Source organism: Symphalangus syndactylus, chromosome 11 (assembly GCF_028878055.3).
Source record: "Symphalangus syndactylus isolate Jambi chromosome 11, NHGRI_mSymSyn1-v2.1_pri, whole genome shotgun sequence".
NCBI classification, from domain to species: Eukaryota; Metazoa; Chordata; class Mammalia; order Primates; family Hylobatidae; genus Symphalangus; species Symphalangus syndactylus.
In genome coordinates this window covers 125,055,207-125,199,385 of record NC_072433.2, presented here as the reverse complement: position 1 = coordinate 125,199,385, position 144,179 = coordinate 125,055,207, and the positions used below count along the sequence as shown (strand labels likewise).

Sequence of the window (144,179 nt, the reverse complement as noted above, 5' to 3'; positions counted from 1 at the left end):
TAACATCGGTCGGATCAGATTGGCCAGTATGTGGGGATCTATCACTTTTTGTTTGAGTAAAACATAAAATACTTTTTAAATTAGTAAGTCAGAAAACAATGGGTATATTAATGGGTGGCATAAGGCTTCCCAGACTTACTTTTGATCTGCAATTTGCTAACTAGACTTCTATGTTGCCAAGAGTCACCCCTCCCGCTTTGCAGAGTGAGATGTGGAAGTTGAAGGGTTTTTCAGAGGCAGCTGAGAGGGACACAGAACCAGGCGAATGCAGAGAATGCAGACGAGGTTGTTGGGCTACACCAAAGGGAGGAAGCAGCAGCTACAGGAGGAGTGCAGTCATGGATGTTTACAAGAGACTTCCAGAAACCCTGTGGTGTTTGATGTAACCCCCTCTTCCGTTTCCCCAGGAAAGCTTCAGTCAAAGCTACATTATTGGCCGGGCGCGGTGGCTCACGCTTGTAATCCCAGCACTTTGGGAGGCCGAGGCGGGCGGATCACGAGATCAGGAGATCGAGACCATGGTGAAACCCCGTCTCTACTAAAAAATACAAAAAAAATTAGCCGGGCGTGGTGGCGGGCGCCTGTAGTCCCAGCTACTCGGAGAGGCTGAGGTAGGAGAATGGCGTGAACCCGGGAGGCGGAGCTTGCAGTGAGCCGAGATTGCGCCACTGCACTCCAGTCTGGGCGACAGAGCGAGACTCCGTCTCAAAAAAAAAAAAAAAAAAAAAAAAAGCTACACTACTTTCCATTTCTTCAGCGGTCAGATACAGTTTTCTTTTGGCAAGTAGAGAAAAGTTGAGACTTGCCTCAGACGGACCATGGCCTGGACAGCTGACCAAGAGGTTGCAGTAGTGCTCAGGGTCTATATCCACATAAAGTGACTCTTCTGGGTACCTAGCAGGCCTCTACTGTGGCATCACTGCATCCCACTGAGGTCTCTTCTCATCCGAGGCTTTCTGTCATCTGATGAGCTAGGTGCTCAGGCTTCATGCCCGTGTCACCGCACTCCAGTGGCTGCCAGCTAGCCTTTCCACCCCAGCATCATGGCAGAGAGGCTCTTTGGCTGTCGCCCTGATGCCCGCTCATGTGTGGGGCTTCTTGCACAATTGCTGTCCTGGGATCAGACAGGTGGGAGTGGCAACATGGGGCCCACAAGAGCAGGTCTGGGGCAGCTTAACCGTGTGAATGGCAGACACCCGCCAGGCCTCCAGGATCTGGGGAGCTGGGCTGCTGCAGGACCAGCGGGAAGGTGGGAAGGCAGGATAATGTGGTGGTGAAAGGGCCTCTGGAGGGAGGTCCATGCTGCATCCTCTGCCTGCTGTGAGCAAAGGACCCAGCCCCAGCCTGCTGATTTATGACTTCTCTTCTGCGAGCTCATCAGTGATTTTGGAGCAGGTTCATAAGAAGCAAATGCCCTGTAAAGGCACATTCTAGCTCTGGCTCTGCCACAGCCTCTCCTGGGAGCGAAAGGAGGTTTCCCATTCCTGGGGTGTGGTTGGCCTGCACTCCCCTGCACACCAACAACAGGCCTCACGCCACTTTGCAGAAGCTGGAGACAGAGCTGTGTGGCTGGGATTCCACACGTGACAACACGCTATTTACAAGGCGAGAAGCTCTAGAGGAAAAGGATAAAATGTTGTTTTTTAGGATATTTTGCAATTACATTAAGCCTTGTGAGCCTCAGTGAAGAATGCAGCACTGTGAAAGCTTCCAGACCTTACTGGACAGGGATTTGGGGCCAGCTGAGAGGTGATACCACCTGTCATCATTTGTTCTTTCTTTTGCCTGGGCCCCCTGCTCCTGGACATCTCTGTACCCAAGCTCGAAGCGTTGTCTCATATTTCAGGATCCGTGCAAGAGGCAGGATCAGCTAACCTATAGAACACAGCCTCCGCGTCAGATGAAACTCGGTGAGGACTTGTCTTAGTTCAGGTGCTTGGTCCTTACATTTTCTGAGATTCAATCTATTCATCAGAATGGAAGCCCTCCCTGCTTTGTCGAGTTTCTAAAACTGGAATTAAAAGTATTTTCATGTAATTAGCCTTCCTCATTAAATATGTTGAGGACAATCAAGGACATTAGTTAATTTCCAGTTCTTATAGTAGTCCACATACTGTAGAGTCAACCATGAATTGTTCATATCAGTTTGTTTTATATAGTTATGATTAATGAAATTATCGTAGATATGCACATGTGTTTTTGAAGTCACTTCTATCTCAAACATAAATATATAAAGAAAGAAATGAACTACACACACACACACACACACACACACACGCACATCAACTAATACTGTGGCGAAATAAATAGGCTCTAGACAGACAGACCTGGGTCCTACTAGTCTCTCTAACGTATCTTGACTTTGTGATATTGGGCAAGTTGATTGACCTCTCTGAATCTGCTTTTGTTTATTTTGGAGACAGTATGCACAGTGATTTAGGGTTTTGACTCTGGAAGCAGATGATCTAGGTCTGAATCTCAGATCCATGACACACTCACTTATTTGTGCCTCAGTTTCCCCTGTTGTAAAATGGAAATGAGACTAGTACTTATCCCATAGAGATGCTATGAGGACCAAATGAGCAAATGAAAAGTCACATGATATAAAGGGCTTAAATGGCTGCCTAACACATAGTTATTAACATGACTGCAAAATGGGAATAATCATGCAATCTACTTTAGAGGGTTGGGGTGAAGATGAGATGAGATAATGCACGTGAAGCACATAGCTCAGAGCCTGACACCCAGGGGCTGGCTACAACGGGAGCTGCTGTGGCTGTTATTTTTCCTTCAGGGCAGGAAGCAGAGAAGTTGGACAGTGCACAGGTCAATCTGCACACTCCTGTGGTGTCCTGAGATCCACTCACAATTCTACAGGACCAGGATCTAGGGATATAGGGGGGGAGGGTGGAGACAGAACGGTGGGAAGAGAGGTGCTAGTGTCCCAGGAGAAGGGTCCAGAGAAGGCCAGGCTCTGACAGAGAGAAGGTGCAGAAGCCGCAGACAGCAGCTACCTGGGAGGGTGAGCTTATGCTGTACCCAGTGCAGGACCATTTTGCTGATCTCCCTCCTGCTGCCAAATGTTCTAACCAGAGCTCTTTGATCCACTGCCAGGCCTTGGGCAACGGAGCCAAGGTGTGTCTGGATTCATGCAAGGCCCTCGGGTGAGGGACTGTCAATCCCGACAGCCATGCCAGCGCAGGGCCAAGAGAGAATGCCCTGGAAGGGTGGGGATGGGTTGGGCTGCCTGAGCCCTCCCACCTCAGGAAGAGAAAAGACATAAATCACAGGCAGCAAGGGGCTGCCAGTTCCGGTGCTTATACCCTCCACAGTGGCCACAGGAGCCCCCGCTAGGAGTGGAGGAGCAACATTCCAGAAGCTGGTAATGATGCACCTGGGTGGGTCCCCATGACCACCTAGTGCAAACCTCCCATTGCCAGGATGAGAAAGCTAAGGCCAGAAGAGGTCAGGGAATTTTCCCAAAGTCCACGTTAAGGGAGGGTAGACCTTTTAGTCACTTCATAGTTTCATTTCTCGACCTTGGCACTGCTGCTATTTGGGGCTACATAATTATTCGTGGTGGGGTCCATCTCACGTATTGTAGGATATTGAGCAGCATCCCTGGACTCGACCCACTAGATGCCAAAAACACTTGGCAAACAAAAATGGGGTGACAAACCAAAATGTCTCCATGCATGGCCCAATGTCTCCTTGGTGCAAACTCAGGCCTCAGCTGTAAACAAGTCTCTTGGTGAATTGGATGCTAGAGCAACATCAGTTGAGGCCCAACTGCATCCCAGGGGTCTACGCTAGCCACGCACACGCATTATCCTGTTTAACGTAGACAACTATCTAGGGAATAAAATTCCTATTTTCACTTCTATCTATGCAGCTTCTCTCTGCACCAATGCAGAAACTGTGCCTGCGAGAGAGTAATGATCCAGCCGAGGGCACCTGCCTACAATTTGCAGAACAGGACTGAAGAATGGCTAACATAGCCAGCTGCAGTGGCTCATGCCTGTAATCCCAACAGTTTAGGAGGCCAAAGCAGGAGGATCACTTGAAGTCATGACTTCAAGACCAGCCTGAGCAACATGGCAAGACCCCATCTCTATAAAAAATACAATAATTAGCAGAGTATGGTGGCACATGTCTGTAGTCCCAGCTGCTTGGGAGGCTGAGGTGGACAGATAATTTGAGCCCAGGAGTCAAGACTGCAGTGAGCCATGAGTATTGCCACTGCACTCCAGCCTGGGTGACAAAAGGAGACCTTGTCTTAAGAAAAAAAAGAAAATAGAATGCATGACACAGACTTTATTGTTTACTGGGGAGTTGAGGTGGGGGGAAGCGTTAGTTCTGTTCTTCTTTCTCTCAATGCCTTTACAATGTCCCTGCTTCAAAAGAGAGCCCAGACTGTGCCTGCTACCCCAAGTCTTGAGTCAGAATTCAAAGGCAAATATGGTAGGGTGATGAGGGAGAAAGGACTTAGGCAGCAGGAGAGCTGTGATTGGTGGAAGGGGCAGGCAGGAAGAGTTTGGGCTTGGAGACACTGGTTGCTGAGTCAAAACTCCAGCTCTGTCATTGCCTGTGTGACTTCGGGCAACTTACATGTGATTGTTGGAGCTTCCATTTCATTTACTAAATAATTGGGATCATAATACACACACTGTGGAGTTGTTACGATGTCACGAGAGAATGCACAAGAAGTAAGTATTCCTGAATTGAGCTATTATCTACCTCAAAGGATTACTGGAGAAATAGAAAAGCGATATAAAGAAACACAGCAAAGATGCTTCATAAAAGGTAATTATTATTATTGTTACAAACACCCTTTGAAATTGGTTATTCGTTTTCTGAAAGCCACTCAAAGATTCCGTTCCTATCGCAGAAGAATTGGATAAATGACTTCTTTGATAAACTAGCTTTTCACCTAGGGGATCTGGTTTGCTGATCCTACCCAGATTAAAATGACTGAAAATCAATTTGATTTGACAGCTGTGGAAAAAACGAAATGCATGTACTAACTGTCAAGCAACGCAGCTCCTCGGTGCAGATACAAAGCAAGGCACAGAAAGGGTCCTGCTGTCTGGGATCTTGCTGCCTTGTCACCCATCACGGATGATAACATCCGACCTCCTTCCTGCTGCAGTGATGCCCCATGGGCCAGCAAATGCTCACCAAAGGCCTGGCACTGAGGTTCTGGCCTGTTTCTCTGCTTCTGGGACCTGGCCTTGGAGACTCACCCTAGACCTGCAAACTCTTTCAAAAGTGTTCTTTGTTCCTATATAGCACCCATAGCAACCACTCAAAGGCAGAAATGACTGGGGTCTGAGAGCTGCAGCTGCAAGAAAGAGGAAGGAAGATGAAAGGAAATCCCGCCACCTGCTCCTTGCCGCAAGAATAGATGACTCGAGCCCCTGCTCCCTTTTGGCCTCCCCTCCACTGAACCCCCATTTCTGGATTCCCATATTCTTCCAGGTCTCAAATGCTCCAGGCATGTCCAACTGCCAAACTCCTCAAAAGAAACATCCTCTGAAGTCACAAGGCATAGGTCGGGCCACTGCAGGCCTCCTGTGACCCCAGGAAAGGCCCCTGGCCTCCTCAAGCCGCAGTTTCCATGTTTGTCAAGTGGGGAGAATAAAGCAGCATTAGCACTGCCTGCCTCATGGTGCTACTGTAAGAATCATGGAGGAGGTTGAAGGCGGAGGTACTTCCTCAGCTGGGTGTGTCTGCAAGTGGGAGCTGGGGAGTATTAGCCATGTTCCAGAGCACTGCAAATGCACTCCTTGTAAGAGTAGAGATGCTACCTGTGGACCTCATTTTCACTGTCATTTTTCCATGTGTTCTGATTTTGTCTTATTTGTCACAAGAGAGGGATGGGGTTCTCACTGGGTCAGCTCCACAGAGGGCTGTTCTCCCTGAGTTTTTAGCATAAGTAACCCAGGACCCAAATGAGGAATTTGGGTGTTTAGAGGTCCTCCTTATGGATTTATTTTGAACTAGCTGCTAAGAATAATCATTAATCATCATGAAATAAGTAAACTGTGGGATGCCTCCCCTTCAGCCTGCCATATGGAGTTGCCCCTGTTAGAAGCAGCATCTTCTCACAGCACTACCTGCCCCTGGAGAAAGACATCTGCCATTTGCGTTTTTTGTTTGTTTTATTCTCTCCTCTCTCTCTCTTATCTTCATATACCATCAGCTTCTTTCCTAATCAATAAGCCTCATGGACCATCTACTATTATCTCAGTTTGAGCTATTCTGCTTATTTTTTTTTTTAGTACAAGCTACCTGGAATTCCTACATACTACTTAGCCTATATTTTATGCCCGATCCTTCTAAACATGCCCTCCAAGTTTGGTGAATGTCTGTTCAATCAGTTTTATTTACACAGAAAGAGAGGCTTGTTTAATTTATAGGGATATGTATTGTAACTATCTGTCTCAACCCTAGAAAAAATGCTGTCCTAGACAGCCCTGGACAAGTTGCTTAACTCTGTTCCAAGAAAGTGCTAGTTACTTGTCATTTATTGAGAACACCCTTTGTGTAAAGAAAACTGAAAGCATACCAGGCATGGTGGTAATATCTTATTTAGTCATCAGCACCTCCTCCAACAGTTAGGCATTATTAAGATCCCATTTTACAGGTGAGGAAAATGAGAATGGGGGGATGAGACAATGAGAGTAGGACGGATGAGACAAGTTGCTCAGAACCACAAGCTCATAAGTAAGAGCTAGGGTGCAAATCAAGGCCTTCAACCCACTTCCCAGGAGGCCTGCTCATGAACTCACAATGCTCTCCTACAAAAGGCCCATGGGCTAGGTGCTGGTATTGTCCTCATTTTACAGAGGAGGGGGTGAGCTCAGAGAGCCTTGGGTGTGATGAGTTGAGTAACGAGAGATGAAAGATGCTCTTGAGCCTCAGCACACAGAGGGGGCCTCTAGGCTTCAAATGGATACTTCATATTTCTATTAGTAACATTATCTGCTACTATATTATGTGAATTGGCTGGATAGGTTTTTGCTGAGTTTGGAAGGTAAGAGTCTGGAAGGTAAGGATGGTTTCACTTAAACTATAGTACATGTGAAATAGATCTTTGGGTGCTAAGGGTGGGGGCTCCAAGAAATAATCACACCTAGGACCAACCACCCTCTCAGCAACTGAAGAATACTTTGTGTTTGATTATGCGTAAGATTGTTCAATTAATTGCTTTTTATCCCCTGTCACAATATTCCACCTTCATGAAGTGTCTTTCATCTTGGATCTCCAAAACAGGACTAAAAGCTGTAATTAGTTGTAATGACTGTTGTGTTTTTAATAGTTACCTGCTATAACGTCCCTTTGACAGATGAAGGGGCTGAGGCTCTGGGTCAGAGTATGATATGCTAAATGTGGAGATCCAAGACAGAAGCTAGCCAAGTTCCTCCCACTATGGAGAGCGGGGGTCCCGGGAGCCCCACAGGAAGTCTTCATATGTCACAGAACAAAAAGTGCCGTAGATGGTTTGAGCCTGTCTCCTCCTGCCTTCGGGCAGGGCTCGAGATTCTTTCTGGATTGAGAAAAATAGTCAACTTTCACGGCATTTTAAAACAGGTATAATTTGTCCATTCCACTATAAAACGAAAGGGGGTTTAAGATTCAAGATGCTACTGCCGCATGTACCAACCTCAGTTTGCACATGATTCATGATAAATCCTAAATCACAACCAGCTTTTATTGAGTGTGTGTGTGTGTGTGTGTGTGTGTGTGTATGCAGGGAGAGGCAGAGTAGGTTGACATTTCGGAATAAAATGAAGAGAACTGTCTCCTACTTTCAACTCCAGAAGAGCAAGATCCTCAGTGCAACCCTGTGAGTTAAACAAGAGACACAGGATTTGTCAAAAGTCATTATCGGTAAATGGCAGAGCCACGATTCAAACCAAAGGGCTTCTTCTAAAACTACAGCAGTGTGTGCAAATGAGGAAGAGGGGAACCCTGGCTGAATAGCCATTTTGGGGGAAGTCAGAAAGTGGAAACTCGCACTTTGGGGAGAAAAAAAAGCACTCAGAGAAAAAAAACAAGGTGTCTTCTTTGGAGCAAACTAATAAGAATATCTTAATAATCAGAAGGTTTGTCATGGGAGTAGATCTATGGTCTCTTGACCAGTCTTCAGTTCAACTCCTAGACATGTACTCAAGAAAAACTCTTATTCACATGCATTGAAAAACATGTTCAAGAATATCATACAGTTGTATTAAGTTGGTGCAAATATAATGGCGGTTTTTGCTGTTACTTTCAATGGCAAAAACCGCCATTATGTTTGGACCACGCTAATATTTGAAAACAAACAAATACACGAAAACCGGACAACTAGAAATGGCCCCTATATCTAACAACAGGACAATGAATAAATGGAATAGAACCGTACCTAGCAGGGAAAATAAATGAACTACATACAGGTACATGCACCAACATAAATGAAACCTAGAAATCTAATGCAGAGAGGAAAAACTGAGTGATGCCAGATAATATAAGATAAGGTGACATTTTTACCAAGTTAAAAACAAGCCGGCCGGGCGCGGTGGCTCACGCTTGTAATCCCAGCACTTTGGGAGGCCGAGGCGGGCGGCGGATCACGAGGTCAGGAGATCGAGACCACTGTGAAACCCCGTCTCTACTAAAAATACAAAAAAATTAGCCGGGCGTGGTGGCGGGCGCCTGTAGTCCCAGCTACTCGGAGAGGCTGAGGCAGGAGAATGGCATGAACCCGGGGGGTGGAGTTTGCAGTGAGCCGAGATCGTGCCACTGCACTCCAGCCTGGGTGACAGAGCAAGACTCCGTCTCAAAAAAAAAAAAAAAAAAAAGCCACACACACATACACTTACAGTTCAGTGATATCTACCTGAAAAATAAAACTTTTCAAAAAAGCCAGAGAATGGTAAACATAAAATTTAGGATAGTTTAACTTGATGAGGAAAAGAAGTTTCCTTGGGAAACTTGGCTTGGGAAAGAAGGTTCACCGATACTGGTTTATGGTTCTTGAGACATTGCTTTCCAGGTTGTTTATATACAGTTTCATGACTTACATATAGATTACATGTATAATTGTATATGTCTCAAAATACATATTTCAAGAGAGAAGTTTCCTAGACCAAATGGCCCAAAGGCAAACTGATTTATTCAGTGAAAATAGATAAACGTGTACTGAAGAAAAGTACAAGGAATATGATATATTTGTGGGGAGTGTTGATGGGGGCCAGGGGGAGCTCAGGAAGCAGAGAAAAATGGGAAAAAAGTAGGAAAGCTTGGAGAATAATTGTGTGTGTGTGCTTGTGTGTGTGTGTGTGTGCCTTGATTTTATTGATTTTATTTCTCCGTTCTCCATATGATACTCTCAGTTGCTGATAATCTCTTCTCACACCCGGTACAATATTTGGTTAAAGACCCACGGAAAAAGGGAGAAACTATAGACCCACCCTCCCCAGGACATAATGCTTGTCCACTGTCAGGCTGATAAATGCACAGGCTGGAGGGAGAACTAAACTTGGTGTCAAAAACCCCAGGGTCTCATTTCTACTTGAAAAGTGTGACCAGGTGGCGGTATTCATGCCTTCACATAAATGGGGCATCTAGTGATAAAATGTATGTGAGATCAAGTTGTAAGCTGTAAAATGCTATGTTTATATAAAGGTCATGGCGACTTTCACTAGACCCAGGATCTTAATTTGTCTGCTTCTGCAGATAAAGACCCTAGCCTTAATTTGCTGAGTCTATTTTCCATTTCGTGCAAGTCCCATTTTGCTATATTTAGAAATACCTTTTTAGCTTTGAAAATCAGAGTTTGAAAGAGACGGAAATAATCCTCCCCAAACATTATGACTGAAGCTGTATCACAAAATATTATAACGAAAAGTGAAAAGAAAACTGTCTGGATATCACACAGATCTATTAGTGAATGTCTTAAAACACGTTTGGATTGTAGGCTTCATGTGATTTTGAATTTTTATGTGAATTAGACAACCAATAAAGAATACTTTAATAATTAATAATAATAATAACAATAATAGCAGTATTGTTTGGTAATGCCAAGAATGTACCACACACACACACTGAGAAACTCCCAATATGACACCCTATTTATTTTCAAAGCAATATCTTGAGGTCATTATGAACTCCCGTTTGCCATTGGGGATTGGCAAACCCACAAAGTTAAATCAACTTGCCCAAGAACACTCAGCAATTAGAACGTGGCTAAGCTGAGATTTCAACCTCAGTAGGTCTGCAGATAAAGCCACTCACATTATAGCCAGGTCCTGATATGTAATTTCCAAAGACTTAACAGCCAGGAGAATGTGCCAGCCAAGCTGAGAATAACCCTATTTTATGAAGGACTTCAATTTATTTAACACATTCAACTACTCAGAGCAATGGATAAGCATTTGGGAGCAGCCAGCCTTCAGCTCCAGCTCTAAGAAGGAGAGCCACAAAGCTAGGGGTGGAAGGAAAAAGCGAATCCATCCTGATTCCAATTGCCAAGCCACATAGCTCCGTCCAGAAATCCAGAGCTGCTACTATTGGCACAGGGTGTTCAAAAGCTGATGAGGCCTTAAAGGGAGCGGATCTCACATTCTTGCACCCATTGCCTTCCCTCAGCAAGTCCTGTGCGCTCCCTTTGAACTTATTTCCAGGGCTGGTGGTAAGGGACATGCACCGGTGCCCCTCCAAACCAGGCTTGGGCTAAGGCGCTGACCACACCACTTTGTGTTGGGTCCACAGCACGCAGCCATGGAAGCTGGGACTTCTAGTAAGCACCTCATTGATGGGGAAGCTGTAATAGAGAAGAGGTTGCCAAGGTCAAACAGCACGTAGGAGGCCAGACAAGGAGTGGGACAGCGTCTGTCTGCTCTGAAGCTCATGATCTTTATAATACCACATGCAATCCCTAAAAGGCAAGGGTTCTAAACTGGAGGAAACTGGGTTTTCAATCTGGGGAGTTTTGGTCATCATAACTCAGGTGGGCAGTGTTCCTGACGTCTAGTTTGTAGAGGCCAGAGACGCTGCTCCCCATCCTTCAACACATAGGTCAGCCCCTGGCCCCAACACACACACATACCACAAAGAACTATCCTACCCCAAATGTCAAGAGCGCCAAGGTTGAGAAACCTTGGCTAAGTTGCTGTTAAAGAAACAGAAATGGGAGACAGTAAAGTCCACCACAGGAAAGGGGCCTAGTAATAGCAACTCACCTGCATTCTAAGGACCCAAGAACTGGCCAAACTGACCCTTAGTAAATCTCTGTCATCCTCTATGCAGGATTGTTTGAAATGCCCAAAGACAGCAGAGAATACCATTCCACATCTTAAATCTCTTTCACAAGAGGTCTACAGTTTGAAGAGCTGCCAAAGATAGGGAGGTAGAGGCTGGGGGGCGAAGACGGGAGTGAAAGGGATTATTATTATTATTATTTTCTAGATACACAGAGCAACTAGGGACAGAGCAACACTGAGAGCACCAGGTTGAATCTCTAGGGAAACACTCTGCTTCCCAAGAATCACATCTCAGTGTCCAAAGGGAACAGGGAAACGTGTCTGTGAAGGGTTAAGTATGTATCTTCTCTTGCTGGCGTGTCTCCCGGGCTAAATGAAGGCTGTTTCATCTCATATGGATATGAAAGACAAAGTGTGCAGATTGAAAACATCTGTACAGCGAGTGAATGGCCCACATGTCCACAGTGCCATGCCGGGGTTTAGCTAGATCAGTGCCCTTTTTGTTTGACTTCGGAAGAGCTACACAAATAAATACAGTAGGTTCCGTTTAAACAAAGAACTCTGATCAATAGAGGTTTGTATAGCTTACGACCTTCAACCATAAACAGAAATTTGAGGTAAAAATCCACAAATCCCAGATCAATTACCAGATTATTTACCCCCTTGCACCGCTGATGTTCCAATCTGCCTTGCAAATTAAATAGCCAGGGAGGAAAAGGATTTCTGTTGCAGAGAAGAGGGAAGGCTGCATGGATTTATTAGCCGTGGTAATCAAAGGGTGTGCCATACATTTTCTATATAAACACGGCCAGGGTGATTGTGCAAATCGGCTAAAATGAATTTTAAATTCCAAGACTTTTCAGCCAATGTTACCAGTAGCTTTAATAATCTTTTTCTATTTTTTGAAGGGGCGTTAACCATCTGCCACAAAACTGTTGCTGCATTGTGGTTTGCCGTAAATGAAAGTACGTGCTTTGCGGGGCTCTAGGATAGGGGCCCCAGGAGATAGAGGCTTCAGTCCTTGTTATGCTCCTTGGTAGCCGTGAATCTTTGAGAAAACCCCTGCCCTGTGTTGCTCTGGGCTCACTTTCCTGGGTATAAACTCGGGGTTTTACCCCCTAGCACTGTGCCTGGGGTTACACACTAGCACTGTACCTGGGGCAAGCTGTATCATCTTTTGAAGGCTCTGTTTTCTCATCTGTGAAATAGAAAAAAAAAAGGGGCACTGTTTACCTGCTGGAACTGTGATTAGAAGTAAGTAAGATGCAACATATAAATGCATAGCTCACATCGGGACTACAGGAAGCACCGCTCCACAGGCAGGAGCTGCCCTTGTTCTTCTCACCACCATTATTATCAGTGTCCCTTCTCCTCTGAGGTCTTGAATTTCAGCATATTCATGATGATTTGGAATGGGCCCTCTCAGCCAAGGGCTTGGGGGAGCAGCTGGAATGAAGGAATGGAGAACTCTTAGGGAGAGGAGTATGTAGTGCCACTAAAGAGGGAGAGAGATGGAGAATTTTTTTTATTAAGTCACCCTGAAGACCCCAGCAAGGAAGGGCCATGGGAGCCTTCAGACCACTCCACGTCCACTCCCACCTACCCATAGAGATCTTCTGGCTTGGATATTTGTTCGTCGGTACCTATAGATCTACTCCCTGCAAAGAAATAGCTTGGGCGCCCCACCCATTACAACCCTCTATGGGATGCTGTCATCAACAAACACAATTTCCACCCAACCCACTACACTGTAAGTCCCTCTGAGGGGTGGGGCCCATGGTCATCTCATTCACATCTGATCTCCAGTCCTTAACCCCACGAAGGACTCAGAGTACATCTCAGTTTACAGTTGTCAGACAAATGTGTTCTCTGGGATGCCCAGGAATGTCTCATTTCTCTATCCCAGATTGTAGACTCCAACCTTCTCCTCCTGTTCTCAGCCTTCCTCATCACTCCCCTACTCTGGCCTCCCAATCCAACCATTGAGAAAACGCTAGGATTTACCCTATTCTCTGTTTCTCTTCCATACACCCATAATCATAGGAAAGACAGAGGAAGCAATCTGTGCCTAGCCGTACTGAGAGCTTGACATATACAGACTCATAAATTCACACAGCAACACCATTTTTTTTCCACATTTTACAAATAGAGGGAGTGAGTGTTAAAGAGATTATTCATAGGCTGCAAAGAGGCTGAAAGGAATCCACAGGACGTCTGCTTGACTCTTCTCTTAGGCCAGTGGCTCTCAAGCTTGGACAGCATCAGAATCATTTGGAGGGCTTGCTAGAACACGGTTTCCTGGGCCCTATTTCAGAATTCCTGATTCAGTGAGTCTAGGGTGAGGCCTGAGAGTGTACATTTCCAACAAGTTAGGTGGTGATGCTGCTGCTGCTGCTGCCCAGGGATGACTCTTTGAGAAACATTAAAACCATCGTCCAATGGGAGACAAGTTCAATCATTGATTATTTTTGCTTTTTTCTTCTTGGATTTTGAAAGGACCAAGTTATTTTCAAATCCTGTTCTACAATTCATCCTCAACTATGACACTAAAAGTGAAATTCTTACTAACCAAGTGTTGTGATCTTCTCCAGAATCAAGGACAGGATAGTGAAGAAATTTCTTCTAACTTAACTAAGAGGTCTAACTATAGCAGAGGTTAGCCAACCTTTAAAATAAATGAAGAAATAAATAGCAGAGGTTAGCCAACCTTTAAAAGAAATGCAGTTTCTTGAGTTGTAATTATTCTACATATTATAAAATGTGGAAAGTTATGGGTTGGGGGAAGGAGGACTAGAGGCTTGCATTCCTTAGTAATGAACTACAGAAGTAGTAAAAGCCTAAGTTAGAGTATTTTTTCCAATCTTCTACTCAATAAATATCCTGTCTCCAAAGTATCACAAATTCCAAATTAGCAGTGTGTGGATTCATGAAATCCATTCATTTCTCCATTCATGCATCCCACAAACATTTATTGAAGCCTCCATTCCATGCCAGGCATCTACTGGGTGCCTAGCCAGGGGAGGGACACAGAGAGTAGGCAGTTCTGGGATGTTGATGTTAAGAGAAATAAGATACAGCCCATATCCTCGAAGAGCTCACAGGACAGTGGAAGACAAGAGTCATAAAGCAGATGTGTGAGACTGCGCGTGTGAGTGGAAAGTTGGATAAGGGGTTTCCAGACAAAGGAAATTGTGTATATTGATGGAAGCTCTAGTGGACTGTGTAGGTGCTGCAGCCAAATCCTCTGTTCCAGGCCATTCCATTCATCCCCCAGTTGCTGTGCTGACTCCTAAGGGCTCCATGTTACCTCTTCTTGGCCAGCTAGAGCCACTTGCCAAGGAGGTCACAGCACCCCCCTGCCCAGAAGTTAGCCTATTGACTGACTGTTTAACACAGGACTACTTCAGGGTGAGAGTTCTCTCCCAGCTGGACCAATTTGATGCAATTCTTACTCCAGAGCTTTTGCTAAGTTTGAGCTAGAACTAGACTACAGCAGAGGCCACATCCTTGCTTAGCTCCTGCCCTGACCTCTTCTTCTCCGTAGCTTCTTTCCTACTGAACGCACATCCTCAATAAATCATGTACCTCATCCTAGCTCAGTCTCTGCTTCCACGAAGGAGGTACAATGGCTAACTGCATGGCCTCTGGAGCCACATACCTGCTTTTGTCATCCCGAGTCTGACACTTGCTAGTTGTAGGATTCCAGGTAAGTTACTCATCCTCGACTAGAGTTACCAGTAGGAACCCAATAGAAAAGATGCGTACATTTACCAATAGGTACCACAGGCGGATCCCCCAATCCCCATCTTTTCTTTGCTCCATCCCTTTTAAGGAGCACCATTGTGTCTATGAACGTGTGTGTACACACATGAACACACACACACACATATGCACACAAACCAGCCAAAATAAGAAACAACAGGATCAACCAAGTGGCTTGAGGACCAGCCACATGGATGCCCTCTCCCTAAAGACTTAAAAGTTAGACTCTACAGTGCATCCTGAATCTGATCTAGGATTTTGTAACTCTCTGAAATGTCCATCCTGGCGTTCACTCCATGTATTCTCGGATAGGTCTGTAAGACCCATTTGTGTCAGTTTAAATGCTTTTAGAAACAAGTAGTAAAAACAGCCGGATGTGGTGGCTCGTGCCCGTAATTACAGCACTTTGGGAGGCTGAGGCGGGTGGATCACAAGCTCAGGAGATCGAGACCAACCTGGCTAACACGATGAAACCCCGTCTCCACTAAAAAAAATACAAAAAATTAGCTGGGCGTGGTGGCAGGCGCCTGTAGTCCCAGCTAAGCAGGAGGCTGAGACAGGAGAATGGTGTGAACCCAGGAGGCAGAGCTTGCAGTGAGTGGAGATGCACCACTGCACTCCAGCCTGGGCAACAGAGCAAGACTCCGTCTCAAAAAAAAAAAAAAAAAACAAGAAAACAAACAAACAAAAAACAAAACAAAACAAGAAACAAAAAATCAGTAGTAAAACCAAACTAGCTTAAGCAATAGGATAAGATATTTTTTTGGTATCACGCATATTGTCCAGAACTAGGGCAGATTCCAGGACTAGTTGATTCAGTGGTCAATGACGTTAGCAACTTTTTTCTATTTTTCTACTCTGTTATCATCAGTGTTGACATGCATTACCCATGTGACATGACAATGAGGAGCACTGAACTTCTGTGTTCCCACTTGCAAGCTCCGGCCCTTTCTTTTCATCTTTATGACCTATCCTAGGTCATGTGTCCACCCTGAACCAGTAACAATTCACAAGAAAATGCCATGCTCTGCTCAGATTAAACAAATCAAGACTTGGCCCTAGAGCTGGGGATGGACAGGAGGCAACACAGCAGCTTGACCGAGGAGCCAGAGCACTGGGACTCAAATCATGCCTGTGACACTTACCAGTTTTACAGCTTTGGACATATCATTGATTCATCTGTTCCTTGGTTTCCTTATCTGTATAATAGATACAGCAAGATGCCAACTCTGCAGGGTTGTTCTGAAGATTTAAAAGAGTTAATACATGCCAGGCACTCTGAACAGTACTTGGCCATGCGCATGGCATGCACAAATGTTAGCTGTCACACTACTGTGTTGTGTCTGAACAAAACTGGGTGCTGAACCAGCAATCCCATTACCAGGCATATACCCAAAGGGTTATAAATCATTCTACTATAAAGACACACACACACATATGTTTATTGCAGCATTATTTACAATAGCAAAGACTTGGAACCAACTCAAATGCCCATCAATGATAGCCTGGATAAAGAAAATGTGGCACATATACACCATGAAATACTATGCAGCCATAAAAAAGAATGAGTTTATGTCCTTGGCAGGGACATGGATGAAGCTGGAAACCATTGTCCTCAGCAAAATAACACAGGAACAGAAAACCAAATACCATATGTTCTCACTCCTAAGTAGGAGTTGAACAATGAGAACACATAGAGACAGGGATGGGAACATCACACACTGGGCCTATCGGGAGGTGGGGGGCAAGGGGAGGGAGAGCATTAGGACAAATATCTAATGCAAGTGGGGTTTAAAATCTAGATGATGGGTTGATAGGTGCAGCAAACCACGACGGCACATGTATACCTATGTAACAAACCTGAATGTTCAGCACATGTATCCCAGAACTTAAAGTAATATAATAATAATAATAAAAACCCTGGGTGCCAATAGGAAAGACAGGACAGCACATGTTAGCTAGGTGACTGGCAGTGTCTGCTGTGTTATCTCCTGTTCAGCTCAGCATTCTGAGTCAAAACATCCTGACCATGTGGATAAGGTTTAAAAACCACTTTGTTTCTGAGATGTTCCTTGGCATTCAAAGTACCTCCAAGCATTTGGAAATTGTAGCTTTGAGCCCTGTTCTCAGTAATATTATCTCTCACCTGTGCTCCACCTGTAGCCCATCATTACATTTCTCTTGAATTTGGGTGGGGGTGTCAGCTCCAGGAGACGCTACCTCATAACGGGGGCCGGGACCCACCTGTCTGCTTGTCTTTCAGGGCTGTGCCACCATGAAGAGGTTGTACTGGGCAGGCCCAGCTTGGTTTCAGAATCTATGAGAAGACAGACTGAGCTAATCACATGCTGCTATGGCAGGCCCTGAAGACACAAACCCTTTCACTCTGGGGCTGTAGAGGCAGGAGTAAGCATCAGGCTGCCCCAGAAGAATGTTAGACACAACAAATGTCAGGACTGATTAATTATGGAGATAAAAGTATCAAGAGATGGTGAGGCTGTTTGTAATGCCCAGTTTAGTTCACTGTCCACAGCAACCCTCAAGCTGGGGAACTGTGCATAGGGACACTGGAATGGGTTTCAGATGGTTGCTGAATTCCTTACTAATATGCTTGTGTGTGTGTGCCTAGGTCTCTGGACTTTGCTAGTAGAAAGGGATTCAGCTTCCAAGGGACTTTCAAATTTGGGATGCCCAAAAGAGGTTGAAATCTACCGTACTGGAGTAATCTCCCCACATCAGGAAATTAACCACCTCACTTCTGTGTTCAGTTCTAGATGACTTCTCACCTTCAACAGGGATATGTTAGCAAGCTAGATCTCTCAGGTCCAGTAATCCACCAACTGGAAGTCAAGGAAGCTCATCACTAGGCATCAACATGGGTCTATGTTTTGCATAAGGATGAATATTAGTGAGACACCTGATTTATGTGGCCACCCAGAGTCCCATTTCTTAGGATTCCACCCATAAGTCACCTGGAATAGCTACTCAGGTGTGGTGTGGGCATCAGAGTCCCCTACCAGTTCACACCGAGATAAATACAGAAATGGATAGTGCATATTTAGGAAATTTATTGGTAATTTGGCACAGTAATTTTATATCTACCTAATCTAATAGTGTTTAAATGCGGCTTGTATTTTGCATGTCTTGTATGTTTCATTTCTTCTAATTATTTTGGTTGTGTTTTTACAAAATTATTATTAGTCTAAAATGCATATGAAATTTTTTTTTAAAAAACTTATTTTTATATAGTTTGGGAAGGATTAACCCAAGGAACCTTCACCAGCTTCCTGCAGTGAGCTAAGGGCACAGCATGGCTCTGTTCTGGTACCTCTGGTCCCACTCCCACATCTTTTGGGCTGCTATGTGGGGGACAGGGGATAGATGAGCCTGAAGCAGAAAAGCAAATGTGAACTTTCTTTAAAGGATCCTGTTAACTTGAAAAGTCATGGAACTTGCACCATATTCCAAAATATATCAACTTTTGTTTTAATATAAAAACCAAGTCTTTTTTTCATTTGTTTATTTTCCTTCAAGATGTCAAACAAAATTTTAACTCCAAGAAGATGAACAAAGAGTTGTTAGTTGGTTAGCTAGTTAGTTAATTAGTTAATTAGTTTCCTCCTGCAGTTAATATGCCTTTAGAAACACCACCATACCCTCCTGGGGAGTGGCAGTATTTGTTATTTTGTGAAGCAGCTTTGCAGAAGACATACAACAGCATTTAGGTCTCAATTTCAGATTTAAAAGTAACTTATACTCTTATAGCAGTCAGTGTAGCCTTAATATATAAGAGCAAACTCTTATATAGCATTTATTATGTGCTAGGGAATATTATAGGCGCTTCTTCTACATCAGCTCATATAATCCTGAAAGTGCTCCTTTGAGACAGGTGCTATTAATATTATTGCCATTTTATAGAGGCAACACTGATGCACAGGAATGCTAACTCTCTTGCTCAAGGTCGCACAGCTAGTAAGTAGGTGGTAGAGCTCAGATTTCCACCCAGGCAGCCTGGGTCCGGTTCTTGCTTAGACACTGGAATGAACTTCTTGTAGCCTTCCAAATGGGGCAATCTCAGAGGCTGTGTCAACTTAGCAAACTACTAGCTGTGTGAAGATAATGCATTTGACCGAGGACCAAAGACTTATAGGGAAGCTACAGTTACACATAGTTCTATGCTAGACTTTGCTTGGCTTAAATTGATTGGGTTCTGAAAATTCAAAATAACTTTTAATGCACATTTTGCTCCATATTCTGCTACCTAAGTGATAGTCTCAACTTGAGTTGAAGGGGAGAAGAATTGTGTTTGGGGCTGTCCAGTTCAAGCCACCCTGGCTAGAGCAATTTACTGGAAAGTTTGGGGCAATTTTATAGCCACAAGTAGACCCCATCAATTCCACTGAATTTTTTGGCCATGCCTTATTTAGTCATGGCTGTGAAGATTCAGCCTTTGTGAATTATCCACACGCCAACCCACATCAGCATTCGATTTGGTGTTTCAAGCATCCCATTTGGTTTTGAAATTAGTTGAAGAGGATGCTATTTAGGGGCCATGTGAAAAAATATATAATCTGTCTTCTGCTTATGAAAAAAAAATTGCTGTGTTCTGATTAACTACACATGACGCTGAGATATATCCCTGTGAAAATGACCTCCATTTGCAGCCTGATTTTGATTTGCAGGCTGTGGAATTAAATTCCACCTCATTGGTTTTATTTTTCTCTCATCATTTGTCCATTCATTCACCAAACATTTATTGAGCACCAACTATAGCCAGACCCAATGCTAGGTGCTTGTGTGGAAGAAGAGGAGGAGACTATTCAGTGATGAATAAGACATGGTCTCTGCCCTTGCGAAGTTCATGGTTTTGTTAGAAAGACAGATATATACCCACATAATGATAGCGCAGGGTATGTACAAATCCCAGGCCAACACCTATCACAGATCCCAAATTAATTCATTGTTTAATAGCTTGGTTACTTTGGTCAAGGAAAATACCAGTTTACACTACCTGCAAGTTAGTAACTGAACTAGTATTTATTATTTACCTACCTTGAAAATGGAAATAATCAATTGAATGCCTATAAGGCTGACTTCAGGATGTTGAGTACAAGTGGTAACATTTGTCTACTTGATATACTCATGTCAGAAACAAAGCCAACAAGCAAAGACCAGGAAGCATTTCTCTAATGCGCCTGCATTTATCCCAGTTTTTGTTACTCCATTTGCCCCCGACTTCACAAAACTCTTCTATATCTGTAACAGAATTGCCTTGTGGCAACACTCTCTGAAGATAGGCATTCTAATCTAGGGAGAAGTTAAGTGACTTGCCTAAGGCCACCCAGCTAGTTGATGGTAGAAGAGAGCACCTGAACCAAGTCTTATTCCAAGAACTGTGTCCTTTCCAGTTCATCGTGCCACCCTAATTATATGTTGAACACCTATTGTGCATTCAGTATTAGACTCACTGTATGATTGGATAGCATAATTTTAATATCAAGATGCTGGGTCTTTTAGGTCACCTGGCCAGTCGTTCTATGAATGTAGGTTAAGAGGTTATTCTATACCAAAGACAGAAATGGCCTTTTACATTACCACTCGTGATGAACTCATTAAGGAAAAATAGAAGCTTCCAGAGCTAGCTCTCTGTAGTGCACTCAGAGAGGTTCCTTGCCTTCCCAGCCTCACAACTTTAAGTTTTCCCTCATTTATTAACCCAAATGATTCTCTGGAGCCATTGGGGATGGTCAAACAAGACAAAACAAAACAAAGAAACACAAACTTTATTTTTTCCTCTTTTTTGTTATTGGTTTTGACTTAAATGGAAAACTCAACTCAGCTTTTTGAAAGTCAAAGTGGCCTTTGTGTTTGGAAATTAACTTTTATATCCCCCAGGGGATAGCTATTACTCACTGGATACTTTTAAATTTAAATGTGATCAATTAATTGATGGTAAAAATTATACTATGTAAATGCAAATTCAGAATTGAGTTTGGTGTTCACAGTGGCCTGAAAACATTTTAAAAGGTCAGGTTAGGCCTGAGGAAATTGGAAGTTTTAGTTCCTGCTATTAAAAAAGAGAAAAAAAGAACAAAAGGAAGAAAAAATGACTTTGCAACAAACTCAGTAATGAAGACCAGAATTTTTTTTCTTTTCTTTTTGACAGTGTTATCACAATCTGTTATCACAGTCTAACTGTACCATACAAACTTCAATGTAAAGGAATCAGGCGAGCTTTTGTTCAATGCTTTTTGTTAGAAATCCTACTCTACAAGCCTTATCAAGCTTATAAAGCTCATAAACACTGGAACCCCAAACAACTTCAGAAGATAGAAAGACAAAACCTGAGAGAGAAAAAAAAATAGAAAAGAATGGTGATAAAATGAAATTGAAGAGAGTTACACAAAAGACTCTGGAGCCATTAATTTTTATAGCTGATGCAGCTACTAATATTTTATGAGGTTTGGAAATATCAGTATAAAAAGCACCCTAATATCTGCCCTTGTTCTCTTTCTGTTGTTGTTTTGATACAAAGATAAGCCCATCGTATTTGTACCTTGAACATGCCCTTATTACAGTTAAATACTCTTATGGTAGAAAATATTCTGTTTCATTGGAATCTTTCCAAGTCAATGTTTTCGTTTTTGTTTAGTTTGATTTTCCACCTTTTCCAATAGAAATTCATGGATTCCTTTATGTGCCATTTCTTTCCCTTTTTTTTATTTCTTTTTTTTTAACTTATCAGATCTTATTTCCAGTTAAATCGCAGCAGGGTTTATGTTTACTAGCTTTCCTGGACTGTACTGCGTGCGATGTCTCCATTTAAATGTAGATTTTGACTTTACACTGGGGAGGTATAGGTGAGAGCCTTTCCACTGCGGAATTAACATCAAGATGAAAATATAAACTCAAAATAGGTGCTATGTTTCCATAAGTAAATCTGTGTAAGTCCAGTTTGAGTATTCTGAGCCATTTATTCGCAAGTTTCCTTGTACCCCACAGGGGAAAGCATTGTACAAATCAGATCTATATATTTATTGAGGCCACAACACAAAACTTCAGGTCAAGGAAATCAAATGCTGAAGGGTAGCCGAGAAACTGTTATAGACACTGATCCAGCTGCAGTGGGGGGCTCTATCCATGACCTTTGGAATTAATGATAAATAGGACTAGGAAGGTATATTTAATAACTGTTCACATCTCTTTTCCTTCTTCAGGAGCCATTTGCACTCTGAAGAAATGGAGTACAAAATATATACTCTAAATAAAGCTTAACCAAGTGTAGAACATAATGCATTTTGAATCATAGCCCCACCCCACACATATTTTGTTTAGATCAACTGTGGTAGATATCTACGAAATTCATTTTAAAGACAAAAAAGAAATAATATTTTGCCCTCTCTCTTTTACCCCATTTTATTGATAGGCCATTAAAGAGAGCAGTGAGAGAACTCAAGTATCCATATTTACATCTAGATAACTTATATAGTGTTTTTTCTCGGCTATTCATGGAGCAACCCTACTCCCAAATGACATGGATGTGGAGCTTTTAGCACCATCTAAAAAACTCAATGAAAAAAGTATGTAACTTTGTTGTGAGCTCTTCCAAAAACCTGCACCATTGAGCCTATAAGTAAAGTTGTCCTTCTAGAAGCGTATCTTTTGATTAGGTTTATCAAAAACATAGTGCCCTACTTCTCCTAATGCCCCAGGTAGAACCCTAACCATTCCATGAGGAAATGTTTCCTAGCCTAAATTACAAAGTATATTAGTCCACTACCATGGTCCAAACCATGTGGTCTAAAACCACTGCGTGTCCTCTGGACTCCAGTTTGCCCATTTGTAAGCTGAGAATAATAATAGTACTTATACCACGAGCTATTTGAAGAATAATGTCATTTAATGCAGGAAAAGAGTTGAGAACAGTGTCCGGTACAGATAAACACTCAATAAATATTGGAAACCCACTCACACATACACATGGGTATGTGTAGATATAGAATTCTGTCTTGAAGACTTCAGCAGACAGAGAGAAAGGAGTGGCTCTAACTAAAGTCAAGTATCATTTACTCTTCTGGAAATCTCAATTACAGGGCTGGGGAAGAACTTCCACGAACTGTAGGCTAGTGACAACTAAATGGTAGGAAAGTAAGGTCAAAAGCAGCAGACCCTGGCAGAAACAGGGGAGAAACAAGACAAAAAGGTTTTAAATAGGGCCCCCAGGTGCCTGACTTAGCTCACAGGCTCCGGGATCTCCGGATAAATTCAGGGCTAAAAAAATGAAGATGCCCTTACCAATTTGACAGCCTGACCAAGAATGCCATCCTTTGCACCTCATCTGGTGTAAATACTCAGTTTACAAATGCATGTTGCTCAGCATCATGTGTTATAGATGCTTTATGTTTATTCAAGAACTCAGTTTCCAGACATGCGGTTTACCGCAATAGACAGCTGTTGATACTCTGATCCCATGAGCATTATAATACGTTTTAAAATTGCGACACTTTTAAAACCAGATGTTCTACATAAATTGTACGCAGGGGGAAAAAAAGAGAAAAAAAAAGAAACGGGAGAAAGAAAAGAGGACAGGCAGATCTGTCAGTTGGCAAAACACCGGAACTCCTCAGGCTCACAGAAAATTCACAGCAAAACTAAAGTGAACCCCATAAAGCTTGTTCTGGGTTTTCTTCTGCAGAAAAGATGAAAGGAAAATTGTTTTAGCAGAAAGAAAGCTCCATCCTCAGGAAAGACAAGCAAGGGAGCTGCAGCTAAGGGAAGGTCAGCCCCTGGCTCCGCTGTGGTTCTGAGGTTCTTGTCTCCAGCTGTTTTCCAGGATGCGCGGGGTATGCCCTGAGTACTTCACTGGTTCCTAATCTCTTCTAAGGTCCTATGTGCATTGCTCAATTTTACAGCCTCCACTTCTCTCCCAAGAGTTCCTTTCGGTTGGAACAGAGGCTTGTAGGGTGCATCATTGTAGGTATATGTTGTGAGCTCATGTGGTTAAGAGGAGGGCCTCTCGCCTTACACTGCTTGGGCTCAAATCCTGACTCCACCACTTAATGAGCACCCATGGATATTACTTCATGTAAGTCTCCGTTCTCTCCCTCCATAAAATGGGACCATGATGTCACCTCCCTAATAAGGAAGCAGAAGCATTTAGCATAGTGCTTGATGAACTCTAAACATTTCATATATTCTAGATACTTTATATGTAAGACCGTTTTCCCAATTCAAACTACTTAAGACTAACTTGCTTTGAGAGGAATTTGGCATCTTTACGTCTCCCCTGGAATAACTGTATAATTTCGGGTGTCCTCAAGTCAGTCCTGGAAGTCACGAGCCCACCCAATTGGAAATGACCATTTTGGAGAGAAGTGGAGTGGTAGCACGCAGTAATGGAAAGGCGGCACCATGAGACAGATCTGGGTTCTCACCCAGTATCTGCACTTTACAAGCTGTGTGACCTTTTCCAACAGCCTCAGCTGGTGAGGCCCTGACTTTCCACCTGAATTCTTAGGAATACCTTTGCATCTCAGACAGGGTGTGAAATTAAAAGGAGCCAATTCAGGTTAAATTCAGGTTAAGTATCTCGCATACAGCAGACAATCAGTTTTATTTCTCTTATTCCATCAACTATATGGCTCCTGAAAATATGTTTTTGTATATTTATCAAATAGCTTCTGCCCAAGTATAGAATTTATCTAATTATATTTCTATTTGCTCATATACCTCCTCTGCAAAAATAAATAAAATAAACAAATGCAAACAAAAATAATAACAAAGCAACAGCATCTGAACCAAATAAAACAAAAGTTTTAAAAGATATACACTGACCGCTGCTTACCTCTCCAGTCCAATCTCATGATTCCACCCCATCCCGAACTCTGACGCAGCCACCCTGAAACCAGCCACCTCCTTCAAAACATCTCCATCTCCATCACCCTTGGCCTTTGTATTTCCTGTCACATTTTGGCCTCATACCCTTTTCACTGTTCATATTTCAGCTTAGACTTCATTTCTAGAAAGGTTCATCCAATATTTGCCTCATTCCTTTGTGTTCTCTTGATAGTTAGTTCTTACCCTCATCCCAGCCTAGAGTTCACTGTATTATCTTTTCCCATTTAATTGTCTCTCTTACTGGACTATAAAACATTTGAATGCAGGGGTGGGGTCCTGTTCACCATGTTACCTTAGCATCCAGCACAATTCTGTTCCTAGAGAATTGAATAAATACTTGGTGAAGGTATAAATACATAAGTGCATGAACTGAGGGTTGGATGGGTGGGTGGGTGCCTGAGTGGGTAAATTAATGACAAGGGAGGGGATGAAGGGATAGATGGATGACTGGATAGATGAGTGGGTAGATGGATGGATGAATGGATTGATGGATGAATGGATGGATAGATCCATGGATGAGCAGATGGATGAATGGATGGACAGATGGGTAGATGGATGGATGAATGAATGGATGGATGGATCGATGAGTGGATGGATGAATGGATGGATAAATGGGTAGATGTATGGATGAATGGATGGGTCAATAGATGAGTAGATGGATGAATGCATGCATGGATGGATGGATGGATGGATGGATGGATGGATGGATGGATGGATAAATGAGTGAGTGGATGGATGAGTGGAAGGATAGTTGGGTGGGTGGATGGATGAATGGATGAATAGACACATGACTAGATGAATGGATGGATGGTAGATGGAGGGATAGTAGGTGAATGAATGGATGGGTGTATGCATGTATGGGTACATCGATGAATGGATGGGTAAATGGGTATATGGATGCATGAATTAATCACTTAGGACTGGAAAATTGGGTATCTGATGTCAGCTACATTTTCTGTAGTTTAGTTGTAATGTCTGCCAGCTGAATGTGGCCAGGAATAGTGAATTGACTATGTGATCAAATCTTTTCTTTATGGTAATGACCTTATCTTTCTGGTAAGTTCTGAAGTCCTCCGTGTGGCCTACTTGGCTGCCACAGGTCAGCTCTGCTTACTTCTACAGCCTCATTTCTCATACACCATTATCTCTGCTCCTCTTTAACTGCGAGGTCTCCCTGACTACCATCTCTTAGCCGTATTCTTCTTCCACTTTTGCCCACCTGACTCCTACTCATCCTTTTGGGCTGAGCTTCAGCAAGTGAGTTTTTCTTGACCAGCGACCACCTTCTCCCTAAGTCTCCAAACTGGATCAGGCCTCTCTGTTGTTTCTGCTTACACCCACTTCTCATGTTCAACATAGCAGTTACCACAATTCTAATTATGTGGGAATTGCTGTGATTATTGGTTTCACGTCTTCCTCCTCAACTGCAGTGTGAACTCGAAGGACCAAGTTGATAGTATTCACGGCTTTCACACCAGGGCATTTCTGGGGTCTGGCAGAGTATGTACTTAAGAAATAACTCTTATTATTGAAATTAATATTTCAGGAGTAGGGGCCTATGAATCCCATAATATTGTTTCTAAAAAGCAGAATTGGTATTAACTGGCATGAATTAACATAAATATACCAGTTATTTATAGCATATGTCCCCCCTCGTCAGTCAAATGTGATTGATTGGTCACTGGGATGGCTAATACATGAAATGTGAAATCTCAGATTTCGTATTAGTTTTTCAAAGAGGTCCACAATAGATCTCCACCTTGGAAAAATGAAGTGAACATCCACCACTCTGGAGTGTGAGAAGAGCCCATATTATGAAAGATGGTTGAAAACTATCAGGGCCCCTGTCCACAGTCCCAGACAATGTTGAGGTTTGTGTTTTCCATCTGTGCCAGATTCCCCCTGACACAAGCGTCCTTCACAGCTGCATGTTACACACGAAGAATATTCTGGGTCACTTGAAATCATCGATGATTCATGCCTGTGGAATCAATCTGTCACCAAGAAAGACACACATGGAATAGAGCAATGTGCATAACAGATTCTCTCCTTCAGGGAAGAAACTCTCCAAAAAGGTTGGGGGAGAAACAGACCTTAGTGGTCCACAGGACAGATGTGAACATTAGCCTCAGCCATCACCAGGGTGTCAGGAGGAGGGAGAGGAGACAGAGAACAAAGCAGCTAGCTCCTTTTAGAATGAGAGTATGAAACCGCAGAGTGACTAGATACCAGGTCACACACATCACAGAAAAGAGTCAATGACAATAAGGCAGCAGGTGTTGTTTACTATGTGCCAGACACTGTGCTCAGGGTTTGCCAGGCATTCTTTACCCACTATTTACTTAAATTCTGACAACCACGCAGTGAAGGCTGGTACTGTTATTATCCCCTTTTGTGTAGGATCAAACAGAGCCTTCCTTCTTTTAATAATGGGGAAATGGAAGCAGGATGAGATTAAAGGTCTTGCCAAAGGCTACATAGCTACTAAGTAAGTAGCAAGACATAATTTGAATCCATTTCTGTGCAATACTAAAGCCTATGATCTTTCTTCTGTCTACTATTATGTCTTGACCCATGCCAAAGTTTCTGAAACTCAGAGAAAAAGGAAAGCTTTCTGGCAACTCAGCAAAGGCAATTATGAACAAACCCAGACTGTGCTTGGTAAATACGTATGTCTGGCTGGAGTGGACCATGAGTGTTGGGGAGGAAAGTCAAGCAGGTCAGAAAAGGCTGACTTGGTCATGGAGCATCTCAATACTTAGAGATGGCTTCTAGCTTCCATCCTCCTTGCAGCATGGAGCCCGTGACCCATTCTGAGCAGCAGTAAAGTTTGTTAAGAATTCTTTTTTGTATTGAATTGTTGGAACAGGATGGAGGCAGTGAAGCCAGCCAGAAGGCTGTGCAATGACTTATTTGAGTAGCCGCATACTCATCTTGTTATCCTTTCACAGAGAAACTCCTGTAATTGCCCAAGACATTGGCACCAACTCCTCACCAAGACATTAAAGGCCATCTCCCTCTTTAGCATTTTCTAATGGCTGTCCCGCCACTTAACACTTTAGACCACTTATCTTCTAGGTGTTCTGATTGGCTACACCCCTGCCCAACTCAAGAGCTTCATACATGCTGTTTCCTTCCCTCTAAAATACTCTGAAGGTTCTTTAGAGGACCAGCTCTTATCTGTCTTATGAATCCTTCCAGCTGCAACATCAGCTCTGCTTCCTCTTTGGGCGTCTTTCTGACCCTTCCCTTCTGGAAGGCCCTCTTCTATGTGTACCTACAATATCCTGACTTTTGCTTTCACCTCTTTTATCGTCACTGTATTAGTTAATGAAATAAGTGTGCAGTTACCTCATTAACCTCCCTCCACCCCATCACTCTCTCTCTCTCTCTATTTCTTGAAGCTTTACGATGTCAAGGATGATGTCTCTCTTTTTCATTTTCATGTCATCTCTGCTTAGCACAATATTTGTTCAAAGAATGGATGAATGTGGTGAGGATTCAGGATGCTCAACCTGAAATGGTGGAGTGGGAAGAAGTGGGTTTTGATTGGGATGAAGTGGGTTTTGATCAGGATGAGTAAAAAGAGAAAGGGTATTGAGTCTGGGCTTGGAGCACAGCCTTTTGTTCCACAGCCAGCTATGGCCAGCTGCCAATCTCAGCAGCAGGAAGTACAGACTCAGTGATTAGCAACTAATTCACCTATTAAACTAGCCAACTATGTGAAAGGGAGAAAGAAACACCCATAGCATGTGGCTATCCGAAGACACCTCCAATCACCACTGCAGCCATGTCTATCTGCTTTTCGGTCTCTTGTTTATCTTGACTGAGGTAGCAAGCCATGTCAATAGCTCCATCTTTTTGTGGTAGGAACAGGCATATGTATGTTAATAATAATATGAAACAGCCAAATTGTCTCTTCCCAAATATCCAAATGAAGAGACACTTTCAAATCCAATGAAGGAGAACAACACTTCTTGAGTTGTTGCATGATAAAAAAAAAAAAAAAAATCTCTCTGTTACCTTTGTATTTGAATGATAAAATGACTGGCTATAAAGTTTAGGTTTAACATTTTCTTTCCCTGAGGGTATTTTACACATTGTCCCACTGTCTTCTAGTATTGAATTATCACTGACATAAAGTCTGCAACCAGTTTAATTTTTCTCTCCTTACAGGTGACTTAACTGGATTGTCATGAGATTCTCACTTTTTCTTTGCAACTTGAGAACTATGCCAAGATATGTCTTAGTATTGGTTAATTTCTACCAGTTTTTCCTGGAGCGCATTATGCTCTCTCTTAAATTATATCGTTGAATTTTTGTCAATTTCGTTTATGTTGTTGAATCCTTGCTTTAGACATACAATTGTGTTATGTTTAATCTTTTTTGTCTTCCAGAGTCATTAATTAACTTCTAATCTCTTTTAATCATTTTAAACTGTAAATTCATAAGTTATTATATTTTAGGAAAACATTCTTGATATACGTCATTAAATATGTCCTTCCTTCTAAATTTTTCTTATTTCTCTAGTGCAGTTTAGATATATCAGCTATACATATTCTTAACATACATCAGTTATGTCAAATATGCTTATATTACTTTATTCCATTGCTATCATTTTATCTTGAATTCCTTTTAATTTTTGTCTTTTATTATAATTTTATCTTATTTATTTATTTATTTATTTTGAGACAGAGTCTTGTTCTGTTCCTCAGGCTGGAGTGCAGTGATGAGATTTAGGTCTGGCTAATTTTTTGTATAATATATTTAGTAGAGAAGGGGTTTTACCATGTTGGCAAGGCTGGTCTCGAACTCCTTGCCTCAAGTGATCTGCTTGCCTCAGCCTCCCAACGTGCTGGGATTGCAGGTGTAAACTGCCATGCCCAGCCTATTATTAAATTTTAATCACTTGTCTCAAGTCAGTCTTTCTGTTCTTAATCATTTGTCAGCAATTCTTCCTTTAGTGGCTTACAAATCGGTTTCCAAAGGTATTGACTTCTATAAAGGCCTTTTATTTTTCTCAGCTTTCCTGAGTTTGGCCATCTCATTTCTCATCTGTTTCTACTATTTTATCATTTATATCTCAAGCCCTTATAGGTCTGTTTTGAGGTCATTCTCTGCTTAATCTCTTGGAACAGTTGACTAAGTGTGTATAGTTACTAATGCCTGGTTCCATCTCATTTCTCATCTGTTTCTACTATTTTATCATTTCTGTCTCAAGCCCTTATAGGTCTGTTTTGAGGTCATTCTCTGCTTAATCTCTTGGAACAGTTGACTAAGTGTGTATAGTTACTAATGCCTGGTTCCCTTGAGGCAACCTTCTCATGGATCACACTGCTTGAGAACGTCTACCACAAGATGCAGTTGTCTTGATTTCCCACTCAGGGAATGGGGAGTTGGCAGGATTTGAATAGAAATAATATGCTCAATGACACAATCAGGCCTGTCATTGGCCAAGATATGTACTAGAGCCTTCCTTAATGGGTACACCTAGACCAGCAGCATCAACACCACCTGAGAGTTGTTAGAAATGCAGATTCCCAGGTTCCATCCCCCCACCTCCCGCTCCGCCGCCCAGACCCACAATATCCAAGTCTGCATTTTAACAAGATCGACAGGTGATTTAGGTGCACATTAAGGTCTGTGAAGCCCTGTCCTAGGACACTACCACAGCAAAGATATTGCTTTAGAGATCATTCACTCCTTTCCTAATGTCCTTAAAAAACGATTTTTACCTACACTCTGTGAAGAATGTCTTAGAAAGACAGCTCTCAGCTGAAAGAGAAGGCTCGTGACTGTATTTGAAGCTCCAGAGTTTGTTGGTATTTTTCAAAGTGTGAACACTTGCCAGCTGAGATTTACTGCCTATTTGAAGGGGAGAATGGCTGCCTGAGTGAAAATGCTGATCAATAATTCAAATTAAGAAATCCCATTTTTAACACTCACACCACACCAAAATGATGGCAGGGCCCATGTTGTAATTATTACAAACTTCAGCTATTAGAGATTCCATTCTGATTCCTGTAGCCAAGAAAAGTGAAAGATGAGAAAAACCACTCTGCTTCTCTTAAGAGATTCTGCTACTTTAAGACATGACCAATGGTTGGTATTATCCCTGCAGAAATCTGTCACTGTGGGCTGCATCATATTTTTAAAAAGTATGTACTGGGTCTCCTTTAACGAAGATGGAGGCACTGGGTTGAGAGTAGAATATGAAGCTCACAAACACAAGGGACTGTTTCCTGAAGATCCAAATATATCTAACATCCTAAATGTGGTTTTGAGGTGCTCAACTCTCATGGACTGTGATTTGTCTTCTGAAAGGACAGTTCAAGGGAACATGGTTTTGCAGGGCACCATGAGAAATGTGAGTTATATAGAAGAAAGCGCTTCCTCACAGCATAAGGCAGAAATCAATGAGAGGTTTGTCTATGAGTGCCTCACCTTCAGGAATGTCTTTATACACCTAATGGATGGCTACGTGCATCAGAAGGATATTCTCACTGGAGGCTGAAGGATACAGTTGATGACCTTCAGAGGTATTTACCGATTTTTCTGAATTGTAGCTATGTGACAAAACCAAAATATTTTCTGATTTTTTTAAGAAAACATAAATCTGTGGTTCAATGCTTGTAACACAAAATTCAGAATGTTGATTCCACTGACTTCAGTACCCTTTTCAGAGGAAGTGGAGAAATCGTCCGTGAAAACAGTGTCCTGTTGGTATCTTACAGTTCACTGCTTCCCAACCTTCAATCCAATTTCTCTTTCTTGATTCACATTAGATCCTCATACTACATTAGGGTCCAAGTAGTGCCCACATTCTTAAAAGTGAGATGATATAAAAGTGGGAACATTATATAACTGAGTACCTAGTATGCTTCAATACAATTAAAATGAAATTAGACCATCCACTAGGATGGTTCTCTGATCAATTAAAAATAAATGGGATTGAAAGTTGGGAAGCATACTAGATCCTCAATTATACAACGTTCCCATTTTTATATCACCTCACTTTTAAAAATGTAGGTAGGCACTGCTTGGATGAAAACCTTTAATTCTCTTAAAGGACTTGGATGCAGATACTATTATTATCGTGTTTTATAGATAAGATAAATGAGGCTCAGAGAAACTAAGTCACTTCATCAAGATAATTTGCCTCAACTTCTAGAAGTCAGAATTTGAACCCAAGTAATTTAACTCCAGATTCAGAGCTTTCAGTCGCTACATGAAGCTGCCCCTCAGCTAAGAGTATTGAGTGCGAGGCACTGTCCTATGTTTTTACATTGATAAGAATAGAATATACAGGTGCTGAGAAGGTCTAGAGTGGAGCTAGAGGAAAAGTCTTGAGAGTAGCCCTTGAAGAAAGTTAGGAGCCCAGATAGGCATAAAAGGTAGAAAGCACCATTATCCAATATCCTGTCATAGTAGTAGTTAGATGTAGTTAGATACTACACATACGCTGGCCATATTCATGTTCTGTACATCATGAGGAATGCTTTCGTCTGCAAGTAACAGAACACTTGATTCCAGAGGTACACACAGATGAAGATTTAGTGTTTCCTTGTTGCATGAAGTCCAGTAGTAGGTAGTATCGAGTATAGTCTAATATAATGGTTCTCAACCAGGGATAACCACCTCATCCCTATGGAACATTTGGCAATGCCTGCATGCATTTTTGGTTATCACAACTGGGGGATACATGTTTTGGTTTTTGCTAAATGCTACTGGCATCTAGTGGGTAAATTTCAGGGATGCTACTAAACATTCCACAAGGGACAGGACTGCTCTCCAGAAGAAGAATCATCTGGCCTAAATCTCAATGGTGCTAAGGCTGAGAAATCTGGATCCAGTAGTAAATATCATCAAGGCCCATCCCTCTGCATTTCTCTTGGCCTTTGCCTCATGGCCTCAGATGGGCTGCTGAATCACATCCTTATTCCAGAGCAGAAGATAGCGGATGGGAGAAAAGGTGCCTACCATGTCTTTGTCTTTTCCATTTTTCAGAAAAAAAAGTGCCATCTCAGAACCCTGAGAAGACTCCACTTCTAAATGATGGCCAAAACTGTGCCTGCCCCCCCACCACCCACCATAGAGAATTTGGGATGGGCAATGTCCTGGACAGGATCTTGCTGTCCCAAACAAACTCAAGGTCTCTTAGCAAGGAGGAAGAGTCCTGAGCACCCCACAATTAGTGTGTGCCATATCAGGCCAATGTGTTAACTGCTATGCTTCGTGAATGCAGGTGGTTCTTTTTCTGATCATTCCTGCAGAAGCCACGCAAAGTGCAGTGACCACACCCACTTTAATGGTGCCAAAGCAGGCTCCTAAGTCTGCCAGCACCTCTTTACCCACATCCCCCCAAAGAAAATGTTTTTAAAGTGTCTTTTCCCATTGATAAATCATCTGAGCAGAGACAGATTTAATTATTTATCTGGACTCTGAAAATTAGGATGGTTTATTCTCAATGCGGCTGCGGTCCAATTTTACAAAATGTATTTGTGGAGCAATAAATAACAATATTACTCCCAGCCGCCTTTTATTGCTGTTTAAGTCATTCATTCAACAAATAAGTAGTGGGCTCTGATCATGAGCACTAGGCTTGAGTACAAATTATAGATATGGTAAAACTTCTAGAGTATAAGCTTTTTGAGAGTAGGAATTGTATTATCCTAATATCCATCATGATATCCCCATAGCCTAGCATACCAAATGGCTCATGGTCACATTGAAATATATTTATTAAATGAATGCATGCATGCAGCATTATCTTCATGAGGATTATATTCTGGTTAAGTTGGTGGTGCATACAGAAAGTATATATTACAACAATGTACTTCTTTTTTTTTTTTTTTTTTTTTTTTCAGACGGAGTTTTGCTCTGTCACCAGGCTAAAGTGCGGTGGTGTGATCTCGGCTCACTGCAACCTCTGCCTCCTGGGTTCAAGCGATTCTCCTGCCTCAGCCTCCCAAGTAGCTGAGACTACAGGTTTGCACCACCACACCCAGCTAATTTATGTGTTTTTAGTAGAGATGGGGTTTCACCATGTTGGCCCGGATGGTCTCCATCTCCTGACCTCGCGATCTGCCCACCTTGGCCTCACAAAGTGTTGTGTTTACAGGCGTGAGCCACGGCACCCGCCCATATTGCATCAATATTTTAAGAACATATGTATAATTTCATTTAAAAAGATAAACAGTTCATTTTAAGATTTTCACATTTCCTCCAAGTTCTACCAACTTGTGAGCCTATGATTTGGGTTATTTCTGACTTGAATAAATATCAAGATATGCTTTCTTTTGGAGGTTTCACCACATACCAGAGACAGAGGAGAAAAGAAATGGTCGATATTCAGACTACCCTCAGAGTATTTTACAGAGGTTACCTCTGTGGGTAGATCAGAGGAGCTTCTTGCTGCCAGCAAATGTGCTTCCATTTCTTCTACTTCCTGCCCTCCCACCTCACCCTTTTCAGCCTCCACATTCTGGCATGGCATTATCCAGGAAGCTGTAACCTTCTCACTGACAGCTGAAGGTGGGAGACCGCCTGGATTTCTCACACAAAGCTTCCCCCTGGGGATGCTTTTATGACGTCCTTGGTTGGGGCAGCTTCTGTGGAGGAGGGAACCATAATTCTCTCCAGATTAAGAAGCAACATGCAGGTGTGAGGAAGGCTCCATTGCCAGGGATGAATTCACCAAGTGAATGACTCATGACTCAGATCCAGCCTGGTCACTTCACGAAGTTCTTTGTGGACCACATGGCCTAGAGAAGAACTGCTGTCACTCCCCACACCTGTATATGCTTCTGTCAGCACACTGATGAGACTGTGGTGCTGGGGTTTATCAGGTCCATCTCTTGCTGTTATTTGTGAGCTCTTTTGTTCATGTGTTCATTCAACCCATATTTATTGAGCATCTACGATTTGTTTGGTGTGCACGAGGTGGAACGAGACAAACACAGGAGTCCCTGTCCTGATGAGTGTTATATGCAGGAAGGAAAGACAGTGAATGAAATACTCGATTGTACTAAAGGGCAATTGGAAACACAGTTGCACACTTGGATGATAATGTGCTCTGGGGACACTTAACAATAGGCCTGGCTTATGGACCAACTCAGGGTAGGCTCCACAAGAAATCTGTGAGCCAAGGACAGAGAAATCATGACAAAGACTGTCTTATTATCTGTCTTGTGTCTCTATAGCCTAGTAGGATACCTGGAACAAAAAAATAGGTGAGTGTTAACAGGACTAAATAAATGACTCTCCCGCCGAGGTGTCTTCTGGATCCTGCTCCAGAAGGTGGAGCTGAGACCTTCACCATTCCCTCTTCTGCATCTAGAGGCCTCCTCACTCACCTTGTCATGCACACCATTCCCCACTCTCTGCAGTGATGATATTTTGCAATCACAAAGTGAATCTTGTCACCCCTGCACAAATCTCCCTGTGCTTCCCCATGGCAGGTAGGGAAAGCCACCTCTGTTGAGCTCTCTATTTCCATAACACAGGTATTCTTCTGGATTCCTGAATTCGTCACACATTCTTTCTATTGCAACTTTGAACATGCTGTTCTCTTTGCCCTATGCCCTTTCCATTTTTCTTCACCCAGTGAACACTCTTGCATTCTTTCAGAGCCCAAACATAGAAATCCTTTTGGTTATGCTTTTCCCAACTCATCTCATCATAGGTAGGCTCCCTGAGGACTGCATCATGACTGGTCCTGAACCTTGCATTTCCACTAGACTGTGGGAGCCTTCTTCGAGAATGCAGGCATTATTTTAAGAACTTTTGTTTCCCCAGCACTCTGTCTAAAAGGCCAGAGGGACTCAATGAATATTTCTAAAATAAATTGGGCATTTTTTCACTGCCTTCCAGGAATATTCACTGTAAGACATAAAATAGTAACCTTTTCGTTTTCTAAAAGTGATAGCTACCATTACAAGCAAATCTTACTGTTATTTATGAAATGTAGAAAATGCTTTTTATGAGCAGCATTCGGCTTTTGTTTATACTTTATATGCTTTACTTCAAAATGAATAATCATCGTGGCAGTGCCCATACCAAGGCTTCCTGCCTAGAGAAGATCTTCCAGGTGTCTTTGAGGATCACCAAGGCAAACAAACACATTTCAAGAGCACCTTATAGACAGTTACCCTTCGCCTCCCAAGAAAGTTCTTGCCAAAGGCTTTATTCTCCAACATTCTGCTAGAAAACTGAAGTAGGAGCAATTGGATTGCCCTTCTGAGTGACTTTCTCAAGAAGATAAGTCCATAGTAATAAGCAAGCCCCAACCTCACTACTGAACTAGTTTGAGACAGCCCTAGAGAAAAGATCCCCAGAGAATGCATCAATTAATTTGGATATTTTCTTTATTGGTCATCAAGAAATGATATGCAGTGTATATGTACTGTACTGCGTATCACTGTGATCACTTTGCAAGGCCGATTTATCATTGCCATTTGCACCTTCAGTGGAAGGATGCTGTCACTGCCGAGCCCAAAGTTCTAATGAACTTAAACTTTACAATAGCTACAGGAAATTAAGCAGTGTCATTTCAGAATACGCTATCCCATTCATCAAGTTAATACCAGGGTTCCATGGACAGGATGTTCAGGGATTGATACATCTTTTGAAGCATGTAGTGACTCAACAAAAATAACTTTGATAATTTATATAACTGACCATGTATGACACGTATTTGGCTGAAGTTTCCAGCAAGGTAGCAAAGAAGTTGTTTTTGTTTCTGATTTTAAACCCACTCCAGCTTGATCAGAGAGTTATTTGCAAACAGAACTGTTGCCTATTTCAAGTGGCAATTCAGAATGTTTTCAAAATGTTTTCCAATGAAATTGGAAAGAAAGAATTATTATTTGATGCTAAGATCACTTTTTTTTCTTAGGTTTAGACAAGCGCCTTAAGAAAACTTAAGAAGATAGGTGAACTGGGATTAGGAGAATGAGAGACTCTCTCTCACTAGTGTTATTGTGTCTTAGTCATTTTTAATGCCCCAGATCTCAGGATCATCATCCATAAAATGAAAAGATCAGATTGGAAGGTCTTAGAGTCTCACTTCAACTCTATCTGATTATATTTCAAATGAGGGTAGTGACAAGATAAAAAGTTACAAGTTGAATAACATAACTTCCATCCACACCATGCTTTCATCGCTTGTGAGGAAGGGTGGATAAAAGTCGAGCCTGGTTAACTCAACCTAGGACTCTCTCACTGCTATAAGAAAGAGTGACAAATGTCTATCCGGCTCTTTTGTCCATTTTTTTATTGGATAATTACATTTTTTTCCTATAGAGTTGTTTGAGCTCCTTATATATTCTGGTTATTAATCCCTTGTCAGATGAGCAGTTTGCAAATATTTTTTCCCATTCTGTGGGCTATCTCTTAATTTTGTTGGTTGTTTGCTTTGAAGGGATGGATACCCCATTCTCCATGATGTGGTTGTTTCACATTGCATGCCTGTGTCAAAACACCTCATGTACCCCATAAATATATATATACATACTATGTACCTATACACATTTTTAAAAATTAAAACAAAAAAGAGCTTGTAAAAAATGAGTGAGAGGTGCAGGAGATGAAGAGGGAGAAGAGCTATCTCTAGTTTGAAAGCACTAGGCTGGAGCTAGAAGGCTTGAATTTGAGTTTTGAGGTCCCCTTAACTCATTCTATCAGCTTTGGTTGCTTCATCCATCAAAAGGGGATCTATCACCTCCATCCTCCTTGTCTTGAAATGGAGGCGGTGCTATGAGCATTAAATGATGTAACAGACCCGAGAGAGCTAAACCAAAAATGATAATCAATTGTACGCATGTTAAGCATTATCACATTTATTAAGCTACAAGCTCCACTGACTGTTTATGCCAGAGTTTACCACGGCGGGTTTTTTTTTTTGGTAGATATTTGCTGAATGAAATAATAAGCATATTTATTCCAAAATCCTAACACTATTGGGTGAAGAAGACTATTAGTTGTGATTTGGGGATGAGTTCCTCTGAGGATGGTGAGGAGAAAAAAAACTGCACGTAAGAGTCAACCCTCATGCAGGGGTGGCACCCCATGGTGATTTGGGGAGTATAGTCTTTCAATCCCTGAGAACGGTGATTCTTCCCAAGCTACCCCCAACAAACATGCTAGCTATGTAAAACCAGTGTGCTTGTTATGCAAGCACTGCTTCTTGGCTTTTCTATGCTTCTACAATAATAGCTATATGAGCCCCGAGTTGCTCCTGCAAAATTCTGAAGCTGCCAGTCCTCAAAGGGTAGTAGTCCCCTTCCTATTACTCAGTGATGGATCAAGGAGCCTGCCATGAAATCTTCCTGGTATTCTTTCAAGAAAGTCGAGATGGGGGTATATAGTGGAGGCCCCCTAGGATCTGAACTGAAGAAGCTCTGTGATAAGAAACAGAAGGGTGAGCAACTCCTCATTTATCTATAAGGTTGAAGTCAAAACTCTAGGGGCATTCTCTTGACTTAAACAGCACTTCCACCTTATGCTGGGCAGCCTGTAGCATTCTTTTTGTGGCTACTGTCCTAGATAGCGGGGAGGAATTATTTTGAGTGTAAGGAAGGAGGTGGCATCACTCAGATACCACCAGACCAGAACTCCTATTTCAGAAAAGGCTTGGGCGTTCCCTGAGGGAGCTCCCTCTGGACTGTGATCCTGTGTGAGGAGAGACCTCACTTCCTCATCATGGTAAAGACCCAAGAGCAAAGCCAAAGAAGAGGAAATGACTGTGGGTCATATTCAGAGTGGAGTACAAAAAAACAAGCTGCCCTTACCCAAAATGCTACACATTCCAAAGACAAACATTGTGTTGTACCTTTTTAGAACTTTAGTTTAAAACCGCACTTGTTTTGCTGTTGAAAGACTAATTACATGACGACCAGAAGGCATTTCTGTGCCTACTTCTTTGAGACTTGGTCCAATCCAGCTAAGAAATGAAATAATATTTGTCACCGTCATTTTCACAAGAGAATACCTACTTTGAGTGCTTGGTGCAAGCCAGGCCGTTATAGGTACTTCACTGGCATTGTCAATGAGCCTTGCAACGATCCTGAAAAGTAGATATCACTATATCATTTTACAGATGAGAAAACTGAGGCTTATTTTGAAACACGGTTTCTCAGCCTTAGCATGACTAATATTCTGGGCTGCTTAATTCTTCCTGTTGGAGGCTGTGTTCATTGTAGGATGTTTAGCAGCATTCCTGGCCTCCATCCAAGACTCTGGGAATGAATTTCTACTTTTGCTGTTGATGTAAACACCAACCATTTTGTATAAAAATTACACTTTAATAAAGCTATTAAACAAAGAAGCAAACAAACAAAAAAAAAGTCACTAACCAGGTAGCACTCTTGATCTTTGACAGACAAAGAGGGTTGCATCTAAATTGTGTTGAAAAAATGTAGCAATCACCATTAGATAATTAACCCAGTGACCAGTTTTTTGTAAATTTTGAGCCAAATTTTGCCTTATTATGTTAGTCTCTTGCTGAGATTTATATACTTAAACACTTAAAGAGAATCTCAAATACTACAGTGATCATTTTCATCAAATTCCAAGAATTCATCCAGTCTGATTCTGCTGTGATAATGTTAACAATATATCTTTTAAGAGTTCCAAGCATGAATTATTTGCAACAGAAGTTTGATGGTAATAGCACACATTATACATTAGTTCTTAAAGCTGAATAATGCAAGGCTTGTACAGTATGGGTCGATAGAATTTGGATTTCTTCAAATCATTTTCCCTTTGCTCTCCCACTAAGCAGACAGTCCTTCTGTGAGGTCAGTCCACTGCTGTGACAGCAGGTTAGTGCCCTTACCTTCAGCAATGCAAAAGAAACAGTGATACACCCTTATTTCAAGATCATGCCTTCTGTGTCCCAGGCACCACCCCCAGAGCTCCAGAGAACAGTTAGTAATTAATTGATGAGAGTTCGTTTTCCAGACACGTTAGAACATGTGTTCCTATTGCTGCATGGGTAGGAAGAGTTGAAGTGGAAAAGAGGATGTCAGATAACACTCTCTTTGCCTAAAGAAAAGAAAAGCAAAAATATACCAGGGCAATAAGGCTGAGAGGGTGATAGTCACTTCTGGAGTTCCCCCAAATGATCATGACTTTCCCGCCCTTTAATTTTTACGTATTTTCCCCCCTTCTCTGTCCACCTCTGCATCATCTTACTCTCCATCTACATTAATAGACTTTTCCCTTGGGCTTCCAGCAGGTTTTTTTTCACTGCTAAATGCCTAGCACCTGGAATAGTACCCAATATATAGTAAGTGCTCAGTAAATACTTTGGAATGACCTGAATGTATATATCTTAGATATGATGAAAGGTCTGTAAGTTGATACAACATGTCTCCACTTCTGCATTAGAAGAATGATGACATCCATTTCCCCAAAGAAGGATTGGAGTGGTTCAATTGGATATTGCTTTCTCCTCTGGACCAAGCCCTATACCAGGTCATCCCATATGCCACTGGCTTGTCCATAGCTTGGGCACCTTGGGATGAGGGGCTCTGCCCTTGTGTAATCATCTGTGTTCTAATGGGTGAGATGCAGGCCATCAAATGGCACCTTCTGCATAAGGACCAACCTTGGGGCATTGTTATATGGACATGACAAGCATTCAGATATTCTGGACACTTCTTTAGAACTCCAACAAATATGTATAAATCATCTATTTTGTGCTCAGCACTGTGCTAGTTGCTACATATGTCATTAGAATAGAAAGAGTGATTTAAAAATGTTTCCTAGCCCAGGTGCAGTGGCTCACGCCTGTAATCCCAGCACTTTGGGAGGCCAAGGTGGGTGGATCATGAGGTCAAGAGATCAAGACCATCCTAGCCAACATGGTGAAACCCCGTCTCTACTAAAAATACAAAAATTAACTGGGTGTGGTGGCACGCACTTGTAGTCCCAGCTACTCAGGAGGCTGAGGCAGGAGAATCGCTTGAAACCGGGAGGCAGAGGTTGCAGTGAGCCAAAATCACGCCACTGCACTCCAGCCTGGGAGACAGAGAGAGAGTCTTTAAAAAAAATAATAAATAAATAACAAAAAATGTCTCCTAGGCAAGAAGGAAGGATCAGAAAGGAACACAAGGAAACTTTTGGGAGTGACAGATATGTTCATGGTCTTAATTTTGGTCACGGTTCCACGGGTGTATTCAAAAGTCCACATATAAAAATTGTACCCTTTAAATATATTCAGTTTATTGTACATCAATTATATATTAATTCAGCTGTTAAAAAATGAAATAAAAAAGATGCCTTCCAAAATGGTGATACCATTGTTTGTTGGGATGAATGCTTTCATACCTCTCCCATTCCATAGTGTTTGTTTGGACGTTGGATGATAACAACCTTGGTCTGAATTATAACTGGTGGGAAGAATGGGCCAAGTCAAACAGATGCTCTTTAATAAGGAACAATGTGAAACTTCTTTTATTTGTGACTGAAAAGCTAATGACACAAGTATGGGATTGGAGAAAAATGTCTAAATACAGAAAAATACATAGAAGAGAGGGAGAATGTTTAATTGACAGTAAATTCAACAGTGCACTCTGATTGCCAGAAAAGAAAAAAAAAGTCAGATTTTTGGATGCATTATCTAGAAGAAGGAAGGAGATCATTTTGTTCTCTTGGGTTCTGTATTCAGCTGCAAGATTGTTTGTTTCTGGTGGATCACGGATTAATAGGGACATTTGGGTAGAATTTTTAGAGGAGACGAACCAGGATGGTAAAAATGAAAAGATTTAAGATAATGTAGCATGAGGAACAGTGGAAGGAGCTAAGAATGTCTAAACCAGAGAGTGCCCTCAAGGATCTACCAACTCCTGGCGGAAGAATACTTGGCAGGTTCCAGGTACTCTGTGAACCATACATCACATGGCTTAAATCATTAACCCTGCAAAACAAGCCTGTGAGGGAAAGTGGACTCAGTATAGTCATCAAATATTTCTGGCTCTTCACCTTCTGCGTCATGTTAGGATTGCAGTTTAAAATCAGGCATAGCTGAGTAACTTTCTTTGGTCAGGAAATGTGACTGCACAATTTCTGGGTGAAGTGCCTATCAATACAGAGTCACCATTAGCGAGATGGCTAAGTGAAGGTAACAGAGGTCAGGGCCTCACCCTAGCCAAACTAATTTAAGACTTTTCTTCTTCGTCACTTTGCAAGCCAGGGATCCCTTGACAGTAATCCTCGACCTAGGCCTCACTCAGCTAGTGCTGGCATGCCCCCAATTGCCTGTGTTATAACTTGTACCCACCTTCAGTGGTTCCTGTGCTCTTGTACCACACCCAAGAAGAATGAGGATAAGCTGGACATTGAAAGGTGAGGAAGGCAGAGAAGAATTTTACTGAACAACAAAAAGAGCTTTTGGTGGAGAGGGGACATGTTGGGGCTGGCCCCCCTACCTGAAGATGGGAAAGTTCCCCTGTGTGGCTAGATCCAGAGCCTTTCATGGACTCAGAATGGGGGATGCATGCTGATCGGTTTGTGTATACGCAGAAAAGGTTAAAGCAAAGACCACTCAAAGGTGGGCATGACAGTATAGAAAACAAATTAGAAAAGGTTAGATGTATATGAAATAGGTGAATGGTGGGCTCCAATCAGAGAAAAGCACACCAGACAGGAAGACAAGTTCTCAATCCAGTCTGAGGATTTAAGTTGGAGCTTGGCTTTCAGGCTGTAAACTGTCTTTGGCTTGGAGATGGAGTTTCACGGGGAAGCTGCCCCTATCTGCCTAGGCATTTGGCTGCCTCCTATCGCTATCAAAACTATAAAGATGAGGTGTTATTTAAATTGGTCATTTAGAGCTACTAACAGTTGCGATTGTCTGTTACTGCAGCAGAACAAAGCCCACCATGATTGACAACTGATGGTAACTTATATCTTCATATTTTGAGTGAGTAAGTAACTTGCCTAAAACCTGACATTTGTTATTCCGCATTTGTTAACCCTGGGTGGGATTGATTGCTTGGCAGGTGACACTATAATGACCACAACCAAGTAGGATTTAACAAGTGTATTCTATTACTTGCAAAAAGTTTAGAGGACACTGGGAACGTTCCCAAAGCAGCACCTCCCCTAGCAAAGGTGAAAACAGGGCTTTTATTCAGCAGGTTAACTGAGTCATTGTATGCAGAGATAGGGTAAAGGCAGCACGCATGCTATTGTAGATCATGCTTCTACACACATTGCATGAATAGAAAATGGTGAATAAGCGCTTCTCTGAGCAGGGTTTTTAGTGTGGCAGTGAGGAGAGCTGGCCAAAATTCATCTCCACTTCTGGATTCAACCAGTTTTTGTTTTTTCCAAGGCTAAGCTTCTTCTTGGAAGTTTCTAAAACAACAACAACAACTCAGGGTGTAACAGTTACAAGTAGATACTTTTACACAGTGCATTCCCAAAAACTCAGAGACCCTGGGTTATACATTCAGTCTGTGATGAGAATTCCCATGAATCAAGCTCCAAACTGCATGCACTTCATCGAAGGCTTCATTTAATCAGTAGTCCTGAGTGTAGAAGAAGGAGCAAAACCAGAAGTTAGAAGAGGCCCAATTTTTAGTTCCATGTTAAGAGATCACTTTCTTAACAACTGCAGTTATCTGAAACAGAAAAGGCTGCTTGGAAGGTTTGTATCTTTCCATCCCTGGATGTGCTGAAGAAGCTTTCTAGCTTCTTTTCTGGGATGTGGTGGTGAAAATCGAAGCATTGATAAGGTTTTTGGGCTGAAAGCCTTGTTAGTTTCCTTCCAGCCCTGATGTCCTAGAAGACTGTACCTCTTAAGTGGGAGAGATTCCCAGAGGGCATTTCATAAACAGGTGCTGACTGCAATAAAACATTCTCAACTAGAGAGGAGAGAAAGGCAGCTCTCTGCAGCATCGAAGTAACTGGTAAATTGAATCAATGCTGATTTCCCATACACCCTACGTAAGTTCAGCAGAACCCAGCTGAGTCCTCAAATATTAATTGTCAGGAATGACTTGTCTGCTCTAAGTGGTGATGCATAGCTTTGGGTCCATCTTTATTCTGTAAGATCTCCCACAAGCAAAGTACATTTGTTTCTTTTTTTTTCCCTGACCCCTCCCACCCTGCCCCTGCCACACACACACTACCCCTCCTCATGCCAGGTTAATAAATGTCAATTTTTTTTGTGACAGGCAATTCTCTCTGCATTTTAGATTCCATCTTCTTTTGGTGGGATACTAAGACCCAAGCTCCCCCAGACTAAAACTCTCAGCTACATAAATCATAGAGCAAGGGGATTTTTATGCAAAATAAAGCACTTTCCATGCTTTTTCCCTTGCAATGGTTACATGATTTTCCCCTGAAACCGAACAATTTATGTTTCATAAATAGATCTCTCTCTCTGTAAGCAAACCTTGGAAATGGATTATTTGTTTGGTTTGCATTTTGTTTCCCAGTGTTGCAGCAACCAGAAGCCAGTTCTCATAGACACACCACAAAGAGGAGGAATGAGAAGGGCTGCAAGTCATCAAAGAGCCCGTCCTTTACTTAGGGACTTGCTGTATCTGAATGGCATATTGCTTATTATAACTCGGATCATAAGACAGTCAGAGAGTATTGAAAAGGGTCCATTTCTAATCCTGGGGTGGGGGGGTAGTTCTCAAATTATTGGTGAGAAAAATAGTAGGAAAAATGTGTATTTTAACATCTGAAAGTTCATAGCATTTCTAAGCAGATGTTTATTTTTAATAACCTCATGTCATTTTTGAGAAAAACTAAGGAAGTTTGACATTTGAGAGGTATTACCAATCTCTGCAGAAGGTACCAAACTATAAGAAGTCTGTGGCATTCTTCACATAGTAGCACGTGTTAGATACACAGTCTGTTGAACAAAAAAGACAATGGGTATCCCTTTGAAAGAAATGATACATTTAATACCACGGTTGCAGGTGGTGTTCGATAGCAAAATACTTCTAAAAGGTATTTATCCTCCATTTCAGAGAACACCTGTGGTGCAGAAGTCCCCTCCCACTGTCAGAGATGGAGATGTAGATTACATCTCCTGGCTGTCTGACTTAGCATGGCCAATGGCCATGTGAGAGCCAGGGCTCCATGCCCAACTTCTGTAAAGAGACTAAGTCATTTGATTCCCAGGACAAAGGAGCTCCAACAGAGTGGACACAGCCCAGCAGGGAAATCCTGACATCACACAAAACAGAGACAACCTCATTATTCTGGAATGTGAGGGGTTTAAAGGATAGCAGAGTTGAAATATGCCTTTGTACTTTACCTAAATCTGAACTAAGCCTATGAGTTTTCAAGTATCACTGAGAATATGGTAAATAATCTCATCGCCTGCAGTATGTGAAACATTTTATGTGAATCACAGGTTGGTTCATTTGAAAGGATCCTCTATGTCTCAGGAAGGTAAAATAGCCTCGTGGCTTCAGACCCTGGAGCTCTGAATGTCAGACCTCCTGAACTCAAATTGCACTTCTCCTACATGTTACCTACAAGATAACTTTACAACAAAATGCTTCCCTGAACCTCAGTTAATTCATCTGTAAAGCAGAATAAGAATGGATGATTGTCAGAACGTACACAGTTCTTACCTGATAGTATACACATTATCGTCATACCATCAGCACTCTCATGAGTGCAAAAATAGATTTCCTAAATATTTTGACTGGCCATCCTTTGCTATTGCAGTGACACTAAGTTGAGAACTCATACACATTCAAAATTACAAAATTTTAGACGTGGGAATAAAAAGCATCCAGGGTTTAAAGCCTGAGTTCTAGAGTGCTCTACATGCAAATGCATTAGCATGTGTTTTGACATGGATGTTAATTTTAATGCCTGTGATTGAGTAAAAGACCAAAAAGCAGGGCAACCAATGTATATGGCAAGTCCAATCCCTGGCACACAGCATGGTTAGCATGGCTTTGCCTTTCCATCAACTCATAGCCAAGTCCCTGTGCTTGACAAGCCTTTGAGAATGTAGGGAGGGATTCCAGGACCAAGACATGCTGTCCGGTTGTTCTTGATAAAGGGTCTCTTGAAATGGGGTGTAACTCTAGTATCTGCTATCTGAACCCTCCTCATTCCTTGTGCCATGCTTCAGCTACATCTGGCCATAACATTCAGGCTACTTTCCCTTCACTTCCTGGACTACAAGCTTTTAGGAGCAGCTGAAGGGTCTAGGTATCTTTCTCATCCCCGGTGTACAGAACACGAGCAATATATGGGCGTGAGTGTCAATCGTTAGGTGCGTAATGGATGAATGAATAATGAAACATTGCGTTTCCCTACTGTTGAACACAGCAAGCCATATTACCTGTGTTGACTTAATTATGTCTTTTTAGGCAGCACCTATATGCTGGTTTTACTTGGTGTCATATCCTCAGGCTGAACACAGTGCCTGGCCCATGGTGGATGCTTAATAAACGTTCCTCTTGTGAATGAATGAAGGAGTGAATAAATGAGTAAACCATGGACTGGCTCAACAAATATTTAATGTTCTAGGCTAAATAAAACATTTGCCATCTGATGACTTGGGTAACTTTGGGTATATGCATCAGCTCATTAAGTATATGGCAAAGAATCAGTCATTAAGCTTGTCTTGTTATAAAATATGATTTGAGGGCTGCAATAAACCCAGAATTATGCATGCATGAAATAAAACTTTGGTTGCAGGCTTTCTGTAGCAATTCCATTCATCTAAGTTCCATCCTGACTTGAATGTCCTTTTTTCAAAGCCTGTTTTGATTGTTTGTTTGTTTGTTTGTTTGTTTTGTTTTGTTTTTTCCATTCCCCATTTCAGGGGCAGACCTGTAAATGCCAGTATGCGTTTTTCGTAAACTTTTTCTCACAAAAATATAAAAATAAAGGATGATTGGGTGTGTGATTCTTTTCAAAGACACAATTCATGCTTTATTTTATAAAGCAGAGAATGTACAAAGGGCTTATCAAACACAAATGTCAGGACATCCCAAGTGTTGGCAAGGATATGAGAAGAACCGTCATACATTACTGCTAAGAATATAAAATGGTAAAACTACCTTAGAAATCTGTTTGTAGTTTCTATTAAAATGAATCTTACAACTGCATTATAACCAGGCAATTCTATTCATAGGAATATACGCCCACATATTTGCATAAGTCCAAAAATACATACATAAGAATGGTTTATAAATGACTTATTTATCTTGGCCAAAACATAAATAGATGCAGTGTCTCCAGTCAATGGAATATCATATAGCAATTAAAAAGAACAAACTACTGGTACAACAGTACTGTCCACGTATAACTTAGTCTGGAAGAATCCCACAGATATTTTGTTGAGTTAAAGATGGCGTGAACCCTGGAGGCCGATCTTGCAGTGAGCCGAGATTGCGCCACTGCACTCCAGCCTGGGCGACAGAGCGAGACTCCGTCTCAAAAAAAAAAAAGAAAGCAGACAAAAAGAATGTGTGTGTATGTATGTGTGTCTGTGTATATATATATATACACGTATACTTACATATATATGTGTATATATATACATATATACACTTAAATATATATGTGTATATATACACACATATATATATACTTATATATACACATATATATGTTAAGTATATATATATATATATATATATATATATACACTCTTTGTTTTATATATATACACACATATAAAACATTCAAAGACAGGCAAAACAAATCGATGATGATGAACATTTGAATAGTGGTAGAGGGAAGAGTACAGTGGTGGAGGGAGGCACATGGTAGCCCTCTAGAGAGTGGAAATGTTTTCTATCTTGCTCTCAGGGGTATGTACATGGGTAACCTGTCTCATTAAGCTGTATACTTCAGATTAGCATAGTTTATGTACACCTGGCTACAGGTATATTACTCCTCATTTAAAAAACTAAATACATAATGGCACCTGGACCAGTGGCTCACACCTGAAACCCCAGCACTTTGGGAAGCTGATGCAGGTGAACTACTTGAGGTCAGGAGTTCAAGATCAGCCTGGCCAACATGGCAAAACCCCATCTCTACTAAAAATATGAAAATTAGCTGGATGTGATGGTGCGTGCCTGTGATCCCAGCTACTCCAAAGGCTGGGGCAGGAGAATCCCTTGAACCTGGGAGGTAGAGGTTGCAGTGAGCCGAGATCACACCACTGCACTCCAGCCTGGGTGAATAAATAAATAAATAAATAAATAATGGCAACAAATGTCAGGATACTCTCGCTATACCAAAATTGCTTAATTTCTTCATTCATAACTTCAATCTTCTTCTTGGTTCAATTTAAATAACAACAAATGGACTTGGTTAGATTTCCTAGGTGTCACGTTAACAAAAGCAGTTCAGCTACCCTTCGGAGTAGCTGGGATCACAGGTGTGCACCATCACATCCAGCTAATTTTCATATTTTTAGTAGAGATGGGGTTTTGCCATGTTGGCCAGGCTGATCCTGAACTCCTGACCTCAAGCAGTTCACCTGCATCAGCTTCCCAAAGTGCTGGGGTTACAGGTGTGAGCCACTGGTCCAGGTGGCATTATGTATTTAGTTTTTTAAATGAGGAGTAATATACCTATAGCCAGGTGTACATAAACCTGAATTAGCATAGGCGTATGCTAATCTGAAGTATACAGCTTAACGACACAGGTTACCCATGTACATACCCCTGAGAGCAAGATAGAAAACATTTCCACTCTCTAGAGGGCTACCATGTGCCTCCCTCCACCACTGTACTCTTCCCTCTACCAGGTAACATGGACCTGTTACTGCAAACGACAGTTTTCATATGCTGCATGTAGCTTCGACCCAGTAGCCATGTGAGCTGGGTTGGTATTCTGGCTTTGCTGTATACTATCTACGGGACCTTGGGCATGTCATCTTACCCCATTCAACTCTCAGTCCATTTATCTAGGAAGTGAGAGTAATATCAGTATAATCTCATAGGGATGAAATGAGAAAATATATGTGAAAGTGGTTAGCTCAGTGCTTGGCAAAGAATAAAGGTTGCCTAGCCATGGTATCGAGAGAATTAATACCAGTGTTTGTGTTAGCATAAAGAGCAATTGCAAAGGTAGTAACAGAATTACTAGAGTCACATTGACCTGTGCAGACCATAACCTAGATAGCTGTGTTTTGAGCTACAGGGATCACAGTGAGGGAAATATAAGTGCTGGTAGTTCTAATGATATTGTGGCCATATCACGTCAGAATGGAAACCTCCATTCTGGCTGGGAAAAAGGGGAATGTGGCCTGTAAGATATTTGCTCCTGGATCTGGAACAGCCTATACTTAAGGTAGGGCATTTATCCATGTTCCTGGTGTCACCAAACCCCAAAATAAAGCCAGATGTGCCATGCTCCTGCCTGCACCCCTGCCTGTGGTTCAGTGGGCAGACGGATCACATAATTCTCCACAATGATTTTCCCCTAGTGGCTGCCACAGGACAGTGTGTGATTGCTGTGCAGAAAAGGAAACCAGGGGTTAAACCTTAGTGGAACTCATGTCTGGTTAGATCATTTATGTTCGTAATTACTTTCCGTCACCACAATGGAGTGTGTCTGGTTGTTCATTATGGGAAAAGTGATTTGCTGTGGTGTCCACATGGAGAAGGCTGTATGACTCATAGGTTGGGGCCCAGATCAGGGAAAGCCAAGTCCTGGATAGGGCTGATTCAGCCTGAGATGTTGCCACTTTTCCTGACAAAGCTTTAACACTCAGAGGTAAGAAAGGTGTGCACTCAATTAGCATGTAGAAGATAGATGGATGATTCTCCCAGCAAGTCGTACCCTTACCAATAGCAATGGAAGCTGCCTTTTGTGTAGTACTCACTATATGCTAAGCACTTATGTGCAGTGTGGCATGATGACCTCACATGGTCATCTATTCTGTCTGTCTAGGCACAATTCATCCCCACTTTAAAGATGATGAATGGAGGATTATAGGAATGAAGTCAAGCTTGCAGGCAACAGAGCCAGATGTTAAACTCTGTCATGCGGGATTCTCAAGTAGGGGCTTTCCAAGAGGACCTGGCTGACTCTTTGAGAGTCTAAACTTTCACTGGCTCTGACTAGGCTCTATACTGAGGCTCTCCTTAAGGATGATCAGATTGCTTTACTCAAAGGAACTTTGTCTGTATTGGGCCAGTTATCCTTGTCCTATATATCAGCTCTCAATCTCCAAATGAAATATTACATTTATTCATGAAGGGTTGTAAGTTCATGGTGGCTTCTGGATTTTTCCAAGAAAGCTGACCACACAAAGATAAACCTTTAGGAAAATGTAGATTCAGAATAACTCAGCTTTTACAGGTGAAATCTCACACATATTTTTAGATTCCTGGAAGATCCTAAGATGAAAAGAAGAGATATGAAACCCTACCTTGGCACCACTGAAACACAAGCTCACATCTCAATGCACTAAAGTACCATAATGGTTTGACACTAAGACAGTATCCAAAAGCTTTGACGACAGAGCCCAATAAATAAAAGTAGTTACAATTGGCTCTTATGCCTAGTATACAAGATGTGTTCAGTAAAGTATAGTAATTGTTTGTCATTCTGTAAAAGATAGATGGGTATTAGCTTTTATCTTCTGCAGGTGAGCCAAGAGCCTTCTTAAAATAATTCAGCTTCCAAACAAGACTCTAACCCCCAAGAGAGTCCCACACCATTTTGCCTGGAGGGTAGATTCCACTTTTACCCACGGGCATCAAGTTCTCCTGGACCAAGCTGAAACCCATTTCTTCTACAGAATCATGGGAGCAGTGTGTCTTCCAGCCAGAGGATAGAATCAAGCTCTTGGTAATGGTATGGAAGACTGGAGGAAAAAAACAAATGCACAAGCATTTGCATGAGAGAAACTTATGCCTAACCTGCAATGGAATTTATTTATTCCCATCCACTCTGGGGCTTCTAGGAGCCACAGTGGCTGGCTGGTGTAGGGATATTCTCCACCAAGCCATCTCCAGGGACCTCAGACATGCACTCACAGAAACAAGTTGCATGTACACAGAGGGTGCTATTGTGGCCTGAGATTGTAGCAACTGTGCATTGAGAGACACTAGAAGTCGAAAAAATGGCAGGCAGGGGTGTGTTGCAGTCACATGTCCCAGATTCACATCTGCTTAGAATATTTTTAGCTCAACACATTTCTTGTCACTTAAACTGGGCATGAGCTGTCACATACATTTCAAGATAGGGCCAGACTTGATTCTGTTTCCTATTTTTCAGCAGCTAAAGGCCCATACTTCAGAAATCATTTGGGTGATTATAGGAACGATGAAGTCATGACAATTTCATCATCGGGAAGGCCTGCCATGCCTTGTAAGTGATTTGATATTTACATAGATCGGGCTTGGAAAATAAACTCTCAGGAAAGATATGGACACACCTCCCTAAGTCACAGAGAAGAAAATGCTAATTGCAAGCAAGAAACCAAAGTAATGTGTCCCCAAAGTTGCGCTGTGGAAGCCCAAATGTAGCTACCTTTCGTGAAAAGATAATGGATGCCTATCATAGCATCTTTTTAGAGATCCTCAAACTACATCAGCAAACAAAAGGCTCTGAGGTCCAGGAGTTACAAAACCTTCATGGCAGGATTTCCTACAAGCCTTTGCTCATGAAAACATTTTTTTGTCCAAAGAACACCTATTACCTGGAATGACTTCTAGGAAATGCTGGCCGAGAAAATGGCTTGTGTTGTTGCAGATGTTGAGAAAAACATTTTCTCCTAATTTGCAAGTCCTTAGAGATGCCTCCCAAACAAAAGTCCTGCTGAATAGATTCTATCTGGCAATAATTAGTTCACACTGATTTTCAGAGAAAGAACCAAGAGGCTGGAGTTAAATCACACTCAAAAATAAAAGAGATCCCACTTCTGGGTATATCCCAAAGGAATTGAAATCAGTATATCAAAGAGATAGCTGCACATTAACGTTCATTGCAGCATTATTCACATTAGCTGAGACATGGAATCAACCTAAGTGCCCATCAACAAATAAATGGATAAAAGAAATGTGGTCTATATAAACAAAGGAATACTATCAGCCTTTTAGAAACAACAAATTCTGTAATTTGCAATAACATGGATGAACTTGGAGGATACTATGCTAAGTGAAATAAGCTAGGTAAAGAAAGACAAATACTGCATAATCCCACTTGTATGTGGAATCTAAGAAAATTGAGTCCAAAGAAGCAGAGAGTAGAATGTTGGTGACCAGAGACTGGGTAGGGGTGTGGGTGGGGAAAAGGGAGATATTGATCAATGGGTACAAAGTTTCAGTTCGAGAAGAGGAATAAGCTTTAGTGATCTACTGCACAGAATGGTGACTATAATTTTTAAAAATGCATTGTATGTTTCAAAATTGCTAAAAGGATAGATTTTCAATGTTTTACCAAACAAAAAAATACATATGTGAGGTGCCAGACTTGGTAATGAGACTCATTTAATTATTTCACAAGGTAGCCATATCAAAATATCATATCATACCTTATACATACATACAATTAGCATTTGTAAATTAAATTTTAAAAATAAATGAATGCTTAAAATATGAAAGAGAAGTTCTGAACTTTATTGTGACTGCCATTCAAGTTGCTATCTCAGAAAGGAAGTCAAAACTCCAGGTAGAAGGCCAGCTGCGACCTTGAGAAAGTTCTAAGCAGGACCTTGGTCACTGACCGTGGTTCAAAAGTTGGAACAATAAGTTTCAAAGTCCTTTTTCCTTTCTTAACTTCTGTGTAACCTCTAACAACTTCCTTAACCTCCTCAACCCCCGCCATCCTGACCTTTAAAATGAGAAAAATACAGTAACACCAGCAGCACCTACTTGTTTGATTCTCATGTGGTTAAAAGGAGGCAACAGATGGAGAGCCCTGAGCCTGTTGTTAGCATCCATCCAATCCATGGTAGCTATTAGGACAATTGGCCATTTGTGTTACTCTCCAGTGTTCCCATAGCAAGCTGCACTGAAACCCTTTAAATGGTGAAACTCCATTATTTTTTTGCAGGGCAATGAAGAAGGTGGCAGCCAGACTGAAGGGGAGAGGGGCTGCAAGACATGGAGTTGCTGGTGGCGACCCTGGAGAGGAAAGGAACATGGCCAAGAGGTTGGGATTTGTACTAGATCAAGAAGGAAGAACCCAGAAGCAGCCCCGAGGCTTCACAGCTACATAAGAAAAAAAAAAGGGGGCCAGGCACGATGCCTCATGCCTGTAATCCAGAACTTTGGGAGGCTGAAGCGGGTGGATCACGAGGTCAGGTGTTCAAGAGCAGACTGACCAACACAGTGAAATCCTGTCTCCACTGAGAATACAAAAATTAACCAGGCATGGTGGCGCACGCCTGTAATCCCAGCTACTCGGGAGGCTGAGGCAGGAGAATCCAGGAGGCGGAGGTTGCAGTGGGCAGAGATCATGCCACTGTACTCCATCCTGCGTGACAGAGTGAGACTCCATCTCAAAAAAAAAAAAAAGACGTGACTGTTGCCAAAACCAACTTGTAAAACATCACCATGAAATGTCACCAAGCTACCTACGAGATGCTGGGCATACCTTCGGGGGAAGGAAGAAACAGCTATACAACTTTGGTTTGCTTCATTTTTGTCTTGCATTTCTAGTTCAGGTTTGGTTTTGGTTTTCTGTTATTGTTGTTTTGCATTCCAAAAAAAATAAAAAATAAAAAAAATTGCTATCATCTGGGCCTACAGGTTTTTCAAGAATATGTAGCCTGCTCATTACTTACATTACATGGGGCCTGGGCACGCAAGCCTGAATGAAAGGGGTACTCACTCCTGCTCAGAGTCCCCGAGGGGTGCTCAGATGGGCACTTGGGGGGTGGGTCAGGGCTTCACTTGTGTGTGAGTTTTCCAGGCTGCTGTAACAAATGATGAGAAACTGGGTGCCTTTAAACAAGAGATGGAACCAAAGTGTCAAGAGCCTGTGCTCCCACTGAAGCCTCCAGGGGAGAATCCACCCTGGCCTCCTTCAGCTTCTGGTGCTTCTGGCCTCTTTCACCTTCAGGCAGCACCACTCAAGAACACTATGAAAATAGTATTATGAGACCCATTTTACAAATAAGGAAATTAGAGTCCATATTGATTAAGCAATTTGTAAAAATGTGCATAGATGTTTAACGGTGAGAGTGGAATTTGAATCCACGCCTGAGTGGCTTTAAAGTTCGTACCCTTAAGCACTAACTAGTTCAGCTGTTCTCAAACTTAAATATGCATAATAATAGCTTACGGGAATTGATTCAACATAGGTTTCCAGCCTGAGGATTTGGAACCACTGGTATGGACTGGAGCCTGAGAATGTTCATTTTAGCAAGGAAGGTGATCTTGGCGTGATTCTTAAGAATTACACTCTGTACAGAAAGTTACACTCCATGCTAAGCTCACGCCCAAAGTATGGCGACCAGCTGTCTTAGTTTGCACACAGAAAGTCTCTCATGCCAGGGAAACTGGGATAGCTGTTCACCCCGCAGGCCTCACTCAAGCCTACACAAACCACTTTTAGCACAATGCCTGGCACATGGTGGACGCTTGAAAAATATTTGGGGAATGAATTAAGGAAGGAAGGAATATAGCTCCCAGTGGAAGCCTAGCGTTGACTGGCTTGGCTTCCCTGCAGCAAGAGATTTGAGGAAAACTTCAAAGGCTAACTCAGAGGGACAGCTTCGCCTGCTGCCCTGAGGAGCTGGTCACAGCCCTGGAAAAAGCGGTACCTCATCACGTTCCCATTTGTGCTGACGTGTGCAGGCGACACTTGTCCTTAATGCAAAAAGAAAGGAGAAGAAGGCCAGAGTAAATCTCTTCTGTCATGATTACTCTTCCTGCCTTTTCACTGTGCTTTCTCTAAACCCTCGACCCCCCCCTTCCCCTTCTGCAGAGAGACCTGTCTACTGAGGAGTGGGAGGTGAGGGAGTGACCCTGGCGTTGGGAGACTGAATTCCGTTCACGCTCTGCCTCTGACCCATTGGTGCTTCTTCTTGGCAAATCAGTGAACCTGTTGGGACCTGAGCAATGGCACTGAAAAGCTACGGGGACTGAGCTCCTGTGGTATGTGCATGTGGACAGGACTATGCCAAACCAGCAAGGCTCAGATAATAAAACGCAGTTCTCTTCAACATCCATTCATTCATCATTCCCCTATGCAATGGGTGGCTTGAAGGCCCTATTCAGAGCTAAGGGCAGCACTAGGCTTTTGGAATCTTACTAATTCAGAACTTTTGATCCTCGAGGAAGACTAGCATGTAACAGATAATCACATAGACCAGGTTACATAATTATAATCATTACATCATGACCATGACGTGTGCTACAAAAAAAAAAAAAAAAAAAAGAGTTTCATGAGACCACATAATATGGGGACCTGACCCAGTCTTGTGGCTTATGGAAGATTTCCCTGAGGAAATAACATTAAGGTGAGGTCACACGTTGAGTTGGAGTTCACCAGGTGAAGAAAGGGTGGAATGGCATTCTAAGATAAGGGAACAGCAGGTGCAAACATGTTGTTACAAAGGATAGCAAAGTTTTTCAATCCATCCATTTTTTTCTCTTTCCCCTCTTGCTCCCTCTCTCTCTCCTTGTCTTTTTCTCTCCTTCTCCTCCATATCATTGTAACATCTTTCTCGTTTTACTTCTAATGTGGTCAATATACATTCATCTGCTTGCTGTTGGTGTTGTTAAATAGATATTATTGCTGGATCCCCAATTGGCATAAATGCTGTGGTGGACTTTCCTTCCAAATTTCCATCTCTAAGCATGCCCCAACATAAACACTGGCATTCAGTGGTGTGAAAGAAAATACGAGGCCACAAAAAAAAACTCCTCATTCCATTGAGTTTTGCATTACATTGCAAATCACTCAAAAACATGATTTCTGGTACTGACCTTGCACCAGCTTCCGAGATGTCTTGGGCTGCTGGTGGATCCTGAGGTCTTCAGGTGGGCAAGGCAGCCACAGTTGAGTTGGTTCAGCTTGCAGATTTGCTAAAGAGCTTGGAAGACATTTCCCCAGGAGTAGAAACAAGTGGCATCCTTCCAGGAGAAACAGAACTCTTTTCACATCGTTCACTCTGATTTGTGCTGCATTAAAATAAACCTTCAGTGTCAGCTTCTGTTGCGAGCCTTAGGACTCTTCTAAATGTATCGTCTTCACAAAGACGTTTTTGGTGTTAATCAACAGAGCGCCATGGATTTGACGCTCTGGTATTGGAGTACAGGTTTTGCAGTTATTTATTTACCGAGAGGGAAACAGAACAGTGGTTTCATTTGCCACTCCTAAATTTATTGTCAGTCCTTCTGCGTGGTGTAAAATTGTTAGTCGTCTTCAACAGCTCTCAGAAATAAGCATTCCAAATATATTCGCCTACTGTACAAAGATGTGCTGATGCCACTCCTTGCAATTCTGCCAGAGAGGATGGGAAATAGTAGATGTAACTGGTAGGAAATGAATCTTGGGAAGAAAACAAAAACCTAGGACTTTTGCAAAGGCTATGAAATAGCAGGAATTGCAAAGGTGCTTCCTGGCTCAGCCTACTTAAAAATGCCCAGGTTAATCACTACAGGCATAAAAGAGAAGAGAAGGAGCGTTCCCATATTAACACAGTGGGAAAGGGCAAGAGGATGAACTTTCTGTGTAAGATGGTCCCAACCAATGGTCAACCAATGGGCCTACCAGCTCTTCCATCTACATCCGCTATCTGGCAACTCATACACTTCTCTCTTCTCTGCCAAAAGAAAGAAAAATGGTCTCATATTGTCCAGAGAATTAGAATTGTGTAAACTCAAGCAATCTGGAAGTCCCCAAACCTTTCTGCCTGAGGGAGAAACTTCTCCAAAACAAACAGGAAGTGGAACAGGGATTTGCAACTATTTTACCACCCAAGTCAAAGGTGTGCTGGAGCACGAGTGCCCCAGGTCACAGGAGCTGATTGGAAAGATCTCTTCCCAACTCAGCATTCAGTAACCTCTTCACGGCAGCATGAAATCAGCCATGATTACCAATCAGGACTAAGCTAATTTATCAGCACACTTCTGCCTAACATCTACAGTTATCCACTTCCTACCCCTAGAGTATATATCTATTTATTCATTCATTTAATTCATATATATTGAGCCCTTATTATATGCCAGCCCTCTGGAATAGGAAATCCAGTCCCCATTTTATACATGTAAAAGCTGAAGCTCAGAGAAGTCAATTGACTTGTCCAGAAACAGTTAGTGCCAGCCCTCTCCCGGGCACTAGGAATACAGGATGAAAAAGACAGATTAGTTCGCTGCCTACATGGAGTTTAGATACCGTCCCCTTTAAAATCTGTATTTATTATATAATTATTCATTTATTTTTCATTTTTAAGAAATGGCATGAAGGCATGTAAAACTGTCCAGTGGAACTTCCGATCAGTTGAAAGACGCAATGTGGCCACAATGAACTAAAGTTCTGTCACAAAAAGTAAAGGCATTTTTTATGACTTTGTAGGTGTTGAAGATGTCTAAGTGTGTGTCTGATTTTCGTTCATATTGCCAGTCACCAAAAAAGAGTCATAGATAAATCCTCGGGGTAGAATTCCCAGTTCCCATTTTATACGTATGAAATGGGAGCGGTTACACCTTTAAGAAGTGGGAAGCGCCAACATCACATCTTTAGGAAGTGGAATAGGAATAGTGATCGACACCAGAGACCCCCAAAATGAGGCTACATATTCCCAGGTGCTTTGTAAATTAAACAGTGCTTTAAATTGTCACCACCGATTGCCATAATTATTAGCGGCTGGCATTGTTATTACTACCACCTACAAGCATAAGGTCTTCTCATACCAAACCTGATCCTGAGCTTAGCTTTCTAGAAGAAAGAACCAATGTTAAATTTTTAGGTGTTGTTGCCTCCATAGCAGCCCTCCATAGAATTTCCTGGAGTGGTAGGGAAGGGATGGGGGAGAAGGGGGGTTAGACAGCCAGGATTTTCTAAGGGCCAATGCTCTGCAGTGTCTGAGATGATAAGCAGATGGAGATTCCATTAGCTCCACTGATTCAACATTGGGCTTTAGCCAACAGCAGACCCATCACGAGACCCCGGGCCAAAGATGAGCAACAGCTGCTAGAAACCGACGCTTCTCTCCCCATCCACACAGTAAACCACTCTTCCTAGCGAAACAAAATGTTCTCATTTAAAATTATTTATTTATTTTTTAAAGAAAGCCATGAGAGGCATTAAAGTTGTGCTGAAGCTGGTTGTGTTCAAAACTCCACAAATGACAACAAATGTTTTTATTTTGTTTCATTTTATTTTCCAAACCATACGGATGTGCCAGCTCAATGCATCACCGTTTGTTTATGCCAGAGCAGCTGTTGGCACCCTGATAATGCTATATAGCATCATTCAAGTGCAAATTGCCAAAGCAATGGAAATCATCTCACAAATTGAAAAAAAAAATACAAATGAAAATAAAACTCCACTTCAAATAAGATTCCAACTGTAAACTTCTGCAAGAAAGAGGGTCGGATGGGGGTGGGGTGTGGAATCCTATAAGTAGTCTTAAAATTCAGTATTGTTTTAACCAGGATAAAGTGTGACTCGTCTGGTTAATCACAACTAGTATTTGACCTTTAGAAAGGTACAATTTATGTTTCATGGCCAAGTGCAATTTCGTGTTTTCTTTTTTTAATTATAACACTATGATTCAGAAGTCAGCCACAAGAACAGAGTTTGGAAACTTGATTCCCTATAGGTTTTAGGCACTTTTTATGTATTTATTTGTTTTGACCATGAAAAAGTAACCACTCATGACAGGGGTAAACAGCCAAAGACACACATCTCCGCCTGGTGTCCTAGAATCACCCGAAACCTTTATTAAAGTCAGTTCACATGCCCAGCCCCTACGTCCTACATAGATGGGAGTAAGTTAAGCAGAGGATTACACTACATAGAAAAGTCCTCCAGCTGGAAGGAAGCGAGCTCTGAAAGAACACATAGAACGTTGTGCTTCTGTTTGGCCTCTGTGAGCCAAAATTCTACCTGCTGGAACTTCCTTTATTGTCAATATTTCATGCTTTCATGCTGCAAACAGCTAGAAAGAAAGAGGAAGATAAGTCATAGGCACAGCCCTCCAACGCAGGAAGCACTATGCATGATCTCAGTCAATCCCTGACTTCAGCAAGGTAGGCAAGATTATGCCCATTTTACAGATGCAGGAATGGAGGCCTGGAGTGGAGAAGTCACTTGTCCAGGGTTGTTGTGAGTTGAACTGTCTCACTCAAAATATGTGTTGAAGTCCTAATCACTAATACCTGTGAATGTGAACTTATTTGGAAATAGGGTCTTCGCAGATATAATTATGACCCTAGTTAAGATAAGACTGTACTGGAATAAGATGGGCCCTCAACCCAACGTGGCTGGTGTCCTTATAAGAAAAGGAGAAGAGACACACACACACAGAGGCAAATGTCATGAGAGATACGGACACGTACGGAAAGAAGAGGACAGAAGGACATATGTGAACACCACGTGACAATAGAGGCAGAGGTTGGAGCAATGTGTCTAGAAGCCAAGGAAAGCCAAAGATTGTTAGCAACCACCAGAAGCTAAGAGAAAGGCAGGAATCAGACCCTCCTCTAAAGTCCTCAGTGAGACTGTGGCCCTGCCGGCACCTTGATTTCAGACTTCTAGCCTCTAAGCTGTGAGAGAATAAATTCCTGCTGTTTTAAGCCACCTCATTTGTGGTAATTTGTTATGGCAGCCCTAGGAGATTAACACAAAGGTTAATATGGTTCAGACATCTTACAATGGCCGGATATCTTTTACTCAAAATGAGACAGAGAAACACTCTCGGCTGGGAGCAGTGGCTCACACCTGTGATCTTAACACTTTAGTAGGCCGAGGCAGGAGAACCGCTTGAGCCCAGGAGTTCAAGACCAGTCTGGGCAGCATAGTGAGACCCAGCCTCTACAATTTTTTTTAATCAGCTGGACATGGTGGTACACTACTATAGTCCCAGCTACTCAGGAGGCTGAGGCAGAAGGACACTTTGAGCTCAGGAGTTTGAAGCTGCTGTGAGCCATGATCCCACTGCTGCACTCCAGCCTGAACGACAGAGTGTGACCCTGTCTCGAATAAATAAATAAATAAATAAAAATACATAGAGAGAAGCAATTTCTATGCAGAATTTTTGGTGTATTTCAAAGAATTTCAAAGATAAAGGAGAAATATATGACAGGGAATGGGAGAATTAGGGAGCATTCTCCATAGCTGTATTCATGACTCAGTATTGAATGTCTTCTCCATGCCACATGTCTCACCCGGTATTGAAGATTCAGAGCTAAGTCCATGGACCCTGCCTTGGAGAGCTTAGCATTCGGTCTATAAGGCTGGGTAGTACTGGAAATGCCAGTGATGGATTTTATAATGCAGCGAGGCACTCGAGGCATTCTCACTAGAGAACTCACCTTTGCATTAGACTTAAAAGGATGAACAAGATAGTGCATGATGGAGAAGGCATAGAAAATTGCCAAGCAGATGGAGCTCTTTGAACAATGGCCTAAAAAGCAGAAGTTTGCCGGGTTTAGTAACAAAAGAAAACCAAATTACAGAATTCCGAGCTAAGTTTGAATTTCAGATAAACAATGAGGTTTTTTTTTAGTATAAATATTTGTTATGCAATAGTTGGGACATGACTTATACTAAAACAGTATTCACTGTTTATCTGAAGTTCAAATTTAATTTGGCATGCTATATTTTCTCTGGCAATCTGATTGAAGCATGAACAGGAGAATTGTGTCCAGAGAACCATTAAGGCTTCCATATAACAGGGGCAAAGAACAAAACTGAGCAAAGGGCTGGCAAGAAAATAATCTGAAACAGCAGGGGGAGACCAGTTCTTGAAAGGGTTTCCATGCCATGCTATGGCAATGGAGAGACAACATTGTGGTTAAGAACTTGAACTCTGGTGCCAGAATGCTTGGGTTTGAACATCGCCTTCACTGTTTACTCATGATATAAACTGGATCCTCAGTTTACCCATCTGAAAATGAGTGATAAAATAGCATCCAATCCACAGCATTGCTGTGGCAAGTAAATGAGTGGTTACATAGTAAGCATTCGGCCATGTTAAACTGCTTTTGTTGACACTGGACACACGCTCATGTATAAAAGCAAGAAAGAAATGCTACTATCCAAATCCAGTTGTTATCAGAAGTTGATAGACAAATATTGAGAGCACATACTGTGTACTTGGGATACAAATGTTTATGATGAATTCTTTGTTCTCCAGAGGTATGCATGTGTTTGGATACAAATTACCTAGACTATCAACAATGACAGTAGGTTCAATTATTTTTAAAGTACTTGTTGCCAGCTATTATGTGTTGGGCACTTCCTACATACCATCTCCACAGTCAAATGCAATGGAGTCTATCGACTCTGACAAGCTCTTTACAAAATTATCTGGTTTAATTCTCATAAAAATCCAGTGATGTTGGCATCATTATCCCGAATTTATGGATGAGCTATCCGAGAATAGAGATAGAATCATAACAATAGGAGTTTGGATGCCAAACGTCAGTGCAGGCAGGACCTGAAGACATCTTCTTCTTAATAGAATGGGGGATGTTTAAGGCAGTATTTGATGGGTGTGTGGAATTAGATTAGGTGATAGGAAGGGTGGTGATTGAGGAACAACTGCAAGTAAAGATCCCTGGCAGTGATTCACGCACTGGGGTGGTGACACAGCACTGAGGAGGAAGGTGAATTGATGCAGAAGCCATGTGTTAGCAAAGAGAAGCCTGACATCTTCACAGGAGGGCCTCCATTGGCAGGGTGAGTGGTTTTCTGTGGCTCTGGTGATCTGCTGCAGGTTTTACAGAAAGGACAGACAGACAGGATGCCTGAGCTAGTTCTAAATGACAATCTGGAAGGAGGGTGGGAGCCAGAAAAGTCAACCTCTTGCCCAGACTCATCCCTGGCCAACGGCTTGCTCAAGTTGATTTATTTCTCTGGAACCAGTCTAGCCAGTGTGGGAGCTCTGGATTCCCTAGCAGTGAGCCAAACCTGTGGGTGCCCGAGGCCTGATATATCTACTTGCCCTCCTCTCAAGGGGCGTGACATCATCCAAGCACCAGAATGGGTCATTTTGATAACGCGCTACCTGGCCTCATTTGGCAAGAAAAATCCTACCAAGGAGAAACTGCACCCCAGTCCGGGGACCTCCGAGTAGTGGATTTAAGGCACGAAGAACCATTTTGCTCCCATGACAAATATGTGAGTCTCTTCAAAGGCAAAATGGTTTTAGAGGAGGAGAGTGTTCTTTGAAATCTTAACATTTACTTAGCAAACAAGGTTTACTCCTCATTGCATGTTGCAGTTCAGATTTTTTCCTGGGTTTAAGACTTAAACCAATTACTGTGAACACATAAATCTCCATATGTTTCAACATGTTTACTGAGTGTCTATTTTGTGTTAGTTTATTGAGTATCAATTTTATGTCAGGCACTATGTTCGACGTTCACATACTCTTTGAACATTAGTACATTCTCGCTTAATCCTAATGGCACCAAGTGTTACCCCTATTTCATAGATAAGAAAACTAAGATTCAGAGAAGTTAAGGGACTCACTCATGATTAACTAGCCTGTAAGTGACAGAGCATAGACCTTGAATACAGGTCTCTTGACCCTAACCCTTACCTTTTTACCCACTTTTTATCTTTCCAAGAGATTAAAAGACAAATAACATTCTTTATTTTCTAGATGATGAAAGGAGAGAACCATAGCCTGATTTTTTATTGACTCAGAGAGAAAGAACACCCTCTCAGAACATCCTGCTCTTCTGAACTCTATCAGCTTAGAGCTTCTTCCTGAAATATTCCTATTGCCAAATACACAACACACATACACAAACACACACACACAACTGAAGCTATAAAAACATCTTTACTCTTCAAAGGGGTCCCGGAAACAGCTTGAAATCAAAGATGCCAATCTTTTAACACTTTGTCCTAAGAAAATGTCATGGGTAAAAATCATGGCAATGGGTTTCGGGTAGTGAAGTTAACAGGTGTCTTTTACTCTACATAGTAATTTCTTTGCTAGAAGTTGCATGTAAATTGATTCTTGCTTAATTCAATGTGATTTAAAATTCACTTGCAAAACTTTAATTGAAATTAGTTCTACAGCATCTTGGTTTATAACATGAATAGCCCTTTTGTAATCTGTGCATTTACAAATTGTGATTCCTTTAAATTGTGTTATAGGAAGGCTGTGACTATCTATCTGCTAGAGAGGTTGATCATTTCTTTATTTTTTCCTCTTCTTGGAAACAACTCTAACTTAAGATTGGTCAATCTCAAAACATTAAGAGATGTAAGTCTTCTAAGTCTCCATGAGGCACTTAATACAAACTCTTTTAAAAAATTCACTGCAGTTAGGTATACACATTTCAACTTCTTGGGTCTCAGTGTTCCCATCTAAAAAATTAGATTAAATACTCTTTTCATTAACTTATATTTCTGTCAAATGCTCTCACATCTCCCAGGCTCTCTAAGTCAGATTTTCTGGAAACAGAAGTATAGCATAGCCTAGAAACGATGAAGAGACTCCTTTTCACACACACGAAAAATGATAAATTCTAACTAGGAAAGAGAAATGATAACAAACAGATTACTGGAGCCACTTGGTTTGCAGAACTTTCGTTTTTCAGACAAGAATGTCAAGATGTATAGAATTTACTCATTAGAGTCCTTACTGAAGACTTAAGCTGCACCCAGAGAGGGCCAAAGAGTCCACGAAAATAGCAGCCATTCAAAGATCATCTCCTTTCATGACAAAAGCTCTCACCAAATCAGGTGCAACAGCAATGCATGTCAACATAATAAAGGCCATATATGACAAGCCACACCTAGCATCACGTTCAATGGTGCAAAGCTAGAAGCTTTTCCCCTCTAAGATCAGGACAAGATAAAGATGCCCATGGTCACCACTGCTATTCAGTGTAGTACTGGAGTTCGTAGCCAGAACAGTTACACAGGAGAAAGAAATAAAAGGCGTTCAAATCAGAAAGAAAGAAGTACAATTGTCTCCGTCTGCAAAGGAGCAATAATTTGGGGGTGGTAGTGCTAATGGTGATGATGGTGATAATACTGACGATGGCAATAGTGGTCATGGTGATGGTGATGGTGGTAGTAATAGTAGTCGTGGCAATGATGATGTTGATGATGGTGGTGGTGGTAGTGATGGTGATGGTGCTGGTAGTAGTGATAATGGTGGTGATAATGATGACGGTGGTAGTGATGGTGATGGTGGCTGTAATAGTTGTGGCAATGATGGTGGTGATGATGGTGGCTGTGATGGTGGGGATGGTGATGGTTATAAGAGTAGGTGTGCAATGGTGCTGGTGAGCATGACAGTGGTTGTGGTGGTGGTGATGGTGGTAGTAACGATGGTGATAGTGGTAGTGGTAGTGATGGTGGTGATGCTGATGGTAGTAGAAATAGTAGTTGTGGCAATGATGATAGTGAGCATGATGGTGATTGTGGTAGTAATGGTGATGGTGATAGTGGTGGCAATGATGCTAGTGATGTTAATAGTGGTGGTCGTGGTGATGGTGATGGTGGTAGTAATACTTATGGCAGTGATGGTGGTGATGATAATGGTGGCGATGACGATGGTGATAGTTGTTATTGTGGTGGTGATGACAGTGGTGATGGTAGTGGTGGAGGAAATGGCATGGAAACTGTTATTTTAATAGCCTTGGAACTAATACATACTCTCATTCACTGCCCTTGATTCAGCTTCCACCCTCCCAACACTCAACCTCTAACCAGCATCCTTCTCTTGGTGTCTCCATACAACTACCCACCTGATATAAGTCTATCTTATCATCTCCCTTTCTCGTTACTCCTCTTCAAATCTAATTCTCCAACCAGAGACCTGTCTCATCTGCTCCCACTGAATCCAAATACTTTATTAGTGCCCCTGTATTTCTATTTCTGCCAAGTGCCCTATTTTTTTCTTCTCCTTTTGCTCTTTTTAAATGACTTCATTGATTCTACCATCTTTTATTTACTTTCAGACCTGTCTTCTGTGGATACCATCATATTGGAGCAGTCCTCCTCGTTTAAATGGCCTCCAAAATTATTTGGCTATATGGTATTTCTTTGGAATAAGTACTAAAATGGTGAAATGTTTTCTCTTTCTGAAACTTAATGTCTGCCATAAAGGCCTTTAGGCACTCCTAAAAGCTCCCCTCTCCAGTTCCAGAAGGCATCTGGACTGGCTTAGTCTACCTGTCCTGATATTGTGCTAACAAACTATTACTGCATTACACACTCTCTTTCATGTTTTCTTTTCTAAACAAATAGCTGAACCAGTTAGAGTATCCTAGCTCCTCCAGTACATGCAAAATGCCCTTTCTACTCTCTTCTATTAACTGAAGTTTCTTTGGCCTTGGGTCTTCTCTTATGTCATGAGTTTATACCAATACTCTGTGAATCTAGGTTTAGCATATACAGTTGTTGTCTATGCTGCACTGTGATCTTGCATATATTAGATTCTCCTCATCTAAAAATCACTTTTAAGGATGCCTGTTGGAATAAGAAGTCAATGGGTGACTGAATGAGCAAACACTGATTCAGTGCTGTAGACCTAGCACAATGGTCAGCATCTATTGGGCACTCAGTATTTGCTGACAGACTGACTGATTGACTGAATGAATGAATGAAAATGAGGAACTCAGAAAGAACGAGAAGACATATTCCAACGATTCTCCTTGAGATGATCAGAAAAATTGTTAGAAAGGAAGTGAGGCGATTTGCTTTTGGTGGCTGGAATTTGGATTGACAAAGAAGAAATGGATAAGGTGATAGAGTCCCTAGGAAGAATAGGATATAAGGGTGGAGGTAAGAAGCAAGTCTCATCTCTTTCCATGAGAATATTTCCAAATACAATCTCCTTCTCCTCCTCCTCTTTCTTCTTCTTCTTCGATAATGGCTCTTTTCACTTCTTTTTTTTTTTTTTGCCTTTTATGTATTTATTTATGATTGTTTTAACTTTTATTTTAGGTTTAGGTGTTTATGTGCAGGTTTGTTATATAGGTAAACTGCTGGTGGTTGGGTTTGATGTACATATTATGTTGTCACTCAGGTGATAAGCATAGCACCCAATAGGTAGCTTTTTAATCCTCACCCTCCTCCCCCTTCCACCCTCAAGTAAGGACTGGTGTCTGTTGTTCCCTTCTTAGGTCCATGTGTACTCATTGTCTAGCACCCGCTTTTAAGTGAGAATGTGAAGAATTTGGTTTTCTGATCCTGTGTTATTTTGTTTAGAATAATGGTCTCCAGTTCCATCCATGTTACCACAAAGGACATAATCTTGTTCTTTTTTTATGGCTGCGTAGTATTTCATGGGATATATGTGCCACATTTTCTTTATCCTGTAATCAAATCATGCCAAGGCCACTGACTCCTAGGAGGTGCCTGAGGTGAGTGAGGTGGCTCTAGCCATTTTCCCGTGGTTTCTCACAATCCACCAGGACTCAGCCCTCACTTGCCCGGCCACATGCACAGTGGTTTTCAGTGGCCACTGTCAATGTTTTATATTCCCACAGTCTCTGGCCCCATTAGAATGGTGACAAAACCTCCACTGCTAGTTCCAGGTGGTGACCCCTTTTTGGTTTCTATCACATTGCTAAGCTCCTGAAGAACACGGAACCCCTGACAGAGAACTCTTCTCTTCACAGGCTAAGGGAGCAGAAGTTGGGGAGCAGATTAGCTCATCACTCAGCAAGGCGACAAGGAAAGAGCTTTGCTGTCTGTTCAGACCAAACGCACCCAACTCATACTGTCACATTGCAAGTTTATCTCCCCAGCTAGTTGTACATTCCTTAGAAGCAAGGACTGTGTTTCATTCAACTCTGTACTCCCTCAATGCCTAACACATGGTTTGAAAACAGTAAATATTTATAAGAACAAATTGGTGATAGCTTATCCCTTAAGCCGTCCTGAAATGAGTCATCATCAATGGTGCTTAGGATGATACGGTATTTGAGACTACAAGCTTTGGACCCAGAGGGACCAGGGGTTATGTCCTGATTCTGATCCCGTTGAATGACCTTGACCTTGACAAGTGATTACAATTTTAAGTGTCAGCTCCCTCATCCATGCAGTAAACATACAAGAACCTACCTCACAGGGTCAGATGAGGATTAGATAAGACAATATACTTAAAACGCCAGATAGCACCTAACATATATCAAATGTTTAGTAAATATGGCCCACAGTTATTCCTTACGTTATGGCTTAAATATATAGAGTATAATCCAGAAATACCCATAATAAGGCCATTCCCCTTTTCAACTTCACAAAGATGCTCAAGATCAAGGCGATCTAAGACAACAGACCCAGCAGAAATGGAGGTCCCAAATGATGATCTTGAGACCTCTCAGACAAGCAGAGGTGCAGGGAAAGGTAAAGTACATGGAGATGAGATCTGAAAAAATAAGAAAATTAGGCCCCTCTTAAATTACCTTTACCCAGCATTAATCGCAATGGATGCAGCACAAAGTCTATTTTTACACCAACACTAGAGGTCATTGCCAGTGGACATTTTAGACTTTTTTTCTCTACTTCTCAAATTACGCAGGACTCAAAGTGGAAAAGACGACTTGTTAGTTTGCTGACGGGATATTTCAGGCAAAGTCATGGGGCACTGACTTTTCTCTCCTCAGGACAAAGTAAAGTGATGCTTTGTCAACCACCTGGTCAATTTTGTTGCTGTCGACAGTGGATCCTAATAACATGGTTGGCAAAGTAGGCTGGGGGCTCCTGTGCGATCTATTTTAGCTCCTGGATTCCCTATATAAGCTGTCTCCATTGATCAGATATAATCGAATAATGGCTGAAATTCTGCATCTCCATGGGCCCTATAGGCCATTTCTTTATGACATGACCAAATTGGCCATAGCGCATTCAATTTGCTTTAATGGCCAACACAGAGGCAATTAAGCGGATTGACTGTGCAGCAATCCAAATTATCCATTAAGAGGGTGGCCGAAATAACTGGACCAAAATCATGTACCCCCCATCCACTTATTTTGGGATGTCTAGACTTGGCCGAACCTTTAATTTTCTTAAAACCGCTGTTAACTAGCTCTGGTTAATATTGATGCTACAGTGTTTTTGAGAATGAAATGAAGCAGGTTTGAAAAAATAAAAAGATATTTTTAGGATTATTCTAAACCTTCTGATCTGAGTGAAGTAATAGGAAGTAAGCACCTCATTCGAGCTCTGAAGATTTACAAGGATATGAGAAATTAAATGCATTGGTGCAGATTGCTACTAACACTCGTTTTATGAGGAGGGATTTATCTTCTCACATTAGCAGCCCCCAAGGTTGTGATCTGTCTCTATAATATGTACCTGCATTTGAACAATTGACAATTGACTTCATCTGTTCCTACTTTGCTAATTCAATCTGTGAAGAATAACCTCTCTTGCAGGAATTTTAAAGACGAAAAACACATCCATTATATTATTGAATACAATTGATCTTTGAGTACCTGCGTATGGTTAGATATGTGCATTTGATTCCTTTGTACAACTATCAGACAGTCTATATAGGCAGTCTCATTTATTAGGTACAGGTAGAATGTGTCTGCTAAGATATTTTCAACTAGATATTTAGCAGTACAGGACCAGTTATTGCTAACAGAAATAGGCAAAAAAATGAATAAAATCAATCTGATCTATCTTGAACTTTCATGTTTAAAGTCTCTATTTTCCATTTCAATGAGCATTTTTCTTTTATATATGTGTCATCAATAGTCATGGGCAAAATCAAAAAAGAGACGCATCAAAATAGAGTAACTAGCAAATAAATAAATGCATCTCAGCTGCCTTCCAAGCAATATATTACTCCCATCATTTGCTATAACTACTAGTATCTTAGATCAATACTGTGTTTTTTGACTTTGAAAATACATTTTCACTACAATCTCATTTTATTCTCCAGGACTTCTTCTAAGTCAGGCGTGGCTATCCCCATTTGGCTGATGAGGGAAGCACAGCAAAACTGAGTGACTTACCAAGGTTACATGGTAATTAGTGGCAAATGGAGGAACTAGGGCTGCTGCCTCAGAGCCTTGGTCCCCCTCCTGAGAAGGCAAGGAATGGTCTGCAGTCACACTGACTATCTAGGCCCAATTATCTTATAGACTAGGAGGAGGATGGCTCATCTCAACCATACCATCCCCAGTGTCTCAATTCTCTTGATCCCAAGCACTTTTCTCAGAGGCAATAGGGTGTCATGGTTAAAAGTGAAGTATCTGGATTTGAAACTTATCTTCATTTTTCTTGGGCACAAACTAAAGATAACGAAAGCACCTACCTCATAGTGTTGTTCTATACTATCTCCTGACTGGGTTTGTGAGTTCTCTCCTGTTGACCAGTCCATACTGATTGGGCCACTATGAATACCTAGCATTCAGTAAATATTTGTTGAATGAATAGATGAGAAATAAACAGGATGAAAATGTCAACTGTCTGTCATATAGTCATAAATACTCTATAAATGTTCACTATTACTACTAAAAGTCTTTGTAATAGATTATATCAGAAAGACGGAGCCTTAGTTTCTATATCTCTAAAATGGACTAAATAATATTGCTCTTTTAAGGTTGTCAGAACTATTTTAGAAAGATCAATACGGGGTGCCTGATATGGTATTTAGTCTTAGTGCTGCTGAGCTGTTATTATTATTGTTGGTGCTGGTGGTATTTGAAAACTTTGGGACCCCCTCTAAGATTTTACATATGTAAAGAAAGTGGAGGTGGAAAAGAAGCAATTGAAAAAGGCTATTAGTCATTGGGCAAAATCAAAAGAGAGAGGCATCAAAATAGAGTAGCTACCAAATAAATAAATATATCTCAACTGCCTTCCAAGCAATATGTTTCTTCCACCATCTGCTAAAATTATTAGTATCTTAAATTGATACTCTATTTTTTTTGACTTTCAAAATACATTTTCACTGCAGTCTCATTTTATTCTCCAGGACTTCTAAGTGTTCACCATATACCAAATATTTTATGTACAACGCAATAACCAGCCTGTGTGGAAAATACCTGTTTTGCAGCTTACAGAAGCTGAGGCTGAGCCCTGTGCAAAGTCATGGCCGATGGAACTTGGGTGCCATTGTGCTTTTCTCCAAAATCTTTTATTTTTTTGAACTATATGTCCCTCGACTAGTGATCTTGCCCTTCCCCACACTGAAGCATATTCTTCTCTAGGAATTTAATGCAGAGGCAAACTCTGAGAGCAGAGGCCATGTGAGGCTATTGTAGCTGCTCCCCCATTGGTTTGCAGGTAAGGCAAGGAATAGCATCAAATATCTGACATACAGCAGAGGCACAGTAAATACCTGCTGGATGATTAATAAATTCTTCCTTATCTGGGGAGAAGATCAGAGAGGTAGAAGTCTCAGGGCCTCCTAATCTGCCTTAGGTCTCAGGCAAACCCCAGAGGCTCCATGAGAACTCAATACCACAGTGGATCTCTGTCATGCTATTGCTACTGCAAACACTTTTCAGGATATATCTCATATTTTCTCTCAATTTAGAAAGAGAGATTTGTTTAGTAGCCCTACATTAATACCTTCCCTCCTGCTCTGCCCCACAGCTCCTGCGTTCATCAGGCCCCCAGTAGACCCCCTTTGTAACACACGGAAAATTTAATGATACTTACAAAACATGAACCACCTCCTCAACTCTTCTATTTTTTTTATGGTGACACAATTAGCCAGATGACGAAGCTCTTTAAAATGAAAGGAAACACTAAAAAAAATTGATTTTTCTACAGAGCCATAATATTAAATGTATCATTCCAAACTGAAGTGGGGACTAATTTAGAAGCGATGCATAAATCTAAAACTATCTGAGTATGGTGACAATTTTTTTAAAAAGCCTAACAAAAAAATTATATATGTGGAAACTTGTCTATCATTAAATTACTTGGTTTGGATTTCCACTAATAAAATATAAGGACTTGTTACTGTATTAGGCAAGTCACTCCCATTATTAATTTGTTAGATAAATGGCTCCTCTATCTTGGAACTTTAAATGAAATGGAATTCACTAATCCTAATTGCTTTGCCTTCTAGTGGAATTTTTTCCCATTAGTTCAGCATGTTTTTTTTTCTTCTTCTCTTTTCCACTTGAAGAGGGGAGCCTTTTTCAACTTAAAGCCTTAGGGTATACTTTATGGGTTTATTAATTATAAGGTATTCATTCAAAGGGGTTAATTAAGCAATAACTTTCTATTGACTGCAGTATACAAAGAATTAAAGGCCTGAATTCACCTGCTGATTAAACACCTAGTGACTGTGCCTTCATGTTCCCCCCCGTGGTTGGGTGAAATAAAAATCTTTCACCAGTTCTGGCATGGGTTGCAAGGCCACTCAGGAGGACAGTTAAAACCAGTTTGTATTTACAACTCAAGCTACCTTGAGACTGCCCAGAAAGAGAAAGGACTTCTGCTTCTCAGGGTTTCCGAGGAGAAATTTAGTCCCTAGCATCTTTGCTAAGTATCACCATTTTTTTTCTGCAGCATGCTTTTCAGCAAAAGAAGGTCAAGGATGATTTCCTTCCCTGTATCTGAGGAGTTTTATAAAATTAAAACAAGTCAACATAATGACCCCACAGGGGTGATAGTAGTTTACACACCAATCTTGGAATTTTTTGAGATCATTTCAAGTTCAAGGTACATCTAAGCTTCATACCCAGTCATTGCAATTCTCCAAATCAAACTAGTGACAGAGGCATAACATACTTTCAAGGAAGATGGGCTCTTTGAAGGCCGACCAACAACTCATCAAACAAGGGAAGAAGGAGATGAGTGCTCACTCAGAAGATTCCACAAATTCAGGTTTTAGGAGAGTATAAAATAAAGCAGCTTTAAAGTCAGGGTCTTGGGATGTGCTAGGATGTTCTTCTGAGAAGAGAAAATAAAAGGACAGTTCGTGAAAAACTCATTCAACAGATGCTTCTGATTCATGGCCAACCCTACCCCAAAATTATGTGGCGATAGGAAAAAACAGAAAACTGAAACCTTGGGTCCCCAGTATCATCCTTTCCTACTCCTTCCTTTTCCAGAATAAGTCAAATGAGATGGTACTTTATCCAGGAGGACATACAGCACACAGTAGGGTGTTCACAAAGATGGATATGGAATGATTTGCACTTGGATTTGAGCCACAGTTCTCCCATTTATTAACTGAGTAGCCTTGGGCTGGTTACTAAGTTATCTGAGACTCACACACATAAGATCCCATTCATTCCACATAAAAATTTCATAAGGTAGATATTTCTCTAGTTTCCATAAAATTGATGAGGAAATGGAAGAACAGAGCAGTTAAGTGGATGATCCAAAGCCACTCAGCTATCTCAAAAGTTGATATAAGATCAATTAAGATGCATGTAAAATCTTTGGCACAGGACTGGTCCTACTAAGCACCTGATAAACGTCAGAGTTTGCTATTATTATTACATCACTCTTGTCAACTTAGCCAGCATTTTCTTAGCTAAATATACTCTAAAAGAAATAGGTACATACAGTGTAACCATACCTTTTTTTTCTAAAAATGTAACAGAAATAAATCTGTTAAGTTTTTGCATGTAATTTTGATCTCAGTACACACATACATACACACACACACACACACAAACGATCACATACCCATGCAACTAATCTTGCTCATAACTCTGTATTTTATAAAATTTGCAAAGCATTGCTTTCAACAGCAAAAAACTGCAATTACTTTTGCACCAACCCAATATCAAAACACATAGATAATCCATTCTCTGTATAGGGAGACATACATATATAAGACCACATAAAACTATTGCAATACACACCCTTGAGAAATGACACCATGGTACTCACAGTGGAGAACAAAAATTCATATGCTATAGTGACTCTCTTCCAAAAAGTACAGTATAGAAGGTAGGGGAGAAGAGTTACTGTATGGTGGGAAATCCTGGCAAACAATACTTCAGCCAGGTAATCAAGGTAATCAAGGTCAATGGCAACAATTCCAAATCATGTTGATAGTATGTGCCCTTGATGTGGTGTGATGAGAAGCGCACTTTACCTCTGGAGTCTTTCTCCCAAGATCCCTTAAATGCAGTCCAATCATGAGAAAGTCATCAGAAAAAATTCCACTGGTGGGATATTTAGAAAGTAACTGGCCAGTATTTCTCAAAATTGTCAATGTTATCAAAACCAAGGAAAGTCTGAGAACCTGTCCCAGCTCATAGTTGTTAGGCAACAGGTGTACCTTAATGGTGCCAGTTCCGGGTTCTTCTCCCCTCCTTGACCTGGCACTGTCTGAACCCGCCAAAGGAGGGCCAATCAGAAAGAAGCATCTCCCACCTTCCCTTGGGCCCACCCCACGTAGGCCCAAGGGATATGAAATCCAGCACACCAGCAGCTCTCTCTCTTCTCTTCTCTTCCTTCTCCGCTCGATACCTCCAATAAAGATCTCTTGACCGCGACTGGTGTAGTCTGATCCTTGCCCAGCCCCTTTCATTGGTGCCGTGACTCGGATCGGGAACACCCCACCCTTCCGTGGGATCCCGATCCCTCTTCGGGCTCGGTCCAGACCCTGGCCGGTCTTCGCCCATTTTGCTGTTCACCGACCTCTCCACCCAACACCGGCCTCATCTCGGTAAGTCTCCCCTCCTGGTGTCCAACACCAGCTGGCCAACTCCCGTCTCAGCCGCCGCTCTCGGCTGCCGTAAATCTTACTCTAGACTCGGCCTGCAGGGAATGGTGTTTTCTCCCTCTCCTCCTCGCGACTCCGGCCTGGGCCCCTCTCCTTCTCTCATTAAAATCCTGGTACCAGGTGACCCACGGCCTCTCGCCTCTCAGAGGCTCCTCAGTCCTTCCGTTTCGGTGATGATCGATCCAGACGCTCTGACTCGCTCCGCGGCAAGCAGCTAGCAGGGGGACGCCCTGCCTAGCTCGTCGCCGTCTATTCCTTCCTCTCATTATGGGAGGCTCCGCATCCCTGCCGGCCGACTCCCCCCTACAATGTCTTTTAAATAATTTGTCGGCCCTTGGCCTCGCCTCAGACATCAAACCAAAACACCTAATTAAATTTTGCACTCAAAACTGGCCCACCTATCCCCTAGACAACCAAAACAAATGGCCTCCTTATGGCTCTCTCGATCCTGATCTTCGGGATCTCTACAACTATTGCGTGCAAACAGGAAAATGGGTAAAGATCCCATACCTTCATGGCTTCTTCCTCTTATGGGACAGACCGGACCTTTGCCTCCCTTGCAAGCCCCAACAACTTCTTGCCGCCCTTAAACTGCCAATCCCTCCCTCTGCCCCTGACTTTGATCCTGCCGATGAACCTCCACCATACCACCACCCCCCACCCCGCCTTCTGGCCGCCACCCAACCCCAACACCCAATAGCTTCCCCTCCTCCCATTTCCTCCTCATCCTCCTGACTGCCCGCCCTCTCCTCGTCGTTTAGCCCTCCCACTACTTGCTCAAAATCTTCCCACGCTGTTCTCGCCCCCCTCAGAGAAGTGGCCGGGGCAGAGGGCATCGTTCGCGTCCACGTCCCTTTCTCCATAGCTGACCTATCTCCAATCAAAAAACGTTTAGGTTCTTACACCTCTAACTCTTCTTTATACATCAAAGAATTTCAGTACCTTTGCCAAGCTTATAGCCTCACCTTCCATGACATCTACACAGTCCTTTCTAACACCCTTCTTCCTGAAGAGTGTAGGCGAGTTTGGGAACATGCTCGCGCTCATGCAGATGAGGTCCACCAAACAGCCCCAGCCCTGCCACTGGGGGCACAGGCGGTGCCAGAACAGGAGCCCAACTGGGACTATAACACACAAAACGGCACAGCAGCCCAAGACCATTTTGCCACTTGCCTAATAGCTGGACTGCATAAAGCAGCTCAGAAGGCAGTCAATTTTGAAAAACTTCATGAGGTAATACAGGACAAACATGAAAATCCCTCCACTTTCCTTGACCACCTTACAAAGGCACTTCAACAATATAACGCTATAGATCCCAAAACCCCCGACGGTAGCCGAAACAAATTTAAAAAGCTAGACAGAGGCCCCTTCACTCCCCAATCCGAGATACTAGCCAATGGCATTCAAGGTCTATCATAACCGGGACGAGAAGGCAAGAAAACAAAAATACCAATTATTATCACAGGCCCTCCAGGCCCCTTCTCAGCCCATAATAAAATCACACAGCCACAAGGCGTCGTCTGGCCATTGGCCCATACACGAGCCCCCTGGGCCCTGCTTTAAATGTGGAAAGGAGGGACATTGGGCCCGGCAGTGCCCAAATCCCAAGCCCCCCAACAACCCATGCCCCAAATGCCACCTGTCTGGCCACTGGGCCGTAGACTGCCCCGGCACCCGAAGGGGAGCTGGGCCAGCCTCCAGCTCTACACTCGACCTCCTAGGTCTGGCCATCGAAGATTGATGGGGCCTTGGGACTCCTCTCCCGACACAGATCATCACCGCTCAGGGGCCCAAGGTCTCGTTAATAGTACACGGACGCTCTATCACATTTCTCCTTGACACTGGAGCTACCTTCTCGGTTTTAAGGGAATTCTGGGGTGCCACTTCCCCTTTTGGATCTCCTATAGTCAGAGTTGGAGGCCAAACCATACGTTTGGCCTCCCCTCTCCTGCACCTTCTCCGGTCACATGTTCTCTCATCGGTTCCTAGTCATGCCCCAATGCCCTCTCCCCCTATTAGGAAGGGACATCCTCTTGAAATTCAAAACCTCTATCACCTTTAATCCAGCCACCGCCCCAAATCCACCTCACTCATTGCCCTAGTTGCTGATTCCATATACCAGGCTCCTGCTCCTCCTCTGCCTTCGCTCCCAACAGGCGTCAATCCTGCAGTTTGGGATACTACCACCCCTTCGTTAGCACTATGCACCCCCATACAAATCTCCCTCAAAAATCCACATCACTTTCCCAGCCAACCCCAATATCCTCTCCCCACCTCTAGTCTGAGGGGATTACAACCAGTTATCTCTGATCTCCTCAGGAAGGGGTTCCTTAGACCAACCCACTCGCCATTCAACACCCCCATTCTTGCAGTAAAAAAATCCAGTGGCCCATTCTGCCTCGTTCAGGACCTCAGGCTCATTAATGAAGCCGTTAAACCCATTCACCCCCTAGTCCCCAACCCCTATACTCTCTTGTCCTCAATTCCTCCAAGCGCCACACACTTCTCAGTGGTCGACCTCAAGGATGCTTTCTTCACCATTCCTCTCTCCCCCCAATCACAAGATCTCTTTGCTTTCACCTGGACTGACCCAGACACCAAACAGTCACAACAACTGACATAGACCGTTCTTCCCCAAGGGTTCAGAGATAGCCCTTACATTTTTGGCCAAACCCTAGCTTTAGACCTAAAAACACTGAGACTTCCCCAATCTGTCCTCTTGCAATATGTAGATGATCTCCTTTTGTGCAGTCCTTCTCTAGCCATCTCCCAGGCCAACACTACTTCCCTTCTCAATTTCCTCGCAGACAAATGCTACCGAGTATCCCCTCAAAAGGTCCAACTCTCATCAACACAAGTCACCTATCTCAAAGGCCATCTTCTCTCCCATAACTCAAAGGCCATCACCCTAGACCAAAAGTGCTTCATTAGGGGTCTTCCCATCCCTAAAACAAAACAAGAAGTACTCTCACTCTTAGGACTTGCCAGATATTTTAGAACCTGGATCCCCAATTATTCCCTATTAGCAAAGCCTCTTTATGACCTCTCCCGAGGAGCTCTGTCTGAGCCTTTAGACGCCACAGTAAAACGGCCCTTCCTACTACTTCAGCAGGCCCTCATAAAAGCTCCAGCCCACATCTCCCAGACCTACAAAAACTCTTTATTATATATGTACATCAACACAATGGCTTAGCCCTAGGAGTCTTGGGTCAAATGCAAGGTCCCACTTTTGCTGCAGTCGCATACTTGTCCAAACAGCTCAACCCCACCATACAGGGATGGGCCCCTTGCCTTTGGGCCCTGGCAGCAGCTTATTTACTCCTTCTGGAGTCAAAGAAGCTCACATTCGGGGCATCTGTTGTCATCACGTCCCCTCATCAACTTAAAGATCTCCTCACATACAAAAGTCTCCAAACCCTCCCACCTTGCCGTATACTCTCCCTCTTAGTCTCCTTCTTACACGACCCTACTGTATCCTTCCAGACATGTGCACCCCTCAATCCCGCTACCCTTTTGCCTATCTCTCAACACTCCCCTTCACACAATTGTATTGAAATTCTAGAGTCCCTCCTGCCCTGCCCAACCCACATCACTGAAGGCCCCTTAGATCGTCCCGAACATACGTGGTTCACAGATGGCAGTTGTTTTACATACAATGGACAGCGCCTCGCAGGATACGCTATAGTGTCCCTCACTGAAACTATTGAAGCAAAGCCTTTGCCACCAAACACCACAAATCAACAAGCTGAACTCATTGTGGCCACTCGGGCGTTCGAATTAGCGGCAGACACCTCACTCACACGATATACAGACTCCAAATACATTTTCCACATCCTCTCTCATTCAGCAATTTGGAAAGAAAGGGGGCTCCTAACAACAAAAGGAACATCTATCACTAATGCCACCCTCATCACTCGCCTCCTTCAAGCCTCCCTACTTCCCTCTAAAATAGGCATCACACACTAAGTCACACCAAATTGACTCGCCCCCACTAATGCAAGGCAACGACAAAGCAGATCAAGAAGCCAGGCAGGCAACTTTGTCAACCTTAACCCCCACTGTAATGTTAGCCCTACACCAACCATCAAACCCAACACGACTCACACAATCATCACTAACAAAATCACCAAATCTCTCCAAACACGCCCTCTTCTCATACCTTCATTCTATCTTCCATACAAATCCTCTGACATTAAAAACCTTCCTCGACTCCTTCACTCTGGACTCCTCTGACTTGCAATTCCTAGAACAGCTCACATCCACCTGCTTCATCTGTCAACGAAACAATCCACAAACTCCACTAAAGCCAGGATCCTTCCTAACCCATCAGGCCAGAGGAAACATTCCAGGCAGTAATTGGCAGCTTGACTTTACCCACATGCCCTCTGTAAAAAAATTTAAATACCTCTTAGTCCTAGTTGACACCTTCTCTGGATGGGTCGAAACCTTCCCAACCACCAATAAAAAGGCAAGTACCACTGCCTCAACCCTTCTGTCAGAAATCATCCCAAGATCCGGGGTCCCCACGTCCCTCCAGACTGATAATGGCCCTGAATTCACATCCCAGATCTCCCAAAACGTTGCAGCCACCCTCAATATCCCATGGCATTTCCACATTCCCTATCACCCACAATCTTCCGGAAAGGTCGAGCGGACCAACCGCACACTCAAAGAGACCCTCATCAAGCTATCCTTAGAACTGCATCTAGACTGGGTGAAATTACTCCCCACAGCCTTATTCAGGCTTTGAGTTCTCCCAAAGAAACCCACCCTCATGTCTCCTTTTGAAGTCATGTATGGTCGTCCAGCACTTCCTCCTGGCATTAATCCCACCTCCCCACTGATCCCATCACACAATAATTATCCCTTCTTGTCCTTCACCCGTTGCAAGCTTTGGAAAAGGCAGGAAGGCCTCCAACCAGACACTAATAACATACAGACTACCTTCCCCCTCATGCCCGGTGGCTGGGTATTTTATTCACCCCTGGGCACACTGATTCAATAACTCTGGCCCCAAAATGGAAAGGGCCCCTCCAAATCGTACTATGCACCCCCACTGCTGCTAGACTCCAGGAATCTCGAGGACAACTAACCCCTTGGCTTCATATTTCCAGGTTAAAGCCGGCCACCAACCCGGATCAGACAAGAAGCCCACCAGCCCCACACCATCCTACAAAATATACTTGCACACCAGTGCCAAACAGCCCACTCAAAATCCGCATCTTTAAAACACCTTCTCTTCCCCCCATTCCAGAAACATAGACTCTCCCCACAACCCTACTACCTGTTCACCATCAAAGAAACCTACACTACAAACAGGAGAACACACAAACCCCCTTCATATACTACACCACCAAAAACAATGCCTTGTCCTGGACCATTCACATCTCCAACCCATCCAGTTCCATGTGGGGCCAGTCAGCCAAAGGAGGTTTATACCCAAGCAATGCCTGGTCCTACCCAGTGCAAACCCTAACCATCACCCACACACTCAACATCATCTCCATACACTACTTCTCCACTTCTATGTGCAAACCTTAACAGACCTCCTCTTACCACCTCCCACATCTTTTCACCTTCCTCCACCAGCGAACCCCCTTCACAGCCTTATTATCTTTTCACAGTCAAAGCCCCGCCTTGCTGCCGTCCCCTTATCCGAGTCAATGCCTGCCAATAACTCCTCTGCCCCCACTACTAACTTCATCGTTTCCATTTCTAACCAAACCTTTAACCAGCTTCTCCTCAGAAATTACCAACTTTTAGCAACCTGTGAAGATGCAGAGGACTCCAGAGACAGCCTCACACCCTTCTAATACATCAACGACCAATAGGCCAGTCAGCCGACACTGGTCAGATAAGATCTACCTTAACAACCCCTCATCCAACATCCCTCATCCAGCCATTTCCAGGGTCAAGCCTGCCAAACACCCTAAATAACTATCATTCTCTTTTCCTTCCGGGCTAAACCTAGGTCCAACGCCCAGTGTCTCAGTTCCACCAGTTCCTAGACGACCTCCACATGGACAGGTGGCTCATCGCAGACTCCTCCCTGCCCCTTGGCTGGCTCATGGCTTTGAACGACCTATACCTACAAGGAACATTCATAGACTTCACACCCGAGGAGGTGTTCATATATAGCACCCTACTACTTGGCCTTATACTCCTACTGTGCCCTGTCCACAACCCTCACTTTCCTCCCATACCCCTCCCCCACAACACCCCTGTTCAGCAGGAAGTAGCCAGACGAACTACAATGCCCATTTCCCCACTTCTTAAAAAACAAAAAAGGGAGGAATGTTAGGCAACAGGGGTACCTTAATGGCGCCGGTTCCGGGTTCTTCTCCCCTCCTTGACCGGGCACTGTCTGAACCCGCCAAAGGAGGGCCAATCAGAAAGAAGCATCTCCCGCCTTCCCTTGGGCCTGCCCCACGTAGGCCCAAGGGATATGAAACCCAGCACACCAGCAGCTCTCTCTTCTCTTCTCCCTCTTCTTTTCTCTTCTCTTCTCTTCTCTTCTCTTCTCTTCTCTTCTCTTCTCTTCTCTTCTCTTCTCTTCCTTCTCTGCTCGATACCTCCAATAAAGATCTCTTGACCGCGACCTGTGTAGTCTGATCCTTGCCCGGCCCCTTTCAATAGTAGTCTAAGGAGACACGGCAACTAACTGGAATGTAGAATTTTGGGTTGGATCCTGGAATAGAGAAAGGATATTAGGGAAAAAAACATGGAAATCTGAATAAATTAGGGACTTTAGTTAATAATAATGTATTGATATTAGTTTGCTGATTGTAACAGATGTGACCCACTAATATATTAATAATGAAAACTGCATGCAGGGGGCAGGAAAGAGGTAATATGAGAACTCACTACTATCTGCCCAATTTTTCTGTAAATGTAAAACTGTTCTTAGTTTATTAATAAAAAATATAAAAATAAATTTTTAATAAACTTCAAGAATGTGTATAGCAAACAGAGGCCTGCCTTACTGCCCACATGCCAAGCTCTCACTACCATGACCAGGTTAAAGGGGGACCCAAGCCAGGCAAATGTTCAGGAGGAGAGTTCTTTTGCATGTTCACTCCCTGAGACTGGAGCCCATCTGGCCAGTAGAAGCATCCATAACCTAAATGTACCTTTGATACTGGAAGTCCCCAGAGCAAATCTTGGTACCTTCTGAAGAAGGGGGTCCTTTAAGGACAATGCTGGGGACATAGTGAATCCATGACTTCCAAAATCAGGTCTGTGTCCTTTGGTCAAACCTCCCTTCTCCACTTCTAAGTAGGTTGGAGAGGCTGAGAAAAGAGGCAACACTCACGTATGCATTGAAGCATGCTAAAAATATGTATTAAGTGGTAACCCTGTGTCAGGCTCCGATCAGGGCAAGTGTCTGGCTTCAGGGAGCTTAAAGTCTCCTGAAAAAGAACAGTGAGGTGGCCCTACAGCAAGGTAACACCAAAGCTCTGCCTTATAAAAGGCCCCAAGACAATGATCTGTGAAGGGCAGGATGGGGATTATAAATCCCCATGTGCACTACGGGGAAGGGTCTAGAAGGTCAATGTTTAGATATGAGGTCACAGTGGTGCACAGACCTGGAGTCTCTCCCATGAGCTTGCAGCCCTCTTTCTATTTGCCTTGTCCCATCCTTCTGGGATAAAGGCAAGCCTAAATTCAACATTTAAGAGAACAAAAGAGAATCAGTGTGACCCAGAGACTACAGATGTTTTTCTTAAGCAACCACAAGGGACAGGCTGTTTGGTGAGCACACTCACCAGAAGGCTGGGGCTCATCAGCTGCTTCCAATCAAATCTTGCACCACTGAGTTGGTGCATCCCACACAGTCAGCAAAATTCTGCTGATGTGTGGGGGGAAAACATCCTATTTTCTCCATACCTAGAAAGTGTGCTCTTGGGGTTTGCAGGGCAGAATCCAAAACTAACAAGAACGTATCAGGAGAAGGCAAAAGGAAACTGAAGACAGCACCCTATTCTGGGCCATGTGTTTTGTTTTAAGTTTATGACTTTGGTGTAAAGGCAAGGAGAGAAACTGGTTCTTCAAGTCTGTGTGGGCAGAGAGAGGCAGGAAAGGGTTGGAAGAGGAGATGGAGGGAGCTGGCTGGGAAGAGATGAACGAGAAAGAGGGAACAAGAAAGAAATTAGAACATCTAAAGATAATTTGCAAAGATCACAAAGTGCAGAAGCTCAATTTACGACGATTAATATTATTTTGTAAATTAGATCTTCTTTACTTAATTTCAGAAATGGAGAAAATCAAAGGCTGAATTTATTCATTTATATATAAATATGAATGTTGTACATATGGATATATATTCATACGTGTGCATATAAATATGCACACATACACGTATACACACACATATATATATAATAGGAATTTTGGAAAATGCACCTTAGTGGAAATTTTAAAATATATATTCAATATCCTACCTCCTTAAAGACCGGAATGTTTCATTTTAAAGAAATGACTGTTAGAACAAATGTTCTTCCATGAAGGGGTTTCAGTGAGGAATGAGATGCAATTCTGATCATTGAATATGATGATGTTTGACTTTTAGCACCTCCCTGTCCATGCATCCACAATAAAATATAGCTCCCGAGTTTAACCTATAACCTAGATAGCACATTGGGCTTTGGACCACAGAACTCCAACAAAGATTCCAGTAGAAACAAGTGGGCATTAGAAATGCTGCCTCCAACAGACCCTCCCTCTCAATCTGTCTCCTTCTCAATCTGAATGATGAGTTTTTCAGCTTTTTCCTAGAAACAGAACATCTTTTCGGGCACTGGAACGATGCTTGCTGAATTGGAAACCCCTACATAGTTCATAGGCTCCAAAACACAGGGAATTGCAAAAACACCCAGGTTTGCTGAGGACATTCAGTGTCATGTAGGTATGCACACCTTGCCATGTCCTGGAGCCACTAGGCTTGTTCATACCTGCTTATCATTCCAAGATGCAGAGCAGGCAGATCTGTCCCTATGAGACACTTACATAAAAGAAAACTCCAGACTCTACCTGTAACAGAACACATGCCCCATCCCAAGCTATTCCAGACAGCAGGGATGGAAGAGGCCTTATTGGAGTTCAATAAAAGGCTTACTTTTTGCCTTGTTCTCCTTTCCCTCCACTAAATCACGAGAATATAAAAATTAAGCCCAGCAATCTCTTACAAATGCAAACAAAAATTATCACTTAGATTATATACCTCCTGCTATCCAATGCTTCTTCCAAGCCCAGTATAAAAGCACCACCAGACAGGATTTGAGCACTGGACATGCTAAGCTTGAAAGTGTCTTAGTATGGCCAGGCACAGTGACTCACACCAGTAATTCCAACACTTTGGGAGGCCGAGGCAGGCGGATGACCCGAGGTCAAGAGTTCGAGACCAGCTTGGTCAACATGGTGAAACCCCATCTCTACTAAAAATACAAAAATTAGCCAGGTGTGGTGGCAGGCTCCTGGTAATCCCAGCTACTCGGGAGGCTGAGGCCCAAGAATCACTTGAACCCAGGAGGAGGAGGTTGCAGTGAGCAGAGATGGCATCACTGCACTCTAGCCTGGACAACAAGAGCAAAACTCCATCTCGAAAAAAAAAAATTGTGTTAGTGTGAACTGGACACTTACATGTATGAATTGGAATATGAAACCTCTCAGGGAAAAAAGAAGAGTGGAAAAGAAGGGAGGAAGAAAAGCACTGCTCTTTCCTTTACTCAGGATGGAATACTGCCTTCCAAATTGGTCAACTTCTCTCTGCCCAGGAGTGGCTGGAATCTGTGTACTTTTACCGCCTATGGTTTGATGGTTAGAAATCTGTCCCTAAGACTTGATCAGTAAGCTATAATTTTCCCTCTCCAAGATTGCTCCATTGTGTAGAGATTTTGCTTGCTTGTTTGTTTGTTTATTTGTTTTAATTCTGATGAGATGCTAAAAATATCATGGGACTCATTGTTGACAAGGGTTGCTAAGTGTTTCTAAATCAAGATTTCAATGGATTTTGCTGCCATTATATGTGAGCTTTCTCTGAGAAAGAAGAAGTATGATGAAAAGGGCCAGGATGCAAATATACTATCCTGTTTGTTTTATTTTAATTCAATCAAGACTTTCCTCAGTCATTTAAGCCAGCCAAAAGCATTTTAAACATTACAAGATCCCAGGTATCTATATTATTATTCATCACTGGATTACTAGCCCTTCACTAAAGTGATTCATAGTATATAATAGATGACCAATAAATATAGACTTGGAGGATAAAGGGGTAACTGCGTAAGAGGATGACAGAATTAATGGTAAGTGGTTTCAAGGTTCTGGCTAGTTTTTTCTCTCTTCAATTCATCACTCAAAACTCTATTTCCTAGAAAAATGCACAAATTATGCCAGGTGAGCCTGATTGTAGGCAATCTCTAGGCTGTCTCTGGCTTCTCTCCCACAAACTTTTCTTAAATAACCTGTCAGAGTGCTTGCTCCTGGTTTGTACAGAGCATGTAAGTTGCAGGAGTGTTTTCAAACGCCTCTCATGTAAGTTGCAGGAGTGTTTTCAAACTCCTCTGATCAGAACCATCACCTGGGATGCTTACTAAACACACAGCTTCCCAAGTTTCTCCTATGGATTGCAACTTCGGTTGCACATTAGATTCAACTGGGGAGCTTTTAACACTCCTGATGACCAAGCTGTCTTTCAGACCAACTCCATCAGAAATTCAGGGTGTGGGTATCAAACATCAGGAGTTTTAATGCTCCCCAGGTGATTCCCGTGTGCAGCCCAGTGTGAGTACCACCGTACAGACTGTGAATCAGCAGATCTGCTTTGAGACCTCAGAGAATGTGCAACAAACCCCAGGTAATATTTGCCAGTTTCACCTAGAACCAAATGGTTTAATCAACGAAGCCATTTGGTAATAATTGTTTTATTTTTCTATTTTTTCTGAAACACCAAGCAAATCATTAGACTGTATTTTGGCTAGACTGAGATTTTTCGTCGACATCAAATAAACTTTAAATTGGTCCGCAATGTCAAAGGGAAGTAACACATCATCACCATAAAGCCCCAAAAAACTTGAGACAAAACTGAATTAAGAGCAATTAATGACCCAAAGTTAGCTTAATGATGACCATAATAGTTAACTTCCGTTTGGTAGGACGAGACTCATTTCTTTAATCTATATTGTCATTAAAATGGGCTACCAGGGTGCCATGATAGTTTGAATGGTTTAATATTGTTATTTAGGAATGAAGAATAACAGAGTTTACATCTTGGCTAATCCATTAACAAGTTGAGGGACCCTATGCAAGTTACTCCATGACTTTGTGCCTCACTTTCCTCATCTGTTAAGTGGAAATAATGCTGCCTACGTTCTCTCAATATTATCCAGAAGATTCTCTTAAATGAGATGATATAGACAAAACAGGAGCAAACGGCAACCACTAATACATACTGGTAACCTTCGCTTGTGACCCCATATGGTTATTTATTAAGTCAATAACCTCTCTTCGCAGGAACTGATTACGTAATGTTTTATGGTATTTTTCTGTTCATACAGAAAAGCAAGAAAGAGACCTGGGTCAGAAGTCAGGCAAAGTGCATTCTAACCTACATATCACTACCACCTAGCTGTGTAACCTGTAGTAACTTAGCCTATTTCTCAGGGCCTCAGTTTCCCTCAACACCAAATAAAGTGCTCCAAAATATGGAGATGGTTTCAAAGCCATGTCAGAGTCCCTTACAACTGCCACAGAGTGTGATTATCTTTGTTGGTAAACTAAGTGTCAGGGAAACACTCAGGCTTTCTTCTCATTCATTTCAGACTTTCACGCCATTGGTGATTTACTGATCATTTCATCTCTTAACTAAGAGAATTAGATCAACACAATCCAGAGAATAAAACTAGGCCTATCTTTACTAGAAAAGAAGATTCAGATTTCAGGGTAACACAGATGCAAGAACATGTGGCTTTTCTGCCAGGCCCAATGGAAGTGTATTCAAGGTTTGTTCCCTCCAGGGACAGCCAGCATCACACCAACCTCACTCACAGTCCAGTGTTTACAGGCACTCCAAAACCTCCTAAGAGTGTATTTCATAAAAGCAGAGCCTGTCCAAAGCTCCTGTAATGTCTCCAAAGGGAAAGGATAGAGTCAATAATCAGGGTTGTATCTGTGTGTTGTAAATGCCCCAAACCTCTATTCCCTCTCGGAGTTCTCACACGCACGTGTGCGTGCACACACACACATAAACACAGCCATAAATATATACACTCCCATTTAATAGACTGGGGATTCAAATTACAGTTATAGTGTCATAAAACTGACTATCTGCAGGGTGTGTGCAGAAGTCTAAGTGTGTGTTGTGATGTGGGTTGGGGCGGCCAGCTTACAACCTTCCTCCTTTCCTTGAGGTTCTACATTCTCAAAACGTTGAGATTCCTCTGGGACATTTAAATAAGCTGTATTCATAGGGGCGGCTACATAATTTGCAGGCCCAGTGCAAAATGAAAACACGCGGCCTCTTCTTCAAATCGTATTAATAATTTCAAAACAGCAACAGCAGAGCAGTAAACCAAGTGTAAGACCTTCAAAGTACAGAATGTGCGCATTTGGGCTGGTCACACACCCACAAAGCAAGCTGGGGCTTGAGGATAACACATAGAGAGTCTGGATTCGATTTTTGCAATATGCACCATTTCTTTAGGAAAGTTCCAACTTTCCCCCCGAAGGCTCTAATCTGAGTCTGCTGAATGAATTGACAAGAAATTAACAGGAGAAAAGCCATAACAAATCTATTTAATCATAGTTTCATGTGACATGGGAGCCCTCAAAATGAAGACCCAAAGTCCCAGATAAAAATAGATACCCTGGGTATCTATTTTTACCCGGGCTTAAGTTTGATGAAGCATGGACAGCCAGGTAGAAATAGGGTTGGACAAAGAAGAGTCTGATCTAATAGCAAGAGACTGAGGCAGAAAACCCAGGACGGCCTGTCTGTTCAAATTTTTCTTAGCTTCTCTCTGTAGCACGTCTTCCTCTCCAGTACGGGGCAGGAACTACAACCAACAAGGTAGGTCAGAGAACTTCTTTATGGCCAGTTCTGAAAAGTGCTTGCAGAGGTGCCTGGCATCATGAAACCAGTGTCTTGGGAATCAGACTGGCTTGGGTTTGAATCCTGTCGAACCATGTAATAACAGAATTTCTCTGTCACTTCCACTCACCATTTTGAACTTCAACTTTCCATCTATTAAATGCAGACAGGGCAACCCACTCTCCGAATTACAGTTAATTAGAGGATTAAATGCAATAAGGCATAGAAAGCAAACAAAAATCGAGGTCAAAGCCCGGTGCATAATAAGTGTTTCAAACTGCCCTTCCTTTTGGGCACAAATCTTGCAGATCAGTTCAAACAGAAACACACTATATATTAAAAGTGAAGCTATTGTAATTGAAGACCAAGACAGATTCGGAAACCTGACAAATCGTTTTCAACCTGTCGGTTCTTTTACCTCTAACGAGACTTCCCCCTTGGGTGGGAAGAGATGACCTTCTGAAAAGGCCCTCCGTCGGCGTCAGAATTTGGCGACTAAAGCATGCATCAGCTGGGAATGGTGACAAGTTGCAAAGGGAAAGGGGGCGGGTAGGCAGGGTAAGAAAGAAAACTTAGGGCTGGGGGGTGAAGGACCTCTGGTTTGTTTTCCTGGCTGGGACAGCGAACGTTTCCGCAGCCAAGTTTCTGGAGCGAGGCCGGCGGCTTCGCGGCTCCCATTGGTCCGGCCGCGGCTGTTGCTAGGCGGATGGACCAATGGCGCGCGAGGGTCGTCTGGGCTCCTCCTCTTCTGGGCCGCGGCTGGAGCCCGGGAAGCGGCGGCTTCCGCGCTTCTTCCCGCGGCTTTTTCTGTTCTTTTTTTTTTTTTTTTTTTTTTTTTTTTTAAGGCAGCGCGGGGCTGGGGGCGCAGAGCCCCGGAGCTCGGGCCAGTGGAAGGTTCACCCGCTGGGCTCGTCGCATCTGTCTCGCGCTCCCATCGTCCTCCAGCGTTGCGCAGCCTGGAGGGACAGGACGGACACGCGGGTTTTTGTTTTTTTCCCCCTGATGCAAATGTGTATTTTGTGTTTTAATAACTTTATCAACTCGATGAACTCTCGCGAGAGCACTCGGGGCGTGTCTTGCCTCTGTCGTCCTTCCCAGTCTCTAACCGGCCTCTGGGCCGCCTCTCACAGTTGAGCCCCCAGACTCTGAACACACACACACGAGCACACACACACGCACACACATTGAGCTACCGCCAATGCTTGAGCCCCTAGCCCTTACACACCCATACGCGTGCACAAACACACACACACACGCTGAACCACCTTCAACACTTGAGCCCCCATCCCCTGGACACACACACACACACACACACACGTTGGACCACCTGCAACACTTAAGCCCCCAGCCCCTGCACACATATACACACACACACACACACTCTGAGCCCCTTCCAACACGTGAGCCTGTTGCCCCCACACACACACAGACACACACACACACACGCACACACACACACGCTGGTGCGGGAGCATTTAGCACAGTTTCCTTGCCGAAAAAGCAGGACCTCGGTTTAGAAAATGGAAATTGCCAAGGAGGAAAAGAGAACTGAGATATATGCAGCCCCAGGTATTTCGGGTTAGTAATGATACTGTTAATAATACCATCGTTTCTGAGGGCTTTCTACCAGATACTGTGTTGAGTAGTTGCCATGCTTCATCCTATTTAGAGCTTGGTGTGCCCATGGGTAAACAGAGGCTCTGAGCAGGGGAGGCAGAAGCAGGACTGGAAACTGTCTGTGTAACACTGGAGCTCTTGGTTCTACCCACTTACTGGTGTGGTTGCATGGCTGTACAACTGCCCATGTGGTTATGGCCACCATCTGGGGGTAGGTCTCAGTAAAACCTACGTCGCCAGGGCTATGCCAGCCCCATGCAGTCCTATGCATAACTACCAATTCTCAGAATGAGCATGTTTGTCACCCTTGGCCCATCCTGCCCCATTACTGTATTTAACACTTGCATCTTAGGTGGATGTTCCTCAAGAATCCAGGAATGAGTAGAAAAAACAAATGTTCTGTGTGTTTGGGGAATATCTTATCTTCATCCTGCAGCACACATCCACCTCTGCAGCTTCCCCTCAACTAATGTGGGAACTACAACTCAAGAGAGGAAAGTGACTGGATCAAGGCTACTCTGATCAAAGGTGGTCACTTCCCACATCTGTGAGACAGCAGAGCCAGTTCTCTGCCTGGTGAAGGCAGTCTGTAGGAACATTTCTCTAACAAGTGACTGCAGACTTCACGTAAACTCAACTGCATACTGGAAGTCACTGTGATTCTAATTTTATGAAGAATTATCAAGCTGAGCATATTTAACAAACTGTGTGGGGTTTTTTTTCTTATACAGTTTCCTTTTTTCTTTTTTTCAAGGTGCCTCCTTCTAATTCATCTTGTATGGCTTCACCATTGTGGTTGTCAATATGGCATGCAGAATTATCCCTCTTTCCAGGTGAGGACACGGAGACATGGAGACACATGTAGCCCAGTCACATAACAACACAGTGGGCAGGCCCAGTCCTGGAGCACAGATTCCCCCTCCCCCTCCCCACACCTTAGCTAGCTTCTCTGCTCTCCCTGAGTGCCTGTAGCTTACAAGTTATCCATTTACAACAAGAGGTTGTTTATTCAGAATGTAGGGACTGGGAATGCAGAAGCCAAAAAAAAAAAAAATGAAGTCAGAAATGAAATCTTTTTTTGTGTTTGGAAACTGCCTGGGAAGTGGCCTGCCAGCTAGGAGCAGGGTTGGCCGGTGAAGAAGCCCCTGCTGGCATGACATTTTTCTGCTTAGCAGATGCCTGTGTGCCACCCTCGCCCTTGCTCTCAGCCTGGCACTCGAGGGAAACGTGTCTGTACTCACTGCGCTGTTGTCTAACAGGCTCAGCAGAAAGGCCCCAGCTAGCTTCCTTCTTCCCTTCTCAGCAGGAGAAGACCTAGGCATGCCCACCTCCTACCCTAACAGACAGCACCTAAGAGATGGTTCTTTTGATAACATAAAGGAGATGTTTTTGAACGTCAACACAAGACAGTATCGCCCAGTCAGTGAGAGGTTTTCTGCTCCACCCATCGGCAGAGGCTCACTTGGTCTCAGAGAGATAGTACTGTCTCCTTTCCTTAAATCCCCCTAGCTTAAAACGCCTAGCCAGAACCCTGCTTATAATCTTTCGCCATAAAGTTTATCTTCTAACTTTTTTTTAAAACCTATGGAAAATAAAAATCGGGATTGGAGCAAAGCAGATTATTCTGTTTGCAGAGGCTGATATAATTGCTGGCTGTTTTCCCTGGGATCCCACTGTAACTCTTTAGGCAGCCCTGAATTTTAAAGGATGTTTGCAAAGCAGCTTTCTTCCTGAACACTGTCCTAAATCCCTCCTGTTGTAACCCTCCACTCCCTCTGTTTGCCCGGCTTTGCCTGGTGCAGTGAGACACCTATCCACACAATGTTTGCCTCTCCTGCTTTCAGTTTTCTTTTCAGCCAACAGCCTCCAAGCATTCTCCCTTCTGCAAGTATTCCTGTGGCGTCTGTTCTGCCTCTCTGCTAGATGCTGGGATATAGGGAGCCAACACAGACAGGGCTTACAGTCAAGTGGGAGAAATAATATTACCCAAACCTTCACAAACCCAAACTTAACACCACTACAAAGATGTATGTTCATGACACAGTGACAACGTACGCTAAAGGGACTTAAACCCGATTAGAGCAATCAAGACAGGCTTCATAGAGTAACAGACCTGTGAGGTCTCACAGGTAGACAGAGGGTAGAAGTTGGAGATGAGAGTGGATAGAAGTAGAGCTAGCACAGGCAAATGCCCTCTGCTGGGCTTGGCATCTGCCCTGAGAACAGTTAACACAGCGTGTTCAGGCCAATCCACTTTCCATGGATGGGAAATTACTTTTTACGGATACTGGTAAAAATTAGCTTCTCTAAGAACACCGGTCTTTCCCTTGAGACAAGAAATTGGGACCATATGTTTAGGCCTGGTCTTGCTAGGTGGGTGTACAGCTCACCAAAAGGATAAAATCAACACATTTTTCACTGCTTCCATAATCAGGGAGTGGGAACGTTGGAGTCCTACTTATTTTTGCCTTGGCTCAGGGTAGCTTATATTATTGAGAAAGGCTAAACTTTCAGTGCCCCTGTATTGAAAGAGTTCAGATTCAAATTTAACCGAGATTTATTAAGTGCTGACTAGGAACCTGGTATTTCCTAAGTATTACCCCTTGGAAGCCTTACAACAATTCTCGGAGATAGAATTTTTCAACCCCTTTTCACAGATGAGAAAACCAAGGACTAGAAGAACCCCTGGATCCTCATCCCAAGTATTTGTCATGGATGCATAAGAGGATAAAGTCTTCTTTGACAGCTCACCAAATGAATGTTTTATGTCACAGGCTCACAAAATGTCAGGTTCAGACAGCATTTCATGCAAACATTTTTTTTTTCAATTATTTGCCAGCGTTTGATCTTTAACATCCTTGACACGTCCAGCCTCAAGTTGAATCTCACTTCTCTTAGGAAATTCACTGCCCTTTTGATGAAGCCAGTTTGACTTTCAGATCTTTGATTGTTCAAAAAAGCTTTTAGCCTTCAGACTTCCAATTGGCTTAAATAGGAAACATAACCATTTTAGGAATGATGTGGATGTAATGTTAAAGCAAAGGTAATGGGCATAAACAGAATCAGGGTACTAACAGCAAAGCTCATTACTTGGTGATTATGCCAATTCTGCAAATAAAGGAAGAACTCAGAGTAGCTTCATAAACACCATAATCTAAGTGTTTAAGAATCCCTGAGGGCTAAGCTCATCTCCTCTTGACCCTACAACCTCTCCTGCATTCTTGGGATTCTAAATTGCAATATTAAGTCATTGAACTGACCGTTCTTCTCAATGGCCTAACAGTGGAAATCCTTCTAGACCTCATACCACCAAATTGCTGCTCTGAGGTTTACCTTTCTACACTTTTATGCCGGGGTTGGAACACAAAGGGCCATGAAGTTGACATATTCGCAGCCAATGATGAGCCAAACCTAGAGTCAGTTTCCTAACTCCAGTGGCAACCTATGTGTTGCTTCATGTTGCTTCGCCAGTTGGCTGCTCCCTTGATAGACACCAATTGGATTGCACCTGTCTTAAGTATCAATCACAGCAGTCCCCTCCACCACTACCAAATAGAACCTCTCTTAATTCATCCATCCATCCATCCAACAAATATTTACTGAGCTCCCACTATGTGCAACAGTGAGGGGGTGAAGTGAAAAAGCAGCCCTGTCTCCACTTTCATGACATGTGCAGTTTCGTGGAGGAAAAAAAAGATAATATTTAAAGGGCCAGTAATGAAATGCCACAGTCCAATGATTATGCATAATCACATTTTCCCTTCAAAAATTTATCTTTGGTTCCTGAGAATGGAATGGAAGACAGAGAAGCAGACTTTAATCTCAGTCCGTTGCTAACAACATTGACATTTTATGACCTTTACTAATTTTTTTCAAGTACCTATCAGGCTGTGAGGTTATTGTGTCTGTTGGCTTGTTTACCAGTTGACGATCTTCCTTTACTCCGTTAGAATGATAGTTCCATGAAACGAGGAACTTTCTCTAGCTCACTCACCTAGGAAACTCCAGCCCCTATCAGAATTTCTGGAACCAAGTGAGAACATCATCAGATTTTTTGAGCTAACACATGACTTTCTCCTTAAAGCTGACTGAGGCAGGAGTGCTAGAAGCAGCTCAACATCCAGGTGAGCAGGAGTTTCAGCAGGCAGCTTTCCCAACCCGCACCTATCTGGAGCTTCCTGCTGCCGTTTTGTGTTATTGTCATTCCAAGAGCTCTAGTTTACTCTTTAGCAATTGCTTGGGGATTTGGAGAGAAGGCTATTTTTGTTTTAATAATTTAATTACCGGTTAATTATTACATCGAAGTTCAGAGATAACTTCTTGAGTTTGCAACTGACAACCTTTTTTTTTCTACTTTCTCTCCCTGACCATCCACCCATCTCTTCCCAGAAGTAGGTGCCTAACATAAAACCCATGTACTTGGCAGCGGGTCATGGAAGCATGTGAACCTTATCGCATCCTAATCAAGGAAGGGAGAAATGAAAAACTTGATCCCCAGGTGGCTTCATAGGAACCAAAAAAAAAAAAAAATAGAGGGGATGCTGGCATTGTCCAGTGCTGATAACATTTTCCTTTTTTAAATCAATCATTATGTTTGTGCTTGCAGCGTGCTTTGTAATCACTTCTGATCACCATTCTTTACATCAGCACAGCATTTTATCCATTTTGAAGAAGCCGCAGTTGAGGTCAAGAGTGGATGAGGGCCTTCTCCTTGAGACAGGACAAACAGCTCTAACACTGGAACAGATCCACATCCACAAAAGTCTCTGCTGTCCCTGCTACCATTTCCTCCAAGGGTTAAATCTCCCACATGATCAAGTGTAAAGGGGAACATCCACTTTCTGAGTAGGATTTGCGCATGAAGAAAAAAGCAGCATCTCCAGGAAGTTGTTGTCAGGGCTGGAAGCGGGGGCTATGCTCAGAGCCCAACATCCACCCCGTCTCTGTAGTGTGGCACTGGCAATTAGGGATGTTGTCTGTCATCCCCAAATCCCAGACTAGGAGCGGGGCAGTTGGATGTCACTGGAGGAGACAGAAGATGGATGGTCCTGGGAGGTTCCTCTGTCCTATCGATGCAGACACACCCGTCTCTCTGTCTCATTGCTTACATCACATTCAATTTGACCAGATGGACATCATGGGAGGATTTTCGTCTGGATCAGGATTCTTAAAACACTAGCAAAAAGAGCTGGCTCTTGGGAGAAATGAGGATGGGGCCATTAGAAGTTGGGAGCTGGGGCCATTAGGAAGCAGCCAGGCTGTGTGGAGGCACAAGGGGATTTCTGCTCAATAATGGGAAATGTGAACACAGGGTAGTGCTGTGATTACAGCATCCTGGAGGGGGGCCCTGAGAGGCCAGGAATAGATTATGACACACTCAAGTAAAACGTAGGGGAAGGGACTAAGGTTGCCCCTCCAGACTCTGGCAAAGGCACCCCTGTGGAAAGAGATATTCCACTCCAGGGTGTGGATGGGAAGGGTCATTTCAGAGCATCACACTGGGAAGTGGCACGTATGTATTTGTGGATCTGGGAGAACTAGACCAGATTGGATCAGTTCAATGAAAGCCCAGAACAGAACTCTTTAGAGGGCTTGTAAAAGCATCTGCTAGCTCTGGAGTGGCAAGATCACTGAATTGTGGAGTGTTCACCCTGTTTCTGGGGGGTAATTTGGCAACATACATCAAGAGCCTGGGGGAACAGACTCAAAAACACAGATTTATTCCAAGAAAATGTTTAGATATACACATAAAGATTTATATGTAAGAAAGTACATCCGTGGGATATTTATATGGGTGAAAAAATGAGAAATAATCTAAATGTCCCACAACAGAGGAAATGACTTAATCAATTTCAGTGCCTTCCTACAATGGTACTTAGCAAACCTTTAAATATAAAATCATGTTTTCAGAGCAATGTTAATGACATGGAAGAATGATTATGACATGCTAAGTAAAAAATGCAGCTTACCTTATGAAAGCGAATGGGACATAATCCCAATTTAATATAGAGAAAAAACCCAAAAGGAAATAGGCCAAACTGTTAACAGTGGTTATCTGTATGTAGCAGAACTAGGGGTAATATTTTTAAATGGTGTTCAATGTTTTCCAAAGTATCTGCATATTCATATGGATTTATACGTATGTGTGTATAACTAATATATATATTACATACACATTAGTTTTTCTCTCCTCCTTATCTTTCTTGCCCTGCTTATTCCTCTCCACACCAATGTTCACCACTTGACATACTATGTATTTAGTGGTTTATTTGCTATATTTCGCTGTTTGCTGTTTGTCATCATAAAAATTAAATATTCTTAAAATATTTTAGAAGAATAATTATAATTGCAGAAAGGCTAAGCTTTCCCCATTTTTATAACCATGACAAGTCAAGACCAGGATACAGGATATATTAAGCTTATCCTTTGTCATGGGGGCTGGTCAATGACAGCCATTAGTTTCAGTCCCAAATGGGGAAGTAGAGTAAGAGGCTACCCCAGCAGTAGAAAGATAGCATCAATGACCCCAGAGTAGAGGCTCTGAACCCTGTGATTCCACTAGGAAAAAGACTAAGTCCTTAGGATATAAATTCCCAATGTAAGACCAGAGAGTACCAAGGGCTGACTGCGGCAATGTGAATTTAGTTAATTCATCCATAATGTCCAAGTTCTCCCCTGAATCACTGTTGCTCCAATCACAATCGACCCATGACACATTTTGCTTGAAGACAGGAGTTTAGATGTTGCATGGTATACTGAAAAGGGTCAAATATATATGTTGATTTAGAATCCTGATTTCAGTACTTAGCCATGTGACCTCATTGAAGGTATTTAAACTGCTGTCCTAGTCCTTAGTTCCCTCACCTGCAAAGTAACACTAATCTCCCTAAGTTATTTTAAGTATGAAATGAGACTATAGATAAAAGTTCTTGCACAGGGCTGGGTATAGGGTCTGCCCCAAATTCACCCTGGCCACTGTTCTGAAAGTCTAGTTTTCAAAGAACAAACCCAATCAGTAATAGCTTCATACAACACATATCAATCTCCACATTGGCTTAATCATGATTTAATGATTCTATAATCTCATTGCAGATTGTAATCGGGACATGAAGGGGTCTTTGAGCAGGGAATTCGTCTATTTCAGTGTGGTGTGCGGACCCCCAACATCCCAACTCCCAGCAGGGCTTGTTAAAATAGGGCACAGGTTAAGAGTGAGGAGTTCCTGGCCTCACTGGACATCTGAGTCACAAGGTCTAGGGGTGAAACCAGAGAATCTAGACTTTTGGAGGGTCACCAGGTCATTCTTTTGCACAGTAGAATTTGAGATCCACTGCAACTAATGTTTCCAAGAATCAGTAGAGGTGCTCATGACCTTTTTTAGGTCAAGGCCCAAACTGCATCCTTTCTCCTCTTCCAACCCATAATTCGTTTTGTTAGGGTGATGTCTAAGAGAGTGGCCTTGCAGAAAGAATACAGTCATTTTCCATGTAGTGTTTGCGATCCTTCTGAAGATTCATGTTCAGTGGCAAAACTGTGACATGCCGAGCCTGGCCTTGCAGGGCTGTGGTTAGCCATACAGTAGTCCTGAAAGTCCAGGGTTCAACATGGATTCATACAGTCTGTGCTTTGGTTTCAAGATTTGTACAAATGATCTCTTTGAAATCAGAATCAAAGAAAGAAAAGATTTATCTTCATTTTCATAGCTCCCCACAAACTAATCTTTTTCCCTGTTTCACCATATTTCTTCCTTGCAGGCCTTGAATACTTAAGTTTTATAAATTCATAATCATTACACTGATACTCTTCTGAGATACGGGTCTTTTAATTTCATGATCAATATTCTTTCCGCTTTCCCTTTTCTGGTGTTCCTCCCACACTATAGAATTTCCTTGTAATAATTAATTCTTAACATTTATGAGATTTTGCAGTTCTCACAGCATTTTTATGCCCATTATCTTATTAACAGAATAATTTATTTAGATAGCTTTGTTCCTTCTCATGAAAAGTATCTCAACAGAGACTCACCCAGCAAAGTGCTTAGAAGCATGAGCTCTGGAACCACAGACCCAAGTTTAATTCCTGCCGTTTAATAACTGAGTGAATTCAGACAAGTAATGTAGCCTCCCAAAACCTGTTTCTCTTGTCTCTACCATATAGGTAGATAATCACAGTACCCACCCAAAGTGTAGGATGAAACGAGATAATCACTTGTAAAATGCTTAGCGTGATGCCCAGCATAGAGTAAGGGTTCCATTAATGTCAATAATTATTGTCATTATCATTGTTATTAAAATATTAGATAAAGACTTTTAATGACTGTAGGAAGAGGAAACTAACTTCATTTGATCGGATCTCACCCCCAAATCTAGCTTACACCAATCCAGTTTTCAGCCCAGAGTTCAGGAAAGAGAGGACAACATTTTAGGCAATGCCCATCACTGATTGTTTGTCTAATGGAGAGATTATGATTCCATATTGTAGAAGTAACAGCTTCACCTGGAACAGAGAGATAACTTTTGAGTTTTTACATCAGACTTGGATATAGCTGGTTAAAATTAAATCCAAATTTTTCATAGCTTAGAAATGTTTGAAACCTGCTTTTCATAGTTTTCACATGGTCTTTTTAGACTGGGTATGAGAATGAGGAGAGGGGATTCTTATTGCCAAGTTTCTCATGGGGAAGCATGTTCTTGCAGGCCCCAGCAAACTTGCTTGGTTCCAGGAGTTCAGGCCCAGGTAAGCCTTGGACAAACACCTGAGGCTCTTGGAGGCTTAATTGAGATGAGCCTGAACTTAAATGTTTTATGAGGTACGCCCAATGCTAATTTTCTTGGCCAAGTTTGAGTCTGTCTCACTCCTGCTAGCACCTGACAAACTCAAGTCTTCACCATGAAGCCTTGATTGATTTCACCTTACTGTTTCTTTGAGCAGAGTAGACTGGGTGTGTGTGTGTCCTAGGCACCCAGCGCTGAGACCTGCAGCCTCCTATCCTTTCAACCTGGGAGTCATTACTGCCTTTGTGCAACTTGTCTGGAAGTTCCAGAAAAGCCAGGCCTCACGTCTTCTATAGCAAAGTCCTCAAGGACAAGACCAAATTCTGTCTGAAATATAACAAGTCTGGTGAACAAGGGAACATGAAATCCAAGCATGTTACCAAGCTTCCATGTGACTTGGGAGCAAAACAGCCTGTTTCATGAAAGGAGGAAGAAATACTCCATCTGGATAAAGCCCATGGGGTGATCTGAGAGAGAAGCCAATTACTCTACTGAGATTTGCCATCCCTTTTTGGTTTCAACAAGCTTCTCCCCACCAAAGTTCAGAATCATCTGGAAAACTTTTTCTCGGCTACCTCCAACCTTCAGACTGTATATCCCTCAGTTGATATATTTTTTGTTTATATCAAGAATCACTCATACGTATGCCGACAATATTATCAGAAAACTCACACCCAGAAAGCTTGAGTGGAACAATACCTATGGGTCCATGCAATTTTCAGAATGTTTTTCAGGCCGACAGGAAACAAACTGAAAAGGCACCCGCCAATTAGATAACAGCACACTGACATTTCACTGTGCATGTGTATTGCCATTTGGAATGTTCTGGATGTTCTAGATTAGTAATGTTCCAGCCAGAAGAAGAATCAAAGCCTAGGAGCTCAATGGTAAACATTCAGTATGGGAAACCATATCATAAGGTACAAAGACATTAAAGGGTATGAGGAAGCAACCCACGGATTTGCAGCAGCTAGATTCTCCTAGGGCTGGAGAGACAAAAGGATGTGGCTTTCTCAAAACTCAAAAGCCGGAGCTGTGTGGCAGAAGCTTGGATGATAGAGGCTTTCTGGGTGGAGCTGGAATTCTGGAGGAGAGACAAGCATTTGCTGGAGATGCTGATCAGAGCATAACAAGAAAAGGAAAAATATCCTGGCAACTCTCTTTCTCTCGCATTCCCACTCCAACCAGTGGTTCCCATTGGCTAAAGCCAATCAGGAGCCAGTTCCTAAAGGAATGGGGGAAATACAGTTTTCCGGATTCAGTTTTCCCAAGGAATAGGTCTAAAAATAGTATACAGCCAGCACATGGATAAGACTAATGTCATTGTATGTAATTTTTATACTTGTTACCTAAAATCAAAGTTACCGAAGAGCAAAGTATATTTTTTTCTTTTTTTTTTTTTTTTAAGATGGAGTCTCACTCTGTCAACCAGGCTGGAGTGCAGTGGTGCGATCTCAGCTCGCTGCAACCTCCGCCTCCCAGGTTCAAGCAATTCTCCTGCCTCAGCCCCCTGAGTAGCTAGAATTACAGGCGCCCACTACCATGCCTGGGCAATTTTTGTATTTTTAGTAGAGACGTGGTTTCACTATTTTGGCCAGGCTGGTCTTGAACTCCTGACCTCGTGATCCACCCGCCTTGGCCTCCCAAAGTGCTGGGATTACAGGCGTGAGCCACTGTGCCCAGCCAAGCAAAGTACATTTTCAAGTGCATTAGTATGTGCTGTCTCTATGTTACTATCTTCACATGTTGCGGTAGATACTTTATTCTCATATTGTCAATACCTGGTGCATACAGTAAAGTCTCCATCAGTGTTTCTGATTGAAGAAAAAACACCAAGTCTATGAAGAGCACATTTTTAACTCTAAGGAGAGACAGCAGGAATGTAGGTGGTGAGTGGACTCCTGGGCTGATGGAAAGATTCTGTGAGGTGTTAGATTTGTATATGCCTCATAAGTGTAAGGCCCAGACAAATACACACATTTTCAGTTCTCTTTGCACTGTGTGTGCCAGTAAAACAATCCAACATCTTCTTTTTTTCAGGGTGATGTTGGCACATGTCAAAAACATTAACATTCCTATTGAAATGACTCATTTACAGGGAACAGTCAGCTCAGAAAGATAGGAGGGGAAGAGTGAGAAAAGCATTTTACAATTGTTCAAGATTTTATGAGCAGCACGTCTTTTGTTTTTTGTTTTAAAGGCAGCAATCATGGTATTACTGTTATATCATTATTTTACATCATCACAGTGGTTGTTGCTGTAATTTGTGTGTTGCATTAACTGCACCAACTTAGAAGTCCAAAGGAGGTCACTGAGCTAGAGACTGGACGTGAATGACAACACCTCGCGTGCCAGACTGCTCTAGCTCTCCACGCTTGCCAGGTTCTCTCTCTTCCTTAGTGTGTCGAGAGTGGCGGTGCCCTAAACCTTCTGTGGCATCTATGTGGCTCCTGCCCTGTCCTCCTTTCTCCCGCACTCTGCTGAGACCTCTGCTCACCCTCCTCAGGTGGGTGCTCATCCCATGAGGCTGAACTCTGGGGTCAGGTTTTGGGGAGCTGCCCTCCCTTCCCTTCAAAGCCTCCTCTGCATAAAGTTAGAACTTTGCTGTTGATGTTGCTTGGTTGAGTTGCATTTTGTTTTTAGGAATATTTGAATGTATCTGAGGCTGTAAATGAAAGGAAACAAGAACCTATCCATTTTTGCAACTAATGGTGAGCCTGTTTAGAATACCCCCACCCTAGGCCTAGACACTTCCTCATGAGGTCTTCACAGAGATGCCTCACTATGTGCTTTCTAAACTTCTCCATGCAGGGAGAGCAGGTTCTCTCTATAGGCAATAATCTCAAGCATGTCTTAGTCCCAGAGTCCATGCCTACTCACCATGGGATGCAGAGGGAGGGAACTGTGCTTGCTGCATCATGTTTAAGACCAGCTTTCTATCTCTGTCCTAGTACTGACCTCCATCCTGGATGATAGACAATGGGGATTTCCATTGTCTTCAAGAAAACACATCTCCTCCCCCATGGTCCACACCTGCCACCCACACATACACACATAACACTAAATAGGTTATCACAATGCAGTTGTCTGACATCCAGGCAGTTCTCCAAGCCTGAGCTATTAAATGTTCAAGAACTCTGCCCACAGGTTATCAACACAATGGTTTAGGGTGGTCGTTGCCCAGGATAGTCTACTTTCTGTTTTTCACCATGCCTTTTCAAGATGACAGGAGCATTCACCAGCCATCATCTGCCTTATACATTGTAACAGAAACACACTAATACCACTAAGGACAAGCCCTGGTTCACAGGCACAGTGCAAATGGAATCTCAATGGAAAAAAAAAATTCCACTTCTGTTCCACCACAGAATATTGTTAATGAAAACAGAGCTATGGCTCAGCCAAACATTCCATTTTAAGTTACCAAACTTCTTCTAAAAATGTGTATTCAATTTCATGGCTCCTTACAGGTTTTCCCCAAGGACCCTGGACAATGCTGGTTTTTTCTGTGCACCACCAAAGGGCCTATCCAGGTAATTTTTCTCAGACGAGAAAATAGGGTACTATGTCCCTAAAGGGGTAGTCATGTTTTTGGCAGAAAACTGCTTGCAGATCTGAAATGATAGAGCTTCCAGCTTTGATAAGACCTAGGCAAGGACTTGAAAGGCAGTTTTAGTCCTGACACATATACACCACTTTTGCTCAAGTCTGGCTGCTTCAACAAGTGATTACCCTGCTCGGTAGTGATCCACTGTGGCCATTGGGCCTGTCTTCATTTGATTTACCGATCACATGGTTCCCCACCTCCCCCTCATATGTACACGCCATTGCAAGGCCTCTGCACATGTGATCTAATTTAGACCAGCTGCCTTCCCTGTGTTAGTCCAGATAAACATACCCCAGGAAAGTGCTCCATCAACTTGCCCATGTGAGAAGTCCAACTGCAAATCAACCTCTCAAGCCTGGAACATACTCTCTTGTGACATTTGATATGGCTTTCCTGCTTGAATGTTTTGTGTTTTTTGATGTTATTGGCAATGATTTTCTGTATATAGCATCTTTAGTATCTGTGTCATCTCTCCTACCAAGGAGGATCTTTGCTTGAACTTCAGTTTCAGCTACTTGGAGAATAACTGCCTATTTCTTAGAAATCTTTGTAACCCCTACACTGAAATCTATATGTGCCATAAAGCTTACAGTGGAAGGAAACCTACTGCAAAGAAATCCTGAAAATTTTTTGATATCGTTTGACTGTCTTTACATGATGCAACAATAGACAGGGCTTTTCAAAAATGGATTTGTGGTAGAAAGCAAAAGGAGAGGGTGTTTTTAGAAACTGAGACTCGCCTTGAGAAACTCTTCTTCCATGCAGCCAACTCTGTTTTGCTACCGTCTTGTTTCACAGGGATTGCAGGGTAGGATTCCCTGATTTCAAAGCCTCATCTCTTTTCACATTACCACACTGCCTACCATTTAGTTGAGCAGTCGTTTGACAGCCGTGTCTTAGTTCTGTGATGCATCACTCAAATCAAAGTTTTGAATTCTGCAGTCAGTTTACCCAGAAAAACAGCCAGGAACAAACAGCCTCAAACTACCCTCCCTCCCTCCTTCCCTTCCTTCCTTCCTTCCTTCCTCCCTCCCTTTCTTCCTCCCTCTCTCCCCAAATCCTTCCCTTCCTTCCTTCCTCCCTCCCTTTCTTCCTCCCTCTCTCCCCAACTCCTTCCCTTCCTTCCTTCCTTCCTTCCTTCCTTCCTTCCTTCCTTCCTTCCTCCCTTTCTTCCTCCCTCTCTCCCCACCTCTTTCCCTTCCTGCCTTCATTTCTTTTTTCCTTTTTTCCTTATTTTCTTACTCCCTTCTTCCTTCTTTCTTTTATCTTTTTTTTCTTTATTTTATCAGGTTGGGTAATTTACCTGGGTATCTTTTAACTCCTATCAAAAGTTAATTTGCTATCATCTTTTATCTAAGCACATGAAAATTAATCTTCTCACAGAAGTGGAGACATCTGCGATTCATTTCCTGAGCTTCTCCAGCTGCTGTCAAATTGCTTTCACTTCATCTCTGTACCTACCAGCCTGAGCCCAGTCTGGGAGAAACCTTCTAAATCACCTCGACAAACCTTTTCTCTCCTTTTTCCTGTGAACCCAGAATATCAAAGGCCTTTCTAGAGAGAATGGCCATTTTCCCCAGTGTATGCCTGTTGTCCTTAAATGATTATTTCAAACGTGCCCTTTAACTCTCATAAGTGTCCTGATTTTCTGACAAATTATGCGGCCACTCAATTAGTAAGAGATCTTCCAACTTGGCTTAGACCCCAATTTCATGGCTTGGGGCAAGCAAGCTGAAGCCCTCCCTGGGATTTCCCAGAAATCCGTGCGTTCCTGAGGTTCACTCCCACTTGCTTCTTTGTGCCTCCCTGAATTTTCTTTTTCTCTCCTACCAACCTGGATAGAAACTTCAGCTTTCATTGCATGACTCAAAATCTCCGCTAATGTAAATCTCATAAGCCTTTTGATATACTTTATTTAAATTTTGAGAGAGCGCTGGGAATAGCCACATTGTGGTTTATAAGCCCCTCCCAGTTGATCTTTCTGGTCCTCTCCCACTTCCTGGGCCTCAACCTCCCTGACTCTCCTCCTCAGCTCAGGAGCAATAAACACATTCCTGTCTGCCCCCTACAGAGCCTTGCTGTTCATATCAAGCCCCTAGAGGCCTCAGCTCATATCCTAAGTACTTGCCAAGAAAGTTTTCTAAATAACTTGTTCTTCCTGAAAACCTGGTGAATTCATTTTTCATCATGTAATTAAATCTAACTACCTAAATACATTTGATTTCATTGTACTTATCTTGGTTGTCACTGGCATGTGGACAAGAGTAAACTTTGGCAGAAAATATGGGAGAAAAGAAAAAGTGATTAAAGCTTAAAAGAAAAAACAAGTATCGGACAGGAAAAAGAAGAGCAGAGGGAAAGAAAGAGGGAGGAAAGGAAGGAGAAAAGGAGGGAGGGAGAGAAGGAGAGAAGGAGGGAAGGAGGGAAAAAAGGAGGAAGAGACCCTTGGTTCCACAGTTTAAGATGTTATCCTCCTTAACAGTGATTTAAAAACTTTTCTGTGAGTAGGTGTTCCTGGGAGTGTTTGTTAAAAGTTTAGATTTACAGAGTCTCACGCTCAAAGACCTCGACCTGGTAAGGCTGACAAAAACCATGCTTTGAAAACTCATCTGGAACACGCCTAACCTTAAGGGAGATGGCAAGATTATATGAAACTAAACACAGCTAAATAGGAGAGGATCACAATTATTTTTTCTTTCACCAATTTATTTGAACTCTACAGAGATTATCCTGTCAGTCTTGATACATCCTTTTAGCCTTAGAATATGAAGTCATCTTGTGTAACAAAAGTATAGAACACAAGCATTAAAATATCAAGGTCCTTTTCAAATCTGACCTTAGTTTAACCAATATACATATTAGCCTTATCCAGTATCTTTGTAAACAGACAGAAAGCCAGATCATCCAGGAGAGCATTAGCCAAATTGCTGGGTTGTTTGCTGAGCTTCTTTGAAACAGCGTGTCAGGGAAATATTAAATAGTACATGGAAAGTACCTAGTATTTTGCCTGAAATCAAGTATTATTATATTGGAAAGGACAATGATTTTTCTGATGGAGACAGCGAATGACAAGCTTCTCAGCACATTATGTCCAATGTATTTAAACGATGTCCTGATTATGAGGAGTGTCCCTAGTCCAAGTGGGTGACACTGACAAAGCTGACGTTAGCTGGTTTTGAAGGGGCCATCACAAAGGCTATATGTGACCCTTGCTCTACTTTCATTCCTTCTGCAGTTGTCATCCAAGCAATTGTCCCCTGCTCCTTCATGCCCATGCTATCCCTGGCTCCCTCCCTCCTTCATTGCAGAGCTGCAATGGGGCAGACAACACAGGTGATCAGAGCTCACCAGTCACACACTGGGAACAGAAGACCATACCCATAAAACTCAAAGATCTATCAGAATAGGACTGAGAAAAGAAACCCCACAGTAAAGAGGCTGTATGAAATTAGTCCAGTGCACATTGTGAACGTCTTGGAAAACCTTCTTGAAATGGACACTTCCTGGTCTGCCATCTTGCTATCTGATTCTGACCATACCCCCAATTCCATGTCTAGCTCATAAACTCTGCTTTCTTGGTTTTCCCATCTTGGCTTTCTACTTAGAGCTGGCTTCTGTGCTACATTCTTCTATATATCTGCCCATAAAGGGGGAGAATGTGTACCTCTCAGCCAGAGAACTAAATTCTCTTTTCAGGAAAATCCAAAGACCCCCAATAGCATTGTGGTAAGTCTTCTGTTGTGTTTTTGTCTCCACACCTCCCTCAGGGCTCCTACAGGTTGGTTAGCTGCATTCTCCAGGAAGTAGAGCGCCTCGTAAGACCTCCCTGGGGTCCTTAAGCAGATCCCCTCTGTCAGTTCTCACAACTGTGAGAGATCACCAACTCTCATCATTTTAAGATAATAAACTCAGGTGGTGTTCCTCATGCAAAAGAGAAGTTGAACATCTTATCTGTGGCCAACCAGTGACTTTGTGCAAGCTCAGATCTGGATGAACAACAGTTCTATAAAGGACCCGTACAAAGGTCAGCTCTCCCTGTATTCACTCCTAGTCTCGTGGTACTAAAAACAAGTTTGAGCAGGATCTATTTCACAGGACCTTGCTCACTTAGAGGCCACTGGGCAGATGACTTCATCATCTTCCATGTAGATATTAAATTTCAAAATCCCTAAGCAATCATATGGGAATACTTATTTTGAGTCTCATAATTCATTGCACATACATTCGTAATTGCAAAGAGAAATTTAAAAAACCACTTTTTGGTGTGAGCTGAGCTTGGTGTGTTTTGAGCACTATCTGATTCACAAGAGTTACTTAAAATAGATGAATGCAAAATGATGTACCCTCCAGAGGGATTTTCATACTGGCTTGCTATATAGCTGTTTGAGAAATGTGACTTGCTTTAGCATTTTTGGGGTCAGATTGACAGGGCTCAGAATATACCTATCCTCATGACATGGGCCCTCCCCTTGACCAGTAGTGTGAAAAAATGCACCCACAGCCTCTATCACAAGTTTAACTTGCCTTGGGATCCTTCCCTTAATACTGGGGATAGTCTAACGTGACATATCTGCAATTAAAGGGTGATGTCAGTTGACACCATGCCACAGAGACCAGTTAAACATTGTTCCTTAGAAAATAAGAGCAGAATTCAATCCTAAAAAACTTTGGTAGTAGTCCAGAGACTGAGTCATTTGGCGCACTCAGAGCGTCTCAGCTAGCTGGAACACGTCGAGAAGCACAAGCTCCCTTCACACCATGGAAGCAGGAAAGCAAGAAGTAGGAAAATGCAATTTCAAAATAACATATTGTTCTAGGCATCTACTATTTCCCTCACAATTCAGGTCTAATCTTATTCATGGGTATTAACCCTGGTACTGCAGTTCACCACCTCTGCTGGGTGGAAAAAGTGAAGAGCTGTACTTCTGTATTCTTTCCATATTCAACACAATGTTAGGTGCGTGCATTTTTTTTCTCTTCTTTGCTTCTTGCAAAAGAGCTGGGAATTGAAAGATTAAATCTACTCTGATTTATGGGCACCTCCCATTTTGATGGGAATACTTGGAATGTACTATATACTTGTAAAATAAATGACTTAATGGAAACTTAAAAGTGTACCCAAGTGACTCTGTGCTCATGTTTGCTGGATTGAAATTTCATGCAAAAATAAAGATATCTAGTGTGGAAGAGAGATACTATGGCTACCCCTCTAGGGGGAGAATGCAGTTAACTTTCTACAGGAGTTTTTTTATGGCTGATATAGCAAATTACCAAAAACTTGGTGTCTTCAAACAACAGATTTATCATCTTACAGTTCTGAAGGTCAGAATTTTAACATGGGTCTCACTAAAATCAAAGTGTCAGCAGGACTGCATTCCTTTGAAAGCTCTCAGGAGAACCCATTTCTTTCTTTTTGCAGCTTCTAGAGTCTACCTGGATTCCTGGGTTCATGGCCCCTTCCTCCATCTTCAAACCAGCAATGGTGAGTTGAGTCTTTTTCACATCACATCTCTCTGTGATCATCTTCTGCCCTCTCCTCCACTTTTAAAAACCTTTGTCATTAGATTGGACCTGCCTGGATAATCCAGGATAATCTTCCTATTTTAAATTGAGTTGATTAACAACCTTAATTTTATCTGCCATCTTAATTCTTTGCCAAGGAAAGTAACATAGTCACAGGTTCTGAAGACTAGGGCATAGACATCTTGGAAAAAGGGCACCATTCTGCCTACTGCGATTTCTAACTTATCCTATGAAGTAAATCATACCATGTAAATTCCAAATGCAAAGGAGTTCTTTTCCATCTGTTTTTCTACAAAGATAAACAACTGAAATTGGCTTCATACAACAATTACATGAGTAAACTTCCAGTTATAAATTTATAGTAGAAAGAGAAAGGTGTTTTCTGATAATGCATTGTGGTTAAGAGCCAAAGAGTCCTCACTAAAAATTTGCTGAAAATACTGCTATAAACAATGACTATGAAAGTTAAATAGTCATCAAGTTAAGTAAAATTCAATTTAACTTAAATATTTATTAGGAGTGAAAGCCAACATAAATGTTGAAAACTCAAATCCTTATTTCTCAACTGTCTCCTCATTTTTCCACAATGTATTTCTGGCTGTTCAGAGGTAATTTCCTAGGTTTTATTAACCTGTAACAGAAGGAGTTTACAGCTGAATTTATGCCAGAGAAAAACTCATTTGCAACCCGATGTCGCAGCATCGAGGGCCAAAGGGATTGAAAGAAAAAAAAAGCATGAACTCAGAAAACCTTGTTGCCTGGAGGCTGCAACAGGATTAGAAAAAGAGGGTCACCCCAAGAAATGTAGGTAACCTGATCCATTAGCAACATGTCAGCTTTTCTTTGCTAAAAATTTCCAGATAATAATTTAATTTTTAAAAAAATATTTAAAATTAAATTATTTAAAAAATAACTTAATTTAAAAAAATTATTAAGTGACTAATCTATGCCTAGCATGGTTTCAACTGCTGAGAATACAGTCATGCTGTGAACAAGGAAGACCAGGTGTCTCCCTTTGTGGGGTTTACATTCTTGTAGAAGGTGTTAGACAACAGAAATGTAAATGCTGAAAATAATAAAACAATTTAATTGTGAGTCTTAACAGCTAGGTCTCTCTCTGTATCTCTCTGTCACACACGCACACACACACACACACACACGTGTGTGCACTACTAAACCCATGGCACAAATTGAATCATTAAGGAGAATTTCATACAGGACTATTTATAAAGGTGTGAGTAGGTTCACAGTGGACAAAGGAAGGATGGTGCAGTACCCAAGAGCTAGCAATTGCAGGGAGCTGTTACCAGACCCGGGCTTGAAGGAAAGGACCACCCAATTCAAACCCAACCTTCAGAAGCAGCATGTCCTTAATCCATGGCAGCCCAGCAGGAAGGGGACTGGGGACATCATTATTCTGATTCATACTCCTATTGCCTGACTGCCCTCCCCCAGCTAAATCCAACTGAAAGCCTGAGATTCAGGGAACGAACTACTGCAGTCCATAAGGATCAGCCTCCCTCGGCACAGAAGAGGATAGGGAAAGGTGGAGACTGTATAGCTAGATGAGCAAACCAAAAACTTCCAGCGTGTACTGCTATGTGGAGATGCACTGGAGTAACAAAATGGGGTCTGGTTGGGATGGTGCACTGAGATTATTTAGGCAGAGTTCAAGAAAGATTTCTTTTAGAGGGTGACATTTGAGCTGTGGCCACAAAACAAGAAGAGGCCACCAAGGTACAATAGTACGGGCAAAAAGGACCAAGTGCAAGTGCAAAGGACCTAAGGGAGGAATGAACTTGGTGTGTTGGGAAGGGAAAAAAGTCCAGTATGGGTGTAACCTAGTCAGGTATGAAGCAAATTGTAGAGAAGTTAAAGAGATAGGTGACAGCTATGTAAAAAAAAAGTAAAGCCTTGTCTTAGGTTGGGTCTCGCCAGAGGAAAACCACAAGATGAAGGTTTGAGTACAAACAACTATTTGGGAGGGCACAATAAGGTGAGTGGGAAGTGAGAGAGGGAGGGAAAGATTCCAATTAAGGGTGTGTTATTGACCTGGCTACCATATGGGGCTCAATCCCATGGGGACTGTCCATGGGGCTGTACACATTACATCTAACACTGCTTCCTCCAGAGAGAAGTGGGCTTCTTACTCCTCCACCCATCTTAGGCTCCCTAAGAAGCCTAAGATTAAATTTATTTATACTTCTTGGCTCTTCTGAAGAAGGCACAATCCCCAGGTGAGGGGTTGCAGGTGTTTGCAGTGGGATGCTACTGGGCAGGTGTGATCAGGAAGGGTAAGTGCTGGATGACAAGGGTCGGGCACCCTCAGAGTCTGCTAAATGTCTGAAAGTCATTTGGACTTTTTCTAAGTGTGATGCAAAGCCATCAGAGGTGATGAATTATTCACATTTGCTCTCTAACTGGGCTGAGTCATTAGAGTATAGGGGTATGAATGGGTTACTTTTCTTATTATTGAGATATAACTCACATACCATAAAATGTACATTTAAAGTGCACAATTCAGTGCATTTTACTATATTCATAGAATCATGTAACCATCATCACTATTTAATTGCACTACGTTTTCATCACCCCCAAAAGGAGCCCCATACCCATTAAGTCATTCTTAAATGGTCACATGGGGAAGATGGTTAATGATTGTCTCAGTGTCCATAAAGGAAATATTGGGATAGAGAAAAGAGTATTGGCTCCTGAGTCAAACACCCCTAGCTTTGATTACTGTACCTCTTCCCGGCCCTGTATCTATGGCATGTTGCTTCCTTCCCTGACCTCAGTGTTCTTATCTATAAAATGGAGGTAGTAGTGTCTCGGTGTTATAGTTTTTCTGACAATTGCAAGCACTCTTATGAATAAGAGTGCCTGCCCCATAGTCAGCTCTGATGCATTTTAGATGCTATAATCATCACATGTTATATACAAATGGGGGTTGGGGATGTTTGCTTCAGATAGGAAAGACAGTCCCATGAGAGTGTAAAGTCCTATGTTTGGGAAGAATGCAAGACTTAGAAACAAAAGAGTAATAATAAGTTAGAAGGGAAGTTTTGATGAGTTGAGGCAGGAAGCAAAGCTTCCTGAGAAGGGCTGGTTTGGGGTGCTATTTGGAGTGTTGTCTTCCAGTCAAGAAATACAGAGATAGAGTGACAGATAGCAGCAACCCCAGGCAATATGGAACTTGCACACCCGAGACCAGAAGTTGCTGGTGACCCATGGAAAATGACCTAGCTCTGTCACAGACAAGGCGAGCTCAGACAAAGTGCTCTGGCCAGGGTGATGGGGAAATGGACTGATATTAGGAAGAGGTATGAGGTCACTCAGGCAGCCAGGCTGGGGCAGGGCGTGACTCAGGAGGGAGCTAAACTCAGTACCTGGGTTGTGTACCTATCATTTATATGCCCGCATGTATACCCTTCCATGAGTCTAAATACGTGGCTTGGCCAAGGGTGATGTTGCAAGTGAACTGAGGCTGAAGAGGGGGAAGGATACAGAACAATGTGGCAAAAGGGGTGACGTCTTCTCCCCAGCACTTTAAAAGCAAACACAAAACTCTACCCCCAAGTCAAGGAGCAAATACTATCAGTTTTTCTCAGGTGCTCTGAGAATATTGTAATTACATCAAGCTCCCATACCTCTGACTACCACAAATAATCAATGACAATTATTTATAGAGTCTGTACCAACTTTATCATTGTATGGATGGTCCACATTTTGTTTACCCATTCATTGATTGGTAGACATTTGGGATTTTTTCCATTTGTTTGGTATTATGAATAATGCTGCTATGGCATTTGTCTACTAGTGTTATATGGATATATGTTTTTATTCTTTTGGGTATATATTTAGGTGTGGTGTTGCTTAGTCATATGGTAACCCCGTGTTTAGGTTTTTGAGGAAGTGACAAAATTTTCCATAGTGGCTGCTATATTTTACATTCCTATCAACAATGAATGAGGGCTCCAGTTTATCCACATTCTCACCAGTACTTGTTATATTTCTTTTTTCTTTTTAATTATAGCCATCCTAGGGAATGTATACTGATATGACATTATAGTTTTCATTTGTATTTCCCTGATGATTGATGATGTTAATCATTTTTTATGTGCATTTTAGCCATCAGTATACTTTCTTTAGAGAAATGTCTGCTCAAATCCAAGTCCAGTGCATATATTTTAATTAGATTGTCATTTTATTGCTGAGTTGTAAGTGTCCATCATAGATTCTGGCTTCTAGATCCTTATCAGATATATGGTTTGAAAATATATATATTTCCTTCCATCTGTGGGTTATCTTTTTTACTTTCTTGATACTATCCTTTGATGCACAGAGTTTTTAATTTTGTTAAAGTACGATTTATATATTTTTTTCTTTTGTTGTTTGTGCTTTTGGTGTCATACTTAAGAAACCATAACATAATCCAAGGTCATAAAGATTTATATCTATGTCTCCGTCTAAGAACACTATGACTTCAGTTCTTATATTTAAGTCTTTGATCCATTTTCAGGTTCTTTGTATAAGGTGTGAGGTAGAGGGTTCAAATTTATTCATTTGTCTGTGGATATCAAGTTGTTCCAGTACCATTTGTTGAAAAGACTATTCTTTCCCCATTGAATGGTCTCAGTTACCTTGTTGAAAATCAATTGACCATGGATATTTAGGTTTGTTTCTGTATTCTCATTTCTATTCTGTTGGTCTATATGTCTATCTCTTTGCTAGTACCACAAAGTTTGATTAGTGTAGCTTTGTATTACATGTTAATATTAAAAGTGTAAGTCCTTCAACTTTGTTATTCGTCTGGACTTTGATTAATCAGGGTTCCTTGCATTTCCATATGAATTTTAGGATCAACTAGCCCATTTGTGCAAAAAAAAAAAAAAGCAGTTATAGTTTTGATAGCAGTTGTACTAAGTCTATAGATTAATTGGGGACTAACGTCATTTTAATAATATTTTCTAGTTTTCCAGTTCACTATTATGAGATGTGTTTCTATTTATTTAGGTCGTCTTTGATTGCTTTCAGAAGTGTGTTGTAGTTCTCAGTGCATAAGTCTTGTACTTTCTTGGTTAAATTTATTACCAAGCATTTTATTCTTTTTGATGGTATTGTAAATGTAATTGTTTTTTAATTTTGTTTTTGTATTGTACATTGCTGGTGTACAGAAGTAGAGCTGATTTTTATATTAATCTTGTATCCTACAACTTTCCTAAACTTGTTTATTAGCTGTAATAGTATTTTTTACAGATTCTTCAGGATTCTCTACATAAAATCATGTCTTCTGCTAATAGAGATAGTTTTGCTTCTCATTTCAATCTGGATGCTTATTCCTTTTTCTTACCTGACTGCTTTGACTAGAACTTCCAGTATAATATTGAATAGAAGTGGAGAGAACAGACATCCGTATACTGTTTCTTATAAATAAAATGTCCAGTCTTTCACTGTTAAGTAAGACATTAGTTGTGTTTTTTTTTTAAATAGAAGCTCTTCATCAGATTGAGGAAGTTCTCTTCTATTCCTAGTTTATTGTGTGCTTTCAACACGAAAGGTGACAGACCGTGTCTGATTCTTTTTCTGCATCTATTGGTATGATCCTGTGGCTTTCTCTCCCTTTATTCTATAAATATAATGTATTACATCAATTGATTTTTAACAAACCTTGCATTCCTTGGTTAAACTCCACTTGGTAATGAAATATAATTCTTTAAATATGCTGATGGAGTTGGTTTGCTAGTATTTTGTTGGGGATTTTTGTGCTAGTGTTCACAGGGGATATTGATCTATAATTTTCTTTTATTGTGATTCTTTGTCTGACTTTGGTATCGAGGTAATACTGGCCTCAGAATAAGTTCAGAAGCGTTCCCTCTTTTTCTATTTTTTGTAAGGTTTGAGAAGAATTGATGTTATATTTTTTAAATGTTTGGTAAAATTTACCATAAACCCACGTGATCCTCAGCTTTTCTTTTTTAGAAATGTTTGTTGGATTGTTAGTTGGTTTTAATTATTGACTCAATATATTTACTTGTTATAGGTCTATTCCGATTTTATATTTCTTCCTTAGTCAGTTTTGATAGTTTGCCTGTTTCTAGAAATTTGTTATATCCAAGTTATCTAATTTGTTGGTACACAACTGTTCATAATATTCTCTTTTAATTCTTTTTATTTCTGTAAGGTTGGTAATGATGTCCCCACTTTCATTTATTATTTTAGTCATTTGAATCTTCCCTTTTTGCTTGGCTAGTCTAGCTAAAAGTATGCCAATTTTATCGATCTTTTCAAAGAACCACCTTTTTGTGTCATTGATCAGGGTTTATTATTGAAGGGAAGTTTTCACTTTATAATATCTGCTTGCAATTTGAGGGAAATTATATTGGTTTCTGCAATCACAAATGTACTGTTCTCTAAGGTGCAGTGTTTAAAAAGTGATGTCTCTGTATTTGATGAATGGAGTAATACATGTATTGACTTATAGAGAGAATTCTCCCCCTTTTGGTTAAATGATGTTGGCTACATTCTGACGCATGAAGCCTTGAGCAGGTAATAAGGAGAAATTATTGCTAAGGACACTGAAATGTGTTACAATCATTTTAGTGCTTATATTTTCTGCCGAAAATAAGTTAAACCAAATATAAATCAGCAAATTTAAACAATTCCTTTATGTTGTCATCTTATTCTCAAATTCTTCCTCAATTTTTTATTTTTTATATTTATTTATTTATTTATTTATTTATTTATTTTGAGATGGAGTCTCGCTCTCTCACCCAGACTGGAGTACAGTGGCGTGATCTCAGCTCACTTCAATCTCCGCCTCCCGGGTTCAAGAGATTCTCCTGCCTCAGCCTCCTGAGTAGCTGGGATTACAGGTGCCCACCACCACGCCTGGCTAATTTTTGTATTTTTAGTAGAGACGGCGTTTCACCATGTTGATCAGACTGGTCTTGAACTCCTGACCTTGTGATCTGCCCTCCTCGGCCTCCCAAAGTGCTGAGATTGCAGGTGTGAGCCAGCGCGGCTGGCCAATATTTTATTCTCTACGTACAGCACTACCTTTTTTTTTTTTTTTTTTAACAGAAGACCCATTTCATCTTATCCCACAAACCCGTAGAAATCTCCCTTTGGGAGGTAAAACCAGAAAAGAAGTCCTGACAAATAGCTACATAGCTTTCCCTTTTCCAGATCCGAAACTTTACACAGCCTGTCTCCTCTGCCTCATGACCTGATCTATATCTAGCAAATTCCTATCCATTTTCTTACATCTTTCAGAATAGAGAAGGGTCAAGAATGCTGGACTTGTTTTTGCCAGAAGAATCGTTATGAAGAGCATAAAGCAGGTGGACCTTGATCTACTAATTTCAGAAAAGCAAATACATGGTCTTGTGCACGAGGCAGGTCAGTCATGTGTGAGCGATGGTCTGGGCAAAGGGTTAGTGACAGGAAAAGCTGAATTGAGAACAAGACATCACAGGATAGCGCAAGATCTCAATATAAAGTCTAAAATGACCTTCACCTCCCTGCCAGATACACACGCATGGCTGCATGAACATGTGTCATGCACAAGTACACATACAGACCACGAAGACCTTCCTTTCAGTCACACAAAAACATATGACTACCTGTGATCTGAAACCACTTTCTTTTGCATTTGTCTCCAGAGGAAATGGAAATGAAAGCAAAATGTAAGGACGTGAGGTCTTTATCCTTGGAGATCCTGTAGAGTCTCCACAGACATTCCTTGAAGAAATCAGGTCTGATGGATGCTAATGCAGAGCCTGGTGTTTAGCAAAAGTGAGTCCTACATTTTGTGAGTTGGATTATGTGTGTGTGTGTTAGATCGTATACATAGACAACCACCAGCAATTCCTCCCATTCCTGTACACTCATGCCACTACATCTATCAAGAAAAGGAGTCTCCTTCCCTTCAATCAAAGCTGTTCCTGTGATTGTTTTGACCAACACAGTGCAACAGAAGTGATACTGTTTCTTAGGAAGCCTGAAAGTTTTCACGTTTGCCTTTTGGAACCCAGCACTTATTGAAAGAAGCTGGATAGACTACTTAAAGAAAAAGAGAGAAGCAATGTGGAGAAAAAAAACTCATTTGCTTACTTTTATAAGATCTTAGGTGGTTTGACTTCTTAAAAACATGGCTTTCAATTTGAAATAAAAGTACAATAGCTGTGTCTGTTAAGTGCTAGGTAGGGGTGCAACTGCACACTGGTCTGTGAAGTCATGTCTGCATAGCCTACACACAGCTTCTAGAAATAGGCTTTCAAGACTTGGTTCAAGATGCCCTTAAATATGTCTTTGATTTCAGGATGATGAATGTAATGTTTCTTAGAGAAGCAGAAAGTCAAGGCTTGGTCACATGTTCATCTCTTCTAGTCTTGAATACTTCCTTGTATGGGGAGCTCATCAGCTTCCAAGGCAGAAGTTCTACATAGAGACTACTCAAATGGAGAGTGAAGTTCCAACAGAATTCCAGCAGAGCCGCAAAATCAATCCATGTCTCATGCACATTCCATTCTCTGTTCACACCAATCACTCCAAAGGAAAATTAAGGGACTAGGCAAAACTCATTAACTTTCTCAGGTCCCCTGGGTAAATGTCAAATGACTGTGAAAATGGGACTCTAGTGAAGGAGAGAATGGGGCTCTCCAGAGTCTGACTCGTTCCAGCTAAGAAGGTTGGAACTTTTGAGGAGGATCCAGATTCCTTGACTTATTTACCCAGATTTATTCCATTCTTATCCATTTCCTCATTGCATAAACATATATCTATTATTGATCAAGTGCATGCGTTGGGAAGTATCTTTAAATAAATTAATGCTCATCTTCAAAACACTCTACAGAATAAGTATTTTTATCCCTTTTACAGTAGATTCAGAGAAGGACTTTGCAATAGTCACACATTTAGCCATGGCCAGAGTCAAAAATCTTACAAGGTCTTTGTATTTCAAAGCTCATGTTGACTATGTTACCTTTGTGTTACCCAAACTGACATAAGATTGAAACATCTAGTTTCACGTATATTATAATTTGCTTATTTAAAAAAAATTTATTTACTGTTTATAAATAAAATTAAGAAACTCTGCATGGTTAGCAAGAGAAAAATCATACATTGTTTTAAATATCATAGCAATATTACTGGCCACAAATGGAAAGGAGCAATGAAAATGAAGCCGAATTGTCAGGTTTTGGTTAGATAAGAGGCATTTTCAAGGGCTTGAGCCTAAAGTTTGTTCTCACTGTTATAAAGGGAAACTAGCAAGCGGTACCCAGAGGTATTAGAAACATATTGACACACAGCTGAGACTTTTCCCCCCTATTATTTAAATGAGGAAAAATAAAAGAGAATTCAAAGGGCAATGAGTTCTCAACAGGCATTAGCAACCTTCCTTTTGTGCACCTTCTAAAACCACCCCCATATCACTGTCAAGGAACTGCGGCTGTGTACGGTGTTTCTTCTCTCAAGAGTGCCTTGAAAGATCTTGAAGAGACAGACAAAATCCAGACAAATGCCATGCAGTATGAAAAGTATAATGTTATCATGCTCTCCAAACTTTTTGATCATGAACGCTTGTAATAAGTTTTTGAACCTATACTCTCTACATACATTTATAGTCCCACTTTAAAAATGAATATATGTGCAATGGCATGCCAGTATTTTATGCATCTTGTAAAGCGAACAAAAGTATATTTTTTTAAATAAAATTTTTTTTTTTCCAAATTACTCAAAAGAAGGCCATGAGTTGTCCCATTTGGGAGACTATGGGTTAAGGTGGAAAGTGCAGGGAGCACGAAAAGAAGGCACCCAGCTCACCCAAAAAGATGAAATGGGGGCTCAGACAAGGCTCTCTGGAGGGGGGTTCACATGAAAGGATCCTGGTGTCAGCAAGGTAGACAATTCAGAATAGAAGGGGCCAACCCAAGTGGGCATCCATACACATATACACAGGCCGCAAATGAGGGAGTAGGGAAATGAAATGGGAGAAAATGGGGAGGAAAGAAACCAGAATCAGTTCCTGAAGAGCTTTGCAAACTTAGCTGAGCCAAGAGGCAATGGGGAACCATTGAAGGGTTTTAGCAGGGAGCAATCCAAGCTCCAGAATATCCTTCCTCCATTCTCAAAAACTCACACATGGGGGCACAAATCCACCCTCACACTTACACAAACAAGGAAAAGAACTGCCTGCCTACCAAATGATTCAATTCACAGCAGTCATTTGTGCAGTCATTCAACACACATTTATTAAGTGCCTACTATTCGCTATTTGTAATGGGTAGTCAGAAGTGAACAAAACATCATACAGCTTTCAGTCATGTGAGGAAGATAGACTAAAAGCAAGTAAATAATCAAAATCATTCATAATCAAATTGCAGAAAGAACTAATGTGACTATGAGAGAATCGGAATAGCAATTGGCAATTGAAAAAGCAGTATCCTGAGGTGGGCTTCTCAAGCAAGGCCTCTGGGTAGGAGATGGGTAAGCCAAGATATGAGTGAATTAAAATAACCAGTCTGTAAAGGGGTTGGGGAGGAGTTGTCCAGGCTCTAGGAATGTTTTAGATGAAGAGACCATGAGTATACAAAATCTTTGCATAGATGGGGAAACAAAGAAGCCTGGAAAGCTGAATTAGAGTGAGGGAGGATGAGAACACAGATGGTTTTATAAGATGGGCAGAGACTTGATACCCAGGAAGCAATGGGAAGACAATGAAGGTGATTGACAGGGAGGAGTGAGTCTCGCATTACATTTTGACTTTAAAAAATGTTTTTAAAGAGATAGGGTCTTGCTATGTTGCCCAGGCTGGCCTTGAACTTCTGAGATCAAGGGATTGTCCTGCCTTAACCTCCCTAGTAACTGGGACAACAGGTGGGCACCAACACTGTGCCCAGCTCACATCACATTTTGAATAGCTCCGTCTGGCTGCTGGGAGGCCTGGTGATTTTTGTTGTTGGTTTCCTTCAGGGGAGCTTGCTTGGCAAAAGGTGGTAGTCATAAATGAAGAGACAAGTAGACATTTGAGTAATAATATGGACAGCACTTGGTGATTGTAAGAGTGAAAAGAGTAGAATTTGGGAAAAGATGCAAAACTCAAGCACATGATGTCCAGGAGCCCAACTGCATAAAACAAGGAGAGCCTCAGCCTCCAGACAGCATGGGGGCAGGACTGTCTCATGTCACAGCAACAGGGCACCTCACTGCTTCTGTAAGGAGACAAATCTCTCAGAGGATCCGGGGTGTCCTCAAGTCCAAACTCAAAGGGTGGCTGGTTACATTTTTCTTTGTCTCCAAAACTTTATGCATGTTTGATGCTGCTTTTCAAACCAACATTGAAGAATTAAAAATTATAATGAAATCTGGAAATGTGGTACTGATCATGGGTGTTTTCTTCCTTCATCACTGGGCTCTGGAGTGACTCAGAGAGAGCTCAATGCAGGCATGAATTATCTTTTCCATCAACACCATCGCCCATAAGGAAGCCACATCTGCAGCACCACTCACCAACCAGTTTTGGGGACCACCTGGGAAAGGGGTTGGGGGGACTCCATTTGATTACTCAGGACAGACCACCCTTTGGTAGGAACTGCCCCCAGGAAGCTGGTCTTCAGCCTGATCTAGCGCCCAGTGTTTGCTTTTTCCTTTGTTTTTTTCTTCTTCTTACTTCTTCCATTGTTCCTAAGTGAACAGCAGTGCTTTGAGCTCTCTCGGAGAAAAGGGAACTGGCATGTTTTAAGCAAGAAAGCACTTGCTACAACCAAGTCCCTGAGTTAGTGGCTTTACATGGCTTATCTGATCAGAGGTTCACAGCAAAGCTTCCATGTGGGAGGTATTACCCCTGTGTTACCAACAGGAAAAATGAAGTTCGGAGATGTCAAGAGAGGTATCCAAGGGTCTTGCGGCTAACAAGTGGTAAGGCCAACAAGACCACAGATAATAAAATCAACAATGTCCATTTTGATAGCTTTACCATGGGCTAAACAAGGGTGTGAGTGGTTTACACACACCTACCTAAATCATCCTCATCCTCATTCCTCAGGAGAAGGCAATAAGAAGGAAAGACCCCTATGAGGAAAGTGTTCCTATTATCCCCATCGCCCAAGGTCATCCAGATAATAAGAACCAGGATTTGATCTCAGCCATTCTGGGTCTACTCTCTGCCCTAGATTTGCTCAAATTTGTACCCTTTTCATTGTACAACTTTGCACACAGAATCACTTAGAAGACAGTAATTCTAAACCCATTATGAAGACCTTGGTGGGAGTCAGGAATGAGAGGTAATTAAAGAAACACTTTCTATAATGAATGTCACATGGGCCCACTGCCTGGGTTTGCATGTGTTTGCATATGTCAGCCACATGTGTACATTTCAAGGGACAGATAGCATGAAGTCTTGGAGGCTTTTCATGTTCTTATGTGTGAGCTAGAACACATGGTTGAAGCTTTCTCTCCTCAGTTCCCTCACTGTTAAAATGAGGCTAATTTCTTCTACATGAGATATATCCACGGAAGTGTTTTATAACATCTATCACATAGAGGCATAGACACACAGATGTCAGTCCCTTTCCCACTTCTAAGGAATTAGTGTGTCAAGAAAAGAAAAATAGAGGAGAAAGAAATGGACACACAGGTTTTCTTTGGGCTCAAAATGGAAACACTTACTGAAGACACAGTGCCTACAAGGGAATTCAAAATGGAGATATAAGAGAACCCAGAGGAATCGGGCAATGAGTGTGATAAGAACAACTAGAATAGCAGAAGAAATATTATAGTGAAAGAATCTCTTATTAGTCAGATAGTAGGGAAACAAAGGGTCTGGCCTGCCAGTTTTTTTTTCTTTTTTAGAATCTGCATATGCCTCACCCAGACACACTGTAGGCCACCCACAACAAGTATAATAGGCTGTCAGGCTAAAGAGAATCCCTTCTGGGGGGATGAGTTGGACACCCAGACGTTTGCATATTGACTTATTCAGAGTAGAGATAAACAGGGACGTAGAAAGAGAATGTCCCCAGCCTCCACTGGGGAAAACTGGCCACTGAGCAGCATAGACAAGAGGAAGGAGTAAAATCCAAGTATAACATGGGAAAGAAGGTATTGCAGAACAAGAAACCAGGAGGGGAGACTGTGGAGGGAAAAGACTCAGAGATGTGAGGGAAATGAGTGAGGTGTGCAGGATTCAGGGTGGGTTTGGGAGGGTATGAGTTTTGCGGAAAAAAGATGTTAAGGAGTTTCTGAAAAAAATGGGATAGAATTGTAAATTCTCAAGAGTTTTCCCTTTGAGGCAAAATGAAGTGGTGGGGAGCAGGGCATTTTGTGATACCCATGATTACTGCTCAGTGTAGGATGGCCTCAGGGTAAGGACTTTGTTTCATTTGACTCGTGGCCCCTGCTATCCAGCAGGATGTGGACACAGAGTTGGCGCTCAGTTAGTGCTGAATGAATCAGCACCTATGGTAGGAGGGGAGTCATCTTGATCCATGGCCCCTGCTATCCTACACCATGAATGCAGGGAGCCCAGAATCCCAGCTGCAAGGTGAGGGTGGAGGTGGTTGGGTGGGGGAGACAGAAACCCCCCACTAGCCAGTGCTGTGTGCTGGAAGGAGAAGCCCTTCATCTCTTAGCACTGCCCACAGGCACCCCCAACCCACCCCGCTCCAATCAGCTAAGGGGCGAAGCTGTGTGCTCTGCACTAGGGCAGGAGAAAGGAGGAGAGGTAGCAGTGGTGGGATGTTCTCTCTCCAGGGGGGCTGAACCTGCCCAGACCTCTCTCAGTCTCATGCCGCACCAGACTATGTGGCTTTCCATCCCCTGTCCCTCCAAATATATCCTTTTGTTTGCCTTTCTTTTAGTTTTCTCAGAGTCAACTTGGACTCCCACTGGTCAGTATGGGCTCACCAAGATGTTAGTCTAACACTATCACAGACTAGAATCAGGGCAAAGACTAAGGACCAGTACTGAGTTTTCATTATGTACGAGACACAGTGCTAAGCATTGTACATGTCTTCTCCAGTCTTCATAATAACCAGGAAAGATGTTGTCCAAGTCCATGACGAATTGCATGAAGATCAGAGTAAATTCACAGCTTGCTCAAGATAACCTCGCTAATAAATTTGGTCTTTCTGGCTCTAAATCTCCTCCTATAAAGCCACGTGGGCATTCAGCCATTTTGATATTAGTTTTCAGGATGATGATGGGGTGATAATGGTAGGGAGGAGGAAGGTGACAATAATCATTTCTATTATTTTATCATGATAATACTGACATAATTATAGATGAGAAAACTGAGACTCAGAGAAGTTAAATCACTTGCCCAAGATCACAGAATTAGTAGATGAATCCTTAAAATACACCAGAAAACTATTTAGAATGTGCCACATTGCTGATACATAGACATAAATAAAGACTGAAGAGTGGAGGGTGATGGGTTAAGGTTTAAAGCATACATTTTCCTCCTACACCCAACATGTTGCATTCAGACAAATTAGTTGTTTTTATGCTAACCAGTAGATGTGTTAGGTATGCTGTATGGCCTTATTGCAGCCATTTTTGGGGACTGTTTCCATGTCTATTTATCTTATTCCACCGCCTTGGGATCTCACCATAGAGGGATGGAAGGGAATGAACAAGTCTGACCAGAGATCCAGCTTGGAGAAGAACCCTTGGTAGCAGAAAGTAAATCTCAGCCATTTAATATCAATTTTCATTTCTTATTGATCCATTTTATTTTCCTTTTATAGAAGAGGAGCGCCCCTGCAGTCTAGCTCATCAGTGGACCTTTAAATGTTTCCTATTGATCTGTGAAACTATTGTCTCGGTCTGCATTATCCCTTTCGGAGACGCCCTTTGCTTTTGGGTCATGTTCTGTATTTAGCTGGCCTTCCCAACATGACTTCTTTTCTGGGAGCAGAGAGTAGACATCATGTGCTCAAGCTTACAGATTGATCTGATGTGGTAATGCTGCTGACACCTGTTTTGGGGCTCCAGAACGTCTTCAATTCTGAAAAGCAATGGGCAACGTTGGTAGAGGGGTGAGGGTGTAGTGAGGACCCAAGGGTGTAGTGAGGACCCAATGGCCTCATTCCAAAGGAGTAAAGTAAGGTTAAAAACAAGAACTGCCCTTTAGTGAGCACTTTCTCCTTGCTTCATCCTCACAACAACGATGGGAAGAAAAGTTATACAGATGTGGAAACTGAGGCTGAGACATATGTAGTTGTTTGTGCAGACATACTCAGCTTTGAATCGTTTTACTAGAGCTTGTCTATGAAATCCTTGTCTCCAAGATGAGAATCATGATAGAACGTTCTAGGGGCATTCTAAGGTTCCCATTAGGTGATATACCTGAGGCCCTTTATAGAGTGTCCAGCACAGAGGGCGTACCCAGTAGATACCTGATGAACGAAAAGATTCCTCTTTCAACCCATCTGCTTATAAAATTCATTTGTCTCCTCTACTCCCGTCATTAGAGGGAAATCCATTATTCTTTCTAAAACTAACACTTCCCATGAAGCGTAGCTTCCAGATTATTTTTTTAAAAAGTATTTAAAAATAGCTAGTTTAGTGCCTGGCATACAGTAGGTGCTCAATACATGTTGGTTATTTCATTTATTCTTCCACCCATGGCTCCTAAGAAACTGTATGACTCCTGTCTCCATCATCCTCAGATTTCCTTATCCTTTACCTTCAGACACAATCTTCCTAACATTTAACATTCTTTTTTTTCTTTCCAAATTTTATTTTAGGTTTGGGGGATACAAGCACAGGTTTGTTACATGGGTAAATGGCATGTTGCAGGGGTTTGGCATATAAATTATTTTGTCACCCATGTAATGAGCATGGTACTCAATAGTTAGTTTTCTGATCCTCATTCTTCTCCTGCCCTCCACCCTCAAGTGGGCCCTTGTATCCATTGTTCCCTTCTTTGTGTCCACGTGTACTCAGTGTTTAGCTCGCACTTATAAGTGAGAACATGTGGTATTTAACTTCTGTTCCAGCTTTAATACACAAACACTATTAACCTCTTTCCAATATTTTTTTTCAGCCATACTCCTTGAGCCTTCATCAGCACAAGCTTCCTTCCTCACGGCTCACTCTTTTCTTCTCAGCTCCTAGGAATTGCGTCTGACTTCTCCTAAGCTCCTAGCTCTTCAATGTTCTATTGACCTATTCGTTTCTTGACATTCATACTTGTCTTTCTCAGCCTCTCTCTTGCTTTTTATAATGTTCATTATCCCCTCTTACTTGACAAAGTGCTCTCCTCTCTTGGCTTCTGGGTCATTTCATTAGTTCATTCATTTATTCACTCACTCCACCATTTTCATGTGCCTTTGTGTGCTATAAGAGGCACCAGAATTAAACATAGCAACTATTCAAGGAGCATTGAGATACGATGGTATACTCTGGGCTTTCTTCTCTCTTCTGCCCTTCTGTCTTCTGTCCAATCCTGAAGGATCCTTTCAGCCTGCCTACAGTTGTCATCTCTGCAAAGACATCCTGATCATCCTTAGACTGGGACCATTGTTTCTTTTTGTTTTCACTGTTTCTATTCATTCAGCTTACTTCAATCATTGCCTATATCCCTTGAATGGAAATTCTCTAGTTTTGCTCCCAACTCACACTGTGCGTTCCTTAGAGGTATGGAATAGGCACGGCTTAATAAGTATCTACTGAGTTCAATGGAATATTGCCAGTAACTCCTTCACTTTCTCCCTTGCTTGCTCTTTTTTATTCTGTTCCATAAATGGATACATGTCTTGAGAAGTTCAATCTTTGTCTCTTCATGCTCTTTAGGTGGTTTATTATAAAACAAGCTGGAAAAGACATACTCTGTTTATTCCATTAGGGTCTCCAGCTATTATCTTGTACACAACCATACAAATAGAAACTTACCATTCTTTCTCACCTTGGCCCTCATTTTCCAGGGCAGCACTCATACATCCTTAACCAGGAGTCTTCTTCACCCCAGTCAGTTGTCTCTTGCATTCATTTCTCAAGGCTGCTATAACAAATTATGACAAATTGGGTGGTTTAGAACAACAGAAGTTTATTCTCCTGTAGCTCTAGAGGCTGAAAGTCTGAAATCAAGGTGTTGGCAGGGCCGTGCTCCATCCAAAGGTTCTAGGAAATCATCTGTTCCATGCAACTCTCCAAGCAGCCAGTGGTGGCCAGAAATCCTTGGCGTTCCTTGGCTTGTAGCCATATCATTCTGATATCTGCCCTTCTTACCTCTGTCTGTGTCTTTACAAGGACACTAGTCATTGGATTTATGGATTTATTACCCACCCTAAATCATTATGACTTAATCTTAATTTCATTATATCTGCAAAGACCCTATTTACACATAATCTCATATTCTGAGTTTCTGGGAGGACATGAATTTTGGGAGGACACTACTCACTCTCCATTCTTCAATCTGTCTTGCTACCAAAATCACATTACCCAGTCACTGCATGGTCGTATCCTTCCAGGCCTCAAAAAGCTAAAAACAACTTTACACGTTCCCACTTTCTTGACCACCATAAGCTGCCTAAGCAGTCTGTTTTCCAATCATAGTGCACATTAATTTTAAGTACTTAAAAGAATTATGACCCCGATAAACTGTAAACTCTAAGGGAATAGAAATCTAGTCTGCCTTTTTTATTCCCATTTGCAAGCATGCTGCGCAGCTTGTGTGTAGGTGTTCAACTGCTGTCTCTTGAATGAAGACGTGGTGAGTTGAGCCTCAGTTTCGAGTCCTCTACCTGACTTTGAAGAGTCCTCTATTACCTGTCACTGCACCATCTGCTCCCGTCAGCATTTGCTGAGCAAAAATTAGGTGCTCTCAATAAATACTTGCTGGTTGATTGATCAATCCATCAACCAGGTTTCCTGCTCTGAAGCGTTTTTAATCTGGGTCTCCAGAGGGGTGAGGTAAGGGGCATAAGAGGAGTTAAAGATGGACAGTAGAGACATTTGATCAGCATTCCCACCTTAGAACTTCTGGGACTTGCCCAAAGTTTCAATTTGCCTGAGAATCCACTTCTAGTCCTTCAAGGAGAAATAAAAACAATGACCGTTGGAGCCGTGGAATGTGGGGACCAGTACATGGACATGAAGATTCATACGAAGAATATGGTATGAATTAAGATTCACGTTTCTCTGCAGAGAATGTTGGAGAAAGGCAGGGTGCTGACTTCAGTTGGAGAGATGCCAATAACCTGTATTCTCACCTAGATCACCAATAGGTCTGTGCCAGCAAAGAAAGTTTGTGAAAGTTACACTGGATGGCCACACATCTTCTAATACACACCACCTTGGCGTGACTTGCACCTGGGTCTTTAAAAAATGATGTTCTAAGACTCTGGATGAGATTGCCCCTAGAATGAAGCTGAGACTACTGGAAGCAGCTGTTTCTGATGTAGCTAATCTTTCTGTCAGTTGGCTTCTGCAGAAAATGTTAATGTCTACCTGGGATGATTACAAAAAAACAAAAAGAGCAGAGGAGAGATTGGGGTACCAATCACTTTACTGTGGAATTTGGTCATAGGCCATCACAATTGTTAGCCACACCTGAGTCAACTCCCCTCCCCAAGCTGATGTGCCCTGAAGCAATGAAGTTCAGACATCTAGTAAGTCAAAAGACACGTGCATTTACCGTTTTATTTTTACGTGTTGGTTTTTCTTTTCTAAGCATCCTAAGTCACCCATCCTCTTAGCACTTATTTTTTTTGGGGATTACAAACTAAAGCTGGCTTTATTTTGTTTCGGTTCCCTTGTATCCATTTCAATAGAATCACTAATACCACTCATTTTCAGATTTTGTGTGCTTAATAGATTGGGAATATGAGGTCATGTGTCCAAAAAGATAATTATCATTCTGGGCAATGATTGAATGGTTTCATTGTCCTCAAAATATACTGCAGTCAAAAACGACTTTTGTTATGGCATTACCTGATGTGTGTGTGATTCCCAAAACTTCACATGACTCAATTTGCCATTCTAGAATAACAAAAAGTTAACTTTGCTACAAGGAAAGTGGAATTTTAATAGCAGATACATCTGTATTATCAGGAAATGCAAGCTATGCAAAAATTGTATTAACTACTAGTCTATCAGATCCTGGTGAGTGAGAGTTTATCACATGTATCTATAAGTTACTGAATTTATTTATTTCCAAAATTCTCATCACTTGGAGCTGCAGGGATGAGCAGCACCTCCCCTGGCTTTCTGTAGTAAGAACATTAGTTGACAACACTTCTTCCACAGTCTCTTTTACTTCCTGGAAGCAGAGAGGGCCCCAGCTTTGTGCTCTCCCGGTGGAATGTGGATGTGAACTGAGGTCACCATTACCACAATTCTTTGAATCCCAAAAGGACTGACATAAAGGATTCTTGGAAAGAATGTCCAGCTTCAGCCCAAAGCAGGAAATAGGAAATGCCAAGGAGTAGGTGCATAGATTAAATGATGATGAGCAACCTAGAACTTTCCTTTTCACTATTTCAACTCATCACGTTGCTGCTGAGCTCAACATGGACGTGCCAAGAGTGGCCCCACTTAGAGGTCTGCCTCATTGTGTGGCTGTGTAGCTTCCATATGGCTCCAGACTTCCCACCGCTCCTGACCTAACCACAGCAGCACCCAAGACAACAGGGCACCATGGACAGGGTTTATGTTGCCATCTCTGGCCAAGCATGTTTCATTCTCTATTTGCTTTCTATCTCTTCAACATCCCCCTCATCTCTCATCATCAATCTGCGTCAATGTAGCATTAATCTTCAATAATAATCAAAGATGAGACCAATCAGTCAAAAGACTGGATGTAGAAACTGAAACTTTTGGGTATGAGTCTCACTGCATCATATACTAGGTGAGTGAACCTAGGTAAGTGACTGAACACCTCCCCGCACTACCAAGCCTAAATGTCCTCCAATAGAAAACAGGTAATAATACCCACCTGACACAAGCTGAGATTCAAAATGCCTGTACCACAGGCCGTAATCCAGGGGCAGGGTGGGAAAATCACCTTTGCTGCTGAACCACCTGCTCTCATTGTGATGATAATCTAAAGTAAGACTGGCGAAGCATTTTCTGCACTATCTGGATGATCCTTTATATTTAAAGAACTGCCATTGCATTTTAATGCTGATGGTTGCAAAGAAAGTTTGCAAGATCTAATAGTAATTTGATTGGCTCTACTAGTGAAAAAGGAATAAAAGGGAAATAAATTTAAAATGATGCAGTGCTGTCAAATCAATGCCAAGTTACACCATGATGCCCAGTATAAATGGGGAGCAATTGTGGGACAGTTGAGTCATCATACCATGTCTAGGCTTGGTGAATGGAAATGTCCTGTACAGCAGCATTCAATATCGCTTTTGCGTAGTAAGTTTTGAATCAGTTTCATCAAAACTGTATCGTCTGTTGTAATTAAGTAAAATTTATATAGCTTTGTTTGCATTAAATTTATTAATTTTGTTTTATAGTTTATTAGCAGCAATAAGCATTGGGAGGTAAAACAGAATTTTACTTTCCAAATATTTTTTTTAAATGTCATACTAAAAATAATATGTCAGATTTTTTTCTGTGCTGTAAATGGATTCTGTGCATAACTAAATTGGGGAAGCATTCTAATAACATACTTGACCTTCTACATAGTAAATGACCCATAGAAGATACATAAGAAATGCTTAGTTTTCTTTTTGGAGGTGTGTGTAATAGCAGTGTATCTTCCACATGGTGAAGGATAGGAAGAATAAAAAAAAAGAATAGTCATAAATCTGTCTATTCATCACTTTTTATGTGCACCTAGTAATATGCTAAGGATGTTGCTTAGATTGCCTTTCTAATCTTCATAACTATTTGAAGACACAGGATATTCTCCACTATATCACATTGCCTTCCTGCCTTCAAGGATCTGACAGTCTACTCAGGAAATGACTCAAGCATAGAAATCATTCATTTGAGGTTATGAATGTTAAATGCTAAAAGAAAGGTGTGTGAGAGCTCTAAGAGGAGAGGGATCTGTCAGGGTGGGTTGTCTGGAAGGTATCATGAATTGAGGGTCAGATCTCGATTGACAGCATTGCAGGAATGTTCAATCTGTCCCTCCAGACTCACTGTTCCCCTTCTGCACCCTCCTCTGGAACCCCAGGAAGCACCTTTCATAGATGATAACAACAGTTTCTCTTGCCAACTACCTGGCTTCCCTTTGGGCTCCACCAAAGGGATGGCATCTTCTTGTTCCACAGAAGCTTGGAAAAAAGTTTTCTCTTTTCAGAGGTCATCTTCTTCTGGAAGTCTCTTAGTGGGTTTCATGGCCAGATCACTAGTGGGACTGGATGTCTAGAATGGAGGGTCCCGTGAGGGTTCCAGAGCAGTTTCAAAATGATTTGCATGGTGTTGCTTTTCATACATTTAGCCTCTAGGCTGCGTGCGAGGCAGAGGTGTATCCACTGGTGTCCCCTCAGGAAATGCAGCTTTATCATGAGCATGTAACATGGGCACATAAGATAGCTGCCTGCCAATATCAGAAAGTTGGTTGAAATCAATCAGAGGAGAAGCCAAGCCAAGATCTTGGCAGGGGGGGGTCAGGCTATTTATTCCTTGGTATCCCCCTTCTTGACAAGTTGGCTGTTCTCTCTAGTGAAAGCCAGAAGCTGGGGGGAAATGTATCTCCTCAACCCCTATCCACGCCACTGTTTGTTATTTATTCCTCAAGTCCCGCCCTCACCTCAGTTAAATATCCCTTTAGTAAACGCTCCTCCCACTACCCAGTTTTTGTATGTATCTGTTTTCCTCTACCCACTGCCTGATACACAGAGAGATGGGGTGATGGGGACCCCATACCAGGGTTCTCAGGTGGGCAGCGGGTGGGGGCTCATCTAGGCAGGTACGAGGTGTATGTTAAGGTGCAAAGGATGGTGAACACTGAATAAAAATAATAATTATTAGTATTGGCATTTGCAAGCCTGCTTTTACCTAACTGGAAACTAGGATCTTTAGCTCCATAAGTTTGAATCCTGGAGAGACCAGAGCATTGCCACTTCCATTTTCCATGGGAGGAAACAGAGTCACTGCTTAGGCCTAAGGCAGTTTAGCTATTAAATAGCAAGGTCAAAATTCAACTGAGGTTCTATCTAATTCTGTCTCTGGATGCTCATTCAGACCTCTTTCAACCTCTCAGTGACAGAAACAGTCTGATGAGAATAAGATAAATACTGGGCTCAAGTACCCAAGTAAATATCCCAGTCTCCAGTGAGGGGACTCAAAAGGAAGAAAAGACCTTATACCCACCTACCCTTAGATCACAAGTGTCCTCTCTCAGGCCACCCCTTAGAGGAAGGGCTAGTGGAGCCATCTCTTTTGTAAAAGAAACTTCCTTGAGCTCCTTTAAACTGCAGAAAGCACCCCGCCATGTTAACTGGAACGCCCTTTCCAAATGCAGCCAGAATCAGACTTTAGAAACTCTCTGGGCTTCTCTGAGTTAATAACTGTCCATCTTGCACCTGGCTGGCCTGCACGCCTCTGGGCCCTGAACTCTGGCCAGCAACTATATCTGAGCTGGGGCCCACCTGCTCCTTGGAGAGCTGAAGCCTCCAGAATGAGCATGCATTAATGTGATTTCCTTGTGGTTAGGATGCTGAAAAGGCCTAGTGTGGCTCTAGGAGAAAATCATGGCATCAGGCATGCAGACCTGGCAGAGAATGTGCTGGAAAACCTGGCTGTGTGTCAAACTTTTAGAGAAGGGAAGAACTTGCATCAATAAAATTTGTTGCATTTTTAAATGTTTTTACGTGTTTGTTATTAAATTTTTGGGAAAGATAGTACAGTTTAGTGAAGGAGGTGAAAAACACCGTTCCCCATCTTGAGTATAACATAGGAATTTTTTTCTATATTTCTGTATAAATGCATATACACATTTTTTATTGTGAAAGTGTACATCCTGTTTACTCAAAGTGGGGTCCATGGAAGGGTAGCCCTGGAATCATTTCAGAATGCATTGGAAATGCGTAATCTTGGGCTGACCCCAGATTTACCAAATGAGAATTTTAGCAAGCTCTCCAGGTGGTAGAAGGGCACATAGACTATAAAACTGAACAGGGTCCAATGGTGTGAATGTGCCATGAATAATTTCATTAATCTCCTTTTAGCTCAAAAAATTATGCTTTGTCTAAATTTTCATGGTCACATGCTACAATACAGTGAAAAATGCTACAAAATAGCCTTTTCCATTCAACTTTGTACAAACAATAATGATGGTGATCACCATTATTACTATGATTTATTGAGTGCTAATTACTTGCTAGGCCCTGTGATGAAAGCTTTATAAGAATTATCTCTTCTCATCCTTATCATGGCCTCCTACAAAGGGGCTATCTCTCATTTAGAAGTGATGTTACAGAGGCATATTTTAAATAAAGTATTTCAAATAATTATGATATTTTAAATATTGATATTACTATGACCGATGATAACGGTGATAGCACGCATTGTTCACATGCTACAGAGACTGTAGTAACTGCTTTATGTTCATTTTCTAAATCTGAACTTCAAAGGCTGAAGAGGCAAGTGTTACTATTAACCTCTCAAAATCAAGGTAAAGAAGCTCAGAGGTTAAAAATCCTGTCCAAGGTCACATCTCAAGATCACAGTAGAATCCCAATCTGGACGTGGGCTTGCCGGGTTCCTCCATGCTCAGTCATCATGGTGCAAGAAGAGGAACGTGCTAATTTGCTATCAGTTCTTCAGTGCATCCTTGGGGCCTCACCTCTCTGTCACTGTTGAGCTCCTAAGCAGGCCATTCTTCTCCCTGGTCCTTTGTGTGTGAATAGAGAAGGGGATTCACCGCACTGCCTCCTGGGGGGGATGGGCTTAGAGAACAGAGGATTTGTTCCTAATCACACATCTCCACAGCAGAGCTGCAGGCATCGGAATCCTCAGACATTCAGACTGGCCAGCCGTGTGGCAAATATCCCAGGACTTTGCTGGGAACAATGGGCACTGAACTGCAGGTGACCCGACCTGCTAATCACTGCCTGATTACCAGCTAATCAGTGCCTTGTTGGGGACACTGAATCCCAATTCCCTTTGGACTGGGCTGGGCCTTGGCAGACAGTCACCTGGTTAATGTGCAGGGGCGAGGCAGAGGGTCATGTGCTCCAGTGCACGGAGTGGCCAAAGGCCGCCTTTGGGGAAATGGTCACGGGGTCTGTCTCTCCCTCTGATCCTGGGCAACTATAACATTTGTCAACAGCATGGAAGTGAATCGAGGTGGAGAAGTAAAGGCCAGTGCCTCTTTCCTGAAGCCTATGGAAAAAACAAGTGAATCGACCTTTAAAGGCACAGAGAAAACAGAAGTGTTCTTGTTTCAGAATTTCTCAAAAGAAGATATCATCTAGGAGGGTGAATTAACCACTGTCAAGAACCCCATAGCTACCACCTCCGTAATCAATATAATCACCACCTCATCACTCTTATCACTTCTGTCATGGTAACCATCACCCCACCCCCATCCTCACCACCACCACCTCCACCACTACCACCACCCCTACCAACACCAATACCATTATCACCACCAGCAACAATGCTTCTATTTCCACCACCACCCCACCGCCACCCTCATCACCACCACCACCACCACCGCACCACTACCACAACAGTTGCCACCCTCTCTCCTACCATGGCCTCCACTACCACCACCACCATTACCACCAGCACCATCACCATCATGATCATCATCATCCCTCTCCCACCATCACCACCACCACCACCACCACCAACACCATCATCATCACCACTGCTGTCATCATCACCACTGCCTCCCCACCATCACCACCACAATCACCACCACCACTACCATCACCCTCATCGTCACCACTGCTATCACCATCACCACCCCCTCCCCACCATCACCACCTCCATCACCATCACCCCACCCCCACCTCCACCATCACCACCACCAACACCATCATCACCATGCCCTCCCACCTCCCACCAACACCATGTCCACCACCACCACCATCACCACGACCACCATCACTACTTCTGGCCCTGCTGCTACACCACCGCCACCACCATAGTTATTACTACGACTACCAACACTGCCAACACCGCTACAACCATTACTACCACCATTATCACTATTATCACCACCCACGACACCATCACCAGCACCACTTCTACCACCACCAACACCATCACACCACTATGAGGACAACCACCTTCACCAATTACTTATCATCAATATCAGCACCACCAAGAACAATGAAAACAATACCGTCACTGCTGTTCCCACCACCATAACACCACCACGATAGCTGCCACGCCTAACTCATATTGCCATATCCCAAGGAAGCAGTTTAGTGTAGTATTTTTAAAACACTGGTTTGAGAGTCAGATCAATTTAGGATCTATTCTAAGAAGTACTAGTTGTTTGAGTTTAAATAATTAACCTTTGAAACTTAATTCCCCCAAATAAAAAAAAAAACAGAAACAGTAATAGAGCCAGCTCATAGGAATGTGGCTCAGACCGAACATTTATCACAATGTTTGACCCAAAAATCAATGAAAGTTCACTATCTTTATTATCTTTATTTCCGCCCCAACTCGTTTTTAACACACAGCTGCTCCCCTAGCATTTTTGCTAGAAAGTGGGTGAGGAAAGGACAATTTATCCCTTTATTTCTAAATCTCATGGGACCCTCTAGGCTGCCTGACATCCCTTAGAAGCAGGGGTGTGGTCATGGGAATAAGGGCTGAAGAAAGTTCCAGATTTGGATTCAGCTGTCTGGGTTTGAATCCAGATCTGCTTTTAAAAGCTATCTGACCTTCAAAATGTGTCTGTCCTCTCAGAGACTTCCTCTTCTGAAAAATGGGGAAAGATCATCTTTTCCTTGAAGCATTTGGGGAGGATTCTATGAGATAAGATAGAGAAAAGCCCCAGCAGATGATGGGCAGAGAGTAGGTACTCAATGCATGGAGTAGACTTTGATTTGCTGATATTTCAGTTTTGAATAAATAATTATAAGGAAGTGAAAAACATATGCACTGCTCTAGAGAACCTTCTACTGGGGAATAAAATCAAGTCTTTCTCTCTTCCAGATGGAGCTGAGCCCCACACTCTAACCGGTTCTCTGGGCATACTGCAAAGGTCTAATAAAAGGCACCTTTGCCCAGTTGCTTCAATTCTAGGAAGCTGTTCAATGTTTCACTATATTTCTCCATACTCATTGGAAAACAGCTCATCAGGTTAGTTCAGTTGAATTATTGCTCCTTGGGAGTTTTCCAAACCCTGGATTTCCTTTGGAGAGAGCTAGATTCTATTCCATTCTTGGAATTCAGCTCCTTGCCCCTCTCTGTGACCCCTGATCGCAAATGCGGTAAAAATATCCTGCTGCCTCCTGCACTAAGAGAGGACTCCCTGGCCTTCTGCTTAGAGATGGAATCTCATCTCTTGGGATTTTCAGAGCAAGAATGTTAGACAAGCTGTCCGTTTTCCTTCTTCCTTTCTACATTTTGGTCACCGACATTTTGGTAGCAGACATTAGCAATAACGGATACTCTTAAAAGTATACATATGGTAAGAAGAAGAAAGGGAAAAAAAATATCATTCTATCCAATCACTTCTGGCTTCTCCATACCCTATATGAAGCATTACTCAGTAGATTTTGTTAACCACGGTGAAAGAACTTTCAGCACAATTCTATCCATGGCCACTTATCACAGACCACATATGGGGGAGTCAAAGGAGACAGTGAAGAATTCTCAACCCACATAAACAAATTCCCTAGAATTAATTTTAGCAAATGCAGCACGTGGCTAGGGCAATTCTCAAATGTCCTAAGGAACACCAAGACAGGTAGACTGTCAGCCAGAGGTGCAGTGTTTCATGTTCTGAGTTTTCTTTCTTGTAAAAGTCTAGACTCCACTACCAAGTGAGAAAGAAAGGATGCAGGAAAGAAAATTTATTACCAGATAGTCCACAAAGTCTCTTTCGAATCTTTTCAAATTTCACTTCCATCTCTATGGTCTTGAGTCTTTTGTCAGGGTGGACTGACCCCTCTAATTCCCCACCTACCTGTGGATAGGACCTAAAGTCTTCTTTGAGCCAAGTGCTACATCAAGGGTTTTATTGCCATTTAATTCTCCAAGAAACCCTGATTGCTTTGCCTTTTGTTATTTTTTCACCCAGTACTGCGTTTTTAAAAAACTTCACATACTGCTAATTAGTGATTCCAGATAATTGTTTCCAACTGCTGCATGGTATTCCGTAAAGGGCACCTCTTCAATTTACTTTCCCATTTCTGCAGCTAAGGACCCCCCAGTTGCCTCTGTGGCCCAGCAATCACAGGTCTTGGCTGCATGAAATCCTCTTAGATTCCCTCTTCTGGACACAAGTGGGGATTCTTTCGGATATTCTGAAAGGGAACTACTGATCTAATGTACATAGATGCTCAATTTTTGTGAGCTTATTCTTTAGATTGGCCTCACTTCTATAATCCTAAGAGCTGGACATGAAGAGTCATGTGTTCTCACATCTTAGACTTGGTATTATCCAACTTTCCCATTTTTACCAATCTGAGGAGTATAAACTTATAGCTCATTGGATTTGGTTTGCTTTACCCTGATTTTGAGCTTTGTATTATTATGTGAACCATTTGGATTTTTAAAAACTCTGTGATTTACCTGTCATATTCTTTGCCTCTGTTTATTTTTGCTTGTTTGTTTCTTTTTTTATTTTTATTTTTGAGACAGAGTCTCGTTCTGTTGCCCAGGCTGGAGTGCAGTGGCACGATCTTGGCTCACTGAAACCTCTGCCTCCCGGGTTCAAGCAGTTCTCCTGCCTCAGCCTCCTGAGCAGCTGGGACTACAGGCACACACCATGGCACCCAGCTAATTTTTGTATTTTTAGTAGAGACGGGCTTTTACCATGTTGGCCAGGCTGATCTCAAACTCCTGACCTCAGGTGATCCGCCCACCTCGGCCTCCCAAAGTGCTGGGAGTACAGGTGTGAGCCACCATGCCCAGCCCTTTTTCTTCTTCTTTCATTCATTCTTTCTTTCTTTTTTTTTTTTTTTTTTTTTTTTTTTTTTGACAGGGTTTTGCTCTGTTGCCCTGGGTGGAGTGCTAGGTGTGATGCTAGTTCACTGTAGCCTTGAACTCCTGGGCTCAAGCAATCCTCGAACCAAGTAGGTTGGACTACAGGTGCACACCACTACACCTGGCTAATCTTTTTATTTTTATTTTTGTAGAGATTGGATCTCACTATGTAGCTCAGGCTGATCTTGACCTCCTGGCCTTAAGTAATCCTCCCACCTTGGCCTCCCGAAGTACTAGGATTGCAGGTATGAACTGCCATACCCAGCCCTTTGCCCCTATTTCTGATGGATTTTATGATCCTTTCTTGTTGACTTACAGGTTACCCTCATATGTCCTATACTGGTTGTTAGTCAATTGTAAATGTTGCACACATTGTGTTTCAATTTTTTAATTTTTAACTTCATCTTTACAATCTTTCATTAAAAAGAAATCCTCAACTTTTATGTCATCGAACACTTCATTTTTTTTTCTTTATATATGGTAATTTTAGGTCTTCTTTAGAAAGTTTCTCCCCACCTCTAAGCTGTAAAAACACTGTTCTAAATTTTCTTTTGTTAACCATAAGCTTCATCTCATACTGGATATCATATACATCTGGAGTCCACCTTTGTGTACTACAGAAATATAGATGTTATTGGGCCAGGCGCGGTGGCTCACACCGGTAATCTCAGCACTTTAGGAGGCCGAGGCGGGGAGATCATGAGGTCAGGAGATTGAGACCATCCTGGCTAACACGGTGAAACCCCGTCTCTACTAAAATACAAAAAATTAGCCGAGCAGGGTGGCTGGCGCCTGTAGTCCCAGCTACTTGGGAGGCTGAGGCATGAGAATGGGGTGAACCTGGGAGGCGGAGCTTGCACTGAACGGAGATTTCGCCCCTGCACTCCAGCCTGGGCAACAGAGCGAGACTCCATCTCAAAAAAAAAAAAAAAGAAAAAAAAAGAAATATAGATGTTATTGTTCTCCATATAGTGAGCCAGTTTCTCAATACCATCTACTAAATAATCTAACCATTCCCAATGATTTTTAAGCCATGTCAAACATATTTCAAGTCCTCATTTATAAAGAGGCCTGTCTTCTAGGCCTCTGTTCTGTTCCCTGGTCTCTGTTTTCAAGCCAGAAGGTCATTTTGTAGGATAAGCCCCTCCTCCATATTCCTCTTCTTCACAGTTGGCCTAGCTCTCTGGGAGGACTTTACTCTTCTGTATCCATTTTAGCATTAATTTTTCTGTGTTCCACAACAATAAATTTCAAAAAATACATCCAGCTGCATTGCGTTGCGTTTTCCTTTCATCCTTTAAATAAAACAAGACTTTTTTCTTCAGATGTTTTTCAGGTGTAAGCTCAGTCTTGGAGACGTGCTCTCATTTCACATTGTAAGTCAAGGTGAAGGGTGTAACTCCAGTGAGGGACACTGGCGCTTTTCTCCTGACCAGCACTGTCCCAGGCCACCCAGAGAAGCCTTAACTTTGGTGCTGGGTTGGGATAGTTCTGTTAATGCCTGATCCCTTCTTGAGTGATGACTCTGCTCGGGAAACTGTGCCTCAGGGCTCAGATTTCCCCCCATTTAAGCTTGTGGCTTCTTGGCCTGGAGCTTGTTCCCTTCCCAAAATGTTTGTTAGTGCAGTGGCTTTTTATGGCACTTTATGGAAAAATTAAGGGGTGGGGGTGATGACCGTATTCTGCAAATCAGCCCGTCTTTAACCTTCGTTTACTGGAATTTGAGTCCTCTGCATACCTTGTTGGCAGAAAAAACTTCAAATATATTTTTTTCCATCCAAGCTCACAATTGGAATGTTCTTTACCTCTTAACTCAGGCCAGGACAAATGTGGCCCAGGTTCTGAAAAACAGCCTCTTATTTAAAAGGCTTGTACAGCAGCCTTTGCACAACATTTACGACTGCAGTTATCTACACGTGGATCAGGAGGGGGCCTGGCCTGTGAGAATCCGAGCACAGAGGGCACTTCATCCTGCAAATTGCTCAGGCAGGCAGTGTTGGTGAACTCAGCCCTCAATCCCCCGAGCCCCTTTCCAGCTTTAAAATCCTTCCTGGGAAACTACTGGATTAGAAAGGAGCCCTTCAGAAGGTGGCAGTTTCTCCACTTCTGGAAAAGGGGGTTAGGAGACTTAAGATACCACCTAGTCTCAGATAAAGGGCGGGAAGTCAGAGATATTGGCCATGGTACTAGCAGAGGAACAAAGGCCAAAACAAGGTCTTCCAGACATGTCATGTTTTTCTTAGAACTAGGGCCTATATTACACACAAATTTGAGATTATCTCTGACATTTATCTAAAATTAACTGTGGTTTTCAAATGAAAAACATTTAGGGGAGGATCAGATAAGAAGGAGGCCTATTTATAATACTTGCCACGGGGAGGGAAAGGGAAGAGAAAAAACAAGAGCGAGAACAAGAGCGAGAGCAAGACAGAGAGAGAACGAGAGAGAGACAGAGATCCTTAAAATGATACTGAACATTCTTGCGACACCATAAGCCATAAATCTGACTCTCTTTCCCTGCCTTTTATGAATAACAGAAAAGAGAACTTTTATCCTGATCGGCCGTAGTTTCTTCAAGAAAATCCTTCTCCCAAGTAGAAGGCTGGATTTCCATCTCATTCTAGATATAGCCCCAATTCGGTTACAATCATTCTGAACCACTGAGTGTGGCACAAGTCAAAATGTTTGTTCCTAGAGATTGAGATATTAGTCAGTGATGTCTGGCTCTGAAATGGTTATTTATAGGTTGAAACGACCTGGAGCAGCCAGCAGAGTGACAAATGAGGAAGAGGACAGAATCTAGCTGAAGAAGCTCTGGAAGATACCATTTGAAGTCTGAGTGCTTGGACTCGCAAAGAAAGCACGTGAGTACACACTAGCACTTGAGCTCTTCATTTTAAACAGAATAAAGAATGTACTGCTATTATTGTCATTTTACAGATAAGGAAATTGAGACTGAACAGGGCTACCCGGATAGAAAGAAAATGAGACAGAATTTCAAGCAGGCCTGAGCTTAGAATGTACACCTTTTTTTTTTTTTTTGACACAGGGTCTTACTTTGTCACCCAGGCTGGAGTTCAGTGGTATTAGGTTTGTACAAAAGTAATTGGGGTCTTTGTCATTTAAAACTAGAGCCCGAAACTGCAATTACTTTTGCACCAACCTAATGCACTTACCAGAGCTCACTTAAGCCTTGACCTCCTGGGCTCAAGTGATTCTCCCACCTCAGCCTCCCAAGTGGCTCGGACTATAGGCATGCACCACCCTGCCCAGCTAGCTTTTCTTTTCCTTTTTTTTTTTTTTTTTTTTTTTGTGTGTGTGTGTGTGGAGACAGGATTTTGCCATGTTGTCCCGGCTGGTCTTTAATTCCTGAGCTCAAACTATCCTCTTGCCCTGGCCTCCCAAAGTTCTGGGATTACAGGCATGAGCCACTGTGCCCCGCCCAGAACCTATACTCCTAACTGCCACACCAATTGACCTCTATTCAGCCATTTTTATTTCTATAGGATTTGGTATAATTTCACTTTGTACACATATGTGTAGATAATCATTCCAGGTCAAAGACAGAAAGATCTAGGGATGTGTGTGTTGAGGGAGGGATGTATTCAAAGGAGAAACTCCTTGAGCACAGCAGCAACAACCGTTCAAATAAAAGCCACCATCTATGGAGCACACAGTGTGTGACAGCTGCTACATGCTACTGCACGTAATTGTCATAAGATTATTTATGTTATTGCATGTGTATTACTGCATGTAATCTTCACATGTTATTGCCTCTAACAAGTTATGTATTTGCATGTAGTCTTCATAACTGTGTATAGAAGGCCATTTTAGAGATGGAAAACTGGGGCTCAGAAGTGGTAATTGTCCTACTGGTCAGAGATTTAGCCAGGCATTGGACTGTGGAATGCAGAGGACCACTTACTTTTCACTACACCATAAATGCTCCTCACCACTGAGGCATGTCAAATACCAGATATCTCCAGGAACCTTAGGCTACGTCTCCATTGTTTTTGCTTTTTTCCCCCCTAGACACAGCTTGGCAAAGAACAAATGATCCCAAACACCAAACAGCACAGTTGGAAACATTTAACCCACATACTTTCAGACTTTCTGGCATGGACCAACCTCTTGTCTTACCTTTGTTCCTAGCCAGAAAGAAACGGCATGAAAAGATGGACAGTTTTTATAACCTCTTTGAGCTCTAAACCATGTTTCCTGTGCACTTAGGAGACCTTAATAGAAACCAAGTACTTCTTTTAGGTATCTATATTCTTAATGCCCTTAAGTCAAGTGCCCAGGTGGTTAAGACAACTGTACCAGCAGAAACATTTTTAAAAAATATCCTAACACAACACAAAGTGACCATCGCAAATTCAAAGAAGCAGGCATATTTCTTAAAGGTTGAATAGAGGTGAGTCTTTCACAAGATTCTAGCTCAAGGCCATATTTGCACAAGTACAGTCATTTCTCTAGCAAGGTTTTGTTTATCTGGCCATTAAAAAAAATTAAAACAACTTTTACTTTCGGCTGTTTGAATAAGAACTGTTTTTCCAGCTGTGCAGTCTAAGGAGGATACAAGCGGTCTGGTTTGGTTATATTTCTTCCAGAATAGGAGGAAAGTTTCCTACACAATTCTGCTTGGGCTAAACTGCACACAGAGCAGTTTATTTATACTGTTTTATCGCACACCTGTTTGGATATGGGCTATTTTCTGGTATTTAAACATACCATTTCTTGCCAATTGCTTTATCTTCAGAGTCCTATGGTTTGGCTGCAAATGTTTCTTATTAACTCAGAAAGAAACACCAATTGCTCCATGAACATTATTAGTGAGAACTAAGATAACTTAATTGTTACTTACTTGAAACATGTTATCAATGAAGAACTTTATCCCAGAAATCCATTCAAAATAAGGTAGAGGCCATTTCACTATACTTAAAGGGAAAAAAGGAGTAACAAAGCCTTTTTGGAATACAATCCTTTAATAAAACATTGTTTTTCTAAAAAAAGCGACTTGCTTATTTTGAGCTAGTATGTTGCAATGGAAGGAAAACATTGCCATTCTAGTCAGTAATGAGCTATTTTACCCACTAAGAAAGCTCTGGGATACATAGATGACAGCCTGAGAATTTGGGCGAAAGCCCTGACTCCACTCACATGACCTTCTCTGAATCACTTAAACTCTAGATACTTCTCTTATTATATCAGTAAAATGTGGGTCATAATAGCTATCCAGTAATTAGGTCCTTTAAATCAACCCATCGATATTAAATAGCCATGATGGGATAAAGTTTGGTCTAGGCCTTGGGGTATAGAGATGAATGAGACAAAGTCTTTATATCTAGAAATTCACATTTCATAATCCTGCACATAGTAGACCCCTCTTCTATGTTAGGGGAGTCTGAATATTTATGTGTAGATTCATTAGTAGCTAACTATAAAGTCAAAACTGAACCTATAGAGTTGAAATCTAACTGTTTATGTGAAGGGGTTAGTTTTATCTTGCAGCTAAAAAAGCAGACTAAAATACTAACTTAACAAACTCTATTAGTTATCTATAGCTGTGTAACAAACCATCCCCAAAGTATAGTGGTTTAAAAAAATAGGCACTTAACTTCTCACAGTTTTTGTAAGTCAGAGCCCTCAGGTGGTTCAGTTGGGTGCTTCTGCCTTAAGGTCTTTTCATATGCTGCAATCTGTTTGCTGGCCAGGGCTGTGGTCTCATCTGAAGGCTCAACTAAATGGAGATCTTCCAAGCACAATCACATAGCTGTTGGCATTATTCAGTCCTTTGTGGAGGCTGCTGTACTGAGCACCTTAGTTCCTGGCTGGCTGGTGACTGGAAGGCATTCCCTCAGTTTCTTGACATGTGTGCCTCTCCATAGGGCATTACATAAAGAGGTAGCTAGTTTCCCTGAGTAAGAGGGAGTGAGCAAAAAAGAAACCACATTCTCTGTGTAATCTAATTTTAGAAGTGACAGTTCATCACTTTTTTGATCATCTGTTTAGCAGAAGAGAGCCAGTAGATCCAGCCCACACTCATGGGGAGTGGATTACACAAAGACAGGACTATCACAAGGCAGTGATATCTGGGGCCATCTTAGCAGCTGCCTACCACACAAATGGAAGCTACAATAGGTAAAGACCCATCGGCAGCCTCAACCCTATCTCAGTATAATGGGGTTGGTTCCATAGAGTCTCCACTTTCTGACACAGCAGGGCAGCCCCCTCCACATCTCCATGAGAAACTTCTGTTTCACTTGCAGGGCAAATCTTCTGGGACATAACCACAGTGACCTCCCCTGAAACCATTTCATTGAGGCTTCTCCAAAGAGGAGCCATCTCTACACCTAGCAGCTCCCATCGTATCCTGAGATGATGGCATTGGAATAACACAGCCCCAGGCCTGTAGTCCTTGGGGTCTTCTTCTTTTCCTTTCCCTTCAGCATGGATCTCTTTTATCTTTTGAAGCCTCAGTTGTGAAATAGACTGGACAACTCTTACCTCATGGAGTTGTGAGGATTACATAACATAAGCAGTTAATAGAAGTGCATATTGAGTATTTCAGGTTGCAGGTCCACTATACTCTGAAACTTGCCCTTGCTTTCTGGATTTTAGAATGTTACCAAAAAGAGAAATGATCACTGCTCAATAACATGATTATGAGACAAATAATCATAAGGCAGAAATATGAGCAGGGATTATATGGGCCAATCAGAATGTATGTTGGCTGCAACCTCAGATCACGGGTCTGGAAGTCCACTATGGTGTCAGAGAATAAACTTTTAGTTGCTTGATCTTGGAGTAATGGGGAGTGGGCAAAAGGGAATGATCCAAAGAGGGCCAGTGTGGCCAGGGCTTGGCACTGGGGGCTCAGAGCAGTAATAAATTATCAACAGTTACAAAAGTATTGTCTTCAATGTTTTAACTGGTAAGCATACAGTGAGGGGCACAGTTTTACTGATTGCCATCAGCTCTGAGAATGGGCATGGTAGAAATACAGGGTGAAATGACCTGACTTGTTTAGAGGATTTGAGAAAGCCTTCTCTGACAGAGACTATAACATAAAACAGGAAGATCAGTAGAGGTTATAAAGGTGAAAAGAAGGGGGAAAAGCATTTTATCACATGGGAACTTCCTGTGCAAAGACCCTGAGACTAGAGAAGGCATGACATATTCCGAGCTCTGTGGACAATATGGGGACACCAGAGTATGGAGGACAAGAGACAGACTGTGGCCACTCTAAGTCACAGGAAGGATTTGGACTTTGATTTTACAGGCTCCAAAGAAAACAAGCCACTGAAGGGATGTAAGCAAAGGCATGACAGTATCAGCTTTTCATTCCAAGGGATCCTTCCAGCTAAAGATCCCAGCACATAATCATTATAAGAATTATTATAATTTTTCCCTGTTTCCCATTGCCATTGCAAACACGAAGACACAGTTAGTTAAAGAACACATGGGCTCTGCTGCCTGCCCTCTTGGGGAACACAAACAAAGCCCCTGGACCTTCGGATTCAACCTACCAAAGTCTGGGTCCAAGTCTCCAGAATTAGTCAGGCAGCACAAATAATAGGAACCCTATCTCCAATTCCTGCTGCTCTGGTTTGAGTAATACTTTAAAGATTCTAGCACAAATCCTAATGTTATTTAAAGAATTAAAAACTTGATTGGGCCAGGCATGGTGGCTCACGCCTGTAATCCCAGCACTTTGGGAGGCCAAGGCAGGTGAATCACGAGGTCAGGAGATCGAGACCATCCTGGCCAACATGGTGAAACCCCGTCTCTACTAAAAATACAAAAATTAGCTGGGCATGTTGGCACACAGCTGGTGTTCCAGCTACTTGGGAGGCTGAGGCAGGAGAATGACTTGAACCAGGGGAGAGGCAGAGGTTGCAGTGAGCCAGGATCGCGCCACTGCACTCAGGCCTGGCAACAGAGTGAGACTCCGTCAAAAAAAGAAAAAAAAAAAAAAACTTGATTGTGTGTAATAAATCTTGACATAGCATCAGTGAGGACAGGAGACAGACCTAGCATTCTTGAAGACCAATATGCCAGTCACGATACTTACAATATTTTCTTTCATATCTACAACATCTTCTTGAGGGTAGAGTTATCTTACACACTTCTCAAATGACTAAGAAAATAAAGTTAGGAAACATTGTAAAATGCAGACACTAAACTAGTGAATGGATGTTTATTTCAAAGCTCATTTTCCCACTTGTAGTAGAGTTTTTCTCAGATGACATTTGTGTATAGCCCAGTTTCTCAGCCTCGGTACCATTCACATTGAGGGCTGGATACTTCTTTTTTTGTGGAGAGCTATTCTGCACATTGTGGGATGTTTAGCAGCATCCCTGGCCTCTGCTCACTAATGCCAGCAGCATTACCCCCAGATGTGACAACCAAAAAGATCTCCAGATATTGCCAATTGTCCCATGGGAAGAAAAATCAAGCCCTAGTTGAGAACCACTGGTAGAGAATTTACTCCTCCAGTAAGGTGTTTAACTAGAGATGGCTAAAAATGGTTCATTTCCCTGTGTTTTTTCACTGGCTAAATCAGGTCACATGGCCAAATCAGGTCACATGGCCAGAACCAACATAAATCGAGTAAGGAAATACACTCTTCCCATAGAGAGGAACTGTAGGTCATATGATAACAGGCAAGGATATATAATCCTCTTACAATACAAATAATTGGAAAAGACAGTAAAATTACTAATTTCAGGCGTGATTCATACTATAAGAGAGAGTATAGTGTGCTATGCAAATGGCATCAGAGAGAAATAGACTAATCTGGATGGTCAGAGACATCTCTGAAGAAGGGAGTTTTAAACTTAGACCCAGAGGATAAGCCATTGTTAACCAGGCAAAGGACAACTGTGCATAAAGGGAGTGTTTCTGGTAGAGGGACAAGCATGTGTGTGGGAAGATGTAAGTACCTATGATGATTTCTCCAAAAAACTTAGTGGTCTCAACCTAAAGCCCTGATTTCCATCAATAAAATATGAAAACAACTATTATTAGTGGTGTTATTTGTTTAATATTAACTGTGTGTCAGGGAGTGTGATATAAATAATATGGAGTCTTGGCCACAAGATGCTCACAGTCTAGTTAGTTGGGCAGTAAACACACCATTAAATTGGCAGCTAGTAAGATATATCAGAGGAATGCACCAGGAAGTGGGTGTGTTGGGAATTTGGAGACTGGTTAGAGACTTGTCGTCTGGGGAAGTAGAGAAAATAGAGCTTTAGTTTAACTTGAAGGTTGATGTATTAGTTCGTTCTCACACTGCTAATAAAGACATACCAGAGACTGCGTAATTTATAAAGGAAAGAGGTTTAATTGACTCACAGTTCAGCGTGGCTGGGAAGGCCTCAGGAAACTTACAATCGTGGTAGAAAAGGAAGCAAGTAAATTCTCCTTGAAGTGGTGGCAGGAAGAAGTGCAGAGTGAAAGGGGAAAAAGCCCCTGATAAAACCATCAGATGTCATGAGAACTCACTCACTATCACGAGAACTGCATAAGACTAACTGCCTACATGATGAAATTACCTCCCACTGGGTCCCTCCCATGACACCAGGGGATTATGAGAACTACAATTCAAGATGGGATTTGGGTGGGGACACAGCCAAACCATATCAGTTAAGTAAAGATTAAAAGAATCAAGGGAAAGATGACAACATTTCTGATGTGAAAGGTAGCAAAAGCAAAGGTGGGGGAAATGGGCTGGAAGGAGACCTGTGAAGCAAAGAAAAGAATCTAAGAAGGAGGAGAAAATATGCAATGAGAAGACCACTGCCAGGTTTAAGCTGTAAAT

The 144,179-nt window shown here is 42.1% G+C and overlaps 2 long non-coding RNA genes across 2 annotated transcripts; one reads left to right on the top strand and one right to left on the bottom strand.

Annotated features, from left to right (window-relative positions):
* Nucleotides 1-41,158: 41,158 nt before the first annotated feature.
* On the bottom strand, nucleotides 41,159-87,435 carry LOC129492835 (uncharacterized). The gene is made up of 4 exons (XR_010114339.1): nucleotides 87,171-87,435; nucleotides 79,983-80,356; nucleotides 55,799-56,315; nucleotides 41,159-43,438 (listed from the first exon to the last, which is right to left on the bottom strand). It is a non-coding gene; the product is annotated as an uncharacterized lncRNA (long non-coding RNA).
* A 9-nt stretch (nucleotides 87,436-87,444) lies between these two features.
* Nucleotides 87,445-132,505, top strand: LOC129492834 (uncharacterized). The gene is made up of 6 exons (XR_008660966.2): nucleotides 87,445-87,733; nucleotides 89,124-89,202; nucleotides 100,614-100,676; nucleotides 106,170-106,232; nucleotides 113,937-114,027; nucleotides 132,359-132,505. It is a non-coding gene; the product is annotated as an uncharacterized lncRNA (long non-coding RNA).
* The last annotated feature ends 11,674 nt before the right edge of the window (nucleotides 132,506-144,179 follow it).